The following is a 144,179-nucleotide window of genomic DNA, read 5'->3' on the forward strand; positions in this document are numbered from 1 at the left end:
GAGGTTGCGTGCATGGGTTGCGGGGTGGGTGCGGGGCCTAGGGCGGTGGGCCACCAGGAGGCGACCCATGTGGTTTAGTTGGGGCTGAAGATGATGACTTCGGTTTTGTTTGAGTTGAGCTTGAGATGGTTAGTGGTCATCCAGTTGGCGGTGTCTAGGACAGCGGCGTGCAGGTTGGTTTTGGCGGTGGAGGGGTTGCGGGTGAGGGAGAGGATGAGTTGGGTGTAATCCGCATATGAGAGGATGGTGATTCCGTGTGCTCGGAGAATGTTGGCTAGGGGGATCATGTAGATGTTGAAGAGTGTGGGGCTGAGAGAGGACCCTTGGGGGACTCCGCAGGTGATCTAGGTAGTGTTGGAGTGGAAGGGCGGGAGGCGGACTCTCTGGGTTCGGTCGGTGAGGAAGGAGGAGAGCCAGTCTAAGGCTTTGTGGCGGATTCCTATGTTGTGTAGGCGTGTGCGGAGTGTGTGGTGGCAGACGGTGTCAAAAGCTAAGGAGATGTCTAGGAGGATGAGTGCGATGGTCTCGCCTTTGTCGACTTTGGTCCTGATGTCGTCAGTGCATGCGATGAGGGCGGTTTCTGTGCTGTGGTTCTTGGGGAACCCAGATTGTGAGGGGTCAAGAGTGTTGGTTACTTCGAGGAAGTGGGATAGGCGAGTGTTGACTCATTTCTCTGCAACCTTGGCGAGGAATGGGAGGAGGGAGATGGGGCGGTAGTTGGAGAGGATCTCCGGGTCGGCTTGTTTTCTTTTTAGGAGAGCTGTAATTTCCGCGTGCTTCCAGGGGTCTGGGTAGGTGGCGGAGTCAAAAGAGGAGTGGATTATGTTGTAGAGTATGGGGGTGATGGTAGGGCTAGCTTTGTTGTAGATGCGGTGTGGACAGGGTTCGGAGGGGGAACCGGAGTGGATGGAGTTCATGGTTTTTTCGGTTTCTTCGTGTGTGGTAGGGATCCATGTGGATAGTGTGGTGGGGGCCTTGAGGGGGGGTTGAGTTGGGTGGGAAAGGGGTATGTGTGGTTGGTGTGTGTAATATGAAGCTGTTGTGGATGTCCAGGATTTTGTGGAGGAAGTGGTTGGAAAGGGCGTCACATAGGGGCTGTGTGTGTGTGGGGTCTATGTTGCTGGCTTTGGGTTTGGCAAGTTCGTTGATGATGGTGAAGAGTTCTTTGCTGTTTTGGGAGTTGTTGTCAAGGCGTGTCTTGTAGTGATCTCTTTTGGCGGTGCGTATGAGTTGGTGATGTGTGCGAATGTTGCTTTTGAGTGTGGAGAAGTTGGTTGAAGATGTGATGTCAGTCTATATGTTGGACGTTAATTAAAGCACTTAAGGTAATTTTTACCTACAGAGCTAACCTTCTCAATGGTCTACCTCTCTGGTATTGGATTGCATTAAAATAAAATGTTTTATATCTTAGTTTATACAGTGGGTCCGTTAACCAGGTCTCCTGGAAAAGCCAGAGATGAAACTGTTCTATATAACTGTGCCAATCAGGGTCCAAAAGCTTGTATTTTAGCCCTGCTACACTCCATGACACAATAGCTATGGATTCTTGATCTTGTGATCTAAGAGCACTTTCATCAGCCCCAGCGCTTCAGCTCATTATCATTTAATTCTTTACTTCTCTCATCACTAATTGCCTGATTCACCACCCTCTTTTGACTCACACCTTGCATTTCCCCATGCTTCTGCCCCCACCCCAATGACAATCCTATGTTTAAATTGCATTGTATTCTTTGACTCAGTTAGTCTGCGGCTTCCAAATCTTGTATATCTTGCTTTGGCAGTACTCTAACTGTTAAAGGGTCACTTCTTCTTGCTGGGCAATTATAATTCAGTGTTGGTTCACACAATTTAAACCTCATTTTTGAGTGGGATGTTGAGCTCACACTTTGATCCATTGCTAATAGGCTATCCACAATGATTTTATCTGGGATAATCAATAGAATGGTATCACATTCCCACTATCTTCCTGCAAGAGTTACACCTTTGCTATATCTGAGTGCCCAATGAACAAACATTGCTGTGTGTGCCTAAGCCAGTAAATAACTTTGTTTTAAAGGGACTCTTTATCCCCCCAACTTTGTTTGATTAACTTTGGAACATTGGTTAGGTATGCTTTATGTCCTCTAGTTGCAGTCTGCATTTTGTTGGTATAGCACATATGATTATAACTATGATCTCCCCCCTCTAGGGTTTATTGTACAACATACCTTTATCACCTGCATGATATCTACTAGAAGGTTGGGGCTGTGAAAGCAACACTGGCCTGGGGTTATGGTGTTGCTATGAGGACACCAGGGCCCTCTTCATTCCTAGACTTGTTCCTCCTAGATACTAGTTCATTTGCCCCAGGCTCACTTCTCTTGCAGAATGGGAGCAGTCCAGATGTTTTAATATTACTGACCTTGCCCTATTCAATAATACTCTGTCTTGCATGAATGAAGGGCTTGAATTATGCCGATGTACTACATTAGATGGCTCTTTGCTCACTTCAGTTAATCTATGGGAGGAAGCTCTCTTTTTACATTTCAATTGTTTCATCAAGAAATGTACTAGGCCCCTTGGGCCCTCAACTTCCTTGGTCAAGAAATCTATCTTTAGTAACAATAGTTCCATTCAGTCTCAATGTTGTGTGTGCATGTCTGTATTCCTGTTGGATGAGTGGGCTCCCTCCTCCCTCTGAGTATCTTGACTTATCTGCCCAAGATCACATGCGCTTGGGCTATGAGTCACAGTCTTTACTTCTTCAACTGCTAAAGGTACAAAGGTTATTGATACTTCCTCTCAATAACAAGGACGACAACATGCATTTCTACTAGTAGACTGTATTGAGAACTCACATACTCCTTTTTAATATTCACGATCGTGCAAGAGTCCAGCGACATTGCAAAAATAGTTAAAAACAATATGTATTTCTAATCTTCACAGTACTTATCCCTGAGACACCTCATGTCTAAATATAGGGGGACAGCATGCCCTTCTGTCACCCCCATATTGCCTTTTCACTTCATTTCAACATCACCTCCAATTTTTCACAGAAAACAGTAATGGATGCCATTTCTTTCCTAACTTTCCAAAAGCCAGCCAATCAGAGCACTTATGGGACTTGCAAGAGCCTCTCATTCCCTTTTGAATGTGAAGGCTCATAGGAAAAACAAGCCTCTTGAGCAATCACAGGGCCCTATTTTTGGTTTCACACTCTCGCTGGAGGCTCGCGAGACTCTTGAGAGACCAACTGCCAAAAGATACAATTATTTTCAAACCTTAATTTCTCAAAAACTACCAAACTGATTTACACCAAAATACAAAAAACACAATCTGTTGACGAAAATCTAGATTCCTGATGAATTTGGTGTACATCTGCACCATAGTTTTTGCTGTAGCCCTGCCTGAAGAAGTGTATGGAAAATGCATGGGGATATTACATTTTGAAATCTTGCTTTTTTCTCTGTCCCTACTTGACAGATCACCCCAAAACTTTCCAGGAAGGATCTGAGGTAGATTAACTTTTTTTTGGAAAGTTTTGTGAAGATTCGTCAAATGGGGCCAAAGTTATTAGCAAACCAAAAAAATGCTCTTATGTCTCAGGCTGCTCACCACCGAGGCATAGCAGTTTCTTTGCCGGCAGTGGTGGGGGCAGGAAAACCTGTGTGTGCTCTCAGTTGGCGGGAGGATTTTTAAATCTCCCACCAAGCTGGAACAAACACCAAGTCCACTCCCAGCTGGTGGGAGCTTAAAAAAAGCTCCTGCCCACTAGGAGTCAATTTCATGTCTGTTTCCCTGCCTGCAGTGATGTAGGTAGGGAAATATATCTAAATATTTCTCCACTCTGCAGAGAGCAGCATAATTAGCTGCTCCCTGATGGTGGGAGCAATGCCAGCTCTCGCTGGATGCAGAGAGTCAGCTGGGGCTGCAGGGTCTTTAGTGCTCTTCAGTGGTCCCCAGCAAGGATATGGTGGTTGCACTAGGTGAGCACCAGGGTGAAAATACTCAAAACTATTTAGTGTATGATTGAAGGTATTAAGATAAATATAGAGGAGAAGGTGTGAGTGAAACCAGAACCAACAGCCTGAAAGAAATGCGCAATCCCAGTAGTGGATGTGTTAAATATTCGTCCCACGAGTTCACCAAAGTGTCTCAAAAAGTTTGCATTTAAAAGGGACTGTGTTTCTGCAGATGACCTCTCAACTTGAAGTGCATAGGTCTCACTTGCAGATGTAAGCGCCACATGCTTTTGAAACGATAAAGCATTTAGTCTGCACATTTGAAGTAGCAATGTGAGGCCAAAGATCTGCTACTTTTGTCTGTTGTGTAGGAGGAAAAATAACATTCCCACAACGGGTAACAATTTGGGAGACTGAAACGACGTAAGCAATTCCGGCTCGCATTCCACAACAGCGCTCACTGTTAAGAAGCACAAAGCTTCCATTAGAGAGCACCTGGAATGCAGGTCTAATCAAGGGGTCTGGAACTCCCTTCAGATAGCAAGTTAAGTTTGTTGCTGAAGTGTTACATACCCCGTGCAAGGACAGCTTCTTACAAACCAACGAATGGCTCACTGAAGTCTTGCATTCACTGCCACTTAGAAAGACCTCTTTCAAGCCATTGAAACAGTTGTGCAAAAAGGGAAGCTCCCACACCTCATGAATGTAATTATCTCCTAGCCTTTCATATCTGTCTAATGGAATGTGTTCTAAACAGGATGTGAATTGAAGTGTTGAAATAGGCAGATTAGTGAACCCGTGTATTAACCATTCAGCAGATGGTATTTCAGCCATAGTAAAAGTCAACTTTTCTCATTTCTCAATGTTTAGCATGACATAAGTTGCTTCCTTCTTAGCCATTACTTGTTGCTGTTCCGTTATTTTAAATGTTGTTGAAAATATGTCCCTTGCGCTAACATGTTGCCAGGGAACGCAACCTGATTTCATTGTTTGTTGTGTCCAACCTAACTGCATAATGGACCTCAGCTGGCTCTATCCATTGCATTTTGTGATCCAAGAAATGTAAAAAGGAAGATGCAGAGACATGTTTGTGTTTTATTTTTTTATTTTTTAAAACAATATGAATCTGACCATATAATTTGATATTTTTCACCCACAAAATGTAATAATAAAAAAGTATGTAAAAAGAATGAGGCAAGACAAGGTTCTTTATAAAATCAAATACTAAACATGTTTATAATAAACAATAATAATAAACATTGTATTGTGTGAATTATTGAAATATACATTTGATCAAAAATACTGGTGGTTTTGTAGAAATTTGATAGATTTGCTTCATATATATTGATTTGAACACCAGTTCATAAAGCCAATAGGCTAACGTTTTATATTTTGTTGTTGCAGAAGGCAATGTATAGTGTAGCTCTTGGTGCAGGATTGGTTGCCCGAGGAGAGTTGGACATAAGGTCTTGTAGCAGACTAGGCCCTTGAGTACACCCTCCACTGCCTTGGGAGGGGAACTGGCTTCCCAGAGGGGCGATGACACATTGCCTGATCACAGGTCAGGCCCTGTACCAACACCCACCTCGCATGACCTTTGGGCCATGCATGATTGGGGGTTTGCTTTATGTCTGGTAATAAAATATTACTAACCATAATGTAATAAAGAATACTTGTAAACCGTACTAGTACTAGGCGACATCTTGGAGTTAATGCCAGCTAGAGTCATAAAGAAAGAGGATTTGAACCATGCCAAATGTACTAAAGCATAATCAGGTTGGTCTTGACACAATTTCTGGAGAGTGTTTAACTCTGGGAACTGAGCTCTACTGTAAGAGAATTCCATAACCTATCCGTGAGATATGATAAAGATTTTCCATCCTATCATTTGATTCTAGACACCACCGCATCACTCTTATTAGAGGAACTGAGTTGGTGTCCTGGGACATATAAGGCAAACTTTGCAGCCATAAAACCTGGACCTGTTTTTGGAGAGGTTTGTGGGCCATGCAGAGCAGTTTAAACATAGCCCATTTGTGGACCAGTAGCCATTGCAACTTTCTAATCACCTCTGAAACACAGTCATTTTAGGTATGCTAAGAATGAGGTGGGTTGCTGTATCCTTAGCCACCTATCACAGCGTCTAATTTATACCCAAGTACGGTGAGTTATAATAATCTATATGCAAGGCAATTAATATTTGGATAACTGTCTTGCGAGAGAAAAACGGACATACGGAAATTAAAAAGAAGTAGGTTGAGGTGTGAGTCCTGTGGAACACCACAATGTAAAGAAAATGATTTGGATCGGAAAGGATGACACACCACAGTTTCCTTTATGTGTGACAGAAACAGGTGAAGACGTTTAAGAGCCTTATCACTTACTCCAAGATGAGCCATGCGGGCTCCCAACATGGAATGGAACAGTGTCAAAGGCTGCTGACGGGTTTAACATAATTAAGTCAGCAGTGCCTCACTGATCTAGTATACCTCTGATATTATCGATGACTGACACCAGTGCAGACTCTCTGCCATGTCACCTTCTAAAACCAGATTGAGAAATATCCTATCTAGATGAGTATTTAGGGGACAATCAAGCTACAATTATTCAGTTTGTTTCTGAAAGCATTCTACTGATCACACGTGGCCTGTGATGGAGGAAAATAGAAGAACTTGTGGGAGTGGACAGTGTGGTGACCTCTGCAAACTATTCCCTAACCGCATTCTTGCCACTTTCTGTTTTGCAATTGAAATACAAGATTTTTCCACAACAATTGCCAGATTTATTCATGTATGGGTTTTCTGTATATCACTTTATCTTCTGGCAAGTATTCTTTTCGCCATCTCTGTTCTAGCCTTGCACATTACTGTTTAAGAGTTTTAAGGTTACCTGAATACCACTGAAGTAAGATATTCAACCTTTGCTACTTCACATCATGAATAAGTCCAAGCACATTCAGGGAAATTGCAGTTCAGCACTATGGTGCCAAGTATGCTTATTGGCTGCAACTGCTGCAGTAAAATGTTCTTTTTAAATTTACCCTGTGTAAGAGAACGGCACAGTGGAGGAGGCACAGTGGAGGAGAGAACTCCTGCTTACTAGTTGGTGTGGTCACTTTAATATTGAAGGCTCTAGCAAAGTGATCAGACCATATCAATAGAAGATAGGTGCCTACGTCTAATGTGTTATGACTGAAAAAATAGTGTCTAGCTTATGCCCTGCAATGTGCGTGGAAAAGGCAACAAACCGACTAAAACCTAATCCTGTCTTTGTGTCATTCATATCCCTTTCAATACAACAATTCAATTCTCCCACAATGATAAAGTTTGGCTTATGAATCAGAGGTTCAATTAGTGACCCTTAAGAGTGTTGAAAATTGGTTCTTGGCACAGGAGATCAATATATAAGCACTTTAAAAAATGTGTTCAACGCGTTTATCTCAAAAGTGAATAACATAATTTCACAGTTAGTGGCGTTCAGTTTAGAGAAAGATCATTTAACCATATCCCCCAGCCATAGCTAACCCACATCACTCAATCAATCAATCAGAGAATTTGTAAAGTGCACTACTCACCTGTGAGGGTCTCAAGGCACTGGGGGGTGGCTGCTACTGCCATGTCTTGAGATGTCTCCTGAAGGTAAGTAGGTCCTTAGTCTGACACAGGTGGATGGGAAGAGTGTTCCACATCTTGGCGGCGAGGTGGGAGAACAATCTGCCGCCAGCGGTTGCTCTGCAGATGCGTGGGATAGTGGTGAGGGCAAGGTAGGCTGAGTGAAGCTGTCGGGTCGGGTGTAGAAGGAGAGCCGTCTGTTGAGGTATTCTGGTCCGGTGTTGTGCAGTGCCTTGTGAGTGTGGGTGAGGAGTTTGAACATGATTCGCTTGTTCACAGGGAGCCAGTGTAGGTCTCTCAGGTGGGCTGTGATGTGGCAGTGGTGGGGCATGCCCAGGATGAAGCATGTGGAGGCATTCTGGATGCACTGCAGTCTTTTCTGGAGTTTGGCCTTGGTTCCTGCGTAGAGGGCATTGCCGTAGTCCAGCTTGCTGCTCACGAGGGCTTGGGTGACTGTTCTTCTGGTTTCCGTGGGGATCCATTTGTAGATCTTCCGAAGCATGCAGAGGGTGTTGTAGCAAGAGGAAGTGATGGCGTTGACTTGCTGGGTCATTGATAGTGAAGAGTCCAGGATGAATCCCAGGTTGCGTGCGTGGTCGGTGGGTGTCAGTGCGGTTCCCAGTGTGACAGGCCACCAGGAGTCATCCCACTCACTTCTTATTTGTTTAATGCTGTAGGCGTGTGGGATACCCCATAGGGACAGCAATGGCTAAATCAAGACTATAAGAGTCCCGTAGCCATGAATCCTTATAAACATGATTCCTGACTTGTTATGTCTGAGCGAACTGTGTATTTCACCATTGATCTCTTGTATTTCACCATCCATCTTGTGTTCAAGAGACAACAGGAGATCACTTCTCCATTTTTTCCCTGACTACAGGAATGTTCCCTCTCTACTATAATCTCCTTAGGAGGGCTCAAAAGATTATTGTCCACTGCTGGTTCCTCCGGTTCCCCAATTAAGAAGCAATTAAAATACAACCCACAGATTTAACATTCAATATTCTGATGGTGGGAGGGGGGCTTTCAAGTAAGTGCACTGGAACATTAATACAAATTAAATGAAAAGTGAGAAAAAGAAACTCATAAAATCAAAAAATCAAGAGAAAGATCCTTCAATATGGCACCCAATGTACTATGGAGCCAGGCCTCTCCTAAACAGCAACATATACTCTACAAGAAAAATAAAGATCTATCGAAGGATAGATGTCTTCCATGGCAGCCACAAGACCCAGACAAAAGCTGTAGATCTTATGGATATCATCTTGAAACCACAAGCCACCTTTTGTGAACCTGTTCAAAATTAACAAGGATAGAATGTCTCCTAAAATTCAACTCTCTAAAAATAAGAACTTGCCGCCATGCATTGGTCGGTAGTCTAAAAGACTCCAACGTGCTACTGAGCTGCCGATTCAGTAATTATTTAATGGAAGTAGAAAAGAAAGTAGCTAAAATGTAAACTATCCTGAAACGCTAGCTGCAGCTGTGAGGTAACCCCTCGACTACTTGCCTATAAAGCTTCAAATCTTCCAGCTAAGCAGGGAGCCACTCTCTATTTTATAGCTGCACAAAAGGAAGCCTGGGAAACCTACTGTTTAGCTACCTCTGCTGGGGCTTCTGGATCATGAGGCTTACTTGTTCATAGGACAGATACTCACCGATCCTACTAAAATTCCGAACAGTTAAAATATTTTTTAAAAGTAACTTGCACAAAGTCATACCTTACACTGTGTATAAAGCCTCTCTTGCAATATCATTTTAACTTAATTTTCAAGTTTGGATATCTGTCTTGATGACAATTTAACCTTTGTATACAATGATTGTGAAATTTCAATTTACTATAAAGATTTTAAATAATCCCACGATAAAAACATGCTCTACCATCGAGATTGGCACCAGTTATGTAAAACGGAATCAGTGAAAGTAAGAGATCCAATCCTCTAAAAAGGCTAGAGGCTCCGTGGACGTTCTACTCGCATGTTTACAAGCCTGCCATAGAAAGGGGGCATAACTACAGCTGTGTCACAGTCAAATGTAATTAAATGTGATTCCTAATACTTTAAATTATGCCAACAGCTTGTTACACCCTTATGTCTAGGGTGATCGAGGCAGAAGTGATGGAAGCCCCAAAATAGACATCAGGTGTCCGTGTTATATGTTTTCAATCTCTCTCGTCTAATTTGAGTTTTCCCCGTTTGTCTGTACATGCATATCTGTACAGATACCGTTGGGAGCATTCTTACAGACATATTTTAGGTTCGATTTAGCTGCGTTGTGATCTGCATTGTCTCCTCAAGATGCACCCCAAAACGGCACGAACCTGACAGAAACGTCTACAGGCTGAACACTGGCGGGCTCGTCCTTCCAGCTCCCACAGCAGGCCGTGGTTTACATGTTTAGACGAATAGTCTGGCTTTCTATCATTCAACCATATATCACAAAGCTTGATGTCATGCACGCTGGCATCAACATGCATTAAGCATGATGTACTATCTTCATTAATAAAGCAAGTACCACTGCACTGATAAATCAGCTGAGAGGGTTAAAAGCATTTCACATTACCTATTCTGTGCAAAAGGGTTTGCAATACTACATTATGTGCAAAGGGGTTTGGAGTTTTCTCGTGCTTCCAGGTCAGTGAGTAACTTTAGCTGAGGTCAGCGAGAGACTGCCAATGTTTGCTTATTCTGGGACATATTTCTTAATATATCACGTGCACAGCAGTAAGTCACCTTTCTGCCATGCTTGATAGGGAAAGGGAAGGGGAAGTGACATACTTAACCTTGTACGGCATATTCCTGTCATTTCCCAACGCTGGCACACAATGTGCTGCCTAGCGCCAAAGCAGGCACCCTTACACCATGGTCCAAGGGCGCCTGTGTTGTAAGCAGGATTGTGTTTGTGCAGGAAGAACACCTTACTGCCCAAAAACAATCCCCTGAGGCATATTCATCTGTCTTTGTGTGCTGCACAATGCAAGTAACAAGAAGTAACAAGAAGTAACAAGAAGAAATACATGCCTCACCTGGAGAGCCATAGGTTTTTGATGTATTTCCAGGTCTACCAGTGATGTTAAATCAGTGAATGCGCCAAAATCTGGGGGCAGATGCATGGGAACACAACGATCCACTCAAGGAACCCCTTCCCAGGGCAAAGTAACATAACATAGCAATTTGCACTGCTTTGGATTACTCTAGATTTATCAAGCCATGCAAGGCCACACAAAGTGGCCCTGCTTGGCCTGATACATTTGCCTTATGATTTGCATTGCTCTTGCAACACATTGCATGGGGCAAGGGTGAACAAAATCATTGATAAATAAAGCTCTCTGGGACTAAGGGGTAGATTTATAGAAAGTGACGCTGCACTGAGCGCAGCACCACTTTCCCTGTGTCCCTTAGCACCCCCCTACGGCTCTTGAGCAGACTTAAAAGTGCCGTACAAAATGGTGTTAGGAAATCTCATTGATTTCCTTACACCATTTTTCCGGCTCTCCTAACGGGGGAATGCCCCGTTTGCAGACATTATGCCTGGCACAGGCATAATGTAGCTCAAAGGGTTACAGAGTGGCACAATGCATGCATTGCGCCACCCTGTAAGTAAGGCGCAGGGATTTTGGCCACGTTGGGCCACATTAACACCAAAAACAATAACGTTAATGTGGTGCAAGGTGGCGCTAGGGCACTATAAATATTCCTCTAAGCACCTAAAATGTGTGCAAAATATCAGGAAACTCGAGAGCTCTGACCTCGATCACAACACTATTTCTATGAGTAGACACATCTTACTCCTAGCTCAGATGTGAATTTCAGCTAAGCAAACTGGCCCGTTTCACAAAGCATTTTCTTTCAGTAGCTGCCCCTTATAGCAGGCATAGGTATGACAAATTCGTGTTGTTCCAGTAGTAAGACATGCTCACTTATCCAAAGTTTGTAAGTTAGAAAAACATTGTTTTCAATTATGTTTTTTGGCTGTATATTGTTCGGAAAAAATAAAGATTGTTTCTCCTAAAAGAGGAATACTGCACTCAATATTGACTATGTTTTCAAATATTTAGTAGTCTTAACGCCTTAAAATAGAAGACGGCATTACTTATAGTTAATAAGTGCTTGCTTTTTCCTAGAGAATAGCGTGCAAGGGTTAGAAAATGTGACTGAAATAACGAGTGCTCCTTTAGAGTACTGGGGATATGTGCCTACCTGTTTTCATCTAAAAATAATGTATTTGATGTGGCTGCAGACACTGAGCAAAGTGCTGTTTTAAATGATTCAGGCAATACATATTCATTTCTTTGCTGTAGCACAAAGGTCAAGGCGCCCAGCTGTAGGAGTGAACATTTTATGTTTTCTATGTCACATTACATTATGCAAATTGTGTTTCTGTATTTGTTAAATTTTAAGGAGTCTTGAAAATCCCTGGATACATTAGTGTATGGATTATGCAAGTAGGACTGGAAACATTGCCTGTCTTTTTGTAGTGGTTAGCAGAAAATGTAAAAAGAGCCTATTTAATGGTCCCTTGAAAATGTCTGATTCTTTAATACAATTCATAAGAATGCTTTTATGTTAAATTCTATCAATATACATTAACTATGTTGGTGTCTTGGTGCTCAGTTTTACTGAAAATAGTTGTGTGTCCAAAAAAGATTATGTATAATATTTTCTGCGTGTGAGAAATGTAAATGAGCTTTGCACTGCTCTTGTTTCTTTCTTCGGTGTTTTGCAGTGCAATTGCTCACACATTTGGACTCCAGAGTATAAAACATTTTATTTGACCTGGTATTTGAGAGCTGCATTTTATTCCACTTTTTCATGAATCTCACATTCCACCTTCTTCTGCGTGTAGATGCTTCACTTTTCGGTAGACATGGACATCGACATCTCAGTAGATATTTTAAAATATATGTTCATGTACAACTGAAAATATAGTTTTATAGCTTCAAGTTTGGGACTTTTCCAATCATGGCAGTTTAGGAAATAGGTTTTTTTTGGCATAAAATAATTTTCCAAAGCAGTTACACTTGACGGTCGGTGTCCAAAGAAGACAATCGATTTTAAAAAAAAAATACGCTTCAATTCCGCCACCAGCAGCTATAATCATAAAGTCGATGATCAGTCAGAGAGGCAAACAGCAGATTACTTCTTGAGCAGTCCTCACTGAGGCCCTGATTTATACTTTTTGATGCAAACCTGTGTTAAAAAAGTATACCACCGGCTTGCACCATTCCTGGACGCCAGCTGGGAATCATATTTAAGCTATGACGCTAGCCGGCGGTAAGGCCAGTTATTGATGCTAACCTGGTGGGGGAGGTGTAGGGGAAACTGGAGGTTGTATGTGAAAGAATGGCGCTAGTCAGTGTTAGCAATGGGGTCATTGGTCTGCAGTCAGATTACACCCAGTCCAAGCAAAGACTCTCACTCTAGTCAGGGTAAGTCACACACAATCCAAATTATCCTGTGCCCACCCTCTGGTAGCTTTGCACTGAGCATTCAGGCTTAACTTAGAAGGAAATGTGTAAGGTATTTGTGCAATAAATCATACAATAACACAATATAGCACCACAAAAATACACCACACAGTGTTTAGAAAAATATATAATATTTATCTGGATATTTGCAGGTCAAAACGATCAAAGATGCAATAAGTAAATGTAGAGATATCACTGAAAAGTGATATGAAGTGTCTTAAGTCTTTTAAAAGCAAACAAAGTCTCTTTTTAGCACAAAGTACCTGGTTCGCGTGAAAAATCTCTGCAATGGGCCGCAGAGGAGGAGAAGCATGGAAACAAAGGGGGTGTGCGTCGATTTCTCTGGCCACACACGGTGATGCGTCCGGCCGTGGATCCTCTTCGGGTTGCGGGGTTTACAGATGCCCCGGGGTCTGTGCGTGGAATCCTGGGCTTTTGGAGCGGAGCACAAGGCTGCGTCATTCCGGTGGGCATTGCGTCGATCCGGTGGGCCGTGCGTCGAAGTTCCGGTCGCAATGCAGGTGCCGCAATGATCTTCTCCTTGCGAAGTCGGGCTGCATCGTTCCGGTTCGGCGTGCAGTGAATTTCTCACCGCGGGGCAGGCTGTGCGTTGTTTTTAGCAAGCTGTGCGTCGAATTTTCGCCGCACAAGGAGTCCAGTTGCAAGAGAGAAGTCTTTTTGGTCCTGAGACTTCAGGGAACAAGAGGCAAGCTCTATCCAAACTCTTGGAGAGCACTTCTTCACCACAGCCAGGGAGCAGCAAGGCAGCAGGGCAACAGCAAGGCAGCAGTCCTGAACAGAAAGCAGTCAAGTGAGTCCTTTGGGCAGCCAGGCAGTTCTTCTTGGCAGGGTGCAGGTTCTGGTTACAAGTTTCTTCTCCAGGAAGTGTCTGAGGTGGTAGGGCAGAGGCCCTGTTTTTATACCGAAATGTGCCTTTGAAGTGGGGGAGACTTCAAAGAGTGGCTTAGAAGTGCACCAGGTCCCCTTTCAGTTCAATCCTGTCTGTCAGGGTCCCAGTAGGGGGTGTGGCAGTCCTTTGTGTGAGAGCAGGCCCTCCACCCTCCCAACCCAGGAAGACCCATTCAAGATGCAGATGTATGCAAGTGAGGCTGAGTATCCTGTGTTTGGGGTGTGTCTGAGTGAATGCACAAGGAGCTGTCAACTAAACCCAGCCAGATGTGGATTGTAAGGCACTGAAAGATTTAAGTGCAGAGAAATTCTCACTTTCTAAAAGTGGCATTTCTAAAATAGTAATATTAAATCCAACTTCACCAGTCAGCAGGATTTTGTATTACCATTCTGGCCATACTAAATATGACCTTCCTACTCCTTTCATATCAGCAGCTACCACTCCAGCAATGTATGAGGGCAGCCCCAATGTTAGCCTATGAAGGGAGCAGGCCTCACAGTAGTGTAAAAACGAATTTAGGAGTCTTACACTACCAGGACATGTAAACTACACAGGTACATGTCCTGCCTTTTACCCACTCAACACCCTGCCCTAGGGGTTACCTAGGGCACACCTTAGGGGTGACATATGTAGAAAAAGGGGAGTTTTAGGCTTGGCAAGTACTTTTAAATGCCAAGTTGAATTGGCAGTGAAAATGAACACACGGTCCTTGCAATGGCAGGCCTGAGACAAGGTTAAGGGGCGACTTAAGTGGGTGGCACAATCAGTGCTGCAGGCCCACTAGTAGCATTTAATCTACAAGCCCTGGGCACATATAGTGGTTCTACTAGGGACCTATAAGTAAATTAAATAGTCCAATTGGGTATGATCCAATTTTACCATGTTTAAAGGGAGAGAGCATATGCACTTTAGCACTGGTTAGCAGTGGTAAAGTGTGCAGAGTCTAAAAACCAGCAAAAACAGTGTCCAAAAAGTGGAGGGAGGCAGGCACAAAGTTAGGGGTGACCACCCTAAGGCTGTCAGGTCTAACAGTAAGGTTGAAGTATATTGGTGCAGCGAGTTGAAGTATATCGGTGCAGGGTGATATATTAATATTTCTTTAGGACCTTGATGAGACATGCTGCATTTTGTCATGGGCCTTAGAGGAGTCCATTGTGAAATCTGTGAGACCATGGAGCACAGCATGGCGCTCATTTAGCTGTTTGAATATAAGGGCTTGAACAGCAGTTATAAAGTCACTTTCTGGGAGAAACAGTTTTGTTTTCTTTAGTAAAAACAGAGAAAGGGAGAGACACACAGACACCAAAAGAGAAGAAGAGGAAGAGAGCGAGAAAATAAATTCTGATGACAAAGAGTAAGTGGTTTGTAAATGTCACCAGAACCCGATAGATTTCAAATTAAAATCATATTACACATTGCTGTTCATGTTTTTCTGTTTATTTGGGGTTATTAGCATGAAAGGGCTGTTTTCTTCAAAGTGAAATTTGCAATTGGTACTGATTAGAATTAAAATGGTTAGGTTGTTTTTATCATTCCTGAATTAACTGTTGAAAAAAACATGGAAATTGGTAACAGCCAGTGGATTTGTGTTACTCTGTGGCACCACAATTGCTGCATAAGTATGATTTTTCTGCATATACCACATAGTTTTCATATTTTGCAGGATTTCACAAAATAATTCTAGTTAAAATTAATGCAAATAATACTGCCACAGAATGTCCCAGAAAAAAAGTGTGTTTTGCAATGTAGTTCAGATAGGCTTGTATCATAATTTAGGTAAGCTTTTTGCATAATTTGCTGCTCCATACTGCATAATTATTCTAAACACTACAATGGTAAAACTCTGCCGAGTGGTGTGCGAGTTGATATTATACTAATGAAATCCATGTTTCTGTTTTCTGTGAAATTTGGGTTTTGTACCAGTCCATTTTGAGTAACAAAAGCACCCAAGAAAAATGACACAAACTATCCAAATTGCAAAAACCCTTCGAAGCACATTGTGACACACCAGTCACTTGACAAACAGCCCTCTAACGATGAATGAGTAGAACCTCATGGTGTGTACCTCCTCTCAAGCTGACAACAGGGAGGCAGGGGCAGACCACCACAACCTGTCTACCTCGAGAAAACTTAGCAAGACTTCTAGGAAACAGTGAATCCTTACTGCCCCAACAGAATAGGTGAAGCTGCCTACAGGTGCTGATCTAGCTTGGGAGACTGGCACCGGCCCATTTGGATGCCTGACTCTAATAAACAAAACAAACGCTCTACACTCATGTTTCCAGGTATCGATGTGCCCATGAACAAACAAAACGAAAAAGAAGTGCCTCTTGGCTCCTTTTTTGTTATAAGTGGTGATATTGGCAGGAACACGTCACATAGAGTGAAAATAATGAAAACAAGAATCATTGGCAGAAGACTAGAGCTATCACTGACCGCAAGCCTTTTGACAAATAGTATTTTGTTCTCTGAGAGTTTTGCCAAAACTTTGTGAGGGAAGCTACCGGGCTCTCAACAAACTAAAATAAATATTTGGTAGAGGCAAAAATATTTTATGGCCTCTAAATTGCAGAAATGAACATAGACGTTGGTGACATTGAAGGGAGCTATTTTGTGTGTGGATGTGCTCCTTTGAAAGGGCAGCATGCCATAACGCACAGCGAAGTTAGGCAATGGCTAAAGTGGGCTGACTCAAAAACAATTAATGGAGGTATTCTGGCTGAAAATCACTATAACTAACAATATTATACACATACATTTAATAAAATCAAAACTTCTTGACTAACACCAGACCTTAAAAAGCCAATCTGTCTGAGGTTAGCTGACAGTCTCCTGCCTTTGCAAATGCTTTTTTCTAATGCTTTTGCAAGTCTTTATTACAGACAGACAGAGCCTCTTGCAAAACCACACAGATAGAGAGACTTGCATCGAAAGATAGATATAGAGGCTTGCAAAGACAGGCTGATATAGATTTGCAAAGACAGATATAGATAAACTTTGCAAAGAAATAGCGCTTAAAAGATAGAATAGAGGTAGATATGATTGCTTTGATATAGAGGGATGGGTTGCTAAGATAGATAGATAGATAGATAGATAGATAGATAGATAGATAGATAGATAGATAGATAGATAGATAGATAGATAGATAGATAGATAGATAGATAGATAGATAGACAGACAAGTAGACAGACTGACATGTAGCTAGGAAGGTTGGTAGAGAGAGGTTAGATTGATCCACTGCCAGATAGTTAGGTAGACAGACGAGTAAATAGCTAGACAGACAGGTAGGTAGGCAGATAGATAGATCTGACTGGTGTATAGATAGGTAGATAGACAGGCAGGGTTGTAAAGATAGATATGATTAGATAGGGTTGCTAAGATAGCTATAGATAGAACTGTATAGATAGATAGACCGTTAGGCATACCGATGAAGCTGTGAAGATACTTAGATAGTTAGATAGTTAGACAGATAGACAGACTTATAAATACATAGACAGATAGCTATGCAGGCCAACGGGTGACTAGATATGTAAGTAGACAGACAGGTAGATAGCCAGGTAAGTAGATGGACAGACAGATAGAGAGACAGATAGATAAATAGTCAGATAAGACTGATAGGTAGACAGGGAGATAAATAGCCAGATAAGACTCACAGACAGGGAGATAGATAGATAGATAGATAGATAGATAGATAGATAGATAGATAGATAGATAGATAGATAGATAGATAGATAGATAGATAGATAGATAGATAGATAGATAGATAGACCAAAGACTGTGTATACATAGACAGAGTTGCAAAGATAGATAGATAGATAGATAGATAGACCAAAGACTGTGTGTACATAGACAGTCAGAGTTGCAAAGATAGATAGATAGATAGATAGATAGATAGATAGATAGATAGATAGATAGATAGATAGATAGATAGATAGATAGATAGATAGATAGATAGATAGATAGATATTTGGAATACATGGCAGAGCTTAAATTAGTAATATAATAATTAACTATCTATATAAACACAACGTATAAGAGCACTGAAAGCAAACCAGAAAGCCACATAAGCATGACAAGCAGACTAAATTAATTTACATATATATGTGTAATCTTTAATCATTATGCGTAACTGCATGACACACAAGAGTGCAGTTATAAATGCATTTCAGCAAAAAGAGCATTGCTTTCAAATGGACATAATCTGGAATGCTGTAAATCAGCAGTAGTCAGATAAAGAAAGGCCACTGAAACATATTTTACAGCAGCAGGAGAGTGGGAATTGGTAAAAATGGAATGTGCCCTGTGCCCACAGCTGGTACCACCCTGCTATCACATCAGGCTGTATACACAAAGACAACACTGAACAACAAAATGAAAACAAAAACACTGGCACCACTGGAACTACCATTTGTGGGGATGCATTCATCGTGAAACAGTAAAATGCTGTTACCCAGAGTGCAGTTCGGGTGGCTGAAGTAGGCTGGCCCACTGACCCATGCTGCTTGTTTGTAGTGGGTAGAAGTAAAATGTGAATGATGCAAAAACAGACCAGTGGATAAAGAGAGGTGGCTGGAAAGACCCATGGCTAAAAAGACATGTGGGTGCTAAAGTCAAGGATTCGAAAGGTCACTATGTTGCGACATGCATTACTTTGTCATTAATAACATGTGGATGAGGGAGACCTGGTAGTAATTCAAGATACCTTTCACACATTTCACCAGCGTTAGTCAGTAATAACGTACTTACGTTCCTAGAATAATTAATAGACCATGTTCAAACCAACAATGTTTGGCAGCCCTAACACTCCTCAACCAGTTGAATGGTTCAGTACATCTCGTTGGCATTTCTATTGGGCGGACAGCGTTCTAATGAACACGTACGAAACTTGCATCACCAGATGTATAACGCTCCAGTGCACTGTGTCAGAGTATTTGATGGAGGGTAGATGGGAGTTGCAGGTGGGGGTGGGGGGGCGTCTCAATGTGCTCTCCATTACCTTCGACCGATTCCCAGCCTGGGATTGGCTCATTCGCTGTGCTCACTACTGTCGCACCGCCCACCTACAAATCTGTTGGGGGGACGTACCGTAAAACTATTCCCCGGTTTCACTGAAAAACATGTTTTCAAAAATAAGAAAAATCATACCATAAGGCACGGCTGTTTTCGATCCCTAATATGAATGTAAGACGGTCTTCGGTTTGAGGCCCTGCACCAGAGCCTCATTTTCCGACTCACCGCTTTCTCTGACGAGCAGGTGTGATTAACATTTTGGGTAAAATGTTCAAAATGCTTGCTTCTATTTCAGGTTTTATCGACAGAAATGGAAAAAAAGAAGCGTTCGTAGTTATACTGAATAGATTCGATGCTGGATCGCATATTTCCACATGGGGGCAGCATCGTATAAACACCACTTCCTACAGCAAAATTTCACCCAGGTGTTAGCTGCGGATTGAACAGTCTACACAACTCTACTTATATCATATGGTAGCTGGGGAGTGATATTTTAGATCACACCCAACCATCTGCAATTAATACGGTACTAGTCCCAGTACGCGTGTCACATCCTCACCAGTGTTGTTCTCCTTGCCTGTAAACACTTCCTTGTCGAGATCACGTCAGGATAGGATTTCGCGGGGACCCGGTCTCTTGAGGACTGTTCTAGGCTGCATAGCACTCGAGTCTTCTACATAAAGCGCAAAACAAGCCACCCCACCCCCAAGAAATTGCAGTGGGTGTCAGATATTAAATACTGTGGTGCCGCACCGCTTCTTATCATCAGTATTTGAATATTTGGTGAATGGAAAGCATAGGGCGGGCGCTGCGAGAGCGCCCAAGACAGGCAGCTGCCAAGCCTCTGAAAGCAGAGGCTCACCGACTCTCCCGCTGTCTGTCTGATCTCTCCTCCCCTGCTGCTAGACTGACTCTTTCTCATTTACTCTGGTTGATAAGCCAGCCTGCATTTATTTACCTCTCCAGTCTCCCAGGGCGGCCTGGCAGACGACAAAAACATCTTAATTAATAAAGGGGGTTGGCAGAATAGGGCGTATTGTGGCGGCTGCAATGAAAGCGAAGCAGGCAGTCAAGCTGATTGTTTAAAATGTATTATGCTTGAGCAGCTTCTCATTAAAATTGATTTCAGGGCTCTGACAGCAGAGACGGTTTGGGTTGATCCTCTGGGTATACTGTCGCACGTTTTAGACCGCGGAAAGCAGAACTTATTTGAATGTATTTTATTAAGCATCACTCAGTCGGTAGAGACAGTGAGTCAATGTTTTTGTTTCGACAGTCGGAACGTCTACTCTTCCCCCAGATGCGGTGGAAGAAATCGCCCAAAAATATTGCTTCCCATACAGATTTGACCGAATGCTTGACACAGTATACATCATCCTTAAGAAAGGTCGAAGGCAAGGGGATAAACTCCTAAACAACCTTTATTGGGGTGCTCATGTAATTGGTAAGCTAAGGTATTGTTTTTTCTGTACCTCATACAGGGTGCAAAAGTAAGGGCCAGTTAGAACAAGGGGTGGGCAGAACTCACAGAATTTAATTCTGCGGAATTGTACAGAGCTACAAAAAACTCAGGCCCATATTTATACTTTTTTAGCGCCGCTTTTTGACGCAAAAGCGGCACAAAATTACAAAATACAATTGTATTTTGTAAGTTTGCTCCGCTTTTGCGTCAAAAAATGACGCATATGCCGTGCTAAAAAATATAAATATGGGCCTCAGTGAGATTCTGTGGAGTTCAGCCAATGGGCAGAAGTAGCCATGCCATGAAGCTTGTGCTGTGATTTAGAGCCAGGAACGTGTTCTGTGCTGAAAAATTTGTGCTGAACTGCACCACGTGGGCTATCAATGGCGCAGAAAGTCATGGTGATTTTGCTGCAGCTTGTTTTTTTTCTCAAGCGGCAGTCTTCTGACCGCAAAAGGTCGCAACTGCCTGCGACCGCCTTGTTAGAAAAACTTTGCTGGACGGCCTCCTACTGACCAAAAATCACTTTAGGAGATGCCAAATCATGCTTGCCAACTTACTGTTTTGCAAGCACTGGAGAATAAATTCCACCACATGGTGATTGGTGGAATTTGACCGGAACACTGTGTTACAAGAGTAACTTGGTGAAGCCAAAATGCTGCCAATTCCACTGGAAGAACAGAATATTTCATTCACCCCTAGTTAGAGCTAAAGAAAATGTCTGGTTGGACCATTTTAGCTTAGCAGTAATGAAACATTACCAAGTTATTTTATTCCAAGAATAAACGTATTCAAAAACAGTACAGTACATGTAAATCCTGTTTGGATTTTATTGTGAAGCAAGTTGTTCAGCTAATTATTGTAAAGACGAAGCACATCAGATTCAAATTGGGTTATAGCTCTCTCAAAGGATTTTAGAAATACAGCGTGTCCCAGACAGATTAACACTATACACAATGATTTGGCCATGTTTACACCTGCACGCCTTCTGAAGTAACTCATTCTCTTGGTGCATTTCCATTAATGCAGTAGTTATTGTTTTCAATTATTTTATAATTCAAATCAGTTGGATATGCAAGATGAATTCATGCAAGCTCTAGCAACTATTGTTTCTTCAACAGACACGTGATTTGCGATTTGACAAATCTCTCTACTCTGATCTCCAGTATTAGAGACAAATCCAAATCCAATTCATTGTTCCTACTTTCCATTATAAACCCATTATTGGCAAATTGATATCTCTCCCAAATATGTTACTGTCACTAGTGGATATTTTTGAAGAAGAAAGTGGTACCTATGCGTCGGAAAAAAATAGTGAAGAATCTTCTGGGAGAACTCATTACCTTCATAAAGTGAGATTATGTGGTGGGAGAAGAGGAAGCATCAAAAAAGTCATGTAGTACGTACTCAACAGGATAACTGATTCTGGTTTGGTGATTAAACCCCAAGCTTTTACTAGTGAGGACAATGAAGTAGAGCAGCAACCCAGGAATAAACCATTGTATCACAAAAATAAGAAAATAATTAATAAATATAAATAAATAAATAAGGTTCAAAGGGCAGAAGCTTTGGTTAAAATAAGAAGGTGGAGGATTAAAATAGGTCCCTGTCCTGACCCTATTATAAAACAGTGTTTACATCTCTAATATGTTATGATTTGTTAAAAGTTAGACTGTATATCCCTAAATTAGACATAGTACATGTAAATATGATGCAATACGTATGTATATTTAGCGTGGACCTAGCACTTTCCAGGTATATCAGGCGCTGGGGGACGATCTTCAAGACAGTGTACATCAAGCAGGAATTACACAAATACATTTTATACACATGAGATTAAGGGGCATATTTATACTCCGTTTGCACCGAATGTGCGTCAAAAATTTTGACGCACTTTCAGCGCAAACGTTGCCCCATATTTAAACCCTGACGCCCGAGCCGGCGCACAAGGGAAATGGCGCTATGTGCGCCAGTTTTTGGAAGCGGCACCCCGCCCTGCGTTAATGACATGCAGGGTAGGCGTTCCCGTCCAAAAACCGACGCACACAGCAGTGCGTCGTATTTATGCTTCTGGGCAAAAATCACTCCCGCGAGGCAGGCGGCGCAAAAAAATCACGCAAAGCACGAATATCGTGAAATTTTAACGCCTGGGTCAGGGCAGGCGTTACAATGGTGCAAACACACCTGTACTTAATCAGAACACACAAAACAAACAACAGAGCAGCAGAGCAGCAGAGCAGCAACAGGGAGACATGGAGGTGCTTTTTCTTCAGCGTGCACGTAGACGCAGAGCCCTGCAGCAACAACAGCAGCTACAACAACAACAGCAGGGACCTCAAAGACAGCGCAGAAGGCAGGAGAGGATATTCCGCCCAAGAACAACCCTGCATGGCCTCAGGGAACGAGACATCATCCAGAGATACCGGTTGAACTGGCAGGCCATTCAGCAGCTGCTGACAAATATTGAACAGCAATTGGCCCCCACTTTAGTGACTCCACGCACTATCCCAACAGAAACAAAGCTGCTTGCCGTACTTCACATGCTGGCAAGTGGCTCCTTTCAGACAACTGGTGCCCTGGTTGGTGGAATATCACAACCATCTTTCTCCGCATTCCTGCCTAAAGTACTGGATGCCATCATTCGCCTGACACCCGCCACATCTGCTTCCCTAACACACTGCAGAAGCAGCAGGAAACCAAACAGGGGTTCTACGCCATCAGTGGCTTCCCGCACGTCCTTGGTGCAATCGACTGCACACACGTACACCTTGTGCCACCTGCTGCGACTGAACACCTCTACCGCAACAGGAAGCACACACATTCCATCAACGTGCAGGCCATAGTCGATCACCAAGGACTGATCAGCAACATTGTGGCTAAATATCCTGGGAGTGTACATGACGCATTCATCTTCCGTCACTGCACCATCAACCAACACTTCCAGGATGGACGATATGGCAATGGACTACTTGTTGGTAAGGACAAAAATCTACTTATATACTCACTGCACAGAAACCCTCTAGGATAAACAACCCATACACCACAATAGCAACACCTAGCCAGGAACACACTGAGGTACTCACATCACTAGCCATGTTTCACAAGTCACCATTGAACCTCTCACACATTGGAATTTACTCTACAGCTTAGTGTGAAGACATTAATGACTGTGGTTGCCTAAATGTCACCTTGCAAATTTGAAGGCTCACAATAACCTGTATAGTAATACAATGCATAAGTTTTAAGGGATGGGATGGCCTGGGTATGTTCATATGAACGTTTCTAATACACGTTCATGTTTCAACTCTGCATGGAACTATCTTCACACCCCCAGTGAGGACACACGGACACCTGTGTCACAAGTCACAATGCAAGGGAGGGCACACTGTACTTGAGAAACCAATACATCCTGCTGACAAACAGTTAGACAACAAACACTTGCTCAGCCAAGGAAAAAAAACAATGCCAAAGTTTTCACCAACAACCATAGGTTGTCACATTAGTACACAAAATAGTCACAGACAACACAACACAGCTACTGCCATCAAAGATCCGTACAACAATGCCTCCTACATCTAATTGATACCATTCTGTGTTTCTCTTTCAACTGATCAGGGGTATGGCATCCAGCCTTGGATAATGACACCATATGGGAACCCAAATACTGCTGCTGAGCGGGCATACAATGACGCCCACAAGAGGACACGCAGCATTGTGGAGCGGACCTTTGGGATCCTAAAGTCAAGGTTCCGCTGCCTTGACATCACTGGCGGTAGCCTACTATATTCCCCAGAGATGGTCTGTAAGATCATACTCACTTGTGCCATATTACACAATATTTGTGTGAAAAGGAACATTCCCCTCCTTGAACCGGACCCAGACATGCCTGAGGATGACGATGAGGAGGATGCTGGCCTGCAACAGGAGGGGGAACAACCTAACACGGCAGCAGGAGTGCGTAGGCACCAACAGCTTGTCAACAATTTTTTTACTTAATTTATTATAATCACTTGTATTCCACACTTGTAAATAAACACAGATAACAAACACCACATCATGCTTTGGCCTATTCATTTCTGACCACCTTTAGTTTGAAATTGCTGAAGATGAATGTCGTCTCATTGAGCAAGAATGCTATAACATTCATCACACCAAAAATAAACATCACAAATGTATGCACAGAGGGTAGGATGTGACATGATACATTACCATACACAGAGCCCAACAAGAGTACAAATGTGACAATTACAGATGCCGGATCCAAACAACTGAAACAGTCTCTTATCCAGCCCAAAATTGGAGATCATTTGAAAGTCACATCACACGTGTTCAGAGACAGGGTGGGACCATCCATGTGTACGTGACCATGTCATCAATGGCTTCTCTCAAGTGTGTGAGATGAGTAATACACAATTGGTACAACATCAGCTGCCACTAACTCAGGAGGAGACCTTGAAGTTACAGTGACAACATACACCCAGACAGGTGATAGTGGATCCACATTCCCACACACATGTACACATATGTCATACAATCAACCTAATATTTGAAAGTAGACCATCACAGTTGTGTCCCAGTTTGAACCTAGCAGGAAGATTGTAACATGACACTAAACCAGTTTATGCAGAAAGGGACACAGACAACCAAAAAATTATTCTCATTATCACATCGGGAACGCTGAGAGTCTTGCAAACATAGTCATAGGAAAATGGTATGCAAGTTAGCTCCAATTCATCATTACTGCAAACATCAAATGGGCTAATGAGATGAATGAATGGTCAACAGTCATTCATACCATATGGCCTTACATTAGCCTTCTGCTGCAGGTTTGCCATGATATAATAAATATACACCATGGATACAGTAGCTATTCTGGATGGTCAAATCCTAGGGTGCTGGGGGCCTAAGTCCACCTCTACCGCCCCCAAAACATACAAGAATCATGTACTTGTGAACTAAACACATGCATAAGGCACATGTGTGGCCTCCATGTCATAAGTCCAACACAAATCTGAAACACAAAATCATAATGGGACATGGTTAGCCCCATAAAAACTGTAAGTGACTCTTCCACTCCCTGTTAGGACTACAGATAAAAGCATCACCATCATAAATGTGGACACATTTTGGAGAAGGAATACATAATGCTATCCCATCCATCATTTCAAAATAGCCATCAGCAATTAAACCAAATATGTCGTCAAATATGGTCAATACATTAGTTAACGTATCCCAAACATTACAGTGTGAATGCCTTCTATACATAAAACAACGGACATGTGTCATATCCAAACACAAATGTGTATCACATCGCACCGTTTGACCATGACAAATCACCTTTCCAAAGGTAAAAACATGAAGACATAAGGATAAATTTGCTCCATATTCTACGCATACAGCATGGGCGTCATAATTTGTTCACGTACATGAGTGCACACAATGCAGAGTCAAATACAAATGTATCCAAAAGTGTCTTAATATTTCGCCTTCAAAGTATAATTTACATCCACAATATTTTTGACTCTGCATCATGTGCACTACTGTACGTGTAAAAAAATTGACGCCCATGATGTATGCGTGGTAAAATTGACGCTACATGGACAATATGTTGGTCATCTCATGTACAATAAAAATTATTAATATTCATATCATATTTTTTCACTCCGCATCATGTGCACTACTGTACGTGTAAAAAAAATGACGCCCATGATGTATGCGTGGTAAAATTGACGCTACATGGACAATATGTTGGTCATCTCATGTACAATAAAAATTATTAATATTCATATCATATTTTTTCACTCCGCATCATGTGCACTACTGTACGTGTAAAAAAATTGACGCCCATGATGTATGCGTGGTAAAATTGACGCTACATGGACAATATGTTGGTCATCTCATGTACAATAAAAAATTATTAATATTCATATCATATTTTTTCACTCCGCATCATGTGCACTACTGTACGTGTAAAAAAATTGATGCCCATGATGTATGCGTGGTAAAATTGACGCTACATGGACAATATGTTGGTCATCTCATGTACAATAAAAATTATTAATATTCATATCATATTTTTTCACTCCGCATCATGTGCACTGTAATGCGTCAAAAAAAATGACGCACAACTGTGTATGCGTGAAAATATGACGCATAACGGGAAAATAAAAACGGTGGCCATTTTATGCAGGAAGTGATGTAATAGGATATCCTGTTTACCAAATCTGTACTGGGAGTTAACTTTCACTTTCACTTTGCAGTCTCAGATTTATCTAGACTGTGTGGTTGTGTGAAAGGTGTTGTCCTGTGTTTTACTGCTTTAGTGTCCTGTGTGCCTTGTATTTTGTCTTAGTGTCAATCTATTATTGTTGTATAACATTGTCTCAGTCTGTTTAGTCTTGTTTTGTCTATACCTGTGATAGTTTGTATTGTCTGTGGGAGTCTGTTGTGGGTAGCATAGTTTGGGGGGTTAGTTGGGCTATTTTTCTCCTTCTTCTTTTTCTTTCACACCTCTACCTTTCCCCATTTCCCACTTTTACTTTCATATTTCATTTGTCCATTTTTAGACCTCTCAATATGTCAGGTAGGCCTCGCCTGTCCATGATGGGTGAAGACGAATTGGGGGGGGTTCATATGGCTAGTAAGCCATTTCCTCCCACTGATGCTGGAGGCTGGGGGCCATGTGATACAGGGGTATCACACGGAGGCGAGGAAAATCCGGTGGGAGAAGGTGCGCCATCACCTGGTCCGGGTCTACGGGAGTCAGCGAAATGTCCATCAACTCAAGCACCGCTGGGCAGATCTGATCACCAGGGAATAGGACCTGCTGGACCACCTGGGACTCCGGATTGGTGGCCATGTTGGTGAGTACAAATAAATTACATGGGAATAATAGAAATCTGTGTGTGAACATGTGATGATTGTTAGCCAATCTGCAAAATAAGTAGCTGACTGTGTGTAATGCTAGGGAAACCTAGGCCCATGGTTATACACATAAATCCCAATTTTTGCAACACATGTACACGCAATAACAGCAGTAAAATCCAACATCTATTTGTATTTTGCTAAGTAGCCCCCTCTCTGCGTCACAAAATGATGCAAATGCTGCGCTACAAAGGTATACATATGTGTCCTAATGTGTATTTGTTGCAGAATGTGTATGAAGACCAATGCTACCAGTCCGATGGCTCATTTTTGCAACACATACCAGATGCCTGTAGCTGCATGTAATGTAGTGTTGCATTTGTGTCAGAAAAGCAACACGTGAACTGCTCTATTTGTACTCTACTGGTCATAATGGCCAGTGAGTACGTCATGTAGAAACAACATACCTACATATGTAGACGCCATAGCTAGACAGAAATTTCGAAACACATGATGATGCTATACATGTGTGTTGCCTTCACGTCACATGAAGTTAGTCATGTTGTCCACACATATGTCACATGTGTGTCTGGTTGCTGTGTGTTGAACCTGTCCACATAGCCTGTTTGATTGTGAGTGGTCATGCAGTCCTCATGGAACCAGTTTTGGAATGTCTCTCTGGGATGCACATGTTGAGATGTATGGATAACATTATTGTTTGGGCATACTAATGGAGGATTAACTTGGACAACACATGACTGTCCTGGCCACTGCATGAGTGTAGTAGGGTGTGTCACTGGAGCAGGAGACTCATCCAATGATAATGTTGAATACAAAGTCATCCATGCAGGATGAGCATGTGTGAAAGTGTATCATTACCATGTCATATTCACACAGTGTCATTGTAACAGAAATTATTTGTCCGTTCACCCAGACTGAGTATATTCTTCCTTTCATGCTTTACAGGTGGACCAGCCCGGTACACCGTGGGAGAGGTGGCACATTTTGACGACCCCGATACCTACAGTGAGTGTCGCCTGAGTGCTATTTTCATTGTTTGGTAATGAAGCATGATGTATTACTGTGTGTTCAAGAGAATTCATGATTTGATGCGCTGGCCGTTCATTGGCTTTGTTGTTTTAGTGTGATATCAAATAGGAATAACGTTTCTGTAAAGCAATCTCTCAGATTGAGGGGCTGTAGGTCATTCAATTTGGGTGGCAATTGTGAATGGTATGACTCATTTGGAATACACTGGTCAATGTTAGACTTGGTCAGGGACTTGCCATTAACTGAGTCTGCATATCAGACTGACAGTCTCCCAGATAGCTTAGGCACATGGCTTTGATGACAAGTGCTTCTTCCTAGTTGAGGATGGACTGTGTACACTGTAGGTCGGATCTTCCGGGGGCATGTACTTCCACAAGGTGAACTCGAAGTGTGTGTGACTTGAGTGCAATGGCCTAGGTGTTCTGTTGAATCATGTGAACGGGTGTTCTACCTCCTCTGTGTGTGTTGTAAAACATGCCTCACTAATAGTATGTTATGTTGGGCTAAGTCATATCATTTTGACATGTGTGGACCTGGGATGTGACAAAGTTGGGCTGACTACAACGTGTTGCTAGCCCTTCATAGGTGTTGTGTGTGAAGGCACATACTTGTTGAACTTTCTGTACACTCCTGGGTGTGCATTGAACATGGGATTGTTGGTTGTTCTTCCCACACCACCCACAAAAACTGAGATGTTACTGTGAAACAGGGTACCTAGGACTGTAGCAACCAGTATGTTACACGTACTTAACACCTTTTGTGACTTGAGTTAGTACCTAGGGCCAGATGTAGCAAAATGTCTACACGTTGCAAATGGCATACATTTCTGTTTGTGAGTTGCAAACGTCTGTTTCCTATTCCAAAATGTATTTGGTGGTCATGTACATATTAGCAAAATGCTTTTCAAAATGCAAATAATAAAGGGGTTTACCAGACCTACTTGCAACTCACAGTGGTAGGCAATCCCATTTGCAACCGAGTACGTGGTTGCAAAGTGAGTAGCTGTTATCATCCACTTGAAGTGGATGGTAACCAACTTGCTGACTGGAAGGGGTCCTCATTGTAAACCTTCACCTTTGTGAGTGGACCAAAATAATCCTGCGCAAAACAGCCAGTCTTAGGGACCAATAATTACCGTGAAAATTTCCAAGTTGAATTGTTGTGATTTTTAACTAATTGCAGCTCATTTTCCTTTCAGGTAAACGGCCTACACTTGGGGAAAAATAACTTGCTTTATTTAAAAGCAGTCACGTCTATGGAGTTCTGCTGTTCCCAGCAGGCCTCCATCCCCGTGAGTGCCCATAGTTGCTAAGGTGGGGCAACTTGGAACCCACATCATTGATGTTCATGAGGTGGGTTTTAGGGACCCCATAGCGACTCGCAGACGGTGTCAGAGACACTGTTCTGCATTGCAAATTGCTAGTTGATTTTTCAAAATTCCTACATCTGGCCCCTAGTGTGGACATATGATTCTGGGCCAGGGGTTCAATCTTAGCACACAACTAATTCCAAATGCCATTGAGTGAGGAGTGTGATTGTTATCACATAGAATGACATATGTAGTGAAGTCAGTATGCGGAAGAGCTGGTGCCATAATGTCTAATGCCTTAGGTATGATTTGGATGAGTAGTTTAGGGTGATGTCATCCATCATGTAGAGACATGGATATGCTAGGTGTGATATGCCCTTATGTATGCATTATTCACATGTCCTTCCTCTGAGCCTTTCCGTGAACTATGTTGTAACAATTGCTGCAACCAATACATTTCTAGTAATGGACAAATGACCCATTGTGGTATTCAACCCACTGTAAATTCAATGCTCAATATTTCCCTTTTCTCTTCACAGCTGCAAACCTGAGTGCCGCAGATTGCAACCAGTTCGAGCGCCGTGCGATGAGGTACAGGCACATCCTGCAGGTGCAGTGTGGGTATCGGAGGATGGCCCGCAGATATCATTCGGATCGGGCCTCCGGAGCGTGGTATGCCACACCACAGGCTCCCCCAACGGTGCCACCAACAACCACCGCCACTACATCCACCAGGTCTGCCCAAGTGGACCCAGCAACGGACCAAGCATCTTCCTCCAGACCTGGACCCAGCCGTGTGGTGGGAGCAGGGCTGTCCCGTGGCCACACAACTCCAGCAACAACATCCACCTCCACCGGCACGCAAACCAGCACTGACCCTCCTATCGACCCTGCGGCCTTCCAGGCATTGTCCCAAAAATTGGACAGGTTGATTCGAAAGGTTGACAACCTGATGGAGGACATGAATGAGGTCAAGAAGAAGGTGCGCTCCATCCGGCGCACACTACGGAGGGCAAATCTGTAGTCATTTTGCCCTCCTGAACTTTTACCCCTCCCCTCTCACCTCTTTCCTATTTCATACTGTTAGTTGGGTTTGGGGGGTTAGTTATAGGATAAGTATAGGAAATTAGCTTAGTTAGTGTTAGGTAAGAGGGTGGGGGGTCCTTATTCTTTCTATCTTATATTTTTGTGTGGGTGGGTGGGTGGGGGGCAATGTTGGGATTCCTGTTTAAAAAAAAAAAAAAAAAGAAATTAAAAAGAAATTAAAAAAATGTTTTAAAAAAAATATATATGTTTGTTTAGGATAGTATAGTATGTGTGTAGGTTACTAAGTGTTGTCCTGCATGTGTCTTGTCTCATAATGGTGGGTGGGGGGTTGATGTTTAGATCGTTTCGTTACATGTGTAGAGTAAGTTTAGCTTAGGTTAGTTAGGAACAGTTGTGGGTTAGTAGTAGTCAGGTTAGATTAGTGTAGGTTTACCTTTCCCTTAGTTGCCTCTTTTATTACTACTTTGAAATAAAAAATTTGTTAACCCTTTACATGATGCGTTAGGTGCTACCTTTTCATGGCCTTGACATCAGTGTAGCAGAAAATGTTAGTATGACATTTGTGTCCTATGCTCGCTATCCCCAGGCTATTGAGGTTTAACATGCCAGCTACCCGTGTGCTAACTTGGTAAGTATCCACCATGTGGGAGAGCCACCATTGGTAGTGTGCATTGATCATCAAGGTTTGGGGTTGGTATGTATCCTAGTTCACAAAGAGTGCTTCCAGACTTGTTATTGTAGGTAAATAGATAGGTCGGACAACAATGTGAAGTTCAGGGAGATCTTTGTAGATGAGGATTTGTTCACACTCTTGTCTTGTTGCTGTCATTGCTGACCTACATCATGTGTGTACTGATTCAGCATGACTTTCCTTCATGGAAGTATACGGCGTAAGGGTGATTGATGCAGTGTAATTTGTTTATCATTCCTTTCATTTTACAGCATAATTTCACATTTTAGTATTGCATGGTGCCTACATTTCTCAGCCACCATTAGTTGTCTAGAATAGCTATAGATGGTGCATCATTCTGTCCAACACAGCATGATTGTGTGTGCTTAGTCCCTTCATCAGTTATTTTCCTCAGTATAGTAAAGCTATGATGCAATCCTGGCCACTGCACAGATGTTTCAGTATACATGAAATCAGGACAGTAGTATAGAGAATCGACATGGTTGCCACACAGCCACTTTGGAGTTATGTACTGCACAGTTGAAGTGTGAAATAACACAGAGACACAATAGGTGTGCAAGTGATATTTATTTTTAGGTGGTGTAGTGCAAAATGTCCATTCACAATGTTAGCTGAGTCCGTTCTGGTGCATTCTTACATGGTGATCCTACAGACGGGGTGTGGATGATGCTCCTGACATGCTGGGGTGATGTCACAGACAGTGCAGAGGAACAGGAATTGCCAAATAGTAGGAGAGAAACATTCACTGCCAATGGGGACAAGTCATACAGTGGATTGCCAAACAGTCATTGAGGGTGGTTGTAGTGAGACTGGCATGTGTCAAAACGTAGGACCTTGGTCAGAGTAGGCCATGGTGCAGGGACTAGGGCTTCCGGGTACTCTTGCGTGTGAATGTTATCTGTTCCATGTCTTCTTCTTCTGATGTGTGTGTTGCCTGGTGTATCCTTGTTGTTGTTGGTTGTGAAGGGGCAACACACACCTCAGTGTTAGAAGACATGGAGGCAGACATCCCGGGGGCTGATCCCTGTCGAGTAATGAAGGGCAGTACTGCTGCAAGGAGGGCCTGCTGGTTTTTCAGAATGGCAGCCACATCCCGATGGTAGGCAGCCAGGTCGGCCCTGAGGGGTTCTATGTTGCATTCGTGCACACGTTGACTGGCTTGCAGTTGGAGTTGTTGTGTCAACTGGATGACAGCTGTGCAGATTTCCTTCTGTGTTTTTAAAAGTTCCTCCAAAAGCGATGTTCTGGCTTGCATTGCAGCTGCCTGATCAGCAGTTGACAACATGCACGAACGCACCCCCTCAAGGCTGGCTGCCATAGTTTGCATCCCCACCCGCACCTCCTTGGCCAGCTCCCGCTGGACCCCAACGACTGTTCTTTCGAAGCTGGTGCCAGTGTCGTCAGAGTCCTCAGCTGTGTTGGAGCTGGCAGGTCTTACAATTGGGGTGGCAGGTGGTTCTACTGTAGTGGCTGCTTCTTCTGTGCTCCTCCTTGTGACTGAAGGTGGGGTTTGGAGGCTTTCAAGGACCATGTCAATGGTCCCTTGTGGGAGGTTGATGGTCTCGTCATCCATGTCATCAGGGAACTCATGGACAGGCATATCGGCAGGAGATCCGTGTTCCTCTGCAATGAAACAGGGTACAATTAGTGTGTCTGTGTTGTGACAATTTTGCACTAAGATACAAGCCTTTGGATGCCTTAACTTTGTACTCTGTGTTTGTCTTGGTATCTGCTGTCCGTCATAGGGCATTGTTGTAGGCCTATGGCCCACCTGTGTGTCACATGTATGATATGGAGCTATCAGACATTTCTGCCAGGTCGCCTCTAGGTGTTGCTTTGTAATTATTTAGGAATAGGCGTATTTTGGTCCTACTCCTCCCTCGGTATTTAACTATTGTTATGGAGGGACATTTTGTTGGGTGGGCTCTCATTATCCTACATGTGATTACTGGCTTTCTAGGCAGCAGGATAGCTAATGGTGTGGGGGACTAAGTTTGACCCACTTGTAAATAACTCTGTCACCCAGATATTAAATTTAGCTCAGACAGACTAGCAGTGCCTCTGGTCTCCCACATCAAAGGAATGTTTAGACATCCGAGCGCATTACATCTTTGGAACTTCTCAGGGAAGTGGTGGTCACTCAGATCCTACACAATTCTCTCTTTTCCGGTATGTTCCCATACACAAATGACAAAGACAGTATTTGTTTAATATGAAGTTTCATTGTACAACTGACTTGTAGAAATGTAGGTGTGAGCCCCAATAACCCAAACAATACACACTGTTAGAATTGAAATAGTCCGCAGGAGAGTAATACATTAGTACACAGCTATCATGGTGCCTAACAGTTTCTACTCTCCCTCTGCTTGTTCTATGTATAGCACAGCATGTTAAGTTTGGAGCTTGCCTGTCTGAATCACAGGGGAGACATCATCCCTCATATCAGAGGAATGGGCTGGGATCTGGTTGTGCATCAGCAGCAAGGCAGGCAGCATCTAGTTGTGATTTTCTGTTTGGAAACTCCCCCATGCGTGTCTTGGGACGAGGAAGTTAATTTAAAAGTCATATGTCATGGTGATGACAAAGTTTCCCTACGCAGGAATGCCAAACCTTAACCCCTACCACATCTATCAGCAACGTACCAGACGGTATCCCTGACTGGGGCACAGAGTGAATATGTTCTGGCAAACTCCAGTGCAGAAGTAGGCAAAACAGTGTGATTTGACTAATTGACAACACCTTAGGACTGACTATTTGATACATTAACTGATAGGAAGGGCAATGAGATTCATTTAGTGCAAAGTGCTCTGAGGCTCTTTGATGTGAGCAAATGAGTATAAGTACATTCAGGGTAAGATGCACAAAGGCCTCCAGCCAGAGGCTAATGCGCAAAGTATACGTTTCACTTGCCACAATACACTTTGACTGACTGTGGGTGTTGTGACTGTCCTGCCAGCACACTTGCCTCTCAGGCCCTGCCCCATACACTTTTTATTCACATTGCATGAACTGTACATGTTACGTGGCATTACCTATGCATGTCAATGTTAGGATGTGGTATGGATGTAAACATTGTTGATGTTTGAATATGATGGGGTATCATGTGTGTCTTACTGGATTGGCCTGTTTATCGTGTGAATGTCCTATTTGTTTGTCAGACTGTGCAGATGTGTTTCAGTGACCAGTTGCCTGTGTCCCCTCCTCAATGTTGTTGTCTGAGCAGTATGACATTAGTGATGTAGCCTTGTTAGCCAGGCACGTGAGGGACCCTGACGTATGCAGCATGTGTGTGTCGTTAGTGCTGTGTGGCTCCTATTGCTGTTTACGTAGGCTTATGTATGTGTCAGTTATGGACATTCGGCATTTGAGTGTACTGGTACCTTTGTCTTATTTCTAGGAGTAGTTGCAGATGTCATTCTCACCCCCTAATTTAGGTATGTATGTTCCAGGGTGGGGTTCCTGCCATTTGGTACTATAGCTGCACAGAGATGAGAGCTGTTATTGTCAACTGTTGTGGCAGTTACGTTGCAGTTGTTGTATTTGCTACTGCATTACAGGTAGGGACCTAGTTGATGTAGAATAGATTTTGCAATACAAGTGCCTGGATATGGATTTGAGGTAGTGTCCTTCCCACCTGTCACTGCTTTCCCTTGGCTCTCTTGTTGTAATTACAGGATGTCCCCGTGGGACTGTTGTTGTTGCTGTATTTTGTCGTGCCCCAGCTTCGGTCAGTACTGGGCATGCCCCCCTGCCGTGCCCCTTTCCCCATGCCACTTCATATATGTGCTAAGTTACATGCATTGTGTAGTAGGTATCCCCCCCCTGCTTACAGTCCCCATTATTGCATTTGAATTCCCCATGCGACTTACCCTGCATGTGCGTTGTGTCGTGGTAGTCTGCGCTGTCCAGTCCTTGAATCCCTGTGACGATCTCCTCCGGGATGACGGCTGCGACCATCTCCTCCATGTGGTCCAGGGCCTCCTGTTGTGCTGGACTCCCCCCTCCAGTCTGCATTGCTGCCTTCCTGGTCATTTTCTCTTTGGTCCTACGTTTGCAGTCATGCCAGCGTTTCTTACACTCAGTGACTGTCCGGCGTTCTTCAGCCACACTGTTAATCTTGTCCACAATTTGTTTCCAGATGGCCTCTCTCCTACCGAGTGGCAATTTTGAGGAGATGAAAAGTTGGTGCTGGTGTTAAGTCACCTCTTTCACCAGGATTTCCTGCTCCTCTTCACTGAAGCGACACTTTCTTTTTTTTTTTTAAATGTCCTGGTTTCTGTATGGATCCTCCTGGCTGGTTCCTGGTCTGCTCTCATCCTCCTGGGGTCTGTTGGGGCATCTAGTATCCATTTTGGGTCTCCTCTGCTGAAAGGGCAGTTTTCGCGCAAAAATGTAACGCAATAGCGTGAAAAAAAACGGCGTTTTCACGATTGCGCTGTCGTAAATCGACCCACAGTGATGTGCGTCGCATTTACGTTGGTTTCCTTTACGACAGACCGACGCTGTGTGCGTCACGAAATAATGACTCCCACCTGTTGGTTGCGCCGTCGTACGTCTAAGTATAAATTTGACGCCCGCATGGCGCTTCAAAATGGCGTTAGACGGCGCAAATTTTTTTGACGCAAAACTGCGCTAGCGCAGTTTTGCATCAAAAAGTATAAATATGGCCCTAAGTGATTTATCCTGAATCGGATGATGGAGAGTGTAGCACTGAGGTTGGAATTTGAACTTGCGTCCCTAGGTTCCAAAGGTAGAAGCTCAAGCTGCAAGGCCGCAGCTCCTTCTATGATGGTCATTGTGGACCAAACCACAGTTGGACTTAAGAGTTCAAGGTGCTTGCTGGGGTACATTGATGAAATCTATCTACTTATCACTCTCAGTGCATCTTTATTTATCCCTATATCTTTCTTTCTTTCTTTCTTTCTTTGCCTATATATAGATACCGCTGTTGCCTAGGCAAGTTGGTGGCTGCTGTGCCTTTCGAATGTTAACATTTTAGCTCGTTGATTGGCTACTCCCCAGTTTGATTCAAAGAAGGTTAGGCGAGAGCCTCAGCTCATGCACCAGTGCCTCATGCGACCGATTGGGCATGCTTGTATCTTTTGTGGCCTCTTTTCAAAATTTTGATCAGATTGGTAGCGGGAAATGGCTGAGGAAGCTAACTGATGGAAAGGCAGGCCATTGTCTGTCTGTCTGTCTGTCTGTGTCTGTCTGTCTATCTATCTATCTAGCTATCTATCTAGCTATCTATCCTGGCCCCTGTTTCTATCCCTCTTCTATTTTAGGTAAGTCTTCCACTGTCTCTGGCTACCTGTAGCGCATCTATCACTTTATATTTGTCTGTCGTCCTATAATTGCTCTATCTGTGTGTCATCGTCTGTCTCTCTGTCACTGTCCATCTCAGAGATTCTGTCTCAGCCCCTATAGCTCTGTTCCTCTGGCCTTCTCTGCATCGCATTCTTTCTTGCTGATCAACTTTTCCTGTGCCACGTTTTGCAACGCTGCACGGGCGCAGTGCATCATTTTACTATTTACACCAACACTTACATCCACTGACCAGTGGGGGAAAAAAGTCACACTTGCAAGGAGCGGCTAGCCCAAAAAACACATTTTCCCGCCATTGTGTCATCCTGGGTTAGAGAATATCGAAGGAAAATTGCGCTACACCGTTTGCATTGCTAGTTTCAATCCAAAAACACTCAATAACTCTTACAGCCAACACAGTCCCGAACATGTTCACATAATGATAAAAAGCGAGAGAAAAGATAGTGTTATGCTCCGTTATCTCTACAGTGCTTGTCTCCCTCTGTATGGCATTTTAGTGCTTTTTGAGACATTCTGATCTTGTCCTTTGGATATGAGAATTGTTGTTGACGTGCTCAGGTGTCATTGTGTTTGATCGACCAAGGTCGACCTGCCTGTCTAGTCTAATGTTTCCTTCTAATTCACATAGGATAAGGGAAGAATATGATGTGCCCCATCCTGTTAGGGATCTTTGTAGTGACTAGTCCACTTATTTTGTTCCTCAAGGTGAATTATTGGCTGTTGCCAAGTGTGAGCTGACTGTTCTGTTTAGAGATATCTTTTGCCAATTATTTGGTGCAACGCTATGTTGTGTGCATGTGTATGTGGTGTGGCTATTGTAACATGTTATGAATGACGTATTTAGTGCGATGGGAGGGATTTGCTGTTTAAGGAGCTGTAACGTTGAAAAGCCTCACAGCTACACTAGCTCGGACATTTTTCACGAACCCCTACGAAATACGAATGTCATCAACACAAGTTACAGTCCTCAAACCACTCTGCAGAGATGTACCACTAATTGGATTGCTGTATTGAAGCAGTATGGCGCACTAAAAGGTGTTCTTAACTATACAGAAATATGCAAATTATATGACACATTATTTGGCAGCATTTTTGATCCATATTATTGATAAGCAACGTTTTTGTAAATTGGCACATTTTGCTAATTATCTGGTACAGTCAGTGAATCCTTAGGTTTGTGGTAAACATTTCAGCCACAGAAATACATATATCGTCGGGTCCCCACAATAGTGCATTGTTTTAGCCACAATTTTTTCATGAAAGGTAAACCTATTTTTTCTAATTGCAATCAGTGCCCAATATTACTTTCAATTTCAAGAAAACAGAATTTTCAGGATAATTACTCCAAATTAAACAAGTATTATAAACAATACATACTACGTAACATGTACTATGGTCCTATATAGCCGTCTCAGGGTTCTGTTAATATGATCTTACTGTAATCCTTTAGTGACTACAAGGACCACATTACACAGTTACCTGTTATGTATCATCTAGATATTTTGTCTGTATTCTTGTTGCTGTTTTTGATTGAGGTGCTAGCAGACACTGTTAGCATTCAAAATACTCTATATATTTTCAAAAGTGACGAAAACATGAACCTGCAAGGTTACACACTAGGTGTGGGTGGAATTTGTGTAGTTTGATTCCACATAATTACTTGGAATTACATTAAATTTCTGCCAGATTCTATGGAATTTCACGACGGGGTGGAGTGGACATTTGGCACTACGCTATTAGTGTAAAATGCACCCTCGCATCCAAAAATGGATGCTAGGATGCATCTTGCACTAAGGAAATGGCGCAGCCCAAACCACTCAAAACCCTCGCATACTCTGCAGTGATCAGATATTTTAATCACTGCAGAGTATGTAAGGGTGCTGAGTAGTTTGCAGTGGCTTCTAACTTTAGAAACCACGGCATAATTTTTAATTCCACCAGCAGAATTGTAATTATCAGTAATTCAGCTTTACAAGAGTAACATCAGATTACCAGAATTCCTCCAATTCGGCTGGCAGAACAGATATGAAAACTGACTTACATAGAGATGTCTGCTCCAATATGTCTTAGATCAATGCTTTACAGGAGCTAAAGTATAGAAGCACACAATACTCCTTACTCATCAGTCCCTGGGTCATCGAATGGAATTGCTACACGTGAGTGTATTCTTTTCCTTCAGTATTGGCATCAACAAAAGGTTTATTGCTCTAGACTCACCCTCTACCTTGCTGTCAGAAACCGTGCCTTATTCACAAACTGCATTTTGTAGTATTTTTTATAGTACTTTAATAGTACTACTAACATAATGAATAATTCCATTCATTAACCTACATGTGAGGTCAATGCCTTTGCCTTGCCTGTCTTTTATATGTGAAGATGTTTACCCTGACTGAGGAGATATCCACATCCGCCCTGACTGTGGAGATCTCTGCACATGTAGGTATGCATTGTAGTAAATGTAGGCAGGAAAGTGGGAGTTTCCTGTAAAAGAGGAATGCTTATTACTAAAGGGGAGAGGCTTCAGAAGGATTAAGAAGGGGTGAAGAGAGTGGTAGGGAGGGGTTTCAGGATACAAATAGACCCACCAACAAAAAGAGTAAGCCCATTCCTATTCACAAACTTCACTTCTAAGTTGCTACAGCAAGAAAGAACCTAAAACATCGGTAAATGTGCTCAATGAGCTAAATTAGGTCCAGTGCACTCATGGCCAACCACCTGTACTGCAACACCTTTCCACGGAAAATAATGGAGACAGGGACTGAAAATAAAACCCTGTAGGAAAAAATGCTACATTAAATTAAAATATTCAACTAGTTAAAATATACGTATATGTAATTTAATATAAATAAATCTAAAAATACATTGTATTTTCTGTTGTATTTTAACTTATTTTAATAATCCTTTAATGTAAGAATGAATGTAACATATATTTTTAGTAAAATATAATACCCTACTTTTAACTATTTGCATGCAACATTTTTATTATTAATTCATACATTATATATACATATATATATATGTAAATGAATTTAGTTACAAATGTAACTTTTTATTCTGTTTTAGTTTTAAAAACATATAACATAATTTACATTACTATTTTCTATAAAATATATTTACCAGTTTTTCAAGTTTAATATTTTTTTACTTTCTCCTATACTTTATCATAGGGAGATCTTTTGCCTCCAGAGTTTTATATTGCAATTAGTCTAAATATAATGAATTAAAATAACATAAAATTATTTTTATGAACAACCATACCTAAATACATTTTTTATTATATATTAACAATTATTATTACAACTGTTGTACAGAATTAATTAAAACGAAATTAGTGATCTTTTAATAAAAATAATGTAATATTAATTATTAAATCAAATAAAGGTTAATGCAATGTTAAAATAAAATTAGAAATATGCTTTATTTGTATATACATTTTCAAACATTAAATAAATGCATTTATATTTTGTACTATTTTAAATTATTTAACTTAATTTAACATTATTTGGTATGGGGGTTCTATTTTAAGTCACTCTCTTTTATTTTCTGTGTAACAGTGTTGCTGTATTAGTGGTTGTCTATATGTTATGTTTTTTATCACTGCTGTAATAATCTAACACACTAGCATTTGGCTCTATGTCCAGTTTCAGTGGGTGCAGACATGTAAGTCTACACCCTTGAGTAGCTTTACGCTTATAATTGTGGAATATCCCAAAGTAGTACAGTTTTCCCAAAAATGTAAGAATACACTAACACAGGTAGATTTGCTCATCATGTAAGTTTACCATTGTGAAATTATTCATATGTTATCACATTGTTGTATATTCTGTGTACTAGATACATAGGTTTACTCTGTAAAAAAGCTGCATATACCTCACTTTAGTCAAAGTGATGCTCAGGCGCTCTGGGGAAAAGAGCTACCAGTTTTCATGTGTAAGAAATTTTATTGGTTGAGGAGGGTGGAAGCCTTACTTAGGCAACAACCACAATACATGTCAGGGTGAACCACAAAAGCCACTAAATTAACCTGTGCTGAACAATCTGGTAGCACTGCACAAAGGTAGCCAAGCTTAAGTTAGAGGCAATGTGTAAAATATTTTGCAGCACACATACAGTAGTAATACGAAAACACAAGAAAAATCAAAATTTGAAAACTAAAGACAATTTTAATAAGTAAATGATACCACCACAACAAAAATCCAGTAAGTAGAACTAGAGATGTTAAATTTTAAAGTTTTATGTGGAAATAGTGCCTAGAAGCACAAAGCACCAGTCACTCTTATCTGGTTGCACTGGACTTGGAGAAGTCACAAGTACATGCCGACCATGATGGCGTGCAGGACAGCTATGGAGACCAGGTTAGTCCCACTGAGAATTGTACCTTATGTCCTTGGTGTGAGGTGTTGCGTCACACAGCCTTGGTTCCAATGAGGAGCTGCAAGGTCTGCAATGTGAGGTCCTGCAATGTAAGGCTGTCTATCCGGAGCTGCGATGCAAAGTCCTGCATCAAGTTGCATCATGGTGTGTCGTTTTTGATGAGGCTGGCGATCAGGTGCTGCAAAGGACTGTGTTGTGAGGCCCAGTGTCTCGTTGCATTGCACTGCTTTTGGAGCCAAAGAAAGGCAAGGGTCCAGTTAAGGGTCCAGAACATGGGGGGCATCTCTTCAGGAGCAGGACTCATTTCAGGCAGAAGCCAGCAGCAGGGGTCAAGCAGGTCCAGTTGAAGGTCCAGGCTGGTTCACTTGCAGCATGTCAGCCGTACAGTTGCAAGTAGGTCTCGGGAGTTTGAATATCAAACAGGATTTTGACCCAGCTGATTCTAGCAGTCACTCAAGCTAGCCTGAGATGCATGTAACAGATCCAGTCTTCCTTATCAGACAGCAGGGCCATTCTCTGGTAGCAGAAGATCATTCCTCTGGTGGCAGGACATACCTTTGTCTGTAATGTCTACAGGTCCAGGAGCCTACTGATGAGTGAATCTAGAGGTCCAATATTTACATCTTGTGCCAGCGTTTGAAGTGTGGGATTCCCTATACTACCCTCACATCTAGGTCTGGAAAGTTTTTTCTTCCCCTGTCAAGCTTGGGGGTGACAAAAGACAGAGCCCAAGATCAGGGTCAAGACTTATTTGCACATTTCTGAATCTAATCTGAGGTGGCATGGTGGACTAAAGAACAATGAGATGATGGCCTTTAAGATCTCTAACAGTGATGGCATCATGTTGGAGGGACTTTTGCTCTACTGTCCACTGGGCCATCTTACAAATTTTGTCCAAACTTGGGTCAACTTGGTGGAACCAATAGTCCTGTCCACCAAGGCTATCATTTTGGGAGACTTTAATGTCCACTTTGATGAGACCCGCAATCCTGTAGTTAGGGAGTTTTTAGATCTTATGGAGGTTTGGACTGGACTCTGAGAGTCTCGGTAGCCACACATAGCGCAGGGCATTTATTAGATGGAGTTTTTGCTCGCACATCTACACAGCTGGCTGTAACTAATACTCAGCTTAGCTGGACTGACCATCATATGTTATGCTTCAAAACTAACTCCGCACATCTCCCATATACACCAAGATTAGAGAACAAGGTAGTGAGACCATGGAAGCAGATTAAAAGGGAAGAACTGGTCACTGCCTTAGAAGAAGGTTGGGACAGAGCTGAGAAACTGGCCCGACCTTTACTCGACATCTTCAACCTAGGCGTAGAAACTGCTATGGCGCAGTTGGCCCCTCCCAGAGTCCTGGGGTCCGGTAGCCGGAAAAAGCTTAGTCAACCATGGTTCTCTAGTGAACTAAAGAGGCTGCAGAGAAGCTATCGGCAACAAGAGCGCCAGTGGAAACTGAACCCAGTCCCGGAGGAAAAGGAAGTGTAAAAATCTGTCCTCCATGCCTACAAAGCAGCATGTTTCTCAGCCAAATCAAAATTCTATACCACTAAAGTGAAGGAGGCACTAAACGCCCGAGAACTTTTTAACGTGATAAAAACATTATCCACCCCTCTCAGGCCTCGGGAATTGGAGAATTCCCAGGAATTTTGTGACAAGGTCGCAGGGCACTTTGAGAATAAAATTCGCCGAATACAAGCTGCCTTCGATCCCCATGTGATTTCCAGGAAACCCATTGTGGATTCGGTTACAGATGTCAAAGTAAAGGGCACATTTTTAACGGATTTTCATGCCCCGACCCAGGACCAGGTAAAAAAGATGATCTGTGAAATAAAGTCAGTTTCCCCATTGGATCCGTGCCCTCTTTCATTTTCAGACTAGCCCCTGACCTGATGGCTCGGGCCTTAGTCCCGATTTTTCAAGAGGTGTTAGATTCTGGTACGTACCCCTCCTCTTGGAAGGAAACTATTGTTATGCCATTAAAAAAGAAGCCAGATGGGGATAGTCAAGATTTAAATAACCTACGGCCAATAGCGCTCCTTCCCTTTCTGGCCAAAATCTTAGAGAAAATTTTGAATAAGGAACTAGGGGCCAGAAGTAGGAAGGTCCGAATTTGCGATTCGGAAATTGCGAGTCGGTGCGACTCACAATTTCCGAATCGCAAATTCGGATGCAGAACAGTGTCTCAGACACTGTCTGCGACTCGCTATGGGGTCGCAAAGACCCACCTCATCAATATTAATGAGGTGGGTCGCATTTTGCGACCCCATAGCGAGTCCCTGCACTCACAGGGATGGTGGCCTGCTGAAGTCAGCAGACCTCCATGTCTGTGACTGCTTTTTCAATAAAGCCGTCTTTTTTTTTCATTTTGCAGCCCGTTTTCCTTAAAGGAAAACGAGTTGCAAAATGAAAAAAATTACGAAACCATTTGGTTTCATTTTTTCAGTGTAGGCAGTGGTCCATTGGACCACTGCCTGCTCTGAAGAAACCTTTATGCCCACATTCACAAAGGGGTAGGGGTCCCATGTGGACCCCTTCCCTTTTGCGAATGAGTTACCACCAGTGTGACACTGGTGGTAACTGCGAGTTGCTTTGCGACCGCATTCGCGGTCACAAAGCAATTCTGCATTGCGATGCGAGTTGCAAATAAGAAGGGAACACCCCTTCCTATTTGCGAGTCGCATTCACAAATTGCGAGTCGGTACCGACTCGCAATTTGTGAATGAGCATCGCGTTAGGCTGTTTGCATGGCGCAAACTGCGATTTCTGTAGTTTGCACCATGCAAACGGCTTCCTACATCTGGCCCTAGGAGAATTTCTAGTGGCTGGGGGAGGTCTTGATTCGTCACAACACAGCTTCAAAAAGGCGCACAGCACGGAGACTGCTTTGATCTCTTCCTCTGATGCGATCCGGAAATTGGTCGATGAAGGCCAACGGGCCATCCTAGTATTGTTGGATTTATCGGCGGCGTTTGACACAATCTCTCCTTATTTACTGACGTCCCGCCTTAGGCAAGCAGGGATCAGAGGACGAGCCCTTAAGCTTTTAGAATCCTTCTTGTCTAACAGATGGACAACAGTAAGTGGTGGCAATTTTCGGTCTTCACCTTATTTATTGCCTTGTGGGATTCCTCAGGGCTCATCCTTAAGCCCGACCTTGTTCAGTCTTTGTGTTGCACCTTTGGCTGACATCATTCGATCGTTTGGGTTTATCCCGACCTCCCATGCTGATGACACTCAGCTTATTATCCCCATTGCAAAACCCTGGGAGGAGGTCGCGGATCGGTTTAGCAATTGAATGCAAGGTGTCAGTAATTGGATGAAGACAAATTGGTTGATAATGAATGCCACTAAAACGGAAATTCTTTGCTTTGGGCCGGCAAAAGAGTTATGGAACTCACGCTGGTGGCCAGCAGGCTGTGGCATTCCTCCTGCTCTGACCATGGTCAGTAGGAACCTGGGCATTCTTTTTGACGACCATCTGTCTTTCAGAAATCATGCAAATTACGCTCTGAAGACATGCCTTTGGCTGATTAAAATGTTTCGTAAAATCTTTCCCTACCTTAAGCAGGAATGGAGAGTCTCTGCTGTCTTAGCCCTAGTAATGTGGAAAGTTGATTACTGTAATGCCTTACTCCTTAATGTGGATAAGACATTGATTAACAAGCTGCAAATGGTCCAAAATGCAGCAGCTGGAGCAATTTTAAATCTTCCACGGTGGAATTCAGTCAGCAGGAGTCTTAAGAAACTACATTGGCTTCCAGTGTCCCAGCGTATTACTTTTAAAGCACTTTGCCTAACCTATAAAGCAATTCATGGAATTGGTCCTAGTTATCTTTCCACCAGGCTCTGTTGGTATGTTCCAAAGAGAAACCTGAGGTCCGCCAAAGCATATTGAATTCAGGTCCCCCACACATACAGAGCAAGATGGGGGGATATAGCTTTTACGGTGGCTGCTGCTAAAGGCTGGAATTCACTACCGCTGAATATTAGGCAAGAACCAGCCTATTTAAGGGTCAGGAAACTGGCCAAAACTTGGCTCTTTCCTCAATAGCCTACTTTCTCCTCTGCCTACTTTTTCCTTAGCAGTATTTCGGTATAACTGATCGGGGCAGGAAGGGGGCTGGGTTTGTTTTCTGATTTCTCGCTCACCTTCTACTTTTTAGCGCTTCGATGCTCCCTGTGAGTCGGAATGCGTTTTATAAATACCACATACATACTTTCACATTTCTGAATCTAATCTGAGGTGGCATGGTGGACTAAAGAAAAATGGGTTGGAAAGCTACCCTGAGCTATTGCCAGTGGCTGGAATTATTACAAGCATCTTTTCATCACCTGTTGTATATGTGATGTACGACCCTAAGTGGCCAAGGGAATGCCCAGGAATGGGTCCCTTGCTCACTAGTACCAAGTCACACCCGCCTGAAGTGCCCAGGCTAGGGGGAAAATGGTCTTGGGGTGCTTTGTTTTCAAGTTCAGAGAGGATGAAGCTTGGAATTTCAGGCTGAACTATTCCCTTTGGAACAGGGTCAAGACTGATTTCCCTACAGCTGGGTCTAACATGCGGTAGTATGGTGGGCAAAAGGACAGTGGGTTGGGATGTTACCCCAAGCGACTGCCAGTAGTTAGACTTATTGCAAGCATTCCTCCCATCACCTTTTGTGTGCACGGGGGTCTGACTTCTAATCATTTCTTTAGACAGAAGAAGCCATGTTTTAATTGTCATATAAGGTGTGATAGCTAGAAATGACATTTAGGTGCAGAGGTAAAGTTTCATAATCAAAACTCTGGCTTCAAAAATGCACCAGAACATATTTATGTGTTTGTGATCAGTATTCACATAGTAGGCACAGTTCCTGCAGTATGACTCAACGAGGCACATGTTGCCACGGAGAGGTTGCCTTGTGTCTAGCCCTACTGTCCTTGCAAGGAAAGTATGCTTTGCAGATCTGACATTTGCCCTTCTCTTAGATATTTTCCACAGACCTGTTTGACTGCGTAACTTGGAATCAAGTTGTGTGTTGTTGCTGGTTTATGTTACCAATGCAGATTGTCAGAGAACCTGTCCTTTTAACAGCTCTTTGAAAGTAAACCACAAAAATATTTATCTTTGTGCAACACATGTCTGCTAGAAATGGAGTTTCTAGTTGGCCAGGGTATGCACCTTAGGCACGCAGAACCCAACACTCTAGTCTGGGTGGAATTTGGTGTCTCTGGACTCACAATTTTAAAATCACAATTTATGGTTAAATCAGATTTTAAATTGTAAGTCTGGAAATACCACTTTTAGAAAGTTGGCATTTTCCTATTTTAACCATTCTGTGTCCCTCAATGCACATCTGGGGTAGGTGAGAGCTGGGCTTTGTGCATTCCCTCTAGACAGTGACACACAAAGGGAGCTTGGGTGTGACCTTTGTATTCTGATGGCCCATCACCAGGCTGATGGGTCTTCCTGGACTAAATGGGGAGGGAGGAGATGACACTTAAACCTGAATATGGATGTGCCTCTCCTCAGATAAAGGGATAAGATAACCTGTGCTCACCCTCTGGTAGCTAGTCGCAGAGCAGGCAGACTTATCAAAACAGGAAATGTGTAAAGTATTTGTGCAGTGCAAGGGTTACAGAAACACAATGAAAACACCACAAAACGACTCCACGCCAGATTAGAACAATAGATAATCTTTATATTATTTATATATGACCAAAACAAAAAAAAATCAAATAAGTATCTCTGAATCAATCACTATAAATTGATCAGTGCTCAGTCATCCTTTAAGGATATATGCGTGTGGTTAATTCAACTATATCCAAGGCATGTCCCACATGTAAAACAGAAAGATTTCTTTGCTGTGTAACATGTTGTCAACAATGAAATGGTGTGGCTAATGCTAGCAGCACTAAAGTGTATTCGACAAATGTAATGGTAGGGCGTTGAGCACTTCCTTACAGATGGACCGTGTTTTTTCTTCAACAAGAGGGATCCAACTGCTAGTAGAGGTAACGCGCATCATGTTGTGGCAACACTAGGCTGGAAATCGCTGTGCCACACACAGAGGACCGGGAGGTCTATGGAATGGTCCCAGTTGGTGATTTAAGCCCGCAGCCCCCTGTACCTGTTTCTCTGGGTGAGGTTGCCGTGATCTGTGTGTGTGCCCAACAACACAGAGGCCTCACAAGCAAGAGGAGGTGGACCGGGGGCATCTGCACCTGGTGGACAGCTGTAGTGGCACCCCGGGGACTCTAGGTGTGGCAGTTCTTCCCTTTGGTTTGCTTGGACATGGGGTAGGCTTCAGGAATGCTGATGTTGGCACCCAAGGGCAGAACTGCATTCAGAGGAGTGAAGATACATCACATAAGGCACTGAATCACATCAACAATGCAGCAGTCACACCCTCAGGCTTCTCTTGGTGCGGTGGCATCTTTAAGTGCAGAAAAATGTCGATTTTGATCAGCGCTTCAGTGTGGTCCTTCTGGAGTGAATGTTTGCAGGTCACACAAGCTAGGGGAGCAGCATAGCACACAGCATTTTGTTTGACCCCTGTAGGCCCCTTTTGTAGCCAGAAGAGGACGGGAGTCTTTTCTAGTTCTGAGACTCCATAGTAGGGGGCAAGCCAACAAGCCTTTGGAGTTCTTGGGTGAAGTAGAGGTTGTAGAGGGCAGGTTCAGTCCTTATTCACTGTAGAGGTAGTAGGCAGCAAGAAACACAGCAGAGCACAGTGCAAAGTCACAGGCCCACCTGGCAGCACAGCAATCAGCATGCAGTAGGCAAATGGAGCAAAGCATGTGGCAAAGGGCCAGTCCCACCTGGCAGCGCAGCTCCTCTTAGTTGCAGGGTCTCCTTAGGAACCCAAAGTGAACGGATTTGGTGAGGTTTGGGGTCCAGTTCTTATACCTAAATGTGTCTTTGAAGTAAAGAGTCTTCAAATATGCCAATCGTGATTACAATGTCCCTGCCCTTCCTTCCCTGACTCTAGACACTCTACAGGGGGTTATGCAGCCCTTTGTCTGAGGGGAGGCACATCCATATTCAGGTGTAAGTGTCAGCTCCTTCAGCCCCATTTAGTCCAGGAAGACCCATCAGCCTGGTGATGGGCCATCAGAATACAAAGGTCACACCCAAGCTCTCTTTGTGTGTCACTGTCTAGAGGGAATGCATAAAGCCCAGCTCTCACCTAGTGCCTAGTGGTTGGGACCTATACTGGACAATACACAATTTTACCAGTCTCTTTGACCTATTGGATAGCTCTTACACCTTATAAAAATCTTGGTGAATGTGTTATGTCTAATCTTATGCAGATGGAGAGGCCTACATATGGCCTCCCAACTCATTCCGTCTTTCCATCTGAAGCAGTACAGAGCAGAAGACTTCACCCCTGGGTCTCTGTGCTACTTTATCATGGAGAAAGAGAACATGGTGGCATGCCGCCCTTTTGATTGCCATTTAGTACAACTCTGAACATTTGTATGACCCTCCTTAGGAAAATCGATCAGAGGACATGGTTTCACATTCTTTTACTACTTGGAAGACATGCAGTTCAGAATCAAAATTTGACGGCCACATCACATATTACTACCTCTAGACACATGGTTTTATAATACAGTTGTAAAAGTTGTTTACACTAATCCTCAAAGACATGTAATGCCTCAAGTCAAAATGTTTTGTGGCCTGACCCCATTTATTGAAGTGTTCATTTTTTTGTTTGTTTATTTGTCACTCAGTTTAGGCCATCTTTTGATACCCTCTCAATTAACTTTTATCTTGTGCATATCTTCCTTTACCTCCGAGTGGCTGGACTTGAGGTAGATCTTTCTGCTTCACAGTGGAGAGCATTATATGAATATTGATCACAAATGCAAAAATATTTGTGAAGCCAAATTCTTGACTATGGAACACAATGTTGGTTTCATGGTGAGCCCAAAGCCACCAACAACCCAAACTAGATTGTCTTTGATATGTATTTGAAGTTTTTTATATGAAGTGCTTTCTGAAGACTGCGGCGCCCGTTCCGACTCACATGTATTCGGAAAATCTGTCGTGAGGTACCACCAGAGGTAACTTTTATGGATTGGTGGTTTAATACATTTTCTCAGCAGATACATAGCCAAATTGTTTCATATTTATACATTTGTATACATTTGCAGCTAGTAGGTGTTAAGTGCGTCATCTTTTTTTCATATTGCAAAGTATTATAAAAGAAGCATTAAAATAATATAATTTAAGTCAGGGTAAAGGACATTATGATCAGCGGCGGCTCCTCCGCCATGAAGGAGTGTCGTCCCCCGCGAGCAGCAGCAGCTGCAAAACTTTAACAACGAAAAGATAATAAACTATGTTTATTATCCTTTTATTGTTAGAGGGCTGTGGCCAATGGGATGACGGGGACAAGGGGAGTGCACTGTGAACTCGTCTCAGTGCGCATGTGTGTTTGGCCGGTCGTCTAGGCCGGCAAAACACACATGGCACTATGCTCTTTCCAGCCTGGCACTGTGTTGCTGGGCTGGAGTGTAGGCACAGGCTCCAAGTTTGCCTGGGAGTGCCCTGGCTGGGCGCTCCAGGCAATCCTAACGCTGCTCTGAACATCGTCACGTTTGGCCGCAGGGCAGGCTGGGAGCCTGTGCCTGCCTGCAGTGACCCGAAAAGAGGAGCGGTGCAGCATAGCAGGTAAGTTTTTATTTTTTTATTTTATTTTTAATTTAATTATTTTGTCCCACTTCCCCCCATGTGCCACCCCACCCCTTTAACATGCAGCGAGCCACAGCACATTATGATTACTATTCTACCTTTGAAAATTTGCTTTTGTGCTACCCTGAAATGAATTAAATTAAGCAAAGTTACTAAGGATATAGGGCATAAAGGTACCAAAAGCCTTTTCCTCATTTTTGCAATATGTTTAAAAACACTTTCTAGGTCAATGCCCCATGCAACCACCCATAGAGAACAGCAACTTTCTCCAGCCCTGATTCTCATAGTTAGCACACTTTCATTTTTGTAGAAGTAACTTTGCTTTTATGGTTACTGAAGTTAAGAATGGCCAGAGGAGTGGAAAAGAAATTAGGAAGTGTGTAGCCAGTAGGGGGATCTGGAGGAATGGGTTATTTTTGATTAAATAGACAAGATCTTTCTAAAAATGGCACAGCAGTTAGGCAATAATCGTCTTCACTGAACATTCATAAAGCCATTAGTATCATATAGCTCACAATTGCCCTGATTGTCCTCTTGGACGGGGGGCATGGATAAGATGCTGTGATGAAAGGTTTAATATAAAATAAACCTTCCAGATCACTATGCTTGATAGTTAAATTGCTCTTAATTACAATCACCCACTATCGTCCTGGGTTGGGCCCCCCTTGTTTGGAAAGAGAATGTTGCCCCTACTAGACATTGGGTCAGTGTGATCACAAGAAGCACATAGTTCTGCTTCAGCATTGCTGGAGGCTCCTGCAGTCACAGCGGAGCCTCTCCTTCTCACCACCTTCAGAAGCAATCAGCTGCTTTTCTGTGCCATGAACAGTGCATCAGAACAAAGAGTGGATGTGGTAGATTGGGGCTGGCTTAAATAGAGGTCTTACTAATATAGCTGCATCTCATGACCCTCGTAGCCTAAGGGAATGGGGAGGTGCAGGGCTTTGCTCAATTCTAGGCCCTGCGGACCTCCTCTGCTGCAAATAGTGCACAGCTGAAGCCTTTCCAAAATAGGAGTCAGAAGTTTCTGAAAAGTGGTGTACAGAGCCAAAGAAAGGCCATGCTGCAGGTTAGGAACAGTGTCTGACTAGACAACCCTTGGCACAGGTAGAGTACAGGACCTTTTCAGAGAACATGTTTTGCAGCCAGCTCCTGCGTCACATGCCTAAAAGCCATGTGCTGCATGAGTAAGTTGCCTATAACAGGTTGTGTACAGAGCCTGCAGCCATTCCTTACTACGCACAGCCAAACTCTTTTGTCTGGAATTGGTAGTCATTACAGAAGTTGATGTTAAAAAAACAGGTCCATGTGGCATATGACCAATAGACCCAGACATTCATGGAAAAACAAAGATCAAAGTGAAGTTAAGGTTAGATTTGCTTATAACACCATTTCATATGTTTCCTTTGAAGCTCACTAAAAAACTACAGTCACAGTGCAGTTATAGTTACAAGACAAAAACCTAAAAACTACTGATATTCACTAGTTATGTTTCAGTAAACTAATCATAACTTCGACCCCATTATGTACTGCCAATGAACTTACATATTAGATCATTCATGTTAAAAGGCATCATTGATTGCATCACTGATGACATTGTAAATATTGCAACCACTCAAGCCACATAAGCCACTAGCCCTCACATTTGTCAATTGGTTTATCAATAATCTATTCATGAAAGGTAATTAACCTAAATTTTCTAATTCCAGTAACTGCCTATTGTTAGATTGTAAAGGATGTTTTCTTCAAATTGGAACTAGGTACAAAAAATAGAAATGTAATATAAAAGTATGTTACATGTTATAAGGGCTTATGTTGTCATCTAGGGGCTCTGGTAACATTTGGGCCTTGAGGTGTATGATGTCACCACAACTTCTTGATGACAATACTGGACCATTCAATGCAATAAGTGCCCTTAGTACGGCTAATAATTCACACTGATTGCAATTAGAATAATACTGTTTACCTTTCATAAATACATTGTTGATAAAGCAATAGGCAGTGGTGAGGGCCAGAAGATGTTTGCTATCCTATGGCTGCACAGTTATGAATTTATAGGATCTACTATGTGATTTCCAATGTAACTTGCAGAACCTGTACAGTTCATCCAAATTGTTGTTTCTGCCTAAAATACATGAACATAATATTGCCAGAGAATGTGCTATATACTTTGCACTTTTCTACCACATATTAAGAAACCGTGCTCCATAAATTGGTCCTTATTTCTATGTGATCTTGGGCACCCACATGATGGTAAAGCTCGGTAAAGTGGTTAGGGACTGTAATGTTGATGAAATCCATGTTTCACAGGGAACTGCCAAATGTTTCCTATATTTCATGCCTTACTTTAAAACATGGGTTTCATAACAGTGCATTTTGTGTAATAAAACAACCCAAACACAATATATAGAGATTAGAGCAGGACAAAGCTGGAATTATTTGGTCGCTCTGCTGCTGAGGTAGATTTACTGCTTTGCCAGAGTCCAAGGTTTTACCTTCAAACTCAGACAATGTATCTTGTCCACCAGAGGCAGAAAAGAGGCCCTCTTTTCTCCAACAGCTGTCAAGCTTCTTTTCTGGCCCCTGGTACCGCTAGACACAAGGTCTTTTTTCAACCAGGCCTCCTGCAGGGTCAAGACCTCTGTGCTCATCTGGGACCTATTGGAACCAGGAGTTCTTCTGTTCTTTGTATCCCTGAAGCAACCAAACAGGAGATCAGCCATCTGCTTCTTGGCAGCAGTTCCAGTCTCCTGTCAACAGGGGTCAGGAGTCCTTTGTTTTTTTTCTTCCCACAGGGCCTTCAGTTTCTGATGTAGTCTCCTTGGGTCCAGCAATATTCAGAGGTGGTGTTGAGCTGCCAGTCTTGTCTTGTGCACTCACCAATGATTGCTTCCTATCCTATGTTTATTTCCTGTCCAATGTTTCCAACCCAATCCTGTCTAGTTTTTCACCTTCCAGCAACATTCCCAAAGTGCTAACCTATTTTACACCAGAAGTGTCACTAACTCTGCCTACGTCACCACCCTATTTAGAATCAGGTTCCTCCTACTGTCTAGGGACATGAACAGTGTTTTTGAACGCTCTGGGAATAAATGGGATTGATCCTGTAAGCCCTATTTTGGATTTAGAAAACGTGTCCCTTGTTCTGCCAACTGTTCTTGTATTCCTCCCAGTTGACTATTCCCTGTAAAGTGGCCAGTTGTTGGTAACATGCTTACCGACCTGGGACCAAAGGTCACACTATTGTCCTCTGTACCACACAGCAGCACTCTCTAGCCTGGAATGCCTGAAATTAATATTGGCCTCTGGAGGCAGATAAGTCACAAAGCTGGTTCATAGCCAGTTTTGACACAAGGTACAATTTTCTAGAGTTACTGTTCCACTAAACTCTATTTTACCATTAAATTAGACTTTTAATAGACACTGGAAAGCAACTTAAAATCAATCTGCTTGTATTACACAATTACCAGCAGGATTTAGGGGTTTCAATTTTACTCGTCCTTTCATGAAGAATCTAGCTGAAACTAAAAGTGAAAACAGTGGATGGACATGTCACTGTGAAGGCACACTATTTTTAGTATGTTATTTACTGTTCTTTCTTTTATATTAATCACCCATCCCAGTGAGCTTAACTTATTCGAAAATAGGTTCTCCATCATGTCAAGGACACTTTTTGTTTCTGTTTTTCAACCTAGTGCTTCTAAATTGCAGTCCAGCCAGAGCACAGTGGTGGCAGCAATTTAATTTTGTCTTCTATGTGGGTGGTGCAAATACTAGCTGCAGCCCACATATGAAATTTAACTTCCATTCCATTGGTGCTTTCTTTTGCATTGTATGATCTTAACAGAAAGTTAAATAAGCCAATTAGGTAGATCCAGTGCACAGTACATATTTTAGGGTGAAACCACTGGCCCTACAGTATTGTACACTTTCACAGAGTTTTTCAGTCAGCAAAAGGAGACAGGAAAAAATGGTGGATGTTCTAAAACCATTCGTTCTAAAAATTCCTAAGTAGTGCTACTCAAAAAAACCTATAATAAATTAAAGTTAGTATGATGGGGGAGATATCCTAACAATTTATAGTTAGTTGGAAAATGTTTTAGAGATAGTATCAAAAATGCACCTGAGAACATGTTTCTCTATGCAATGTATTGCATAGAGAACTTCATATCAAAACCTCATATTACTTAAAATGTAAAGAATACATATTGCAATTTATGTACCACAGAGTTTCTAAAAGATTGACACAAAGGCAGAGAAATATGGAGCATTTAAGACTTCTGGCCTCCTCTGTTCCTGATCAGAAAAAAACTCATTCTCTGTTCTGCGTTGGATGACTTACTGAATTCTGTTTCTGAAAACACCCTCCAGTGTCTGAATGGCAACACCGCCCCCCAATCCCTAGCCTGTTGCAGACACTGAAAGGAAGAGACTGGCAATGGGAAAATTCAACAAAGATATAAGAACTTGCAAAGAAAAACAAGCAAAACAATTAAGGAGCTTTATAGTGTCCCTGTTGGGCATTGCACTCCCACAGCTTAGTGACTGGAAACTGGTGGTGGGCACTGAGAAAGTGTCAGTCATCTCAAACCAACAATCCCTGGTGACCTACTACCCCTTCCATGCAACATAACTACTCCTGGTTAGACTGCTTCTGCTATTGCTGACTCTAAACACATCCTCCCCCTCATCCTAGACATACCCAATCCCCCGATATAGGACCACTTGGTTAATTCTGAACGTATCGCTCCTCAGGGGAATACAAGGATAGCATTCTGGAACATAGCAGGTCTACTATCTAAGGTTGTTATAGCAGACTGGTGTGATTTTGTTAATAGCTTCACTATTGTCTGTGTACAAGAAACATAGGCAGTAAACTCAATCCACCTAAATGGTTTCGGAACCTATCATACCCTGGGGGAACCATACAACTCTGGGAGAGCAAAGGGGGGGATTGGTACTTATGTTTCAAACACCCTGAGAGCAGCTAGTATAATTATGCTGGCTCCTCAACCCTACCATCACATCGTTGTTGTTGAAATATCAGCAAAACGGGCGCTGGCCTTAACTAACTTCTATAACAACATCCCGAAAGCTGAGTTAAAAACCGTCTTGACTCTACTAACAAGCATTTGCAATGCAACGGGTCTCGCATTTCTCCGAGTTAGAGCTATTAGAAGTTGTAAACTCCCACCTGGACTTTTCTTGCCTCATTAAATGGAAACGAAATGAGCGCAATCGCGCTGCTAAACAAGCGTGACCGCTCTGCGAAAAAAGAGAAAAAGTAGTCCACAAATCGGACGGAAAACAGCGAGCCTCGTGTGTTTTCAATACTTGGTCACTGCGCTCGAGGAGGGCTAACCACTGGAAAAGGCATGACATATGCATGCGTTCCGCTAATGAAAGCAAGCAGATTTTAAAAGGCAAGCCCACGAACCACTGAAAGACACTGACATGACATGGACGGGGTTCCGAGCCCTTTTCTAACTACTACAGCATCTTGCAAGTGATACGCGTGCGCAAGCGCATGCTAAGCAGGCTCGACCCTAAAAGCAGGTCCACCAACAGGAGCAGTGGATGGACACGTACTTGGTCCACACTCCAAAGAGGGGCAAACACAAAAAGAACTGACACCAACATGCTGTGACAAACTGGAGAAAAGCAAATGAGAGCCACGCTGAAGCTTACAAATTGGAAGCTATGGGAGGGCTCTAAGCCCACACTATATAAAAAAAAGTCTCAGAGATACAGTGCACCATTATCTAGGTGAAACCTAAGGACAGCTCTTTAGAACAAAAAGATTTTAAACTACAGCTGTAATGATGCTCTGTGACCTGCCTTTCACCCTGGCTGCTGGCACAATTGCAGGTATTATGATGTCACAACTGTAATAACATATTACATTTGAGGAATTACACTTTTTCCTATTACAGAGGACTAGCAATGTCACGGCCCGACTGTAACAGGAATGTTAAAAACATGTTTTTATAATGGCATTGCAAGGTTCCGTGTATCATATATTAATAATATTATATGCATGCCGTCTTATTGTGCTGTCTCACCTACAAGCCTGCAAAAAGGTCACCAGCTCTACATATACACACTAGAATCTGACCTCATCAGTGCTATCAGTACCAAAACCACAACACCATCATCGATACCGGACCACCAGCAACATCATCATCAGCATCTCAACCACTAACTGACAATGGCAAAGCCAATAGGTACGGCTTTACTTCGCTCTTCCATGGAAACATCGTTATTGAATGGCGGTATTTGTATGCGTTGTCAGATTTAACACAGACTTATTGCTTTTGCTAATGCTTGTTAACGTCTTCATTTATTATTGGCGAGAGATACTGGTTGTCAGGTAATGCTATGACTGACTTCTCCCCACGAAACCAGACTTCCAGAGCAGGGTTACCAGATGACTCCACGTTCCAACGAATCAATGCTTCAAAGTCACCAGGCTTTTTGCTCATTGTTTTCAGTTGGGTTCTGTGAACGAGCCAATTGACCTAAACAAAGAAACAAAGACTACAAATCCCAGACTGCACCGCTTTGTAATAATAAAAAAAAAACACACAGAGCTGGAAAGAAAGTGTCCCAATGACATGCAATCTATCACCGGGTAGCCTGCGTTCAGAGGCACATTCTAGTTATCTGTAATACTCCCCTGCCAGTGTTAACACAAAGCCTAAACCCACATGGTGGAAGTGTGACGGGGACTGAGTGCAATGCATTGCACAATCTTGGGGCCGGGATGGAGTAACTCACCTGTAACTTGTACTCTAGCCGGGGTGCCAACTGGTTGTGTAAAACATTCCAAAAGCAGAGCTGCGCTCCCGGGCTCAGAGTGAGTTTGGACAGCTTAGTAATAACACTCCTGCGAGACAGGCTAATGTGACACCTTTGAACAGTCGCGCCTCTTTAGCCCAAAGAACATATGGATTCTGCGAGGCGCCGTTTTGGTTTATTCATCCATGGTATGCCCCCCTAAATCTCATCACCCTATAAATACTGACTGGGCAGAGCCAGGTGAGAGCTTTGCAGCTATGCACTCTCCGACTGGTTACGAGCGAGCATCCCAAGTGCTATAGCAGCACACGCTTGACCAATGCCATAAAAGTACATGAAGCCATACTCCGGTGAGGTCACTGGGAGCTTTTTTTCGGGATCTCCGCCAGGTCTGTAGTTTGCAGAAGAGTTTCTTCCCCTGTGTGTCACTGAAGTGGCCTCATCTACAGTCAGCTTCCGCCTGCTGCTCACAGTCCGTTGAGGTCATGGTCTGCGAGGAAGGGGACCTGGGAAAGGGTCCATGCGACTGTGCCAAGCACATGGGAGAGGAGAAAAACATGGCGGCACGTATGGAGCACCGCCGAACCGTGGCACAGCGTGGGCACATCTGCCAACTTCTCAAGGCTAACATCAGGTGTGTTTGTGTAGCCTGGCAAGCCCCCTGTCCATCCCTAGCCCTCACCGAGGGTCCCGTCGCAGCCCTTCTTGCAGTGCCAAGGGCTGTCTCCTGGCACTGGCTAGGAGAACTCCATCCCCCCCACACACACACAATTTAGCCAGGGCTGCCACAGGGCTCCACAGTCAGGTGAACTGGTTCTCACTAAAACATGATTTATATGTTTATGGGCTACCTCTGTCTGGAGGTCTGCAAAGTGGTAATCAATTACACTGCTTGAAAGAACAAGCATTTGGAATGCAATAGTCTTGTGTTTGCTTGAGTTAGAGCTCACAGCGTTGTAAATTACTGACTGGACTTTTATTGCCACACAGACTGAAAATAACAAGAGGAAGAGAGCGAGAGTGAGCTGGCCCTGGAAAAGCCCCCCTCTGATGTTGGTTTATGTTTACAGAGGGAGCTGGTGGGGAGGAGGGACTAAACACACACCCACAGTGCAAGGCAAATAGGCCAATACTGAAAGAAAAAGTCCCCTTCAGAAGAGATAAACAGGACATAGAATAATTACACAGTACTTTGTGCTGCTTCCAAAGTGAAAAAGGCAGGACAAAGAGGCAGAACTGACCACTAGCAAGCAAGGAGTTTTTAAGGACACTGCATCTAAGAAATCAAAACGCTGGAACTCAGTCTCTTGTATACTTTAGTATACAGCGGGCCAAATGCTAACGCTCGACCTAAAAAGGGATATTGAAGCTCTCAGGGATAAAAAATTCCAGGATTTGGTATTTCTATGGGTGGAAGATCTCAATACGGAAGTTTGCACTAGGGCTTCAGAAAAGGTCTGCCGTTTAAGTTAACGGGGGAACGCTGGGTACTCACACTTCACACACTCTACCTGTGGGTAACAACTGAATGATCTTATATTCAATATTGACCTTGCATTGTGTTATGGGATTTGCTGCCAACCAATTCCATTCACACCTACGTTCAATGGGCATGGGAAAAACCCAGTGATAGATTACATATTGGTCACAAACAGACACGCAGCAAGGGTTTGAAATTTCAGTACCCACACAACTGCATGCAGTGACCATTTCTCCCTGAGCATAGACCTGGATATGGCATCAAGAGATTTTTTATCCCAAGCTCCACTTCCTAACTATTATGTGGTGGGAGCTATGGACATTAACAGGCTCAATGGGTACACCTTGCACTGGTCAAAGACTGATCCCCAAGAGTTTCTAAAAAAGTTGATCTGTGGTTGTACCCAGGCTTTTAAAAGTTGTCTAGACCTGGGATCTGACCCCGAAGATATCATTGAGAGTTTCCAAAAGATTGCTGGGTATGTTAGGGAGGGACTAGTAATTACAGGTAGGGACAGCAGCAACAACAGGACGAGAGGGTAGTTTGATAAACATTGTACCAAGGCCCATAGAACGCTGAAACTAGCACTACAAAAATGACCACGCTTTGCAAACAAAGTCAGGGCAGCAAGGAAACACTACAAGCGTGTTTTAACACAGAGGAAAACAGCTTTAAAAGATGATCTATGGGAGAAACTGCATGAAGCAAGCACGAGTAAAGACCCTGCAGCTTTTTGGCAGGCAATTAATTCACCCTACCTCCAGCCTGATACCGGTCCACGCCTTGAAATAGCCATTAGTGAGGGAGACTGGATTGGCCACTTTTCTAATATTTATTCCAATCCTACTTACAGATCAGGGTTGGCAGTCGACGCTGTGTCAGATAGTGATCTTCCCCCGTTACCTTCTCTATCAAGCTGGCATTCACCTTGGATGAGATCATGGCTGCCTTGAATGCTAGCAAAGCCGGCAAGGCGCCGGGCCCAGACTTCCTCCCTATAAATCTGTTTAAAGCCAACATGACCTTCTGGGGGCCACTTCTTACTCAAGTCCTGAATGTGTGTTGCCAAGTTGGTTTTATTGAAATCCTGAAGGGAATCAATTATAGTCCCAATCTTCAAAAAGGGAGATAGACGTAGTCCAACTTGCTACCATCCTATCTCTCTCCTAGATTTGATGCTAAAAGTGGCACCACGTTATCTTGAACAGACCACAGGAATGGGCCCAGGACAAGAATATTTTATCGGACTAACAGTACGGGTTCCAGGAGGGAGTAAGCACTGTGGAACAGAGTCTAAACCTAAGCATGCTGATCGAGAAATACACCACTATGAAACAAGGAAGATTGTACCTAGTTTTTGTTGATTTAACTGCTGCCTTTGACTGCGTAATTCATAGCAAATTGTGGGCTATCTTCGGGAACATGGGTGTGGAACTACCGATCATACAATTTCTCAGGGAAACATATCATGGATGCAGCGCCAGACTCAAGGGTGAATGTACCCAGCCATTTGGAATAGAGAAGGGTGTAGGGCAGGGTTGTGTCCTGACACCCTTTCTCTTCTCCCTATACATTAATAGTCTGGGTAACGTATTTTCTGCCAATCGTAACAACCTGCCCCAAATAGGTTCCCGTCCCCGCCCTTTTATATGCCGATGATGCAGTCCTAATGGCCCCAATCCCCCTTGCACTGCAACAATTACTAAAATGTTTTGTGTCCTATATGGAGGAACTGGGGCTATTAGTTAACAAAAGCAAGACATTTGCTATGAGGTGCGGGAAAGCGTTACCAAAAGCTCCCAGTCTCATAATAAAAGACACTAGAATAGATTATGTTTCGTCCTTTTCCTACTTAGGAATCATGTTTGAAGCAAAAGGGACATGGCAAATGGCAATTAGAACCAGAGGGCTACACTTCCAGAAAACGATTGCAGCCTTCCGCAATTTTTTTTGCAAGGTTGGTAAGAAACTCGCTAGGTAGATACGAACAGTGTGTAAGGCAAAATGTATGTCAACAGCCATGTACAGGGCAGACCTGTGGGGGCATGAAAACAATGTTTCCCTACAGTTGATAGAGACTGCCTTCCTGAAGTATCTTCTTCCTCTCCCACAGAGTAGTCCATCACATGTATGCCACTCGGAATTAGGGGTCCCGCAAATTTTAAACCTAGTTAAAACCCAACCGATCTTGCTATGGCAGATATGGACTTCTGAGTATACAAAGCTGAACCAAGAGATTATACGGGTTTGTCTTAGGTCCTCATATGTGTGGAAAGTAAAATGGTTGGGCTATGTAAATTTTTTTAGGAGTGATCTAGGACACCCAGACTACTACTATAAACCAGAAACACTAGGAGCTGTCACAAAAAAACCTAAAGAAAGACAGCTTGTCACATTTAGAGGAACTAACTCTAACTGCTGAACTGCTTAAGCCAAGTGATCTTAAAAACCAGCTGATCTTAACCTCACCTGGGATGCAACTATATCTAAAGGAGGTGAGCAACGAACAGCACAGATTCGTTTTGACCAGGTTTAGGATAGATCTTTTCCATCACTTGATGAGTTTTCCAACCATAAACAACTGTTCGAGGCCTATACCAAATGCCTGTGTGGCACGGCCACTGAGCAAAGTTCTTTTCATACGATTTTATTCTGTTCATTGTATAACTCGTCAAGAAAGATACTATTGCTGCCATTACTGAGATCCATAAACTTAAGACAATGTTGACCAGCTTATGGCTTCCCACAGTCTTTGCCAACCATATAAATCTGTAATATCATGTCTAAATTCCTATGGGCTATCCTCAGACGCAGAAAAATAATACATTTTGCTAGCGACTGAGAAGTAAATTCCATAACTACTGTCATATGCAAACTTATGGGTGATCTTAATCATGTTTACTGTTTTATTCCTTGCTTTTTATGATATTATTCTGAACAGTTAATATATATATATATATATATATATATATATATATATATATATATATATATATATATATATATATATATATTTATATATATAAATTTTATTTTCCTTTTTGCACAGTTTTTAATTACAAAACCCTATATTTTAAGGTTTTATTTTGTCTCAACAACATCCACTCTACCTGAGTCTTAATGCTTTACTTATATGTTTGGTTTGTGGTTAATGTATTGATTTTGTTTTCTGTATGTATGCTTTTATAGCAAACGTCTGTTGAATAAAGCTTATTTGACTTATTTGACTTGACTGAAACCAACAAAGGGATTAGCTGCTGCAATCTACACCAGTTAATGAGGAAGGCATCTGGAGAACGACTATCAGGCACTTTAAGATTGAGATGCTTGTCATTCACAACATGTAGGATTTGTCAGAGATTGTGGAGGCACCCCAAAAGCAGCCATCCTGCAAAGATAATTGATTTTTGTGATGCAAGGGCATTAATTTTCACACTTTACTTGCATGGACCTGAAGCTTTTATACTTCCTGTTGCAGCTGTCACAAACAATGTATTCAGAGCATCTGCTGTCTCAACTAGAGGGCCCATAGACATCACAATGTAGATATTTATGAGTTCCATGTTGTCGCAAGGACCAGATCTGCGTAGTCCCTCAAAGATCATCCCTCAGCTCCACCCTACTTAACATTTTCATAATAATATTTTCAGGTGTCATCAGATCTCACGGCATCTCCATCATCTCCTACGCAGATGACACCCAGCTCATTTTCTCAATGTCAGACAAGCCCCGAATGACCATATCCAATTTCACCAAATGCATGATCCACATAACAGAATAGATGAGAACCAGCCGACTGAATCTCATCACGGACAAGACAGACGTGCTGATCTTCAGGAACAAGAACTCTGCCTGGGATACCACCTGGTGGCCAACAAAGCTAGGTACAACATTATAATTGTCTAACTACACATGGGAATTGTCTTAGATGACAAGCTCACCATGGTTTCTCAGATGAATGCAGTCAGCTCCTCCTACTTTGGCATTCTATGCATCCTCAAAAAAATCTTCAGATGATTTCCCAAGAGCACCAGATGTACTGTCACTCAAGTCCTAGTAACCAACAGACATGACTATGACAACACACTCTATGCTGTAATGCTCAACCACATCCTCCACTGTCTTCAGTCCATCCATAATTCTGCTGGAAGAACGTTTTGTGTGCAAAATTAGATGTCTAGAAATACCATGTAGGTCTTAAAACGAGGATGAAATGCATTCATTTTCCCTTCTGTTCTATCTTAGCAGCTGAAAAGCACAAGACAACAGTAATGTGCCGTCTTTCATTGAAGAATGCACCATTGAGCACATATTTTGCTTGTTTTGTCATTAGTGACCTACGTTAAAGTGTATTATGAATAATTGTTAAAGCTTGTTTAGAAACTTGAACAATTAACCAAGCTATGAAATGTAATATTTTTTTAACATTCACACATTTATAAGTTCATCTAATGAATGAAATGTTAGTAATATCACAAAATTTGTTTCTTTTTTAATACACTGTATATAGAAGAGCCTATGAGAATAGAAATGTGAATTGGAAATATGCATTACACTAACCATGAACTTTTTCTCTATTATTTCTTGAAGTGGTGAGAACCGGCATCCAGTAGATAGTTTAGTTGCAAAGTTAGAACAAAATAACAATTTCTGTTAATAACTTTTAATGTGTGGTTAATTATAAACCATTACAATTTTTACCGATGCAAAAACAAGTTAAAAATAGCAAATCAGTGAAAACAAATCCAAATGTTAAACAACATAACAATAAAAGCAGTGCCAGCAGAATTGTTACAAACACCTAAAAACAGAACCATTAATATAAATTACCATCACTGTTACTGGCAGGCAATTCAAAACTGACTTCAAATTAAAAATGTTAGAGGCGGATTCAGGACAAAGTTCAGGTGCAAAAACGAAGTGTTCTCACTAAAGTCTACAGGCAGTGGACGGGTAAAGGTTGTCCCAGAGGTTCCCACCCTGGTTAAGAGATCAGATCGCAATAAGGGGAGGAAAAAGCATAAGTGCATTTGTAAAAAAGAGACTGGACAAGAGGGAGCAAAGCAACACAAGTAGTACAATTATGACAAGACGCATTTAAATACATAGGCCAAATGCAAAATTAAAATAGTACAAATGAAATTCAAGGCACTGGGAGAATTAATTTGATATATTGGAGTTCCTTGAGTGGGCATGGAAATAGACAGATGAGAGGTAGATCCTCACAGCATCCAAAGTCCAAGGTTTCATGAATACACACAATGGTAATTAAGTTGTGCTCCACTCAATGGCATGGACAAAATAAATAAAATGTTTCTTAGCTGCTGTGTTAGAGCGATTGGTCGACGGAAGTGGTCCTGTTCTCATGAAGAAATCAAAACTGATTGGTCGAACAAGTGGTGGAGACGAAGAAAGAAGATACAAGTTTATAAATTATGTGATTATAAAATGTGTGGTCGTAGATTAGTGTGAGAATGCTTTCAGAGAATGCCATTCAGGGATTGCTTTAAAAAAATGCCATTTAGAGAGGCTTTAGCAGACACGATTTAGGGCCTGATTTACAAAACTGTGTGTTTCCCTTTTTATTTGCAAATGGGCTACCGCCTCCTCTACAGTATCAGTAAAATATTGATGTTTTGCAACTGCATTTCAGTCTAAAAATATTCATACATACCAGTGCTATTTGGTATGGACAACTGAAGTACACCCCTTCTTAATACTGAATCGCAAAAGCAAAATGCAATTCTGCAACAAATTACCAAGTCGCATTTTGCCTTTTGTATATGGCACATTGCATTTTACCAGTTGCACACTGACAGGTAACATACTTCATACATCTGGCCCTTATAGACTTGGGATCATTCAGCGGCAATTCTCTCCTTCACTGTCATACTATGTGATTTCACATAGACATTTTCTGAGGTACTACTTAGACTCACTTTGAGCTGCTTTATTTTTGACACTTAGGGACAGATCTATCATCATTCTTGGCAACGCAGTACAAAAGCCCAAAAACTGTGCTGCATTGTGTGAGAAGGAGGGAGCATGAGAGTGCCATATCTGTTGAGATATGGCTCCCTTCTCCCCTTTCCCTAGCGTCGGCACTGATTTCAGCTGCCATTCCCCATGCACACAACTTTGCGCCATAGTGCAAGGGTGCGCGTCTGAGTCTAGTATAGATTTTGTACTGGAAGGTGTGAGTGCTCCCAGGCTTATCTGTTTAGTATTAGTAACTAATAAGCCGACACGTCCTTAAGGCCAATGAACCTTTTGAACGTTTAAGATGATCATACCCTAGGTAGCACATAAAATACACATCAATTAAATAATACAAATCATTAAAGAGTCAGTAAAGAAAGCACCATGACCTGTTTGGTCATGAGTAACCACACCTTTGATATCAATTAAAATGTTTATTTCTCTATATTAACAATGCTGAGATCACGAACATTGGTCTCAAAACCAAATTGTACAACTAGAGAAACAACAAAGGCTAACCAAATTGCCTAAATAATCTCAATTTAAACAAAGCAACTAAAACAATACTCTCAATAGCGAAAACACAAATTATTAGCAACAATATTTGGGCGAGAGTAATAACGTACATTTGTTCAACAATAGAATGACATTAGATCATAGGTAATGAGAAAAACACCTTACTAACTCCAGGTTAGCATCAGCATGTTGGGCTTCATGCAAAACTTTAGTGACACAAATTTAGAAAATATCTAGCTATGGCTCTATAAAAAAACCAGCAGTTGGTACCTGGAAAACAAAAGACAAAACAACAATGCACAGTTTATTCATATTACCTATCCTTGAGTGTCATCAAAACAGCTTAAGCTTCTTCAGGGAGACATCAGCATTGGCAACAGGACAAGGGGCAGGGAAAGGGGGACGGTTCAGTACTTGGACTATAAGTTCAATAAACCATCAAATCATTACTTCAACAGTGAACAGGCAAAGTAAACTCAGAAAAAAAAAATAAAGTACCAGAATGTCAGTAGACTAACTGGCAATGCATAAAGTGTCAAAGTGACAAATCGACAAGAGAGAACATCTCAGGACAATGGTCATAAGAAGAATGACTACCCCACTCTCTGTACCTCAACGATAAATCAAAACGATCACCCATTTGCTATTGGTCAGAAACATGTTGCGATGAAAATTGTCTAATTACAGACTTACATCATATCAGAAAAGTATGCTAGACAGACAACCGTACATCAATGACTGGTTCTTCTCCATTTGCGTACATCCAGTAGATACAATAAGAATCAACTTGTAGATCCTTCAGTTCATTATCAGAGAGTTCATTGTTCTTCTCCATTCCCAAATATGCTTTGAATCAACAGTTACAGTGATGTCAAAACATGCTCAGGTTATACAACACTTCCTTGAAATAAATACACTTTGTTAATACAAGCTCTGAACAAGTTTGAGATTCAGGCAAAGAACTTGTTATGCAGCAGACATGAGATCATTCTACTAACGTAACAACTTACAATGCTTTTGGCAGATTCCCAATTTGACCATGGCCTTGTTAAAACTTGAGGCCTTTCAATTAGCTTAAGCAAAGTTCAGAATATTTAGCTGCAAGTATGACAGAGTAATGCATTTTCAAGCATATATAAACTCTTAATTCATATTAATACATTATTAGTTAACAATCCCATACACAATGGTGGCCAATCAAGTAGGCACACTGAGTCACACATTATTTTTCTATGCTAATAACATCTTATATGTTAAGGCCAATATAGGAATACATGTAAAAATTATTATCATTAATTTCAGAACTCACAAAGGTTACCCTTCCAGTACAAAATACTAGGACTAGGCAACTTCTAACACTTTTTCTACTTTGTATGTGTTCTGCACAGTGCAGCAGGCATGCAAAGTAGGAAATCAAATTTCTCCTTTTAACGCCTTGTTTTAAAAGGTGTTAATTTTGGTACGCAAAAACCTCTCTCGCATTTTTGGTAGATAGGGTTTTGCATCAAAAAGGGTGGGTGGTGGCATGGGAATGCCACGTAACGCCCTCTTGATGCAAAGTAATGCAAAGCAGCACCTCACGCCACATTTCATTACTTTTAGACATTTTCTAGCGTAAAACAAGTTTTGTGCTGGAAAGTAAATAATAGAAAAAACATTTTGTAATTGTTTGCATCACTTTCATGACAGAAACCCAGTGCAAAATGATGGTAGATCTGCCCCTTAAATTCAAATCTGAGACTTTTGCCTGAAACGTATTTTGCTCTAACACTCTAATGAGTTTCTGCATGCTTTCACATCTTTGATGAGCTCTATATGAGTTCCTCTAGCTAATTGATTGCTCTCTTTTATAAAACCATCCTCTAGAATAGATTAGGGAATTTATATTGTATGGAACATGCTTTATGCATTGTTCTGTTTAACTTTGATTTATTGTCATTTGACATTTAACCTCAGAGATCGTCACTGGTTGTCAATCCACAAACGCTGCCAATTCAAACTCCTCATACATGCATACAAGGCACTGCAGAAAAGTGGAAAAGCCTTGCCTACCTCAACTGCTGCCTCTACTTCCACCAGCCAACCAGACACCTATGCTTTGCCTCATTTTGTATTGAACACACCCCTCACATCCACAAAAGCAGAAAGGAGGCATAGCCTTCTCCCCCCTCATGCCCAAAACTTGGGACAACCTCTGTCTACACATAAGGACCTACTCCTCGCTTCTGGAACTATGCAAGAAGCTGGACGCCTGGCTCCTAAACTAGCTTTTAAACTAACAACCAGAAGACAAACTTCACACATTCTCCAGCACCTGGATTCTCCTCAGGTGATAAGTTGCACTTTATAAATCCTGATATAACATAACATATAACATAACATAACATAACAACATAACATAACCTGACATATTAATTTTTATTAAATAAAATAGAACCTAATTTTGTGCCATAGTGAATTTTTCTTATAGTATTTGCTAGTATTACTACTTTTTATGGATCCATTTTATTTAAAGAACATTCCTACTTAAAAACCGGAATGAAATAATGGCAAGGCGGAGCTATTTAACATATCATCTTTTAAAAGACAAAATCACGTTTGTTTAAAGTGCAGGGGCGTAGCTATCAGCAGTGGACCAGGCACAGTCACATTTGGCCCCAAGAGGTCAAAGGGGCTAATAGCACCCTAATTATCGCTATATTTGTCTCCTTACCATGAGGGAAGAGTGGCCTGAACTCCCTGCATGCATTAGAGTATCCGGCACCCTTACTACGCCACTGCTAACTTAGCAGGTGGCTAATGAAAGTGCAAATTAGAAGATTGTGCTGTAACTATGAGTCCAATCATACAACTTTGTAAGCACTTGCTGGTGGGACTCACAACACTTGTGTCTTTGTACACTTGTGAAAACACAAGTTTATACAATGCACATCGGTGCATCGATACATGTACAGATTTAGAAACACAAGCTAATAAGACTCAGGACATGGGATGGCTGGGTTACTGGTACAGTTGGGCAACACAGTTGATACGAGATACTTTTTGAGAGAGAGTGAATCAAGAAGTCACCTCATAATTTTTCCTATGGATTCATGTCAGACAGAACTTAGGAGGAGATTTTGGTTTCCTCAATCTGGTTTCTGACTAGGCTATACCATCTGACTTTTCACAAACAAGGAGGATTTTACAGCACATTCAATCGGTGAGTGCACTGAAAGCTTCAGAAATCTACTCAGGAGATGAAATGCTTGGATTAAATGGATCTGGTTAAATTGAAGGCTATGGACTATTTCCTGACAAGGCCAATGGTTTTATTAGGCAGTCTTAAGAAATGTGCATTATACAGTGGCACGCGTATTGGGGCTGTGAAGGGGCCACTTTGAAAGGGCATGGTTCTGCATTTAAAGGTATGATTGATGATGAATCAGATAATATTTGTCCCAAAATTACATTTTGATGGAATACAGATTTCACACAAAGAGCGGCCCCACACTTCATGTGATACAGATTCATACAAAGAGAGGCCTAAGCAGGACATGATATGGTGTTTCAAAGGAGTGGCAAGGATTGCCCAAAAAGTTGGCATCCTTAGCAGGGTGACATACACAAGCCATACAAGAGAGGTTCAACCATAGGAAGAAGGAGCTGTGCAATCTTGTTGTGTGATCAAAACTACACACTCCCACTCTTCCATGCGGTGCAGGGGGGCCACCAAGCTTACCCATACTGAACAGGGCCCCCCTCAGCCCTTTTTGTGTGGGTGTCTCCTTCAGCATATCTTTCAGCCCCCCCAAACCTCAAGTTTTGGTATGCAACTGATTCAGTGCACTTAGAAATAATAAACAGGTGTCTATAGAATGGTGACACCTTTAAAAATGTTGTGTACACAGTTATGGCCCACTGTTATAGCTGAGGGTTATACTTGTTATTAAAGGTACTGAACTTGAGTTAAAAGCTTGAGCCAGTGGTAGGGCTATGATTCAATTTAAACATTCCACCCATTGAGGGTAGAATATTAAAAATCAGAAAAGGAAAAATAGAATGACACACACTGGAATATTAGAGCAGAAAGCCTATACCATCCATTATTGGCCCTAACCTACTTCATTGTCTTTGATGGAGCCCCAAACATTTACATTTTGTAATAATCATTAAACCACACCCAGATTAATTATTGGGATTACTTGACAAGTCTCCCAATTTTCAATTAGGAATATGTTGAGTCGTGTTTTTTTACATTTACAGCAAGTTATTTTATACTTTATACTCTTCATTTCAAGTTTGATTCTTTTGCAGTTTTTTGATCAGATGTGGAACGTTCATAATTTTACGTGGATAAAAGGACCGACAAGTCTGAAAATGTGTGATAAAAGTGACTAATATCTAAAATCGTAACTTTCAATCGATCGCATATTTACAGGATAGTGAACGCTGCCCGCAGCCCTCCATCTCAATTCTCTGTAGAATTAATTGTAAGGAGCATTCCCTCCCGATTGCTCACGGTTGCCCTCCCACGGGTTAACACCATGCTGTTAGGCATTCAGTTATGGGTTAGCTCTGTCACTTTATGTATGTTTAACAAATATAAGAATGTCATACTATGTATAAATGCAACTCAGCACCCTTCCTTTACTGCATTGCAATTACAGCCACTCATATGTAAAAATGTAATATTTGCTGAGCTCGTGGAGAGTACATTAAATGAAAATTACAGTATATTGGTTTATTGCAGGGATAAGACAGACTGAAATGAACTGAGACAGCTGTTAAATCTGCAGGATTCTAGATGAATCCACATATAACTTGGCGGGGGTTTGTTATGCAAAGGTCGTCTGAAGTTTGCTTCTTTTTATTATTATTGCAGCTACTGAACATCAACAATTGCAGAAATGTTTGTCTCACAGCGACTGCTGTAATGGTGTACTTACGTTCCTGAAACTGGCCTCGCATATAGTGCTGTAGTTGCAAAACATACGAGTAGTTGAAATGTTCCCTTTCTTGTACTGGTAGAAAATGATAAAAAGTAAAGAACATCGTACTGTATTCCTGGGACTTAATGTCCTCTGGAAGATGCTTTGAAAATATCTATTTGGGGATGATCAGTAAATTCCAGTTGACACCTGTGAGCTATGAAAAATGTACAAATGAAGTAAACTACAAATTGAACACCATCTATCACTTAAGCGAATTGCGTACAAGACTTGGAATATTGTTTGCAGCGGGGTCCCCTTAGAAAGCAGTACAGCAGAAATAATATAGCAACTACCCTGCACATTTCTTCCTAAAATAGCGCTTGCATCATTTTACGTTTTAATTAAAGCAATGCAAACATTTGTAGATGGGAGGACAACATTTACAATTAGAGTGAGCGGATGGGTGTTTTATTTTAATATTTAAAAACACGCTACCCTATGTGGTCCTGCTCTATCCAGCAGGGCTTAATCCCTTCACTGCCAGGCTTTTTACTCCTCAGGTGCCAAGCCTTTTTTTGGGCTATTTGGGGCAGTTTGCGCTTAGGCCTCATAACTTTTTGTCCACATAAGCTACACATGCCAAATTTGTGCCTTTTTCCCCAACATCCTGGGGATTCTGGCGGTACCCTGAGTTTATGGGTTCCCCTGGAGGACACCAAGAAATTAGCCAAAATACAGAATTATTTTTAATTGGATAAAAGGGCTGCAGAAGAAGGCTTGTGTTTTTCCCCTTGAGAATGGCATCAACAAAGGGTTTGCGGTGCTAAATTCACCATCTTCCCAGCTTTCAGGAACAGGCAGATTTGAATCAGAAAACCACATTTTTAAACACAATTTTGGCATTTCACTGGGTCATACCCCATTTTTTGATTTTTTTTAATTTTTTGTCTTTTTAGCCTCCTTGCAGTTAGTGACAAAAATGGGTATGAAAACTATGCTGGATCCCAGACAGCTAAACATTTCTGAAAAGTAGACTAAATTCTGAATTCAGCAAAGGTTCATTTGTGTAGATCCTACAAGGTGTTCCTACAGAAAATAGTGGCTGAAATAAAATAATAATGAAATGGAGGTGAAAAAAACCAGCTTTACTGCAGTTTTACAGATTTTCAAAAGCAATGTACCGTTACATCTGCTGGACTCTTCTGGTTGCAGGGATATATCGGGCTTGTAGGTTCATCAAGACCCCTTGATTCCCAGAGCCAATAAAGGAGCTGCACCTTGCAATGGAATTTCATTTTATACCAGGTTTACAGCAAATAATTTGGTGAAATATAAAGAGTAAAGAATAAGAATCAAGGAAACCTTTGTATATCCAAAATGGGCACAAGATAAGGTGTTGAGAAGCAGTGGTTATTTGCACATCTTTGAATTCCGGGGTCCATGTACTAGCATGTGAATTACAGGGCATTTCTCAAATAGTCATCTTTTTTACACACTGTCTTACATTTGGAAGGAAAACATGTAGAGAAAGACAAGGGGCAAAAACACTTGTTCTTCTATTCTGTGTTTCCCCAAATCTCCTGATAAAAACAGTACCTCACCTGCATGGGTAGGTGTTAGCCTTAGCATCTTTGGCGTGGTCTCCCCTAACTTTTTGTCTCTGTTTCCCAGGTTGTTGATGTGTGCTGGAATCTGTTTTCACTGTTTTTGTTAATCTGGGCACTTTACCACTGCTATCTAGTGCTAAAGTGCAAGCCCTCCTATGTAAAATGTATGTGTAATTGACTTTCCATGATTGGCATATTTGATGTACTAATATGTCCCTAGTACAGTGCACTACAGGTGCACAGGGCCTATAAATGAAATGCTACAAGTGGGCCCGCAGCACTGGCTGTGCCCCCCACAAAAGTAGCCCTGTAAACATGGCTCAGACCTGCAACTGCAGTGTCTGTGTGTGCAGTTTTAAAATTCGACCTGGCAAGAGTACCCTCTTGCCAGGCCTAAACCTTCTCTTTTTATACATGTAAGGCACCCCTAAGGTAGACCCTAAGTAGCCGCATGGGCAGAGTGCAGTGTATGTTAAAGGTGAGACATGTACTTATGTGTTTTACATGTCCTGACAGTGAAATACTGCCAAATTCGGTTTTCACTGTTGCAAGGCCCATCTCTCTCCTATCTTAACATGGGGGCTGCCTTTAAATATTATTAAAGCGCAGATTCTCTTTGGGAGCAGATAGACGTGGCGTTTGGGGGTCTCTGAACTCACAATTTAAAAATACGTCTTTTAGTGAAGTTGGTTTTTAGATTGTGTGTTTGAAAATGCCACTTTTAGAAAGTAGGCATTTTCTTGCTTAAACCATTCTGTGACTCTGCTTGTTTGTGGATTCCCTGTCTGGGTCGGTTTGACAGTTGGGCTGTTTGCACCTCTCTCTAGACAGTGACACAAAGGGAGCTGGAGTGTACCCTGCATATCCTGATGAGCCATCTGTGCTGAGAGGGAGGGGAGGAGTGGTCACTTACGTCTGAAAGGGCTGTGCCTGGCCTCACACAATGCTGTCTCCGACACCCTGGTGAGTGTCTGGGGCCTGGCCTGGGCAAGGCAGGATCTTGAAAACAATAGAGACTTCTCTTTGAAGTAGGCCTACTTCAAAGGCACAAATGGGTATGAGAAGAGCGCCCAAAACCCCTGAAGATTATATTACTTCTGGAATCAAGAGGAACCTCTGCCAAGAAGAAGAGCTGAAGAGCTGAGGAGGAGTGCTGCCCCTGCCGCTGATTGTGTTTTGTTGGGCTATCCTGCAGTTGCTGCTTCTGCCTGTGAGAGGGGACAAAGACTGGACTTTGTTGTGCATTCCTTCTTGAGAATAATCTCTATGGGCTTGAACTGAGCTTGCCTCCTGTTGCTGAAGTCTCAGGGCCGTCAAAGACTTCTTCTGCCCATACCTGGACTCTCTGCTGAGACTCCTGCTCTGCCAAGTGGTGCCCTATCCAGTTCTTGGGCCCTTGCAAGATGATGTTGGCAGACAAGAACTAAAAATCCATGCACAGACTGCCATGCGGGGAAAGTTTCAATGCACCCTTTGTGACGCAGCTGATAAGTGAAGCGCTGCAGCTTCACAGCTCAAATCAATGCTCCTGCATTGTAGCTGGAAGATCAATGCAATGTGGCTGGAGAAACGACGTGCAACACCCGCTAACGGAGGCTGATAGCAACGCAAACCCCACACACTGTGGTTTTGTGATACCGTGCAAGAGGATTTTCAACGTAACATTGCTGAGCGTGGAAAATCAATGCAAAGCCTTTCTGGACCTGAGGTGCCCATCCAGATCGACGTATCGCTGACCTTTTTCGATACACACTCGCCTGTGCATCTTTATTTTGAGGCTACCCAGGTACTTTTGTGAAATAACAGCATTCTCACTGTTTTCTAAGGATTAAGACGCTTATTTTTTAGAAAATTAATAACTTGACTTGTGTATGTTGGATTTGTGTTGTTTTTACCTATTTTTCTAAACCTGTGTTGTGTCATTTTGTAGTGTCTTCACTGAGTTACTGTGTGTATTGGTAAAAATACGTTACACATTTATTCTGAAGTTAAGCCTACCTGCTTGTGCCAAGCTACCAAGGGGATGAGTGGGAGTTATCCAAGGGTGATTCTCCTTTACCCTGACTAGAGTGAGGGTCCTTGCTTGGACAGAGGGTAACCTGACTGCCAACCAAAGACCCCATTTCTGACAGTAGGCCTAATGCCCGTGACAGGAAACACAACATAGACACATCACATTTTTACATTGAAATCTGATGTTTTTGGAAAGTGCCTAGCTGTGGATTTTGGCCTCTAGCTCAGCCGGCATCTAGGGAAACCTAGCAAACCTATACATTTTTCAAAACTAGACACCTACGAGAATTCAGAATAGGGTGACTTGTGGGGCTCTCACCAGGTTCTGTTACCCAGAATCCTTTGCAAACCACACATTTTAGCAATAAAACACATTTTCCTCACATTTCAGTGACAGAAAGGTCTGGAATCTAAGAGAAGACACAAATTTAATTCCACCCAGCATTCCCCCAAGTCTCCTGATAAACCTCACTTGTGTGGGTAGGCTTAGTGCCCGCGACAGGAAATGCCCCAAAACACAACATGGACACATCACATTTTCCCTAAGAAAACTGACCTGTTTTTTGCAAAGTGCCTAGCTCTGTATTTTGGCCTCCAGCTCAGCCGGCACCTAGGAAAACCTAGCAAACCCCTGACATTTCTAAAAACTAGACACCTAGGGAAATTCAGAATGGGGTGACTTGTGGGGCTCTCGCCAGGTTCTGTTACCCAGAATCCTTTGCAAACCTCAAAATTCAGCAAAAAACACTATTTCCTCATATTTCATGGCAAGGCTAAAGTTCTGGAATCTAAGAGGAGCCACCAATTTCCTTCCACCCAGTATTCCCCCAAGTCTCCCAATAACAATGGTACCTCGCTTGTGTTGGTAGGCCTAGTGCCCACGACAGAAAATGCCCCAAAACACAACATGGACACATCACAGTTTCCCAAAGAAAACTGACATGTTTTTTGAAAAGTGCCTAGCTGTGGATTTTGGCCTCTAGCTCAGCCAGCACCTTGGAAAACCTACCAAACCTTGACATTTCTAAAAACTAGACACCGAGGGGAATTCAGAATGGGGTGACTTGGGGGGCTCACGCGAACCGCCAGCCAAGTGCCACTCCATGCACACCGGCAGACAAGCCCCACTCCACCCACACTGCCGCCAAAGCTCCACTTCACACAGACCATCAGCCAAGTGCCACTCCACGCACCTCACCATCACATTTTTTTTTAAACAACAAAGAAGCCTCTAACCAATTATAAATTAGAACAAAACTACAAAAACAAAAGCTCTAACTGAATACATGACAGTAATGCCAACTGTGAAACTGAAAATATGAAAATATAAAACATGCAGTTTACGCTCACAGTAGTTCTTCTGTGTGTGGTAACTCCTGAAACAACCAGCCACACACAGCCCAGGCTTTGAAGGACAGCCTGGTCAGTACATCCGGCTCTCCTTCCTGATTCCTCTTTGTGCACAGACTCTACATTTCTTAGTGGGCAAATCTTTTTTGGGAGTGGTAGGAATGTGATCAGGAAAATGGCGATCTTTCAATCTAGAAACATCCTCCACCACTGCTACTCTAAGAACTCTTGCCTGTTCCACCACAATAAGGCTCTCTATCACTGACTTCTGAAATTTAACAAATTTCATCCTTGACTCAGGGGAACACTCCTTGAACACAATAAAAGCATTAAAAGTTGCTAAATGAAACAAAGGGATGGCCAACTTTTTATACCACACGTAATAGTTACGAAGAGCATTGTAAGGTTCCAACCTCTGATCTACTCTATCAACACCACCTGTGTGCTTATTGTAGTCTAAAATGCACACAGATGTGCGCACTTCTGCAACCTGACCCCAAACAGTCACAGGGGAGGTACTCTCATCATGGGTGGTAGTTAGCATGTACACATCCCTCCTGTCTGCACATTTCAGAGCTAGCAGCTCATTATTACACAAGGCACTGCACTGTCTCCTCTCATGTATTTTACAGACAAGCTCCCTTGGATAGCCTTAGCAGTTAGAACGGATTGTGCCCCAGGCAACAGTGCCCACTCTGAACAATTCCTTAAATAACTGCACTCCAGTGTAGAAGTTATCTACATACAGATGGTGACCTTTGTTAAACAGTTGTCTACCAAGTTCACACACAAGTTTTCTCACTAACTCCAAAACTGTGCGGACAACCAGGAGGGTCAATACTGGGATCCCTCCTAGTGTAGACCCAGAAATTATACACATATTCTGTACTACTTTCAGACAGCATATACATCTTAATCCATACCATGCCCTCTTTTTAGGAATGTACTGCTTAAAAACCAAACAACCCTTGAACAAGACCAAAGACTCATCTACAGATATTTCTTTCCCTGGAATATACACCTCTGAAAATAGATCTACAAAATGATCAAGGACAGGCCTAATCCTAAAAAGGTGGTCACAATCAGGGTGATCTTGTGGCAAGGCCAAAGCATTGTCAACAAAGTGCAACATCCGAATAAGAAGCAAATACCGATTACGAATCATGGCTCGAGGAAATATAGCTTAATATGGCATAATCATGGTCAGAAGACAACTGAAAAAGCATGCCAACAACCTGCTGAGCGGTCACTCTGTGGCTAGCCATGATCCTTTCTAAGAAATGTAACTTGACAAATGTGCCAACAGTAACCAGCACTGTCTAAGATAAATAATAAACAAAGTATGGCTTTATCACAAAGAGTTATGTACTTAAAAAACTATACCACTCACTTGCCTGAAAAAGGTAGACTCACCAGCAACTACTCTGCACAGACACAGCAATCACCAATGATATCCCTCTAAAAAGAAAAAAGAAAAGCAATTTAGACATAAGACAACACAAATATCATTGTGCACAAGTCAAAGGACAATTTCACACACAATCCTGTATTTAGTACTCCACCTACAAACATGTCATTCATACATGGCAACAAAACTCTTTTGGAGTAAATTGTTTCTACTTACCTAAAACATGCAACTACGCAAACTGCAGGTCAACCACTGCCAATACCACAAGAAGCCACAGCAAAGGAAGCAAAAGCTTTGAACTAGAAAAAAGGAGAAATAAACTGTTATAATCACAAATACAAATACTTCACTAGTTGACAAACACCCCGCCACCAAGCATTTAGAAGACATTTTCCCTAGTGCCTATGTGGATTCTGCCCCCCATGGGGGAAGATGGGCCTACAAAAAAATGGGCAGATCTGTCCCCAAGGGGGGGGGGGAAGAAATGGCCAACAGTTCTATGCCCTCGTTAGGGGCAACCCTTGCCAAAGGGGCCGCCCCCCACACAAAACACACACACACACAAACACACAAGACCCCTGGTGCCTAAGTGGATTCTGCCCCCCCCCCAGGGACAAATGGGCCTAAAAATAGGCTGATCCTCCCCCAAGGGGGCAGAAATGTCCAACAGTTTTGTGTCCCCTTTGGGGGTGTTCCTTTGCAAAGGGGAGGCACCTTCAAACACAAAAACAAAATCCCTGGTGTCTTGGTGGCAGATGGGCCTACAAAAATAGACTGATCTTCCCTAAAGAGGAGCAGGAATGGCCATCAGTAATGTACCCCCTTTGGGGGTGACCCTTGGCAAAGGGGCCACCCCCCACACAAAACACAAACACCAACAGTTCTGTGCCCCCTTCAAGGTGTGACCATTGCCAGAGGGGGTTGCGCCCTCCAACACAAAGAAAAACAATGAAAAAAATCACTGGCATCTTGGTGGCTTCTGCCCCCATCGATGGGCCTAAAAAAATAGGTCTATCTGCCCCTTTTGGGAGGGGGACCTTTGCCCAAGGGGTGCTCCCAAGTCACAAAAAACACACACACAACACAGTCCCTGGAGCCTAATGGGTTTTTACACCCACAGGGGTCAGATCGGCTGAAAACATGGCTGATCGAGCCCCGGGGGGCCGACACATTAAAAAAAATCTTGCCAAAGGGGTTGCTGTCCTAAAAATTATTCTAAGTACAAACCCGGGTTCCTAGTGGGTTTTGACCCCCCCCGGGGGGGGGAGATCAGCAGAAAAAGCAGCTGATCTATCCCCAAAGGGGGGCCGAAACACGGATTCTATAATGCCCCCTGGAGAGTGACCCTTGCCTAAGGGGTCGCTCCCAAATGTAAAAAGAAAAAACATCCCTGGAGCCTGGTGGTGGATTCCTGCTCCACGTTCCCAGGCCTCAATCGGGGAGCAGGAATGCATTGAAAACAGGCACAGGGTAAAAAGAAAAATGCTTTCTTTTACCCCTGTGTCTGTTTTCTCCTCTTAAGTTCCCCCAGGGAGAAGGACTTACCTAAAGAAAATGGAGCCGGCGGTGTTGCGGCTGTGAGACAGGTGCAGTTGCACCCGTCGCACTTTTCACTGTCTCCATAGCAGACAGTGAAAAGCTGCACGGGGCCCTGTCAGGGGGCCCCTGCACTGCCCATGCCAGCAGCATAATTCCCGCGGTCATAATTCCCTGGATTGCACCGCCAGCCTGTTGGAGGTGCAATCGCCACAACAGCCCTGGCGGTCTTTGACCGCCAGGGTTGGAATGACCCCCATAGTTTATTAACATAGTTTATTATCCCTTCATTGTGAAAGGATTGCAGCTTCTGCTGATGGGGGGCAACGCTTCTCCACCATAGCGGAGGAGCCGCCACTGGTCAGGACATTTGCACTCTCACTGAGAAATCTTGGAATTTCAGATGCTGCACAGACTTGGTTTTGTACGTTTAAACCTTACTTGGGACCTGGGCCACCATATCTGGATCCTGTAGGCAATGGTGGGAGTATAGTTTCCGCCCAATCTCCACTAAGTCTTGTCTGACCTCACTCATTGGCTGCTATACTTTAAGCGTTTTTGGGGTAACATCATCACAGTTTGAACACAGGGTACAAGGAACTGGAAGTCCAGCTAGTATCATTTGGCTTCTCCTGGGGCCACGACATAGGGAGTATCTGCCAGTCAGTTTTCAATGGGGCCTCATAATGAGGCCATGAGGATCAGGTGCTCTTGCAAAGAACCGTATTGCAGCATGTAGGTTGCCCTATACCCCCTCAATGATAAAAGGGGGCTGGTTGCTGTTTAAAGGATCAGAAGCCTGGGGACTTAATTGGCAGATTATAGCCATCTTGTTTCCTTCCCTCCCCTTTCTTAGACATAAATCGGTCATCTTTCTAGTCTGTTTCTGTTGGAAAATGGGTTATTGGTAAGGGCAGGTAGGTACCTACACTTAGCAATAGGCCACTAACCTCCACTAAGGTCCAGTTAGGTCTCAGTAAATTAAACCCAGCTCAACCCTTGGTAGCTTGGCAACGAGCGTCAAGGCTTAACTTAGGAGACAGAGTGTAAAGCATTCAAATATCACAAAACAGTAATTAAATAAAACACAGGAAACAGTTTAAAAATCCAAAACCAATTTATAAAAATAGATTATATTCTTATCTGTAAAATGACACCAAAACAAATTATAATCAGATAAGGGGAACCAGAGATATGAATTTTTAAAGGATTATTATTTTTTAGCGCCTAGAAACAAAAAGCGCAAATCGGGTCATCTGGTTGCACCTCGACCGGGACGAAGTCAAAGTTTAAGGCCAACTGCGATGGAGCCCTGCTCGGCTACAGGACACAGGAGTTCTCGGTTAAAAGTTTACCTTCACACTTAGGGGGTCATTCCAAGTTTGGCGGGCGGCGGGTCCCTCCTTAAACCAGTTGAAGCCAGGCAAAGTCCTTCTTGTGGTGAGGCCCAAGTGTGCAGCTGGTGCAGTCCTTCTGAGTGCAGGTTCCAGGTGCAGGCCAGGGGTCCAGCAGGGCAGTCCTTCTTCTTCGGTTGTTCTTCCTTGTTGGATGTGGTAGGGAACTGAGGTGTGGGTGCAGGTCTGCCAGTTTTATCCTTGCTCCTGGGTGAAAAGCAGGGTGGTCTTGGTTCTCCAATCAGGTGCAGGGTCCTTCCCCCTTTGAAGACCACTTCCTGGGAAGTGTGGCAAAAATCAATCCCAGGAGGCAACATTCTCTAAAAATCCATCATGGCTGAATCTGATTTTTGGAGGTTACATCTGGCTGAGCCCACCCACTGGTGTGGCTACAAATCATAAACACACCCCTCTCCTGCCCTCTCCTAATCTAATCAAGGGGCGCACCTAGTTGTCTGGGGTTGCAGGATGTGGGGGTGTTGCTGGTTGCTCCAAATGTCGTACTCTGCCTTTGAAGACCAGTATGGCAGCCCTCCCCCTTCCTGCCTCACCATCTGCTGAGTGGAGATTCCCTCCCACAGGCACATTCCTTTGTGTGAAGCCAGGCCACTTCACACCTCATCAAGGCAGCTTGGCCAATCTGCTAAAGGCTGGCCAATCAGAGCACAGCTGCAAAAACAATGCAGGGCTGAAATTGGCAACTTTTTAGGTAAAGTTTAAAACTCTTTACCTGAACAAGTTATACTAAATCCAACAACTGGAAGTTGTGGGATTTATTACAACAATTAATTTGATACCAAATTCTTGGTATGCATCATTCAAGGAGACTTTAAAAATCAAAATTAAGTCTCCCCATTCTAGCCTATGAAGGCCATTTACTACAATGAGGGAAAAACTAATTTGGCTGTTTTGACCTCACCAGGGCTTATAAAACTATTTGTATAAAGTCACTGCTTATAGTTACATGGCACCCAGCCCTAGGGGCACATAGGGCACACCTTAGGGGTGACTTATATGTAAAAAATAAGGTAGTTTAAGACTTTGGAACTACTTTTAATTCCAAAGTCGAATTTGCATATAACTTTAATTTAAAAGCAGCCAGCAAGGCAGGCCTGCCTTTAAAATGACACTGGGCACCTCAGCAGTGCACCTATGGGTGCACTACCTATGCTGTGGTCCCTAAACCTACATGCCCTACCATATACTAGGGACTTATAGGTAGGTTAACTGAGCCAATTATAATTAGCCTTATTTGCATATCCATTTTACACAGAGCACAGGCCCTGGGACTGGCTAGCAGTACCCAGGGCACCATCAGAGTCAGGAAAACACTAGCAAAAAGTGAAAAATAGGGGCAAAAAGTTAGGGGGCCTCTGCAATCAGCCCTGTTTTCTCACACAAGCTCCCCCCAGCCCACACGCCCAGGAGACTCAGCCCAACCCTGGGAGAGTCTTCCTGGCTTGTTAGGCGAGGAAGACAGTGAAGAAAACTGTCTGTCCCTTTGCAGGGCCTACTCTGCCTTACATCCTCCTGTCATGGTCACTCCCTCTGGGTAGTGAACCCACCCCAACAGTGAAAGGACCCATCTCCAACTGAAACTTCCCTCTAGGGGGGGTCTTCCTCCTCTCTCTCTGCCAACTTGGGTAGTGAGGTGCCCACCTCCCCTACTCCTAACTTTGCTAGGGCAACACCTAGCATACCCAAAGCGGTCACCCAACACTTGAGCAACCCCACCATGACCAACAGGGTCAGGGGGCCTACTTTGCTATTGGCCCTGGGGTCTGCCTCCCAGGCCAAGTACAGTGCTGCCAGGACGGCTAGCACCCAGCAGAGGCTACTGACAGCTGTCAGTACCCAGAACCACACCCTAAGCTCTCCACTGACAGGTGGCTGAGCTGCTTTTGGGGCAACTGTGGGGTCCTGGCACCTCTCTTGCTGTCTAGAGTGGGGGGCTACCACCTCCTGTGGCAGACACCCTCCTTCCACTCTCCCTTCTGACAGTGCAGGGGCAACACCCTGCATCTGGACAGCTGCCTGACTACTCAGGACTTCCTTGGGGTCAGGTGAGGCCTCACCAGTGCCAACTCTGGTCTCCCCCCCTACTGGGGCAGAAGGCCTTTGGCTCCCTGTAACTCTCTTTAAGAGTGGCCCACCCTTCCTTTTCTTCTTTCCTTTTCTTGGGGACCCCTGTCTCCTAACTGTAGGGAATGACTCCCCAGGACTTTGGTTTGGGGGGGCGACCTGGGCAACTGCCCCATCTGGGACCAGACTCACCTCTGGGAGGTCATTGCCCAGGATACAATCTAGGGGGAGGTCAGCACTGACTACCACCCTAAACCAGTCAAGGATACCCTCCCTCTCTAGGGGCACTATGGCTACAGGTTTGGAGGTGACCTCCCCTGTGGCTATCCTGACTTTCCTAGTCCCTCCTGGGACATACATGTCTGGGGTCACTAACCGGTCACTCACTATAGTGTGACTGGCACAGGTGTCTCTCAGGCCAGTGGTAGGGATCCCATTCACCTCAATTGGGTGGAAGTGCCTTCTCCCACCCTCATGGATCACCAGCTTACCATCTGGTCCTGTCTCCCAGCTCAATGCTAGGAGGACTTCATCATCTGAGGAGTCCTCCTCCATGGCTACACTGGACAGCCCAGTGCTAACCACCTTCTTTGGACAGGCTGCATCTCCTCTGAAGTGACCTGTCTGCTGACAGTCAAAGCAAGCCTTACTGTCCAAGAGCTTTTGTAACCCTGGGTCTCCCTGTCTCTGCTTGTCAGAGTGGGAGTGGGATTTGCTCTCCTCCTTCTTAGAGTTCTGGGGTACAGAGGGAGTCTCTGTGGTGGGCTTACCACCTCGCTCCTTAGGTTTTTGGGGACCTGACCCCCCCTTCTTGGAGTTTCCCCCCTGGGACTTGACAACCACCCTGGTTCTCAACCACTCATCAGCTGCCTCCCCTAGCTCTCTAGGGTTGGCCAGCTTAGAGACCACTAGATGCTGGCGTAACCTTTCTTGGGTACAATTTGTCAAGATGTGCTCTCTCATGATCAGATTGTTTGACCCCTCATAAGTATTTACTTTGTTACCAATAATCCAGCCCTCTAGTGCCTTAAGTGAGGTGTCTACAAAGTCAACCCAAGACTGGGTACTGACTTTCTGGGTGTCCCTGAACTTCATTCTATACTGCTCTGGGGTCAGACCAAACTTCTTGGTTAAGCACCTCTTCATACTAGGGTATGAATCTGCCTCCTCCCCCCTTAAGGTCAGAAGTCTATCCATCCCTGAGTTGGGGACCAACTCCCACAAAAGGGAACCCCAGTATTGAGGCCTAACCCTTCTCATTTGGAGTGCCCTCTCCAAGGCCTCCAACCCTTTGTCTATATCATCCCCCTCTACATAAGCAGGAACCACCCCCTTGGGTAATCTGGGGCAAACCCACCCACCCATGGACGCCTCAACTTCTCTGTCGCTGCCACCATCTCTTTTCTATTTCTTTGCCCACTTCTTCTTTTCTAGGGCCAGCTTCTGTGCTTCCAAAGCTATAAAAGCTACCTGGGCCTCCAGCTCTCTTTCTCTGAGGGACAGGTTCTCTCCTCCTGAAGGGACCCCCTTCCCCCAACTAGCTTTGGGTCTGCCCCTAGTGACTGTATGTAATGAGGACCGGTCTTCCTCATCCTCACTTAGGCTCAGATGCCCTCCCTCCCCTGAGTGGTTAGAGCTAGCATCCTCCCCTACTTCTCCCTCCTCTGGAGCTTCCTCTGGCTCTACCTCTTGGGCCTCAGCCCATGCTGTCAGGGATTTGATCAGGACATGCTTCCTGAGGTCAGTGTTTGCAGGCAACCCTCTTTCAGTACACAACCCCCTAAGCTGGACCACTGTCAGTGTGGGTAGGCTAGCCAGATCAAGCTCCATGGTTCCCTAGTTTTGTGTCAACAAAAATGTTTTGCAAAAATTGGAAAGAATTTAGAAAAATCACAAAAATTCAATAATTGAAATTAATCCAAATGAAAAATTAAATTTTTTTTTTGCACTATGACAATTTAAAGGATTTTTAATTTGTTTTACTTAAACTGTAACGTGATATTGAACACAAGTACAGGATCCCACCACTGTTCACCAAATATGTTGGAAAATGGGTTATTGGTAAGGGCAGGTAGATACCTACACTAAGCAATAGGCCACTAACCTCCACTAAGGTCCAGTTAGGTCTCAGTAAATTAAATCCAGCTCAACCCTTGGTAGCTTGGCAACTTAGGAGACAGAGTGTAAAGCATTTAAATATCACAAAACAGTAATGAAATAAAACACAGGAAACAGTTTAAAAATCCAAATCCAATTTCTAAAAGTAGATTATATTTGTATCTTTAACATGACACAAAAACGAATACAATCGGATAAGGGGAACCAGAGATATGAATTTTTAAAGGATTATAGTTTTTTTAGCGCCTAGAAACAAAAAGCGCCAATCGGGTCATTTGGTTGCACCTTGACCGGGGCAAAGTCAAAGTTTCAGGCCGACCGCGACAGAGCCCTGCTCGGCTACAGGCCGCAGGAGGCCTCGGTTAAAAGTTTACCTTTACACTTAGTCTCCTTTTCGAAGATTTTCTTCAGTGGGACGAACCTGCCAGTCCAATCCGATCGTGGGAATCCTCGGTGGAGATTTTTACCTTCGGACTTAGTCGTCTTTTCGAGGTGAAAATCCTTCAACCGGGTTAACCTGGATCTTGATCCTATGTCCCTGGAGCCCTCCTCAGATACGCTGGCTGGGAGTTAGTCTCTTTTTCTGAGATTTTCTTTACTGGGACGAACCAGGAAATCAGGCCGGGTCGCGGTTGAGGCAAGCCGGCTACAGTTGCCGCGGCGGGTCGGTCCCTCTATGGAGCTTTTTTTCAAAAGTTGTCCAAACTTCTCCAAACTTCTGGGGCTTCTCCCAGATGTCCTTTTAAGGTTCTTTTGAGGTCCACAGCTCACCCCAGGGGTCCAGAAGTTCTGAGATGGTCCTTGGGGGGTGCGGACTACAACTCCCAGAATGCACCTGGCGCAAACTCCTTTTTGGCCACTGGACAGTGGTCAGCTGGTCGCTTTCTTCAGGAGTTGGTGCAGGGGACTCTGGTTAGCAATTTTTCACCTGTAGCAAACAGGGAGTCCCTCCTTGAACCAGTGGAAGCCAGGCAAAGTGCTTCTTGTGGTGAAGCCCAAGTGTGCAGCTGGTGCAGTCCTTCTGAGTGCAGGTTCCAGGTGCAGGCCAGGGGTCCAGCAGGGCAGTCCTTCTTCTTCGGTTGTTCTTCCTTGTTGGATGTGGTAGGGAACTGAGGTGTGGGTGCAGGTCTGCCAGTTTTATTCTTGCTCCTGGGTGAAAAGCAGGGTGGTCTTGGTTCTCCAATCAGGTGCAGGGTCCTTTCCCCTTTGATGACCACTTCCTGGGAAGTGTGGCAAAAATCAATCCCAGGAGGCAACATTCTCTCAAAATCCATCATGGCTGAATCTGATTTTTGGAGGTTACATCTGGCTGAGCCCACCCACTGGTGTGGCTACAAATCATAAACACACCCCTCTCCTGCCCTCTCCTAATCTAATCAAGGGGGCACCTAGTTGTCTGGGGTTGTAGAATGTGGGGGTGTTGCTGGTTGCTCCAAATGTCCTTCTCTGCCTTTGAAGACCAGTTTGGCAGCCCTCCCCCTTCCTGCCTCACCATCTGCTGAGGGGAGATTCCCTCCCACAGGCACATTCCTTTGTGTGAAGCCAGGCCACTTCACACCTCATCAAGGCAGCTTGGCCAAGCTGCTAAAGGCTGGCCAATCAGAGCACAGCTGCAAAAACAATGCAGGGCTGAAATTGGCAACTTTTTAGGTAAAGTTTAAAACTCTTTACCTGAACAAGTTATAATAAATCCAACAACTGGAAGTTGTGGGATTTATTACAACAATTAATTTGATACCAAATTCTTGGTATGCATCATTTAAGGAGACTTTAAAAATCAAAATAAAGTCTCCCCATTCTAGCCTATGAAGGCCATTTACTACAATGAGGGAAAAACAAATTTGGCTGTTTTTACCTCACCAGGGCATATAAAACTATTTGTATAAAGTCCCTGCTTATAGTTACATGGCACCCAGCCCTAGGGGCACATAGGGCACACCTTAGGGGTGACTTATATGTAAAAATAAGGTAGTTTAAGACTTTGGAACTACTTTTAATTCCAAAGTCGAATTTGCATATAACTTTAATTTAAAAGCAGCCAGCAAGGCAGGCCTGCCTTTAAAATGACACTGGGCACCTCAGCAGTGCACCTATGGCTGCACTACCTATGCTGTGGTCCCTAAACCTACATGCCCTACCATATACTAGGGACTTATAGGTAGGTTAACTTAGCCAATTATAATTAGCCTAATTTGCATATCCATTTTACACAGAGCACAGGCCCTGGGACTGGTTAGCAGTACCCAGGGCAGCATCAGAGTCAGGAAAACACCAGCAAAAAGTGGAAAATGGGGGCAAAAAGTTAGGGGGCCTCTGCAATCAGCCCTGTTTTCTCACAGTTTCTCCTCCATTCTTGACTGTTTTAGCAGACATTTTACACGAGGACCCACTCATGGACTACACCATACATAAAGTGAACAGTATCCCACTTTCTACCCTTTATCCTTATTGTAGGTTGCATCTGGAGACCTTGGATATGTTTTCCAAATCTGTATCTTTAATCTGTAAGTAACTGATTTGCAAATCTAAATACTTTGTGGCTAACCTGGATAATTTTGTGTCAAATCTGTAGTTTGTCTTCATAAGTAATGAAATGAAAGTTTTGATGACTTTTAGGCTGAACTGCTGTAATCACCTATAATAACTTCAAGGCTGGAATTCTCATTTAACTAACTTGCCGGAGCCCACATTCATACCATAGACCTTTTACGACTGTACTGCAACATAATTGTCTCCACTTTTCATATTGTGTTATACATCGGTTGGGCATCTAATTCTGAAAGACTCTTCAGCACACAGGCTCCAATTGAACTCATCCATCAGAATATACTATACAATTTGCTACACAGCTTTTCATACCAATACTTTACATTACCAGAATGTGAGAACAACCCTGACCCTCCCACACCCAGTGGGAAGCACAAGTTGATCACTGGGCTATCTCATTCACTGTCCTGATAAAATTGTCAGCATCAATACAATAAACTGAGCTTTATTCATCACCTAAGTGACATCTCCGGACAGGGCTACATCACTGTCGACAGTAATCGGCAGATAAATTGAAATTGTTACTGCAACCTCTCACCTGGCATCATGGTCCTCTTCATCTCTCATTATACATGGCTCACAGCCCATCCATCTCTACACACTCATTCATTTTTCTCTAAAAAGGGAAAAAGGAAATTCAGATCCAGCATTGTCACTGAGTACCCAAAGCTGCTGTTACTTGAATTTCTGGTGAGGAGACTATACAGAGTGGAAGTAGCAGCAGCAAAATCAGCCATTAACAGACCATGTAGGTCTTCAGCATCTAGCACACTAAAATAACTGGTTTGGCTTTCTCTGAAACAGAGAATTATTTTCAAATCCATGTGCATAGTGTTTAAGACACTACATAGAAAAGGCCTTGTGACTCTGCAGCATAGATTGAAGAGATAAATGCCGGTGTGACATCTTCATTCAGGCTCTGCAAATTTGTTCTGGATGAATGAATTCAGAAAGTCCACACAAGGAGGACAGGCTTTCACAGTGAAATAGGGAAGAGTGTCCTTCTTTGTTAAAAGCATCACTGGCGATGTTGCGATTCAAGAAAGCTTTGAAGACCTGTCTCTTCCCGAAGTAACTACTTGACTCGGGAGCTGCATTTGTAAATATTTTTTCAGCAGGACAGTACCTTGATGTGTGCTTAGCACCAGTATACCAGCTTGGTTACAGTCATGCTTTATAAATGCCATAAATATATAAACAATAAAATGTTATTTGCTGATCATTATGCATACCCGGTAAAAGTGAAAATGGCAAAAGATCTACTGTTCCACAGGACAAACACCACTGCTTCAGAAAGGACATTCAGCCACAATCACTCCTTGTCACATCAATTTGATGTGGAAGATGGAGGCTCATTGTCTCCTCCACAACCTATACTTTTCCTACAACTACAAATATATGTATAAATATAAATGGCAGTTGTGGAGAGCTCAGGAACTTCAATAACATGAAATGGACCATGGTGGAGACTGCTGATCCATAGGTAGGTGTAAGTTGAGACCCAGGGATGAGGGGTCCTTGACCCCAGCTGTTCTTTGATCCCAACTATAGCAAGCCTTCCTCTGGCCCAGTGGGTGGGGGTGAATGACACAGAACTAGTTTGCTGTGGCTGACGAGATAATGACAACTGCTCATTTCCCTCTTTTGGCCTGGCTTGGCCACCAGCCACCTCCAGAGCAGAAAAGTTCTGGTGTGTAAGATTTCACTTAGAGTATTGCACTGTAGGATAGTTTGCAGAACAGCAAACATGATATGCTGCAAAAGGGCTAGGGCTAAGCTTTGCCATTAGGAACATGTTCTCATTGTTAGGGAGTGGCCAGGAGTCACTCTCACCCATTGTTTAGTGAATTATTCAAAAGTCGTTTCTCACTCCCAGCTTTTCAGAGGTGTCTGGGCTTGCAGATGATCTCAATACTTTGTGGCTAATCTGAATACTTTTGTGTCAAATCTATAGTATGATTTCATAAGTACTGATTTGCAAGTTTTGATAACTTTGTGGCGGTCAGGAATCACAAAAGTGCCTCCTGCGTTTTCTGTGAGCATCCCCAGGGATTAGGGTTCAATCATATCTCTGTTCTTGGTTAAACCTTCATGTTTCTAAGTAAACATAATGGCCCACATTACAACCCCCGGTGGTAAATGCCGCCTACTGCTGTGCTGATGGCCGCCAATACACCATGACCGCGGCGGTAATCCGCTACGGGTATTATGACCCACACTAAGAAATCTGCCACTAAACAGACACCCACACAAGTCCGTCAGACCAAAGGTCAGTGATAAACTGGTGGTACCCAAACTCACACCGTTAAGCCAACAGGAATACGCCCACAGTATCAGGACCCACGAATCACTGCGGCGGACTTTCAACTGCCGTAAACCATTGGCGGTACAGACCGCTGCGCTCAAAATACCCACACACTTACAAAACTACACCACATTGGACAATTCAAACCACAAACACCTGACACACATCCACACACCACACCCACACGCCAAATCCAATATAAACCACACACCAACATTACCCACAACCCCTTACAGAGGAATAAAAATAGCAAGCAGAGAGAGACAAGCCAGGGACACCCACTCAATCAGAGGTACAAAATATCAATACCCATGCACAATCCACGCACCTCACATCACCCCACACATCCTCACACATATTACTCACACCACATCCATGGCACACCAAAGACACCCCAGGTTCTCAGAGGAGGAGCTAAGGGTCATGGTGGAGGAAATCATCTGGGTAGAGCCACAGCTATTCGGATCACAGGTGCAGCAGACGTCCATTGCTAGAAAGATGGAGCTATGGCAGAGAATCGTGGACAGGGTCAATGCCGTGGGACAGCACCCAAGAACAAGGGATGACATCAGGAAGAGGTGGAATGACCTACGGGGAAAGGTACATTCCGTGGTTGCAAGACACCAGGTAGCTGTACAGAGGACTGGCAGTGGACCCCCAGCTCCTCCCCCAAAACTAACAACATGGGAGGAGCATGTCTTGGCGATCATGTATCCTGAGGGCCTCGCAGGAGTAGCAGGAGGACTGGAATCTGGTAAATCAATCCTTTACTACTTTATCCCTCCCCCACCTGCATGCCATCACAAACTCCTGCCCCTACCCTCACCCCCATCACTCCACCACCTCACAGATACCCCACTATCACAACCTACCCATCCCAATACCAAGCCCTGCATGCAACAACAATGCATGGACACCCATCACAGACCTGTATGGACACCCATCTCCACAGCATGCCCAGTAGAGAGACTCACCCAGTCCACAAAATCACCAGGTACACAAGGCAAAGCTGACAGGGAAATCACTATCATACAGGGAAACACACCCATGCACAAGATGGCACACACAGATACAACAACACTGCATTTGCATCCCCACAGGACCCCTACTCAACATCACCGGAGAGGAGGTGCCACCAATATCCAGTCCCCCCCAGAAGAGGCCCACAGTGATGACAGCAGCTCTGCATGCCTGGATCAGGATGACCAACCTGGCCCATCAGGGACCTCCAGTCAGTTGATTACCCTTCCATAGTCCCATACCACCACAGAGTATCCCCCCTCAGGAAACACCAGCACAGCACCCACCCAGCGGGCCCATGCCACTGTCCCCAGGACACGTTAATCAGCATTGTGTCCACGACTACATAGACCCCAGGCAACCCCACAAACACAGGTCGATCAGGGACCTGGGGTCAGTGGCAGTGGGCACACGGTTCAGTGGACAGAGACACAGGACAACAGGGAAGCTGGGAGGACTGCTGTGCGACAGGGGGAGAACAGACCCAGAAAAACCCACTCTCCAGGAGGCACTCACAAACATCCTGGGAGCATACCACCATTTCCCAGGAGACGATGGGCCAGATACTGGCCAAGTTGCAGGAGACCCAGCAGCTGCAGGAGGGACAGTATCTGGGGATCAGGGAGGACCTCAAACTTATCTACACCATCCTGGTCACCATTGCAGGGGTGCTGGGTGACATGGCCAACACCATGAGGGAGGCAGTGGCACCACAACGGGCCCATCACACTAGCCACGCCGAAGAACAGCCCTCGACCTCCGCTGGCACTAGTGGACAGGAGGCCCTGCCACAGGACCAACAGAACACCAGCACTGCACCCCCTGCAGAAGGAGAACCACCCTGCAAACGGTCCCTGCGATCCAGACAGAAGCCAGAGAACATTGCCAAGGCTCCCGCCAGGAAATAAGACTCTCCTGATTGTCACCCTTCTGTCCCACTCTGTCACCCTGTCCACCTTGAACTACTATTGCTCCACTTCCTCTGCCCCCTTGGACAATGCACCTGTGATACCAAGAGACTGGACTCTATCCTGGACATTCCTCCACCATCACCCCCAGCCCATTGCACATCCCCCTCTACTTATAAGCACTTAAATAAACACCCTTGGAACAAAAACAAATCTGGAGTCTGTCAAATGATTCAAATATGTATTAGTACAACATCCTCAAAGCATAGCAAGTCATATGTACAGTACAATTTACATTGGAATGACCTTTAGTGGGCAGCAGTAAACACACCAGGAGCCAGAGTGGGCCACAGAGATCTGAAAATAGAGATGCCACGGGGTACAGTAAGTGGTCATAGACATAGGGAAATCAGGCTGCCATGTACAATGTCCAACAGAAAAATGAAAAGTTAAGTAAAGTTACAGCGTCTTACCTGTGTGTCACTGGCAGTACTGCTGAATTATATTACTTCTGTTGTCCACGTCATCTTCCTCTGCCTCCTCTTCCTCACTGTCCAGAGGCTCTACTGCTGTCGCAAGACCATCTCCAGGCTCATTCCCCTGCAGAAAAAGCAAGACAAGGGGGTGAGTACAGACTCAGAATCCTGACTTTTGTGGTTTAAGGGTTACCTGATGTGGGCTGTGGGTGCCCCTAGGCCAGGGTGAAGATGGCAGGGTAGGTCCCTTGTTGGGCAGGCTCTGAAGCACTCCTACCCCAATAGTGTTAGTGGGCATCTACTACTGGGCAGGGTCCTGTGGGTTTCAGGTGTGCAGCTAATGGCGGTAGGCATTGTACCCCATGGGCTGGTGACTATCTTAGTAACAGGTAGTGCATGGCCTAGTGCATAGGGCTGCTCCCTGTGTGATGTGTACGCCAACAGTGGTGGTGTTGCTGGCATTGACAAAGTGTATCCTCTGTCTCCCCCCCTTTTTGTTTTGTCACCCTGTCCTTGTGTGCATTAGCATCATCTGGTGGAGGAGCAGAGGCACCGGCGACAGAGGGAGCTGCATCCCACCAGGGCCTGGAGGGCGAATCCACCGACAGTGAGGGCACCAGTGGGATGGAGGGCGAGGGGAGCACCACGACGGGGACAGGATGGAAGACCACAGACAGCGACTCCTTCTCCGATGGAAGCTCCATGGCGGTGGCATACACCTCTATGCCCACTCCAACTACAGGTACAGCCTCCACCCCCCCTACCAGCACCTCCCTCCCAGCAGCTCCTCAGCGTATTTACCATGTGCGCTCACCCAGGAGGGTGGGCATCTCCTTCACCCCTGGTACCTCAGGCCCTGCCCAGTCAGCTCTGCTGCCCTCAGTGAGGAGGCTATTGACCTCCTGAGATCCCTCACTGTTGGTCAGTCAACCATTCTGAATGCCATCCAGGGTGTCAAGAGGCATTTGCAACAGATAAATGCATACTTGGAGGGCATTCACTCTAGCGTGGTGGCCCAACAGAGAGCATTTCAGGCTCTGGCCTCAGCACTGATGGCAGCCCTTGTCCCTGTCTCTAGCCTCCCCCCTCCAACTTCCTCTACCCAATTCCAACCCCTCCAACCCCAGACTATCCCAAGCACACCTTCAGACCAGCATTCACCCAAATCACCACACAAAAGTGGCTCAGGCAAGCACAAGCACCACACTTCATCTCACAGGCACTCACACAAGCACCATCCACATGCAGACACACCAACATCCACTGCCTCCACTGTGTCCCCCTCCTCCTCGTCATTCACCTCCCTCCCAGTGGCGTCTCCACTCACACCTGCATGCACTACATTCTCATCCACTACCTCCATCACCAGCACGCCCATCACTACGCACCCCTCACTGACAGTCACCACCGCCACATCCATGCACACGTCCCCTGTGTCCTTGCCCAGTGTGTCTGTGACCACTCCTCCCAAGGCACACGAACGCAAGCACCCACCCACCCAACAGCCATCCACCTCCAGCCCATGCACCTGCACCCAAACACAGCAGTCAAACACCTCCTACAACCACTCCCTCTTCCTCCACTCCCAAACCCTCTCCCTCTTCCCACCCCAGTGTCTCTAAGAAGATTTTCCTGGCAGACATTAACCTCTTCCCTACCCCTCCCCTCCATACTTCCCCTCAGGCCAGAGTGTCCAGACCCCAGGCCAGCACCTCAGCCACCAAGTCGACGTCCGCTGTGGTTCCTGCAGCTAACAGAGGCTCAAAGGGGGCACCTGTCAGCCCAGCCAGTGTGCCACTAACACCTGCCAAGGACAAGAGGGGGATAGCATGCAGCAAGGGGAAGGAGCACCAACCACCCAGCAAGGCCACCTCAAAGACTCCAGCTGCCAGACCCAAGGTGACACACCATCTGCCAAGGTGAGGAAGGGGCAGAAAACACCAGGAAAGGCACTTCAGCCGTCAGAGGCTGCAGGTGAAGGCCTGATGGCTACCAGCACAACCGCCAGCACCTCCACCTGCATTGCGGCCAGCACCGCCAGCAGCCCCGCCACTAGCACTGCCACAAGCACCGCTACCTGCACTGCCGCAAGCACCACTACTGTCAGCAGCAGCAGCCCCAGTGGGCAGCCGTCCGAGGCTACAGGAGAAGGGCTGGGGCCTCAACCCACCACTGACAGCACCGGCACCACAGCCAGCACCGCCACTTGCACCGCCGCTAGCACTGCCACAGGCACCGCCACAAGCACTGCCACCTGCACCGCTGACAGTAGCACCACTACCAGCAGCAGCAGCCCCAGTGGCCAGCCATCCAAGGCTGCAGGAGGAGGGATGGAGCCTCCCACCACCACTGGCAGCACCCCCACCAGCATCAGCACTACCACCATTTTGCAGCCTTAGCCGCCATCGGATGGAGACTAGCACTGCCTCCATGGACTATCATGCAACCTGGTCCCTGCAAATCTCATGCCTCAGACACCCAGGTGAGGGCCTGTGAACTGCCACACCCCAAGTGTTGCATCACTGGGCACAAGGCCCCCTCCAGAAACAGTGGAGAAAGGCATCCACTCACCCTATCTTTGGCAGGATGAAGCAGACTGGGCACAAAGCCCCCTCCAGAACCAGTGGAGAAAGGCATCCACTCACCCTATCCTTGGCAGAATGAAGCACACTGGGCACAAAGACCCCTCCAGAAACAGTGGAAAACTGGCACCCACTTGTTAGACTGTGGCTTTGCACTCCCCAGGACCAAGCAGTGGGCAAACCACCCACTTGAGTGACTTGAGAGACTGTGGCTTTTCACTCCCCAGGAGCAAGCAGTGGGCAAACCACCCACTTGGGAGACCGTGGCTTTGCACTCCCTAGGACCAAGCAGTGGGCAAACCACCCACTTAACAGACTGTGGCTTTGCACTCCTCAGGACCAAGCAGTGGGCATGGGGCACCCTTGAGGAGCAGTGGCGTTATTCCATCTTCCAGCTGAGGTGCCCCCCTTCCCCATCCCTCTGAGGTGCCTGTGTTTTTTCGACCTGATGTCCCTGCAGTGTTTTCTCCGTATTGAGGCTGGAGTCAAGTGTGGGCTTGGCCCATGATTTTTGGCCCAGTGGTCCACTGACATTTTGAATGGACAATGTCCCGCCTTATGTTCATATTGTATATTTTTGTAAATACTGTTTTTCTATTTATTACGTGTATCTGCCTATTTCTGAACTATCACTGATTTAACTCTATTTCTTTTGTCCTTGAGTTCTTCCAGGGAGTTAGGGGGTGTCAATGTAATGTTGATGCATGTGTTTGTGTGTACTGTGTTGTGGGTGAGGGTGGGGATGGGGGTGTTGCATGTGTGTGTCACTATCTTTTTCCTCCCCCTGTGTACTAGGTGCAGTACTCACAGTGGTCATCACCGCTGCCTCTCGTATTCCTGGTGAATGATGAGGTAGACCAGCATGGGCAGGACCTGCAACTCGGGCTCCATGGCATCCTGGTTCTTCGTTTGTTTCGAGCGGTGAGTGGTTTCCCTTCCAAGTCCTGTTTCCGCTGTGCTTTTGATGGCATTGGTCCCGCTCCAGAAAAGCTGGTGGATAGGCGGGTTGTGATGGGGTGGGCGGTACATTGTCTTCCGCATGTCTTTTGGCAGTTACCACCACAGTGTTTGTTGCTACTACTGTGGCGGTCGGAGTGTTAAAGTGGCTGGCTGTATTGTCAGTTTCCGCTGTGGTTGTGATCCCATTTTTTGTACTGCCTCCCTGTTGGCAGTATTACCTCCCCTTTAACACTGACCGGCAGGGTTGTAATGAGGGCCAATGTGCTGTGTTATACAATTGGTTTTATCAATGCTTGTTTTACCAAAGCTTGTTTGCTAATTTGAGTAGGTGTAGACATGTGCTTCTAATTGGGCGTGGTGATGTTATTTTCATCCACAGGTGGAAACTCAACTGTTTTCCTGATAGGCTATAAATAGCGGAGTGAAGCATGCCTCCCTGCTTGGCTTAGTTTTGCTTCCTGATCTCAGCATCTGACTTGGAAGTCCAACCCCTGCTGTCATGCTTTTACTCAGGACTGTTGAGGCAATTCTTTTCTTTGTTCCTGTACCAGCTGACACCAGGCATTCCTCCAGCACACCGGAAAAGACTGCAGCTAGGTGACTAGTATTCTCCACAGAGTTTGTTCTTTGAGCGCTGCGCTTTCCTCGAACAGTTGGTGTATTTCAGACCTTGTTTTTTGGGAGAGTGCGTATCTTGAAGAGACAAATGCCTTTCTGAACATTCTACATTATTATTGTAGTTACTTGCCTAAATGTGCTTCAGGAAATCTGCTTGAGCTCAAGCACTACAAAAATTGACAGTGCAATTTTAATAGAACATTTATATGACTTTTCCTTCTCTAATAGCATAACTCTTCGATTTAAATTGTGTCATTTATGCCTGTGTTTCAGGTTTGGGGAATTTGCTTTTTGAAGGGTTTTTCACACACACACAGTGAAACCAAACCAAACGGTGCGACCCTAACCCAGAGGGGACATTTGTATTTCTTGGATTGTTTTTGTTACTTTTAGTTTAACCCAATGCATGCAGGAAAGTTAAATGTGATATAATAAATACCCTTGTTTGTCTTTCTTTTGCATGATAAGTGCAACCACAGTTCTAATTGTAGTGTGGAACAGTGAATCTCTGTGATGCCAGCTCTAGAGTTGCAGTACTTATTGTTATGGTACTCAGTTTGGGTTTTTGGTAAGGCAGTGTTAGTAATTGTGCCAACAGTTATTATTATCCAAGAAAAGTGCTGGAGCATCCCAGTGTTCTTCTACCGCTCCTGTGCCCATATCAGAAAGAGAGATTCAGTTTCAAGGAAGTTGAGAGCACTAACTCTACTATCACTCTGTCAACAACGACCTGCCCCCCGAAGATTCAGCGTGCCTGGCTGGACCGGTAAGACGTGGCAGTGTTTTGTCTCTTTCTCTTCCACTTCCCCTTTCCTTTTGGGACACCTGCCGGGGCTTCTGTTGCCACCAGGAACTGCTGAGAGGTGTTCCAGGAGGTCGGGAGCATACCATCGCCCCTGCAGACATCCTGATTTTCAGGTGAGTGGCCCGTCTCAACAGTGGCTGAACTTCTGTTCTCACTCATAATAACTTCATGACTGTAATTCTTATTTAACTGATTTGCCAAAGCCCACATTCATGTTGTAGATAAACAGAAGAAGACTGGACTTCTGCATCTGTTGCCTGTTATTCGTGTAGAAACCTGCAGGGCTGAATCTGCTCCTACTTGTACCCAGGACAAAGACATGGATAGAAAGGATTTTGTATTCCATGTTTAGTAAGGATAGTGGTCTATAAGATGAGATATCAGTTGCGTCATTACCCGGCTTCAGAAGGGACGTCACTAGTGCCTGTCCAGTAGTATCTGGCAGTCGCCCCATCTCTAAGGACACTTGATATAATCACTCTAAGTGTGGTGTAAGCTGTGTATTGAATAGTGAATAAAATTCCGCCAGTAGGCCATCTGTTCCTGACGTTTTATTGTGTGCCATGTTTTTGATAGTTTCCCTGATTTCCCCCTGCGTAATTTGAGCTCCTAATAACTGCCCGGCCTCTGCATCAAGTGTTGGTAGTTTCATCCTAGTCAGGAAGGAGTCGATTCTCCCCTGCGCCATTGTGGGTGGAGCGGAGTATAAAGCCATGTAGTAATCTTTAAAATCAGTGTTAATGTCCAATTGGGTAGTTATATCACCATGTTGTGTTGTCCTAATATGCAATATGGGAGTGGGGGCCAGTTCTTCACGTTTTAGACGTGCCAGGAGTGGGCCTGCCCTATCACCTTCCCTGTGTATCCATTCCTTATATCTAGTATGATCGGATTTCTGGAGTTTTTTGACCAGTCGGGTGTGTTCAGATCTAAGATCTTGTAGTGCTGCAGTTCTATTAGGGTTTATGACCGTCTCTTTTTCCAGGGCCCCCAACTGTTCCTCCGCCTGTGTCAGTTCCCTCACCAGTGTTTTTCGCACTTCTGATATTGCCCCTATTATGACACCCCATATCACCACCTTGAATGCCTCCCATTCTATTAGTGGGGAGAAAGCCGTGTCTGTATTGTCACAGAAGAAGGTCTTAATTGTTTGTGCTAGTTCCTCTCGTTGGGCAATGTCTTCCAATACTATGGGCTTGCAAACGCCATGTTGGGATAGGTGTGGATGTTCGTCCCCAGTTCAGTGTCAATTCTAAAGGATTATGATCTGATAGTGTGTTACCCAGGTAAGTGGTTTTGGTCATTTGCGTCTGTAATGACTCAGTGCAAACTATCCGATCTAGTCTCATGTGCACTTTGTGGGGATGTGAATTGAAGGAGTATTCCTTCATGTCAGTGTTTTTGACTCGGCATGTATCTGCTAGGGACCATCCCTGTAACCATCTCTTCAGTTCGTCTGCTTGTCTCTGTGCATTTCTTCCTAACATTGGAGGGGTGTTTCGGTCCATAGTAACATCTAACACTGCATTGAAGTCCCCACCAATCATCCAGGGAATATGTGCCCATAGTGTTAACACTCTTGATAGGCGTTCTAGGAAGGCGTCTTGTCCAGTATTTGGTGCGTATATGCTGCCTAATACAACTGGTTTCCCATCTAAGTTACCCCTGATCAAAACAAACCTGCCCTCATCATCAATCCTAGTATTAACCACTTCTAAGGGTACACCAGCTCTTACCCACACAGTTGCTTCTCGTGCGAATGCCGAGTATGAGGTATGAAAGATCTGGCCTCGCCATTTTTTACAAAGTTTAACCGCTTCATGTGAGGTAAGATGAGTTTTCTGTAAATAAACAACATGTGCTTTGCGGTGATTTAATTGTGCCAGGATTCTGTGCCGTTTTTGGATAGCTCCCATCCCTCTCACATTCCAAGTGATAATATTATATTCACGTTGTGTATCCATAGTTGGGTCTGATTATGGGCATCCAAATTCGTTTGTGGCCCCATTCTAGTTTATAGTTTCTGCGGAATAGTGTACCTGACGTAAATGTAGATGTCTGTCTTAGTAGAAAATAACCATACTTATACTCTAATAGAAATACCAGGCAAAGCCTAAACCTGCTTTGCCAAACAATTATGTAATACATAAATTTGGTGCTACAACAAAGCAGAAAATTCGTACTGGGAGGGCCCTACACAATCGGGCGTGGTCAAAAGGTACGTACCGCTACCAGCGGGTCTGCTAGTGATAGTGTGAAAGAGAATCAACGTATGTCAAGGAGCTCTACCAACCAAGCCCACCACAACTTTAGGGGAGCGGAGGTTCCATACAGAGAAAGTAACAGGTATTTTGGCAATTCTATTACGGGGTAACATCTGTTAAAAGTCTCTAGCTATTTGCGGAGTGATGTTGGGAAACAGAGCCAGGCTCCCCTCTGAGTCCGATGCCGCCATGCTATCCACCGAAGAAGCGGTTACGCAGGGAGAAGAGTTCATTTCCCGTAGGGAGCCTGCGGTTTGTAATGCTTTGTTTTGTCCCTCCAGGGCCTGACACAGTGTTGGGCCTGTTCTTTTCCGTAACATTTGGGCTTTATTTCGCTTGTCTCTGCGAGGTTGAGGAAGTTGCTTTGCATGGGGGCCGCTGTTCTGTTCCTCCGCCCGTGAGTGTGGGAAGTTTTCGTCGAGCCAGGTACATACCAGGTCGGGTGAGTCAAAGAAGTGCGTTTTCTGATCATGTGTGATGCGGAGTTTTTCTGGGGATAACAGTGCATATTTTATCTCCAGTTTGCGTAGTCTTTGTTTTATTACCTGGAAGGATGCTCTGCGCTTCTGGACTGCCAGAGAATAGTCTGGGTATAGTGAGATCCTGGCATTGTCTATCATAATAGGGTCCATCTCCCTCACCACCTGTAAGGCGACATCTCTATCTCTGTAGTTCAGTATCCGTGCTATTACAGGTCTTGCTGGAGCTCCTGGTACGAGTTTTCTGCTAGGGATACGGTGTGCTCTTTCCACCACAAAGTGTACCGACAGTCTGTCCTTGGCTATGGATTGTAGCCATGTCTCGATGTATCGCATTAGGTCGCTTCCTTCTTTCCCTTCGGGAGCCCAATTATGCGTATATTATTGCATCGTGAGCGCCCCTCTGCGTCTTCGACCCTTTCTTGTAGGATTTCCATTTGCTGTTGAAGCCTTTCAATTGCATTCTTGTTATCATTATGTTTCGGGAGGATTTCTGCCACTGTTGACTCTGTTTGTATTAGCCTGTCTGAGATTTTTGTTTGATCATCTTTCATTATATTCATTTCCATTGTGATCATACCTAATCCGTTCTCTATGGCTAGCCGGGAGTCTCTGATTTCTTTTAGCATAGTGTCTAGCTTGTCCATGTTTTCTTTCACCTGGGGCATCGGGATCTGGTCCTGGGGAGTCGGTGTTACACCATTTTCCATTGGTTTACCCTTTGTGCGACCCATTACCGGATTTCTCTGCAGAGTTCTTTTTTTCTCGCACCTCAAATCAGATTATCGTACATTCAGTGTAGGCGGGAGGAGTATTTGTGCTGTGCGCGGGCCCTTGGATCTTATTGTCCTTTATTACACTATATCAGGTTGCCAGAATCTTATTTCTGCTTAGCGGTATACAGCGGGGTGTTTGTCTCGGGAAGGGGTTAGAAAGTTGTTTCTCTCGTGTATAGTGTAACACTTTGCTACCGCATGGTCCAATCTATCACCCTCTCCCCCGTGTCATCTCTGGTGATGTTGTTCCGATCCGGCGGCCCCGGCGGTAGTCTGCACCCTCCGATACGGCTCCCCCACCCTGGCTCGACCCTCCACTCAGTGGAACGCCATCACCATGCCTTCCAGTGGAACTGCAGCGAGGCCCAGGCCGCAGCTCAGTCCAGTGCGCCTCCCTCAGTTCAGGTATTGCGTTTTCCTTGTTCTCTGCAGCTGTTAGCGCCGCAGGTCTTCCCACGCAGCGTGCCCGGTCGTTGGCGCGTTCAAGGGCGGGGGGAGGGCCACGGGCAGCCGCACCGGCACACAGGCTGTAGTCGGGCTGGTTTTGACCTCAGCCGCACTTTTATTCACCACCACTCATCGCCTCTCGGCCACAGCTGGTCTCGTCACTGTCTGTCTCCGCTCCTCTTCCTCAGGCCCATTCTGTTCTCTGCAGCTGCTATCAACGCGGGGCCTCCCGCGCGGCACGCCCGGACCACGGGCCCGGCTGGCACATCGCTCGGCCGTCCGCACGCCCAATGTCGGGGGAGGGCCTGGGCAGCTCGAATGGCGCACAAGCCACAATCGGGACAGTCCCCGCCCCTGGCCGCACCTTTAGTCACCTCCACTCATCACCCCTCGGCAACAGCTGGTCTCGTCACTGTCTGCTTCCGTGCTTCTTCCTCAGGCCCATTCAGCCGTCTTCCCGTCAGGGCCACATCAAGACCTCGCTGGGGGCCTTGGATTGCACCATCCAGCTCCTGTCGTTTCGCCCGGACTAGTAGTTGGTTGCCGGCTGCGTCTCCGCTCCCGGTGTGTGTTGGATTTCATTTTTTTGGCGGGCTCGGTTGGGAGCCCCTCGTTTATGCGACCGCCATCTTAGGCAGTTAGCCACCCCCCCGAGAGTTCAATCTTTATAATGTTGTCTGGGAAGAATTTTCTGAAGTATTTGCAGTGCTTCACTGTGGCAGTTGTGTTTTAGATGATGGTGAGGAATGTTTGTTGTTTGGTGATGTTGTACAGATTTTTTTGACGGTTTCTAGCATTGCATAGAGAATGTAAGATGTACATTTGAGGGTTTTTGTCTTCATCTTCCCTTGAACAGTCTGAGCTTTCTCCACCCTACATTCAGCTCATTGTTGAACCAGAAGCATGACAGGTTGTTCCTGAGTCTTTTGCGGTTTAGTGAGTTGACTTGGTTGAGCATGTCAGACATTGTTTGGTTGTAGCATGAGGCTACATCATCAGTGGGATGTAGATTGTTGGGGGTTGAATGTGAGCACTTATCTTGGCCGCAAGATATTGTCAACCTGTTTGATGTTTCTTACCTAGCATTTAGACCTTTAGCTTTTTGTTGTTCCAAGGTTTTGTGGAAGATGATGTGGTGGTCTGACCAGTCTACTGTAGGATGGTGTTACATTTCATTGAGTCATTGTTGCCCCCTTTGTATGCATTTGTGTGAGAAAACAGGGCTGATTGCAGAGGCCACCTAACTTTTTGCCCCCATTTTTCAATTTTTACTGGTGTTTTCCGGACTCTGATGGTGCCCTGGGTACTGCTAACCAGTCCCAGGGCCTGTGCTCTGTGTAAAATCAATATGCAAATTAGGCTAATTAAAAGTGGCTAAGTTAACCTACCTATAAGTCCCTAGTATATGGTAGGGCATGTAGGTTTAGGGACCACAGCATAGGTAGTGCACCCATAGGTACACTGCTGAGGTGCCCAGTGTCATTTTAAAGGCAGGCCTGCCTTGCTGGCTGCTTTTAAATTAAAGTTATATGCACATTTGACTTTGGAATTAAAAGTAGTTCCAAAGTCTTAAACTACCTTATTTTTACATATATGTCACCCCTAAGGTGTGCCCTATGTGCCCCTAGGGCTGGGTGCCATGTAACTATAAGCAGGGACCTTATAAAAATAGTTTTATAAGCCCTGGTGAGGGCCAAATTCGTTTTTCCCTCATTGTAGTAAATGGCCTTCATAGGCTAGAATGGGGAGACTTTATTTTAATTTTTAATGTCTCCTTAAATGATGGATACCAAGAGTTTGGTATCAAATTAATTGTTGTAATAAATCCCACAACTTCCAGTTGTTGGATTTAATATACCTTGTTCAGGTAAAGAGTTTTAAACTTTACCTGAAAAGTTGCCAATTTCAGCCCTGCATTGTTTTTGCTGCTGTGCTCTGATTGGCCAGCCTCTAGCAGCCTGGCCAGGCTGCCTTGATGAGGTGTGAAGTGGCCTGGCTTCACACAAAGGAATGTGCCTGTGGGAGGGAATCTCCCCTAAGCAGATGGTGAGGCAGGAAGGGGGAGGGCTGCCAAACTGATCTTCAAAGGCAGAGAAGGACATTTGGAGCAACTAGCAACACCCCCACATCCTGCAACCCCAGACAACTAGGTGCCCCCTTGATTAGATTAGGAGAGGGCAGGAGAGGGGTGTGTTTATGATTTTTAGCCACCCCAGTGGGTGGGCTCATCCAGATGTAACCTCCAAAAATCTGATTCAGCCATGACGGATTTTTGGAGAATGTTGCCTCCTGGGATTGATTTTTGCCACACTTCCCAGGAAGTGGTCATCACAGGGGAAAGGACCCTGCACCTGATTGGAGAACCAGGACCCCCCTGCTTTTCACCCAGGAGCACGGATAAAAATGGCAGACCTGCACCCACACCTCAGTTCCCTACCACATCCAACAAGGAAGAACAACAGAAGAAGAAGGACTGCCCTGCTGGACCCCTGGCCTGCACCTGGAACATGCACTCAGAAGGACTGCACCAGCTGCACACCTGGGCCTCACCACAAGAAGGACTTTGCCTGGCTTCAACTGGTTCAAGGAGGGACCCACTGTTTGCTACAGGTGAAAAATTGCTAACCAGAGTCCCCTGCACCAACTCCTGAAGAAAGCGACCAGCTGACCACTGTCCAGTGGCCAAAAAGGAGTTTGCACCAGGTGCATTCTGGGAGTTGTAGTCCGCACCCCCAAGGACCATCTCAGAACTTCTGGACCCTTGGGGTGAGCTATGGACCTCAAAAGAACCTTAAAAGGACATCTGGGAGAAGCCCCAGAAGTTTGTAGAAGTTTGGAGAACTTTTGTAAAAAAGCTCCATAGAGGGATCGACCCACCGCGGCAACTCTAGCCGGCTTTCCTCAACCGCGACCGGCCTGATTTGCTGGTTCGTCCCGGTAAAGAAAATCTCCAAAAAAGAGACTAAGTCCGAAGGTAAAAAGTTGACCGGGACCTTCCAGCCAGCGTATCCGAGAACGGCTCCAGGGACATCGGATCAAGATCCAGGTTTACCCCGGTTGAAGGATTTTCACCTCGAAAAAACAACTAAGTCCAAAGGTAAAAATCTCCACCGAGGATTCCCGCATTGCGTACCCGGCGAAGGGCTCCAGGAGGTCGGACTGGAGTGGCAGGTTCATCTCGCTGAAGAAAATCTTCAAAAGAGAGACTAAGGGGGTCATTCTGACCTTGGCGGTCTTTTCGCAAGACCGCCGAGTTACCGCCGCGGCAAAGACCGCCGACCGCGGCGGTATGCCGCTGCGCGTATTCCGACCGCTGGGAGCGTTCCGCTGGAATACCGCCAGCAGCCACACTGGCGGTCGGCGGGAAAGTGGAGACTGGTCAACCTCCACCGCCACGGCAGCAGAACACCGCCCCCAGAATTACGACCCACATTTCTGTGTGGCGGTCTTCTGTTGGCGGTCTTCTGTTGGCGGTCACGTCCCTATGGCTCCCGTCGCCTCCCGGAGGACCAACGCACAAGGTAAGTTGATCGTCCGTGAGGGGAGGGGGTGGGGGGGTGTTGTGTGATGTGTGCGTGCATGGGGGTGTGTAGAGGGGGTGTGTGAGTGCGTGCATGCGGGCGGGGGGTGCTGCTGTGCCTTTGGGCAATGTGTGTAGTTCGGCGGGTGCGCATGTCGGCATGTATGTGTGCGGGTATGTGCCCCCGTTGTGTATGTGTGTGTGTAGGGGGTGTGCATATGTGCATGTTGGGGGTGCGTGCATGTCGGGGTGCGTGTATGTGCATGTAGGGGTAGGGGGGGCAGGGGGTTCGTACCACCTCTGGGGGGTGGCAGGGGGGTGGAGGGTGTGGGGGGAGGACTCGTGGGGGGCAGTGGGGGGTGGGGGAGACCCCTATCAGTGCCAGGGAAGGAATTCCCTGGCCCCGATAGTGCCTACCGCCATGGTTCGCATGGCGGTTCCCGACCGCCAAAAACGGCGGCGGTAAGCAGGGTCATGATACGGTTGCCGGTCTTGGGTCGACCGCCGGGCCGGAGTGTGCGAACTCCAGCCCGTCGGTCATGACCGCCGTGGCGGTCGGAGTGGGGAAGTGGCGTTCGATCGCGGCGGTGACCGCCGCGGTCAGAATGCCATTTTTTGGACCGCCGGTCTGTTCGCGGTCCAACCGCCGCCTCTCCGCCGACCGCCAAGGTTAGAATCAGGCCCTAAGTGTGAAGGTAAACTTTTTACCGAGGCCTCTCGCGGCCTGTAGCCGAGCAGGGCTCCATCGTGGTCGGCCTGAAACTTTGACTTTGCCCGGTCGAGGTGCAACCAGATGACCCTATTGGCGCTTTTTGTTTCTAGGTGCTAAAAAACAATAATTCTTTAAAAATTCATATCTCCGGTTCCCCTTATCCGATTTTATTTGTTTTTGTGTCATTTTAAAGATAAAAATATAATCTATTTTTATAAATTTGTTTTGGATTTTAAAACTGTTTCCTGTGTTTTATTTAATTACTGTTTTGTGATCTCCTAAGTTAAGCCTTGATGCTCGTTGCCAAGCTACCAAGGGTTGAGCTGGGTTTAATTTACTGAGACCTAACTGGACCTTAGTGGAGGTTAGTGGCCTATTGCTAAGTGTAGGTACCTACATTCCCTTACCAATAACCCATTTTCCAACAATTTGTTTGTTGCCAAGTTGTTTTAGGTCGTTGATTTCCAGGAAGTCTTTTAGATTTGCGATCAGGGTGCTGCTGATGCCATTCCAATGTATGTTGAAGCCCCAAAGAATATGTTGGTGGTGGTGAGGATGGATGAATGTATGAAGAGGTCTATTAGTTGTTCTGAGAAGAGATGCTAGTTCCTTGGAAGGAAACAGATGATATGGAGTTGGTTGGTTTTGAACCTATTGAAGTGTGGTAAAACCCCCGATATTGAAATCATCAGTAGTACTCTGTCTTGAGGATGTTGATTTTTACGGTGTTCCTATGATTAGCCACTACCCCATCTCCATTACAATCCCTTCCAATTGAGACACTTTATTGTGAAGTCAGAAAGGACTAGTAGGTTGAATCAGCAGATTGGTTTAGCAATATTTACATTGGAAATGTAATGTCACTTTTGTGTGATAGGATTGCTTCAGCTATTTCTGTGCTATGTTTGTTACAATTGTGGAACATCCATTTGAGGTTCGATTTGTTGACCTTGTAAACGCGGGTGGAGAGTATAGGCATGTTAATGATGTGATTTGGTGGTCTTTTGGCTTGTTGTTTCTGTCTGCACCTGTAGGCCCCCATGTTCACTAATATCTTTATTGTATCATATTGTGGGCATCTCACATTCGTTGCATTATAGGATTCAAGCAAGGGGTCTGTTGTTTTTTTGGGCCACTCTGTTGTCTGTTCACTTTGTCTGTAGGTTCCTCGATCCTGGCGTTTGGGCTCCCAATTTGTCCTGAGTCTGCTGTTTTCCTGCATGTTGGATGCGAGGTTGTGGGATACATTAAAAGTAGGCTAGCATGATAGGTTTCCATAGCCTCATTGCAGAGGGTGATTATGTCAGGGCCACTGGAATTATGCGGCAGGAGAAGGCCAAATTAGGCAGCTGGTAAAAGGTAAAGTATGCAGTATAATGCGGCACATTTTGTAATAGAACTATTTCATTACTTCATCATTTTTAAACTTGGTAACACTCTCTTGGCAATGGGTGCACATCATTAGTACCAGTTTAACATCCAAATACAGCAGTAAGTAAACAGAAAGGTGTGCAACCAACTTTGCAAAGGGCGTTCGACTATTTAGCGACATGTGGCATCACATCACATTTTTAGTAACTTTTGAACCATTTGAGCTTGAAACTAATTTTTTTTGTTAAAATTTGCAGATTATGTGGTAGCTGATGGATTATGTGGCAAATCTATAGTTATATGAAAATTGATGCGGCCTCACAATCACATAATTCCAATGAGTGGCTCTGATCGTGGTTGCTGAGGAAGCAGCACACAAGTTTGTGATGAGGTCTGTGCACTACACAGAATAGCAAATGGTAGGCAGATGGGACAGAGCCGTGAATTCTCCTCCTATTTGCTCTTGATGGCTTCTTCAGTTACCCTTTGTGACAGAGCGGCTTAGGTGAGCAATTGAACCCAGGAATGTTGACTGAGCAGGACGTGTTTACCCTCTCACTGTGTAGGAGCGAAAATACTCAATGAAAAGACACACACCTGCAAAGCAGGGGACAAATCCTATACAACAATTAGGAAAATTCAGATAAATAAGCTCTCCCGGGCACTAATAATTGGCAGGCTTTAGCAAGGTGCAGTGCAAGAAACTGGGCAGTGGTCGAAGTCCTTTTGCAGTCAAGCAGTGATATTTTCAAGCACAAATTAATGCAGCAACCTTAGTTGGGCTGAAAATCTGAGTTTACATAGTAGGAAAGGTATTTTAAGGGTGGTACTTCATAATAAAAGTGCTCAAAGAATATATTATCTATGTTTGTCGGATAAATAAAGGGTGGTGTAATTTTTTGCTTTTTTGTTAAATAGATGCAGTCATTCTTTGAGTAAGTTATGGGCACTGAAAGATGAAATTCCACTGACAAGCACGAACAATTGCTATCGTTTTTAAAAAAATGTGAACGCGTGTTTTGGCTCTCCCCTTTTTACTAACCACTTCAACCTCCTTTTTCTTTTATAATTCCAAACAGAGCGAATTAAGAGAAAATATAAATTGTGGGGGATTCAGCTGTCTTGTCTGTATGAAGTCTCAGCACAGGCAAGTGTGCGACAGGATCCTTCACCTTCTAAGCTGTTTGGAAACATATCATTGTGGCAAATGTCATCTGCATTACCTCTACACCATGACTCATAAAAACAGACCAGCAATTGTCATGTCACGCTAAGATGAACAAATATGAAACCTGACTGACTTTGATATAGCCTCACTTAGAAATTCGTCTGTTCCGTGTCATCAAGTACTTCCTAGGAGTACAGCAATAACTCCGAAGAGCCCTGTTAATATCAACGGGTCAGTTATAATCCTATCATACATCTATATGACTGGAGTTATAATTTGAAATCGAGCCCAACTTCATCCCAGAATTGTTCCCCTTTTGACCTTGCACCTATGGATGAAATTGGGTTAAACCATCCAAGCAGCAACTGCAATTCTCCTCATGGTGAAGTCACAAGCAAATCCCAAATTAACCTCTGCTCGGCCCTTAGGTAGCTTGGCACAAATCAAACAGGATTGACTCAGAGGCAATGTGTAAAGCATTTGTGCAGCACAGTAAAACAGGGACAATACACCACAAATGATCCCACAACAAGGATAGAAAAATGTAGTACTTATTAATGAATCACACAAGACCAACATGACAAAAATCCAATCAGTAGAACCGGAGTTATGCATTTTAAAAGATTTTAGTGAAAATAGCCACAAAAGCAGCAAACTTTAACTATGAATATCTGGTTGCGCTGGACTGGGTCAAAGTCACGAGTTCAGATAGACTGTGATGGAGTGCAGTTTGGCAACAGTTTCCATATTAGTCCAGCTGAAAGCTTTAATTTGTCACATCAGCGCAATGAGTCCCTTTAGGAGTGTAGGGTGCCGTGAGGAGCAGGGAGAGTGCTGTGGGAGGCTGCAGGAGTAGCATGAAGAGCAGGCCAGGAGTTGCTGGAGCTTTGTGGTAGTCGATCCTGTGAGTGGCCGATGCTGTAGCTTGAGGAGGCAGCTGCTGGAGCTTCGTGCTGAATCATGGTGTGGGTGGTGAGGTCAGGATGCTAACAGGCCTATTTGTGGTTGTGAAGAGCCCAACAACTTAACTACAGTTCTCTGAGGGCACACCACGGGTCCTGGACCTGAGAGACACCACTTCGAGGTCGGGAACTTGCCTCTGCTGGATCCAGGTGTTGGTTGAGAATGGTAGGGAGCCTTTTATGTCCCTGAGAATCAGATCAGGAGACCAGCAGGCTAGCTATTGGAGTCACTCTGGTAACGTTGGACTCAAGAGGAAGTAGCAGGTCCAGTTCTTCCCTCCCAGGCAAGAGGACAGCAGGGCAGCAATCCAGCAAGTCAGTGGTCGAGCAAGGCAGGGGTACAGCCGGGCAGCAGTCCATCAGCCATTTCAGCAGCAGAGCAACCCTTCCTGGCAGAGTCCACAGGTCCAGAAGTGTACTGAAGAGTTGGTGTTTAAAGTACAGTATTTACACCCTGTTGTGTCTTCGAAGTGGGGGAGGAGCTTCTAGAGGTTTTCCTTTGAAGTCCCCTTGAATTCCATGCCCTGGCTCTAGACTAAACACAAGGAGTATGAATTCCTTAGTGTGGAGGCTGGACACAGTCTATTCAAATGTAAGTTAGGGCCTGGTGGAGGCAGGACACAGCCTATTCAAATGTAAGTTGGGCCCTGGCAGGTAAATCTTAAGGATTTTGGGGGACCTGTGTCAAGTATGTTTTGGGGGACCCTGTTCAGTACAACTTTGAATTTATGATCCAATTTCAGCTCTTTCATGTCCTCGCTAATGCGTGATGTGTTTTTAATATTATAAAGCAACAGCAGCTCACTAATATTATTGCAAATAATAATTGTGGCCACTCCCATTGTTCATATTTTAGATCTTGTTTCTATCTTAAATATGTTTTGTGTATGGATGTTGCATGGTGTTCAAAATCACAGACATTTCTCTGCGAAATGTCTGTAATAGACTCCCATAAATCATCCACATTAAACATAAATTAAAGTAAAACAGTATGTAAAGCAATCTGTTTAAGAATGATTCAAAGTCATTAGGGCAAGACACTCTGCAGCACAGGGATGGCTCTATCTGGACTCCCCTGAAAGGCTGGAGCCCTGGGCCAGGACATACTTTGACCATTGCTTAAAACATCTCCTGGGCTGGGTCCAGCTCCTCCTTTCCATCCTGCCAGTGGTGGCCCGTCCAGGCTCACCTAAGCTCTCTATTGTGTGTGGCTGTCTAAGGGGACTATAAAAAGCCTCACTATCATCTACACCCAGTCATGTGACCAGCAACAGACACTAAATGGCTAAGGCAGGAAAAAGAAAGCTTTTTAAAAGTGGTATTTTCCAAATTGTAATTTAAAATCAAATTTTACCTTAAGTAAGGGTTTTTCATTACAGTTCCAAAGACACCAAACATGAACATGGTATCTGCTCCCATTTGGAAATTACAGCTTATCTGATGTCATCCTATGGGAGAGGTAGTCCTTCCAGTAGTGAAAATGAATCTCAGACATTGTAATCAGGACATGTAAAATGTGCAAGTACATGTACTACTTTTTAAACACACTGCATCCAGCCCTGTGAGCTATTTAGGGCCTTCCATTGGAGTGAGTTATACATATATTAAAAAGGAAGGTTTGGGCCTGGCAAAAGGTTTATTTTTCCAGGTCAAAAAAGTAGTTTAAACACTGCACTTACAAGCTGCAATGGCAGGCCTGAGGCATAATTAAAGGGCTACTTAAGTAGGTGGCACAATAATTCCTGCAAGCCCCCTAGTAGCATTTAATGTACAGGCCCTGGGTACATGTACTACCACTTTACTAAGCACTTACAAGTAAATTAAATATGTCAGCTGAGGATAAGCCAATGTAAGCATGTTTTGAGAAGTGAGCACATGCACTTTAGAGCTGGTCAACAGTGTTCTAAGGGCAGCAAAAATTAATTCAACAAAACATGACAAGTAAGGGCAAAACATTTGGGAGTGAATCCTGCAGAAAGGGCCAGGTCTAACAACCAGCAAATTGTCTCCCTTTCTTTTAATCTTTTTGTACTCAGTCATTCTTATTTAAAATCTAAATCTTTGATTTTGTTCCATTGTATCAGTAAAACAGTACTCTAACCTTTAGTAGGTTAATGGACATGTATTCCAATTTCACATACTCTTGAAGAGCTTTGTGAACCACATCAGTGATCACACATATCATGTGGTCCATCTAAAAAATCCACTACAGATTCTTCTAATCCTACCTGCATTGTTTCTGTGTCTCTTATACACTGCCATAACTCCAGAGAAAAGGACAGCAGGAGGTAAAATGGGACCACATGCAACCCTACCCGCAAGCTGACTGTGTAACAACCCATAACCATCATCCCTGTGAACAGACAGTGATGAGTTTGAAGGTATCCTGGGATGAATTCAGACTAAAACTATTTTGGTGCTTGAAGTAATGAGCAACATATTTTTTAATCCCCACAATAGTTTTATTTATTTTAAAATAGTGACAGTGCACTAAATACATTTCTGGAACATTGGACTTTCTAATGTCCTTAAGCACCATAGATCCCACCTTGGTGGTTATGACTCTATTATCACACTCTTTTTAAGATTTGACCATTTTTCTTTTTTTCTCTTGTTGTATATTAATTATAAAGCAATTTTTTGCCCCTGTGGTTAGGTCTGTGCTAGACATAAATACATGAATTAAATAAAAAACAAGAAAACACCTGCCTTCAATAAATACATAAATGAAGAGCAAATCTGCCAGTATTGTTGACCCATTCCTCTTTATTTTTTTTCAATAAATGAATATGAAGTAAACAAAACACCAGCAATCATTAGATGACTAGCCAACTATATTTTATGTAACTATCCAACTACCCATTCCACCCACATCACTGGCACAGCTAATTTGCACAGGGGAATAATGGTGCACCCGCAACCCCTGCTGTGCGAGGGTGCTGAGCTCCTTGTTTTGGAGGGGAACCTCTCTCCCTCTATGTGATGCCATTGCATGCCTTGAAAAATGTGTGCAATGACGTGGATTTACAAATAATTGATTGCTTGGGAAAGCCACTTTGCTTTCCTGACCAGGCCCCTGCAGTAGAGGTGGGACAACCGATCAGGGGGCCCCATTGAGCCAAAGGACATTGATTGTCTGTGCAATATGGGAGACACCGGGATCCCTCATCACATTCTGCAGGGAGCCCCCATCATTTTATGTTACACCACTGAATCTGCAATCAATCTTACAGAAACAGAGAAATTCAGTATTATGGAGGCAGCAGAGTTCTATTTTACCTCATACATCATACAGTTAAACTTCCTCCCACCTTTCCAGCTATATCCTTGAGCCAACAGGAGCCCTATTGTTAAACACTTAAGTAAATCAGAAGCGCAAGATATCTTTATTAAAGAAATAGGGGAAAATAAGAGGAATTTCCCAGCAGGGGACTGGTCCTCTTAGTTACATATACATCATAAACAAAAAGAAAAAAACTAGACTCCTACTCAGTAGTGTGTGCTAAATCTCCTATGGGGAGAAAAAGAGCAAGGCTTTTTTGTATAACCCCCACCCACCAGGGATACTTCTTCATGGCATGCTTCATAGTAGGGTTCGTCCCGGTCCCATTCGTGGGAAATGTTTTTTCTGGTGTGCCTATAACATGAGTGACACTTGATGAGTCTTCATGAAACTTTTCGAAAAAACAAAGTCCCATTTACCTCAGCTCCTTCCTGGGAAGTTTCAGGGTGATCCGTCAAGTTGGGGTTGAGACAAAGGGGGTCCCAAAATACATTTTCTTGATGCAATCTTCCATAGGAAAATTAGAAACAGCTAAAGCCAAAATGGTTGAATGGAATTACACCAAATTTAGCAGAAAGCTAGATCGTAGTCCAGATAGCTTGCTTTTTTGGATTTGGTGTAATCTGTTAAACAGTTTATGGAAACTTAGATTCAAAATTTCTGTACATATCGCACCTCAGAAAATCTGACAGATCTAAAGATAAGGTCTTATTGGCTGCCACTACATCAACAAAGATGTTGCAGTAGCTATGTGAGGACTCAGGGACTCAGGCCCCTGTCCATAAATAAATAAATAAAATATAGGGAGCAGATTAGGGACACCTTGTTTAAAGAAAAAGTGAAGCCTCCTGTGGTTTTTAAAAATAAGCCCCCAGGAAGGGACAGTGCCTGGGTGTCAGAGCTGGATATACTTTGGTGAAGGGGATGTATGATGCCTCTCCTTGATCCTCATAGAGGCCTTGGGAACCCCAACCCCTCCAGGTGGACATTTCATTTTAGGGGAGAGGACTTGCAACATCACCCAGGGCTTGAACAGAGCAATATCCGAGTACTCAATCCCCTGGGACACTACTGTTCCCTGCTCAGAAAGTGTGGACATTCCCTGACTACACTTACCTGAGCAGGAAACATAACTTTGCTCCCACCCAATAGGAAGAAGAGATAAAAGGTGCTCCCACGAGAAGGGAGCAAAATAACATAACTGGTTCCTGCCACACAGTAGGTGCTAGCTAGGGATCCGACAGATGCCATAAGAGCCTTAGAGCCGCCTGCATCTCCCAACTTACAGAAAAAAGGTGTGGGTACCCCAGGGGGGAAAGGAGCACACACAAAAATACCACTGGCACCACTATAGATGCTGTCTGAAGAGCTGGCATTGCCTGTGGGAGCCATGTGACCCCACCCATAGCCCCCACATGTCACTTGCCCCGAGTGGGCATCATACACCAATAAAAAAAACTAAAGCAAAAAAAAGAATAATAGATAAGAGACAGGAGCCACTCATTTATTATTCACTGCTCCAGTGAAGGAGCATTCCATGATGTCCTGTGATGGCTTTTAAATTATATTTTTTTCACCTGGTAGTGTGGAGGGCTGCAGAGAGTGCAGCAGCCCTCAAGCAGCATTAAAGCAACATTAAAAAAACACAGTAAGTCTCCTGGGTCATTGTATTCATGACCCCAGGAGAGCTTACCAAATGTTTTCAAACACTTAGGTGGAACTGTATGTTCTTCACCTTGAGTTCAGGGTCTCTTGTGGTTGGTTCTATGGTTGCACTTTGTGGCCTGAAAAATGTTGCAAAATACTGAAATACATCTTAATATATATATATTTTTTAAAGGACGTAATCAAAATATTTTGTGGCAGTACTTATTATTAAGCATTACAATGTGTGAATTTAAATAATACACGTTTGTTTATAGTTATTGGTAAATTTTTAACAAAACCAATAAGTCTGTTGATGTGCTAAATGCTTAATAAACCCAATCAGCTGCTGCTTTTTATCTTTTTTGTTGTTTTGACCCTTTGACAAGGCCTGTAGATCTCACTTACTTAAAATGACACCCTTCATGTTGTTAAATATCAAAGTCACCTGTGTGTGGCTGTGGCAGGTTGGGTGCAGGGCCTAACACAGATCCATGCACCCAACCCCACACTGCACACAACCGAAAGCCTTGTGCAGGGGGGTTGGGAACCCCTGGTGCTTGGCCCTGCATCCAATCCCACACCATGCAGGCCCGCAGGCCATGTGGGATAGGTGGTTGGCCACCTACAGAGGTTGCGTTCCCAAATCCACGCCACACACAGCAATAGACATCTTACTTTGCATTTAAAAAAATGAAATTCACTGAAAAAAACAAATATTAAAGTGATGTTATAGTTAGGAATTGTAATAACATCTCACTTTACATTAAAATTCATAAAATACATTCGGAAATTCACTAAAACAATGGTTAAAGGGACATTATAGTCAGGTGAAAATGTCAGTTATACCATACCATTTTAAATTAACAGAACCACTGCAATTCAACAGTTACAGTTATCTCAAGTACGTTTAACTCATGCCCTGAAGTAACTATAACTCACACTCCTGCCATGTACTGTTAATTAGCTCACATCACTCATAATGTCTTCTATGGCATCATTGATACCATCACTGCAACATCTGAAATTGCATCACTGATGACAACATTGTGCATGAGGAGGGTGTGAGTTATAGTTACTGTAGGGCATGGATTATGATTATTTGAAAATATATATCACAGTGATTTTAATAATTTATCAGGAGAAGTAGACATGTGTGATGTAAAATGCTTAGGGTTTTCCAAATATTCATTTTGTGATACATAATGGCTGTTGAGACTTACATAAAATTATCATAATTCCAATACATAAGATTTGTGGGCTGCAAAAGAATAATAATCTACTATTGTAAAATATCAACCACTGTGTTTATCTACTTTTTCCGGAGTCGGAATGAGAGTTACGCACATATAAATCCCCCTGCAAGTAATAATTTCTCAGGCACAGTTGTCAGACTCATAACACGCCGAATCTAGTTGAAACCCAGGTGCCATTGCGAAGAGTGAGAGACACCTGTCAGACCTTTTTTTCTACAAAGGAAATGCAACACGCATTGTCCTTTGGGACTTAGGAAATTTAACTAGATGTGGATTCCCTAGACCGTACACTGGGAGAATCACAACGGTTCAAAATGCAGTCTTCAGCTGTTTTGTTCCTGGCAAATGAATGATCACTGACAGCAAGCCCTTCCACTTTCATTGTAATTGGGACTGGGTTAAAATTTAGGCAAAGAACAACAATGTGAAGGCAGCATCAGTCTGTGCTCCCAGAACCATAGACAAAAAAGACTGTGACATTCATGCAGAGCATAGGGGCGCTACAAAAATGAGGGTTATATATTCCACAGGTGGTGATATGAAATTGCAAGGCTGGCAACAAGACTGACTTCATTGCTTGAGAGGAGGAAGTTTGAAGAACTCATTAGCTGTGAGTGCTCTCACTATTTGTATTTGCTGTCAAATATTATAGGTGTATTGATGAGGCAATGACACTGTTGGTGGTTTGATTCCTTCATGGGTTGACACCTTCTAAAACGTATTAGTGAGGAAGCTCAGAACCCCCCACATTGCAATGTGTAATCACTAACTATTGTATTTGTATAGGGGCAATCACTGAATATTGTATTTGGTCATGGTAGATTACCAATATAACATATCCCTACAGAAACTGAGGCATATTGGTTCATTAATGAAAAGGGTAGGAGTGTCAGGGCTAAGGTTCTCATGAAAGCTTAATACTGCTGCCTCGCAGGAGTAAAAGGAAGGAGAAAGGTGAAATATTTCTGGTTAGGTTTCTTGATAAGAAATCAAGCATTTACAATGCAATAGGTCTCACATTTTCTTGAGTTAGAGCTATTGGCATTGATTGTAAATTCATAACTGGACTTTACTTGACACATAAATGAGTCATCCCTGCCTCATATAATTCCATCTTTTCATGCCATATAATTCCAGTGGCCTAGCATTTAACTAAAACACTTCCATTTACATTCTTCCTCTATCTTAAAACATATACAATTATCATATGACCCTTTATCAGAAATAAACGTTTGGCATTAGAGTGAATTGCGTTAAACAATATCATTTGGGACGGATTGGAGGGTGAAAGGAAAGAGAGAGTCAGGAGTAAAGATGGATAGGACAAGTGGTGTAGTATTGGTGTCTTGAGCCCTTGTTAGACTTGGCATCCTTGGCATGGTCTCCCCTAACTTTTTGTCTCTGCTTCCCAGGTTGTTGATGTGTGCTGGAAATTGTTTTCTGCTGTTTTTGATACTCCAGGCACTTTACCACTGCTAACTAGTGCTAAAGTGCAAGTGTGCCTATATAAAATGTATATGTTATTAGCCTATCAATTAGAGGTGAATTAAGTGCCACCCTCAGTAGTAGCCTTTTAAACGTGGCTCAGACCTGCCACTGCAGTGCCTGTGTGTGCAGTTTTAACCTGCAAATTCGACTTGGCAAGTCTACCCACTTGTCAGGCCTAAATCTTCCCTTTTTATACATGCAAGGCACACCTAAGGTAGCCCCATGGGCAGGGTGCGGTGTATGTTAAAGGTGGGACATGTACTGATGTGTGATATATATCCTAACAGTGAAATACTGCAAAATTCAGTCTTCACTGTTGCAAGGCCTATCTCTCTCATAGTTTAACATGAGGGGCTGCCTCTAAATATTATTAAAGTGCAGATTCACTTTGAGAGCGGATAGAGATGTAGAGTTTTGGGTCTCTGAACTCACAATTTAAATATACATCTTTTAGTGAAGTTGTTTTTTAGATTGTTCATTTGGAAATGGCACTTTTAGAAAGTAGGCATTTTCTTACTTAAACCATTCTGTGACTCTGCCTGTTTGTGGATTTCCTGTCTGAGTCAGTTTGATAGTTGGGCTGCTTGTGAATCCTCTCTAGACAGCGAGACAAAGGGAGCTGGGGTGTAGTCTGTATATTCTGATGAGCCATCTGTGCTAGAGTGGAGGAAAGAGTGGTCACTTACACCTGAAAGGGCTGTGCCTGCCCTCTCACAATGCAGTCTCCAACTCCCTGGTGTGTGTCTGGGGTCTGGGCAGGATCTTGTGAATAACAGAGACTTTCCTATAAAGTAGGCCTACTTCAAAGGCAGAAATGGGTATAAGTATTGGACCCAAACCCCCTGAAAATTAGATCACTTCTGGAACCAAGAGGACCCTCTGCCAAGGAGAAGAGCTGGAGAGCTGGAGAGCTGAAGAACTGAGGAGGAGTGCTGCCCCTGCCTGTGACTGTGCTTTGTTGGGCTAACCTGCACTTGCTGCTTCTGCCTGTGAAAAGGGACAAAGACTGGACTTTGTGGTATTAGGAAGAATCTCTAGGGGCTTGAACTGAGCTTGCCACCTGTTTTGAAGTCTCAGGACCATCAAAAACTTCCTTTGCTAACATTGGGACTCTATGCTGAGACTCCTGCCCTGCTAAGAGGTGTCCTACCCAGTCCCTGGGCCCTTGAAAGATGAAGTTGGTAGACAAGAGCTGAAAATCCATGCACAGAATGCTGTGCGGGGAAACTTTCAACGCACCATCTGCAACTCAGCTGATAAACGATGCCCGGCCAGCCTCACGGTTAAAATGAATGCTCCTCCAACATTGCAGCTGGGAGATTGACAAATTGCGGCTGGAGAAATGACATGCAATACCCGCTTGCAGCTTCTGATAATGACACAAACTCAGCACAGTGCGGTTTTCTAACACCGTGCCACTGGATTTTCCATGCATCATCCCTGGGCATCAAAGTCAACCCGACTTTGCACGGATCCGAGGTGGCCCTTCCAGAAATCAACGCATTGCTCTCTTGTGAAGGAGAAAAACAATGCATCGGTGACCCGACCGGAAAAGAAACCACAAATGGCCTCCCTTGCGAGGAAGGAATTAATGCATTGCTCCCTTTTCCTTGGCACACTCACCTGTGTGGCTTTATTTTTGTTGCTAATCAGGTACATTGTGCAAAATCATTGTTTCTATTGTTTTCTAAGGAGTAAGACTCTTATTATTTTGAAAATTCATATTTTAACTTGTGCATGTTGGATTTCCATCATTGTGGTCTTGTTTTTTTTAGATAAATATTACCTATTTATCTAAACTGGTGTGGTGTCCATTCTGTAGTGTTTCACTGTATTACTGTGTGTGCTGGTACAAATACTTAACACATTTCTTCTGAAGTTAAGCCTGCCTGCTTGTGCCAAGCTACCAAAGGGGTGAGCGGGGGTTAACTAAGTGTGAGTTCTTCTTCACCCTAACTAGCGTGTGGGTTATTGCTTGGACAGGGGGTAACCTGACTGCCAACCAAAAACCCCATTTCTAACAGCCCTGGAGTAAGAAAGGAAAATGGTTGACTGCAATTTTGGTAGATAAATATAGCAGTAATTAGAGTGGAGTGAGTTCCATAGGTCTCTGGGCCCCAGTGCCACTGCATCTGGTGCTCCATTGATAACTAGACCTCAGTGGATGGGGCAGAAAAAAGGGAAGAGAAAGGAATACAACAGACAAGAGGAAGAAAGAGAAGGGGTCGCAAAAATAAAAGAAAGAAGGAAAGAAAGAACATGAAAATAAAATCACAACAAACTAAAGAAGAAGAGCAAATGCGTGAGACAAAAGAAAAAGGAAGGAAGCTAACCAACAAAAAATAAATACAAAAAGTAATGAAAGAAGTGGGAAAAGAAAGAGAAAAATGAACATTAGAGAAAAAAAAGAGATGGTGAGAGAAACAAGCAGCGAAAGAACCAGGGCATATATGTACTGACACATTTCCCACAGACACAGAATGGGAAAACCACTTTGACACTTCGGGTCCCGGCAAGTAACTTGTGGCTTCCACATACAGATAGGAAAAAGAGGGATTTATAGCAAAATGTGAAGTGACAGGTAAAGTTAAGAAAAGCACAAGAGAAAGGAAGGAAGAAAGATCTAAAAAAAAAAGTGAAAAGATGCATACAGAGTCAAAGGAAAGAGCAAATAAAAGAGACAAAGAAAGAATGAAGGGAGGAGAAAAAATAGTGCCGGAATGCATGCCTGATGAAGACAAAGGAGAGGAAAGAAACAAGGAAAGAAATAACAAGTTTTTCCGAGTTTGAAAGAGGAGGTAGCAAGAAGAAGAGGGAAATACAAAAAATGGAGTGAAGTAGAAATAAAGAGTTAAAAGAAAGAGTGAAACTGTTAGCATGGTGATTTTAACATCTGGAAGGAGAAAAGTGGGGGAGAAAGAAAACATTGAGAGCAAACAGAGTAAATGAAAGAACGGAGTGAGATAGGTGAAACAGACCCTCCCAAATAAAGATGAAAGCTAGTAATGGATTTAATTGGTTCTCCCATGTCCTCAAACAGAAGTCAGAGTGTGGAACAGCAGGGTACACTGCACAACAGCAGGAGGTACCTTAGCAGAGTTGTATGTGAACCCCAATACGACAATATTGGGGTGCTTCAGATCAGGATTGGGGTTATAGACAGAGCTGTATCCTAGCCCAGTGCTGGAATAACAGAAAGGCAGATAGTGAGGAATGTGAAAAGGAATTCTGTGTAATTCCTGGTATTAGAAAAATGGGGTGCTGTAGGTTACAGTTGAGGTGCACTGACAGAGTTGTATGTGGACTGCAGTACTGGAATACTCAAGTTCATAAGTGAGGTATGTTAATGGAGCTATGTGTGGAACTTAGTATTGGCATACCAGCATTGCAGAGTGTTAGCTCAGAAGTGCCGTAGTGAAGCTCCAAGTGGGGCCCAGTATGGGAGTGGCATTGCCTCTGAAGCACAGAAGCAAGGAGTCCTGAAGGGTGTGTGTGTGAGCCTTAGTACTGAGTAGGACTGTGCACTGAATGTTAGAATTGATGGATTCCGGCTGAGCTATGATGTTTCTCACATCAACAGTGGCGTTGGATGTTAGACTTGAGGTGCACTTGCTAATCTGTGTTTTGCTTTTTTGGGTCCAGTTTTGGCTTGGCAGTGGGACTGCATATTAGAATTGAGCTGTTTTAATGGAACTGTATGTGAGTGGGTCCCAGTATAGGAAAGGAATTGACCTCACAGGGGTGAAACTGAGGGGCACTGATGGAGCTGCATCTGAGGTTCCAGTACTGGAACAGCAGTGTGTGCTGACTGTAAGAACTGAGGTGCTCTGAAAGACAGTGTGCTTGGCGTTCCTGGCACTGGCAAGGCTGAGGGCTTGGAGTGTGTGAACTGCGGTTTACTGAAGGAGCTGCACATGAGGTTCAAGTACTGGAGCAGCAGAATGTACTGAGTGCAAGAACTGAGGTTCTCTGGCAGACAACATTTGTGGGGTTCCTGGCACAGCTGAGGGCTTGGAGTGTGTGAACTGTGGTGCAGTGATAGAGCTGCATCCGAGGTCCCAGTAATGGAGCAGCAGAGTGTCCTGACTGCAAGAACTGAGGTGCTCTGACAGACAGTATGTGTGGGGTTCCTGGCACTGGCCCGGCTGAGGGCTTGGAGTGTGTGAACTGCAGTGCACTGATGAGGTGCACCCGAGGTCCCAGTTCTGGAGCATCAGAGTGTACTGACTGCAAGAACTAAGGTGATCTGGCAGTCAGTGTGTGTGGGGTTCCTGGCACTGGCATGGCTGAGGGCTTGGAGTGTGTGAACTGTACTGGAACAGCAGAGTGTACTGACTGAAAGAATTGTGCTCTGGCAGACGGGAGTTTGGGCACAGCTGAGGGACTTGGAGGGGTGTGAACTGAGGTGCACTGATGGAGCTGCACACGATCTCCCAGTATTGGAACAGCAGTGTGTACTGGCTACAAGGAGTTATGGAGCATCAGAGTGTACTGACTGCAAGAACTGAGGTGCTCTGGCAGGCAGTGTGTGTGGGGTTCCTGGCACTGGCACAGCTGAGGGCTTGGAGTGTGTGAACTGTACAGGAACAGCAGAGTGTACTGACTGTAAGAATTGAGGTGTTCTGGCAGACAGGAGTTTGGGCACAGCTGAGGGACTTTGAGTGTGTGAACTGAGGTGCGCTGATGGGGCTGCACCCGAGATCCCAGTACTACAACAGCAGTTTGTACTGACTTTAAGAACTGATATGCTCTGGCAGATAGCGTGTGTGGGGTTCCTGGCACTGGCACGGCTGAGGGCTTGGAGTGTGTGAACTTAGGTGCACTGATGGAGCTGTGAGTGGGATCCCAGTATGGAGCAAAAGTGGCAATTGTCTCTAAGGATTGCAGAGCACTGGTAGAGCTGGGTGTCTAGGCTATAAGCAATTACAAAGGAACCTCCACCCATTGCTCTCAGCATACAGGCAGGCACCCCTGGTAAAGGAAATCCAAGCTAAGGAAGGGTGGGAGCAAGGCACCCGAGAGATGGTGCAGAGAGCCCACAAAGACCAAATGTGACCAGTATAATAGCCTGCTTTATGGCATTGTTTACAGCTAAGCTCAGAGGAAGAATGCTCTGCAAATGAAAAGGTAAGCTTATTTGGACAGGAGGATGAAACAAAGTGAAAGAAAGTCCGCTACAGACCAGATAAACAGGTCAAAGTGTAATTATACAGTAGTTGGTCCCTGCTTCAACACAGAAGAAGGAGGGACAAAGAGGCATGGCTGACCACCAGCAAGCAAGGATTTTTAAATGACAGTGAAACTAACAAAAGAAATAGCTGAAAGCCCACAGATGAAGTATACTTATATATATATATTCAGAAAAAACAGGTCTCCTTTCGGTCACTCCCCCAGACCAGTTACAAGGCGGCGCAACAGCAGACAACTCCTGGTCCAGTTCTTATTGCTATTTCTCCTTTGGCATCATAATGTTGAATTAAATAAACTGAGAAGTGCATTAAACAAAGTAAAACGGCCTATGAGTTTTGGCTACGCCTTTAACTGGGCCTTATATATATATTCATTTTTTTCAGTGTATATATATATATATATATATATATATATAAAAGATATACACTAATATATTCACTGAAAAAAAACAAAGGTTATAGGGATGTTATAGTTAGGTAGACATTTCACATGCACAAAACCATAGCAATTCAGCAACCTGAGCTACACTTACACTCACTAAATGATGCCATCAGTGATGTCATTTGAGATGTCATCAGTGATGACATCTCAAATGACATCACTGATGGCATCATCCAGTGAGTGTAAGTGTTTTTTTAAAGTTTCTGATACTACTATATATGAAAGAATAGTATTCTTTCTGTGCTTCTAATGTGTGATACTATTTACAGCATATGTTATCTGATCAATGATCCTGTTTTTAAAGTGGCTGCGCTATTTATCTGTGAACTACCCGGTATACTGACACATGTTCACTACTAGTGTATCTGTATGGTAGTGATTTGTGACAGTCTAAGAAGGCGCTTGAGACTTCCCTCCATGGTGGTGTCTCAGAAAAGACCATGGCTTAAAAGACCATACAGGTCCTAGTGATAGTACCTTCTCATGGGATTTGCTGATGAGTCAGCCTCATGAAGTGGGGTCCGCGCCATAGAGACTCCCAGTCGACGAAGGGAAGTGGGGGCAACCCATACAGCACCCTGAACTTCTCAATGGTGCAATCTTCTCCTCCGGACAGGTGAACTTGGGGATGCAGTGCACCACGTTGATCCTGCTCATGTGAGTTGGGGGGTCACGCCGCACAGTGATGATCCTTGGCTGCTACGGCGACCTGCTGTAGTTATGGAAAGGCCTTTCTTCAGCACGGTGACATCTGGGAAAAGTCGCACAAGGTGAGCTTGGTCGGAACAGCGCTCTGATTGCAGCGCAGGTCCAAGGTGAAATGCAAGAGAGTTGAAGGACATTGCTGGTCCGGCAGCAGAGTGCAGAACTGTTGAGAACCCTTGATGCAAGTCAAACAGGAGGGCAAGCCAATACGCCTTTGGGGACACACTGGATATGGACCTTGGTTTCAGAAGGCAAAGATCAGCAAGGCAGCGCAGCAAAGTGGGGAAAACATTCCCTGGGAACAGTAAGTAACAGCAGAGTGACAATCCTTCAGCACAGCAGCCTTTACTGCAGCAGAGTTTCTTCTTGGTCCAGTAGTGTACTGATCTCAGGGTTTTATAACCCCAGTTCTTATACTAAAAAGTACCTTTGATGTGGGGGAGTGACTTCAAAGGATCTCTATGAAGTACACAGGTCTCCCTTTCAACCCCGCCCTGGCTCCAGATTATCAGCAGGAGGGTAATCAGCCCTTTGTGTGGGGATAGGCACTTCAGGCCCCTCAGTATGCAGATAAATGCATATGCAGTTGAGTTTCCTGTGTTGTGGCTATCTGGAGGGAAAGCGCAAACGTACCTGTAACTCAGCTCAGACCAGATGTGTATTGGAGGCAGGCTGTCAGGCACACAGAGCAGTGAGAGCAGAGCAATGTCCACTTTCTAAAAGTGGCATTTCTAAAAGAGAAATCATATATAGCACTTCACCAGTAAAGAGGATTTATAATTGCCATTCCAATAATATGAAACAAGCTGCAGCAAGTTCTTTCTGATCAGCAATTACAGCTTAAAAGTGTATTTAGGAATTCCCATTACTGGCCTATGAGAGGAGTAGGCATCACGGTAAGGAAAAATGAATTTGGGAGTTTTTCACTACCAGGACATGTAAAACTCAAAAGTACATGGCCTGCCTTTTACTTACATGGCCCTATGGGTTACCTAGGTATTACCTTAGGGGAGACTAACATGTAAGGAAAGAAGAGTTTAAGGCTTGGCAAGAGGTTTTAAATGCCAAGTTGAAGTGGTAGTGAAACTGCACACAGGCTCTGCAATGGCAGGCCTGAGACATATTTGCAGGTCTACTTAAGTGGGTGGTACAGTCAGTGCTGTAGACCCACTAGTAGCATTTAATTTACAGGCCTTGGGTATAGTTGATACTGCTTTACAAGGGACTTACAAATAAATTAAATATGCCAGTTGTGGAAACATCACTGTTACCATGTTTATGGGAGAAGCACATGCACTTTAGCACTGGTTAGCAGTGGTAAAGTGCTCAGAGTCCTAAGGCCAACAAAAAGATAAAGGCCCGTATTTATACTTTTTGACGCTAAACTGCGCTAACGCAGTTTAGCGTCAAAAAGTTTAGCGCCGGCTAACGCCATTCTGAAGCGCCATGCGGGCGGCGTATTTATTGAATGGCGTTAGCCGGCGCTAGCAGACCGGCGCTGCCTGGTGTGCGTGGAAAAAAACCACGTACACCAGGCAGCGCCGGCGATGGGGAAAATGGCGTTAGGGCGTCTTAAAAATGGTGCAAGTCAGGTTGACGCTAAAAAATCGCCTCCACCCGATTTGCGCCATTTTTAACGACGCCCAGACGCCATTTACATGACTCCTGTCTTAGTAAAGACAGGAGTCATGCCCCCTTGCCCAATGGCCATGCCCAGGGGACTTATGTCCCCTGGGCATCGTCATTGGGCATTGTGGCATGTAGGGGGGCACAAATCAGGCCCCCCTATGCCAAAAAATATATATAAAAAAAAAACACATTTATACTTACCTGAACTTACCTGAATGTCCCTGGGGTGGGTCCCTCCATCCTTGGGTGTCCTCCTGGGGTGGGCAAGGGTGGCAGGGGGGGTCCCTGGGGGCATGGGAGGGCAGCTGTGGGCTCATTTTGAGCCCACAGGTCCCTTAACGCCTGCCCTGACCCAGGCGTTAAAAAGAGGTGCAAATGCGGGGTTTTTTGACCCGACCACTCACGGGCGTGATTTTTGCCCGGGAGTATAAATACGACTCATTTGCGTTGCAGTCATTTTTTTGGACGGGAACGTCTACCTTGCATCTCATTAACGCAAGGAAGGCGTTCACGCAAAAAAATGACGCTCTTTACTCATACTTTGGCGCTAGACGCGTCTAACGCCAAAGTATAAATATGGTGTTAGTTTTGCGCCGAATTTGCGCCGAAAAAAACGACGCAAATTTGGCGCAAACGGAGTATAAATATGCCCCAAAGTAACAAAACTGGAAGTGAAAAGCAAAATGTCTGGGCAAGACCACCCTAAGGATGCCAAGTCTAACGGGAACAGTGTTTATAACAAGTTTATAAATACATTTTATTAAAACATTTAATTACTCTGCATTTTAAAGATACAAAATCACAATTCGAAATAATTTAATTTATGTAGCGGTTCTGTAGATGCAATAAAACACGTTTTTTAAAGCATTTTATGGATTCATGGATCCTCAGCTAATTTAAAAAAAGACGCTCATATGGGCACTCTAGGGTTACTAGTTCCTATGATGAAATGGCAATAGATGCAGAGATCTGGACCTACTGATTTGCCACAATATTTGAAAACATTTATAAATTTTATATATAGGCCCCTCTGATTTAGAGATTAAAAACAGAGAAAACATGTCCATATCTTAATATTTGGTAGTCTATTTGTGTTTTTAAACATAATTTTTTTCCAAGTTCAGTGGATCATTGAATCCACGAGGTGGATTAACGGATCTATCATGATTCCGAAACCTCATTTTGTGATTGGCTACAGTAAGTCCCCACCCATTTATTGAAAACCAATGCTGCTCTGTCTTTAGCTTTTGCAGAAAACTATTTGTTTTGTTCCTTCAGGTATGTGTTCGGAAGAAAAAAGACACCCTGAATCTCTTCCAAATGAGGAGGAAGACATGCCACTGCTGAAAAAAGAGCCAGATGTGTGGAAGCCCTTGACAATTCCTTCTGGTGAGAAAAAAGTAATGAAGAAGGAAGATTGTGAGTGTAACAACTGTGGCAAAAACGTTATCGAGAGGGATGGAGAAAAAGTATTCCTATGGGACATCTTCCGTGTGGAAAAATTTAAAGATGATTCACCAAAGGACCTATCATCAGATCATGAGGGGGAAAGCAGGTGCAGGAGAAATATCATCCGGAGTAGCATCTGCAAAATCATCAACATCACAACAAATGATAACTATTCCAGCTTCTTTTTTACTTTTTACAGAAGCTGAGTGAGATGGTGATTCACTATGGCAAATGCCACATGCCTATAGGTCTAAACATGTCGTAGGTTGCTGCAGACATGGAAGCAGTCAGCAATTACAAGAGCTATTTTTTGTCCTCCCTATACAAGCTTGCATGTTTTTGAGAGACTAAAGCCAGTTGTTTCTTCCAAGCTGCCTTCCCTTTCACCTTATATAAAAATAAATCTAAAACTCTGTTACAAAAACCTATTAAAAATTGCTCTTGTTGGAATCACCTCATCTGGTCAAAGAAAAAATATGTGTTATGTTTTTGCACAGGTGTGTGTTTAAGAGTTTGTGGGTTTTGTATGTGTATATGTATCACCAATGCTATAGCAGTGAAATTAAAATAGTACATGTGACTACTTTAATATTCACCAAGGGGAACGTGTTAAAGAAGACACTAACAAATGTTTTCCAATGTCATCTAAAATACTAAAATGGAAACAAATGTGCAAGTCACTTTATGGGTGTGTAAGTGAGCGTCAATGGCTATATGGGTGTATCAGTGCCTGTGTAAGTGGCTCTCTGGGAATGTAAGAAGCTGTATGAGTCTATTTGTATGTGCAAGTGGATGTACAAATTAGTTTGTAAGTGTCTTTTGGAATCTATGTGAGTATGTGCCTGCGAGAGTAAATGAGTGTGTGAGTGAATGTATGGGAGTGTGATTTGCCATCCAAGTGCCTGTGTTGCTATCTCAGTATCTCTGTGAGTGACAATATGGGTGTGTTTGTGGGGATGTGAATTTCTGTGTAGATATGTAGGTACAGTGAGTCACTGTGTGCTTGTCTGAGTGTGTGGCTGTGCGGGACTGTCAGTGTCTGTGAGAGTGGCTGTTTGGGGGCAATGAGTCAGTGGTTGTGTGAACATGTCAGTATTTGTATGAGTCTCTGTGTCGTTTTGTGGCTAGATTTGAAAGTATCCGTATGGGTGTATGATTGGGTATGTGAATGCCTGTGTAGATGTGAGAGTTTGTGTTTGAGGAGCTATAAGGATGTATAAATGTATGTGATGAAGCATCTCCATCTATAAACAGCTGTGACTGAGTATATGGGATTGTGAGTACTTGAGAGGGTGTGGTGGTGTGTCAATATCTGTGTCAGTAATGTATGGGTATGTCTGTGGGTGTGTAATTGGGTGCACAGATGGGTTTATGAGTGACAGTATGGGAGTGTAAGTCACTCTGACTGTGTAAGTGGGTGTACATTTTTCTTTTATTTTACTCTGGAACATCCTCACAATATAAATTAATACAACACTGAAAGAACTAATCTGTAAACAACATTAATCCAATAGATGGTGCATTGTATCTGTATAAAAAACAAAAAAAAACAAATGTGAATTAGTATTAAAATTAATAAAACCTCAAAATAACAGTACAATTTGTAACAATGTATAACTTGTTAATACCAATAAATCACAACACATTTGCTATGTTGTAATATAATGTTACAATATGAATAGTCATTTTGTTGACCCTTTTTTACTGTTCTCAGCTCTTATACCTGTACAAGAAAAATGATGTACTGTATATAGAATCATATTCGAACAGTGGGCAAAAAGCAATCATATAGACTGTATAGCCCCCCCCCAGAAAAGTGCACAGTATGCCACTGCAAATAAGCAACACTATGCATTGCACTCACTTAAAATTTTAAAACAATCATTTTACCTACACTTGCTCTGCAAATCTCCATGCTGCAAATGACAAAATCCTCTGTAGGACTTTGGTTCCAAAATCAAAAGATAGGAATCTGGTAACTTACAAGGCAGTCTTTGCTTGAGTTTAAGGCTGGTATCATAAAATTCTGTCCATCCACTTTAAATGTTTAGATAGACAGTATAATGACTGGATCTACTTATAAGTCCTTCATGAAAAATGATAACAAGAATAGTATACGTTTTACCAGAGCTAGATTTTTGTCCTGCTTTCAAGTTAGTAATCACAGTATGTAATGTAGTACCATCTACTCTGCATTGTTGTAGCATTACAAAAATACTTCTCACTTCTTGATACATGTAAAGTTGACACAACATTTCAGTAATGTGTCAAAACTTACACTTTTGCAATCTGGCAATGCTAAATAAATAAAACGCTCCTATTCTATTTGTGCAGCCAAAATATAAATCCCCTAGGCTATAATGTGATTTATATTTCAGTAGATGTGATATCCATCACCATTGTGACAGAGTAGCCCCTCTGCCAATCTCTAAATCAGGCCCTAAGTCTAAGCAAGTTATTTACAGGTATTTCTTCTTCTTATAAAACACCAAATTTCAGCATTTAAAAACTCCTGCGTGTCCTCTTGAGTATTTTGAGTAAATTGGATGAATCTACTACATGGATCTACAGTGTCTCAAATTACTGATGCTGAATATATTTTTGTTCTTTCAGTATGCCGATGGTTCAACAAAGTACACAGTGTAGAATACAACTCCTTTTCTTGTCTCTCGTCAATAGATTCTACCACACCAGGTAATGCAAACAAAAAAATTACCCCAACTTTAGCATAGCAGTTTAGACCAGAGGGGTCTGACAATTCATACCCTACAATATCTACATTGTTTTCAATTTCTTTTTTCTTAACAACTTCCTTCTTCTGTTTAATTTTTTTCTTGGCAACACTATCACAACACTTCTTTGAAATGTTCTGCTTTGGACAGATGCAGTGTTTCTCAGAAACTGTATACTGTCCTAAATGTGGAGCATGCACTCTTCTTAATCACTTATATTCTGTAGCACAGCTGGAATCTGTGTTTACTCTAGCCTCATCAAATTCTCTGGTCTCATCAAATTCAACTAGATACAAACCAGTCAATGTCCTAACTCAAGCCAAAACAACATATAACATACTTTCCTTAAATACAGTACTACCAATATCATAAATGCTGCACCTAAACACCTTGTAGTTTATGAATGATAACAGTATAACCTAGAAAAAAATGGAAACTGTTTCAGTTAAACATATAAATCTTTCACAAGCAAAAAAACGCAATATTATGAGTGTGTACTAGGCCTAGACTCACCCAAACAATTCCTCTCAAATTAAAATATAAACTAGCTGAACTCAACCGATCACAGCATTCAAAGGATCCAGTTTTCCTGTGTGAAAGAATCTTCAAACTGAAGCAGCACAATGTTTTTGTTAGTGACTTTTCAGCAGAAATCGCGTCTCACACATCTTTCATCTCCGCCTTCGCAGATTTTGTAATATAGGAAGTTAAGTAATGAGCAACAGCTATAGAGTTGCCTGCCACAAACTGAATAACCATATTGGCATTCCATATTTTCAAAATTATAGGATTGTAGACTTTAATATATTTGGAAGCCACTGTTCTCCTCAAGTTGTAGGTGTTTTGAGTGATTTATTAGTAAGTGTATGTCTCACTGTGTGTCACTGTATATATTGCTGCAGACAAAAACTGTTCTCTCTTGCTTTTGAAAAAACAGGTGTTTCTTTTAAAATAACAGGACTTGAAAATCTAAAACGACACTTTGTGCAAAACTTTTCTTTTGCTCTATATTTCCTCTGACAGTACTTACCATATCTATGTGATTGGAAATGCAGGACTTGCTGCTTTAGGCCTTTTTCCTCTGTGTCCTTTGGGGCACTACATAAAACATACTGTACTATAAAAGACAGTACACATTCAGGTGTGTCTGTTCCGAATTTTGGTGAATCTTTTATCCACAATGGCATATGAACAGGAGGAACACCTTTTGTTTGGTGCTATTTACGCCAAAAGAAATCAGTAACTTCTCAAGAAGTCTATTTTATTTGTTGCAGATGAAGGACAACAGAGCTTGAAATCTGGGATTAAAGTAACTGCAAACATTTGCAGGAGCCAAAGAGCAAAGTTCCCCTGCTGTCTATAATTCGATGACTTTAATGTAAGAGTTTGCTTCTCTCACAAACAAAAATGTAAATCATCCCACGCATAATCTGCACAACCTAGTGTTACATACCTACATTTTGCAACATGCACTTCAGGTCACCATGAGGACCATACTAGTATTCGTTGGTCCCACGTTGGCATGTCATGAAATTCATCAACTTGTATTCAAGCTTCTCATCTTTGCCCTGAATGTGTTCCACAAACTCTTATGCGGATATATTTTGCACATTACTCTCTGTCTTAAGAATATGGTTAACATCATCTAACAGTCCAGACAAACCACTTTCAAAAAGAGTTGGAATATGTATGGAATACTTTGTCAAAATCTATGGTCCTCGGAATATAATCTTGTTGATGTGTACTCAGCTGCAGGTATTTGCACAGGGCAGTCTATCGTCCGCCTGCTCCAGTTGAAAATTTGTTGTGGAAAACTTTGAGCCTCTAAACGTTTCTGGCACACCCTTGTAGATCCTTTAGCTTGTTTCATCTGATATGGTTCAATGGCATCCCCAATAACCTCTTTTGAATGCAGTGGATGGAAACTGTAATGCTCATATGTTTCTTCACATCTACTTCTATCCACTTTCTCAAACTGCCAACTTGACTGCACGATTTCTTCCTCCAGGCACTTTCCATGAGCAATATCATCTATATCTTTGTAATAAACATTATTCTGTTTGAGATAGAATGTAGCTTTCTTCACTTCATTCACATCCACTAGTTCCTGACAGATTATTTTCTTTTTGTGGGCACACCTTTGACTACAATAACAAGCGGTTCATCCAGATCTCTCTCAACACCCACAGTTGCAATTTTGTCTTTAAAATTCTAAAGGTATATGTACAACTCTACCTTTAGAGCCTTTCTGAAGCTCAGTGGGTGGCAGTTTCCCAGTCTTTGGCTCCATACAAATGAAAAGGATGTGTAGATTTATGAGTATTTCTTCATAGGCATTCAGATGTTGAAATTCCCCTTGAATTTCAACCACCTCTAACTTATTGTACATTGCTTTGGCAGGCATTTTGTTGGCTTCTAATTTGTCATAGCAATACTTACATATGATCTGGCATGTCGACTAATCAAAATGCACCATGGTGGAGGGTGCATGCGTTGGCGTATGGTAGCAATTTGTGCCCAAGGGCAGGGGGTGAGGACAGAAATGCACTGTATCTGGTAGACACAGGGCATTTCTGCCCTTTCCTGGTGGCACAGGGAAGTGCAGTAAGACACTTGCTGCACCACACTGCATCACAGGCTTTGTAAATGAGGCCCATAGTTTGGTTTCTCTGTAGAAACTGCACTAAACTTAGCTATTTCTCATGCAAAGTTACCAGTATTAATATCTGTGTTCTGTTCCTCTACACCCAAACATACCATCTCCTCAGTTTACCCAGGCTCTACTCCATTAGCAATGAAACATAACTGAGGCTCTCATTATGACATTGGCAGTAAAAACTGCCTACTGCTGCGGCAACAGCCTCCAAAAGACCGTTGCTGCGGCTACCAGCCTTCCGCTATATTATGACCAGAGCCTTTTTGCCAGAAGGATGGTTGAAATCCGGCTGTGGACATGCCGGCGGATGGCAGTAAGGTGACGCTGCTGCCACAAACAGTGCCATGCCAGTAGGCCGCTGCCAGCCATCTGATGACCTATAATACGGCCTGACGGTGTTCTGCTGGCAGACCATGCTGGTGGCAAAAGCGCCCCATCCTGTCTCCTGCCGGAGGACCCCCTAAACACAGGTAAGTGGGTGCTCTGACAGGGGAGTGGGGTGGGGGTGTTGTGTGCGTGTGTGGGTGTGTGGGTGTGAATGTTTGTGCATGCATGTATGTATGTGGGTGTGTGTTCCATGTTGAATGTGTGTGCATGTATGGAGGTGTGAGTGCGTGTATGTCGTGTTCTGTCAATACGTGTCTGCGTGTATGTATGAAAGTGTGTGAGGATCTGAGTGTGAATGGATGTATGCAAGCGTGGATAAATGAGGGAATGGGTGTGTGTATGCATGTGTGCCTGTGTGAAGGGAGGGGTGTCAATGAAGGGGGGGGTTTGGAGAGGAAGGGGGATTGGCGGGGAATCTGGGGAGGGGGATGGAGATGGGGAAGACCTCTATCGGTGACAGGGAAGGGATTCCCTGTCACTGTTTGTGTCTACTGCCATGGTTTTTATGGCGGTAAGGAAGCCACGGAAACCATGGTGGTAGGGGGCATCATTATCCTGCATGCAGTACAGTGACACCCGTCGGGCTGGAGATTGATATCCCCAGCCCGGTGGCCATTACCGCCATGGCGGCCGGTGTACATTGGCGGTTTGGCTCCAGCCAAACCGCCAATGTCATAATATGGTGGAAAGTACCGCCAGCCTGTTGGCAGTACTTTCCACCATATTACCTCCGACCACCAGAGTCATAACGAGGGCCTGAATATCTTCACAAGCTTTTTCATCCTCTGATATTGTGCCTTAAAAAAATGATTTTGTTCATCTCTCCTTAACACAATGCAGGAATTTTTACAAAGTAAAGTTTCACATTTTCAAACGATGAACAGCCAACATTCTAAAATGATGAAAAGTACTTGTACACGCTTTCCTGGATAGACATGCCAGTGAGTGTCCGTTATAATTAGTATATTTAAACACTTTGCATGGCTCTAATCCTTCCAACATTACAATTTTTGTCTTCAACCTTCTATTTGGAAATTTGCACAGAAGATTTCTCAATACATCAATTAATTCCTAGTGAACTACACATATTACTGCAGTTCCATTTATACATGGGGGCTTGTCTATGCCTTCCATGTACCTCTTCAATTATCGCCGCTAAAGGGAACTGGAGAAATACATTTTTAAAGATTAAGGGCCTGATTTATGGAAAGTTAACGCAGCCTTTGCATAATTTTTTCACGCAAAAGCAGTGTAAACTTACAAAATATAATTATAAAATGATGCAATGGTGGCAGTAACTTTCCATAAATCAGGCCCTAAATGTTTTCTAATTCTTAGAAAACAAAAGTGCCAATCTGGTTGCACTCGACCGGGCAAAGTCCAAATTTGAGGCAGACCGCGATGAAGCCCTGCTTCAGTGAGCTGGAGGCCTTCGGCTAAGTTTTACCTTCTGACTTTATCTTTTTCTGGAAGATTTTCTGGACTGGGATGAAGTTACAATGTGAACCCCACCTCCTTGGAGCCCTCTTCAGATAAGCGTCACAGGAGAACTCGTCAATGATTCTATGTTCAGACTTAGACAAGTTTTCGTGATAGAAATCTTCATCCAGGACCAACTTGAAATTAAAGCTGACCTCCCTGGAGCCCTACTCAGATACACTGCGTGGGAAACCTCGGTCAACTTTTTCAGTTTGGACTTCGAAACTGTTTTGGACCTTTTTTTCTCTGACATCGGACGACCCTCCACAGTTGTTGAATTTCCTTCCACAAGTCCCCAGTGAAATTCTGGAGGTCTGGGGCTCAAGAGCTTTTCAGTGGGATGAACCTGCAAGTCAGGCCAGCTTGCGGTCGCTGCAAGCTGGTTTGATTCAAGATGTCAGGTCAGTCCACTTATGGAGCTTTTTTCCAAAGTTGCTCCAAACTTCTGGATCTTCTTCATGAAGGTCTTTGAAGGTACTTCAGGAGTCCACAACTCACCCCATGGTTCCGGAAGCTCTAAGGTGCTCCTTGATGGCTAAGACTCCAACTCCCAGCATGTACCTGGTGCAAGTCCAAAAATGACCAATGGCCACTATTAAGTTTCTTCAGGGCCTAATGCAGGGGACTCTGTTCAGCTATTTTCTACCAGTAGCAAACAGGGAGTCCCTTCTTGAAGCAGTCGAAGACAGGCAAAGTTATTTTAGAGGTGAAGCCCAAGTGTGCAGTGTTGGAACGTGGATTATTGATAAGAGCAGGTAAGTACCTACACTTCAAAACAGGCTACTAACCCCTAGTAGGTTTAGTTAGGTCTCAATAAATTAACCCCAGCGCAACAAGGATTAACAGAGGAAACAAAATGCCTCATTTGACCCTGGCGGTGGGTGATAAAATGGCAGTAATACCGACAACAGGCTGGCAGTAATTACCACCAAGTTATGACCATGGCAGTGATATCTCCGATAGACAGCCAATGTACCACACCGACCGCCAGGGAGGAATCAACAGTCATCACAGCATGAGCCACCTACAGCCAGGTGGAAGACAAAGTACTGCCCACCATATTTTGACATCCAAATCCGCAACCTTTTCTGGGGTGGTACCAACACCATCAAAAGACCGGTGATATCTCCGATAGACAGCCAATGTACCACATCGACCGCCAGGGCGGAAACAACAATCACCACAGCGATAGCCGCCCTCAGCCAGGCGGAAGACAAAGTACCGTCCACCATATTTTGACACACAAATCCACCACCTTTTCTAGGGCGGTACCAACACCATCAAAAGTCCGGCAAAAGCAGAGCACAAAAGTCAAAGGACTCACCATTGAAGACGCAGGGAAGAACCACACCACCATGTAACCCGAACTGCAAGGCTTCTCAATGATCTTGCTCCACCTGGAACACCAACGTCGGCGAAGACGATGATGGTGAGTACAGCAGCCTAGCAAACAATGGAGGGTGGGAGGAAAACGAGAGTGACACACACATGCAAAACACACTCGACACACACTCATGCCATTCACACAACCATATACATTATGTCAGAGTCACCAGATCCTCGGGTCTGTGTACTCTCCCAACACTTCCACCACAAGACATCTCCAATACTCTGATTAGAATTGTCACAGAGTCTAAGAGAGTCCAAGTGGGGAAAAGGGGATTAGGAAGGGAACAGCTGGGAAGGAGACCTGTAGGAAACAAAACGGTTAAAACACACAATATCAAAATTACATCATATGAATATCAATACTAGGCTATGACTCTAAGCATTGTCATTCTGAAAACATGACAACATAAGCATAAACTTAAAAATGATTAGGCTTCAAGATGACTGGATACCTGTGAGGGAATCAAGAAAAGTTAATTGCAATTTTCAAATTCAAGAATTATCATTTACATGAGGATCAGGAAAGAATCTGAATGATTTCTAAACCATCGAATGATTTGTGTTTGAGAAACAGATTAGGAACACACAACATTACATCTAGAAACCTGGTTCTTTGTTCTCTCAAATTGCTGGAACATGACTTGCGCACATTGCAGATCTTTACATAGGTAGTAGAAATACCATAGGATGATTGTGCACCATGAATAACACAAATTAGACTCGAGAAATAAATCACGCGACTTGCCAACTCAAAAACCACCAAGTAAATGCCTTAAAATGGTAGCGCGTAATGAACACCGTGATTTTAAGCACAAGAAACGAATCGCGCGACTTTGCCGATTCGAATGCCACCACGTAACTGTCAAGGAATGGTAGCGCACAATGAATATCAAGGGTTAAAGTACAAGAGGACGAATTGCGCGTCTTGCCGGTTCAAATGCCACCATGTAACTGCCTAGGAATGGTAGCGCACAATAAATATCAAGAATTAAGCACGAGAAAAGAATCGCGTGTCTTGCCGATTCGAATGCTACCTTTGTTAATGCCATAAAATGGTGGCGCACAATGAATATCGAGAGTTAACACACAAGAAAACGATTTGCGCGTCTTGCCGATTCGAATGCCACCATGTAACTGCCTAGGAATGGTAGCGCACAATGAATATCAAGAATTAAGCACGAGAAAAGAATTGCGCATCTTGCCGATTCGAATGCTACCTTTGTAAGTGCCATAAAATAGTAGCGCACAATGAATATAAAGAATTAACACACAAGAAAACGAACCGCGCGTCTTGCCGATTCAAATATCAGCATGCAAATGCCACAAAACTTCCAAGCGCACATTCACACGCACAAGAGTACTTTAGATTATCATGCAAATATTAGGCCCAAGAACTCAAGAGTTTTCGATAACGGGGTCGGGGGCCCAACCCGACCTCCGTCTTACTGCCCTAATCTAGGATCACCAATGAAAGTGAAAAAAGGGCAAGGCCTGGAGGATCAAAGTAGGCCGCCGGAACAGGAGCTCAGGAAGTTGCTGCTGCTCTGCACCGGGACCTGGAGCTGGGCTGGCTCCCTTTTATAGAGTCTTAGCCCAGCCCACCAACCACACCCAGGAATGCTGCAGGGAAAGCTTCTAGAAGGCCCAGGAAAGGGACCACACCCTGACACAGTCTGAAAGCCTGCAGCAGTACATTACATGAGAACAGTATTTATGTGCATGCTGAACATACGTCCTCAGGATTAAACTGTGCAATGCAAAAGGTTAAACAACAACATATCAGGACAATGCATAAATTATGTTAGCTTGAAATTATTTGTTTTTTGCATTCTAGTTGCCCTCTAGCGCGTACTGCCCTGATGTTGACAGTACTCCTCTCTCCCAGACGCGTTCTAGGGCCTGGTTTGTCTGGATTGAGACGATGAAAGCACCTCACAAGTACTGGAGCATGGACATCAGATGCAGAAACGCATGAGTTACTTTCAGGGCCATAACCTTTCCATGAGATTAAGTACCATAAGTTACACCCTCTCAGTTTAGAATCCAACACTTTCTTGACTTCATATTCTACTTCCCCCTGTACTAAAACTGGAGCTGGATGAGAGCGGACCTTCTGGACTGCTTTTTTCAAGAGGCAAGTTTGGAACAATGGATGAATCCGTAATGATCTTGGCAATTGCAGTTTATAGGTCACAGGATTGATTTGTTGAAGGGATTCAAAAGGGAACATCAGTAAACACAAAGGTGGTCATTCTGACCCTGGCGGTTGGTGATAAAGCGGCGGCCAACCCGCCAACAGGCAGGCGGTAAAAAAAATATAATTCTGACCCTGGCGGGAACCGCCAACACAGCCCGCCACTTTAACACTCCGACCGCCACGGCGGGACAGACAAACAGCGCGGTGGTCACCGCCAACAGGCAGGCGGCAGACAATGTACCGCCCACACTATCACAACTCACCAATCCGCCACCTTTTCTGGGGCGGGAGCCCCGCCGATAAAAACACGGCGGAAACAGACTACGAACGGGAAAACGCTCACCTCTACACACTCCACGAGGACGGAGGACAGCATGGAACCCGAATTAAACATCCTACCAGCTATTGTCTACCTGCTCATCTACCACGAGTACGAACTCCGGCGCAGAAGACAACGGTGAGTACTGCACCTACGACACAGGGGAGGAAGGGAGGCCGAAAGCTTACGGGCACACACATACGCCCCCCCCCCCAACTATCAACATACCAATGCAGAGCAACAACTGAGTGACACCCCCCAATCCCCCCTGAAAAATGCAAAGACATAATAAAAATGTTAATTTAAATTTATGTATAAATTAGGTTCATTGAAGTCATGGAGAATTATCGATATGAAATATCAAAGCAAAAATAATGAACAGTGCGAAAGCTATGTACATAGTCAATAAGTCCTGCCCAGTTTGTCAAATATCCACAGTCCGTGGGCCAATGTCTACCAAACACATGGGCAAAGCCCACACAGGAGACCTGAGTCCGTTGGAGAGAACACTGCTGGGGCATCAGATGACAAAACTACAGGCACCTCAGGGGGAAGGGAAGGGGGGGCACCTCAGCCACATGAGTCCACGACGCCAGAACCACGAAGGGGCCACCATAAGTCTCTACAGTGGGTGGGTTGCCCACTGTGCCATCCTGGGGAGTGCAAAGCCACAGTCTCTCAAGTCTCTACAGTGGGTGGGTTGCCCACTGTGCCATCCTGGGGAGTGCAAAGCCACAGTCCATCAGGTGGATTACAGACTCCACTGGTCATGGAGGAGGCAGGGTGCCCAGAGTGCAGCGTGAACACTAGCTCGACACAGAACCGGCACTGTCAATGGGCCAGCGGAGCATGACAGGAAGGGCCCAGTGGAGCGGTGCTTGACAGGAAGGGCCCAGCGGAGCAGAGCTTGACAGGAAGTGCCCAGCGGAGCGGTGCTTGAGACGGCGGGGCCCAGCGGAGCGGTGCTTGACAGGAAGGGCCCAGCGGAGCGGTGCTTGACAGGAAGTGCCCAGCGGAGCGGTGCTTGACAGGAAGGGCCCAGCGGAGCGGTGCTTGAAAGGAAGGGCCCAGCGCAGCGGTGCTTTAGACGGCGGGCCCCAGCGCAGCGGTGCTTGACAGGAAGGGCCCAGCGGAGCAGTGCTTGACAGGAAGGGCCCAGCGGAGCGGTGCTTGAGATGGCGGGGCCCAGTTCAGCGGTGCCTGTCTTCACGGCGGGCCCTGTTCAGCAGTGCCTGTCTTCACGGCGGGGCCCTGTTCAGCGGTGCCTTTCTTCACGGCGGGGCCCTGTTCACCGGTGCCTGTCTTCACGGCGGGGCCCTGTTCAGCGGTGCCTGTCTTCACGGCGGGGCCCTCTTCAGCGGTGCCTTTCTTCATGGCGGGGCCCTGTTCAGCGGTGCCTTTCTTCACGGCGGGGCCCTGTTCAGCGGTGCCTGTCTTGTCTATCAAGGGAGCCAGACCTGGCCAGGACTCCCTGCTTAGTCACCCTCCGACCGTGCAGTTGCTGGACCCTCCTGTGACGAAGTCCTGGGCCCGTGGGTGTCCTCCGTCACACCCGGGATGGGGCTTGTGGGGCCCTCCTGGTCCGCGCCCCTGCTGGCTGACTTCTCCGCCCTGCTGCCCTTGCCCTCCTTCGATGAGGCTCTCTGGCCCTTGCCTCCCCTTGATGTTGTGGCAGGTGACGGGCCACGACTTTGCTCCTTGGGGGCAGCCGTGTCAGCCTTCTCGCGGCGGCCCTTGGTTTTACGGGTTCTCTTTCCAGGGGGGGGGGCTGGCTGTCCCCTTGCTGCTGGCCGATGTATCTGTGCTGGGAAAGGGTGGACTCCAAAACCCGTGCACAATGGTCCGAATTGATGCAGGGCTGGTGGTGGCTGAGGTGCTCTTCGGACTCTTACCAGATGGAGGGGGTAGGTCAGATGGTGCAAAGAGGTTAACTTTGGAGAGGAAAAGTTTCTTAGGAGCCATGGGAAGGGTAGGTACAGTGGGTATGGGAGTGGAGGAAGAGGATGTGGTTGTAGGAGAGTCAGGTGTGCTGTCTTTGGGTGCAGGTGCTTGTGACGTAGGCTGTCGTGAGGTGGGTGGCTGCCTGCGTTTGTGTGTTTTGGAAGAGGGGGTGACAGACACAGTGGGAGATGACACAGGGGACGTGTAAATGGCAGTGGGGGTGGTGACTGCACGTGTGCGGACTGTACTGGAGGGTGTGGTGGTGATGGAAGTACTGGCTGATGGTGGTGTGCATGCAGGTGTGAGTGGAGACGTCACAGGGAGGGAGGAGGGAGACGAGGAGGAGGGGGACACAGAGGTGGTAGTGACTTTTGCCATGTCTGCATCTGGATGTTGCTTGGGTGAATGCTTGTGGGATTTGTGGTGCTTATGTCTGGATGAGCTGCCCTTGGGTGTTGAGGTGTGTGCAGGCTGGTCTGATGGTGTGGATGGGATAGGCTGAGGAACAGGAGACTGGGAGAGGGTGGAGGCAGTTAGAAGAGGGAGGCTGGAAACAGGGACAATGGCTGCCGTCAGTGCTGAGGCCAGAGCATTGAACGATCGTTGATGGGCAGCCTGACCCGAATGAATGCCCTCCAGGTGTGCATTGCTCCGATGCACCTCCCTCTCTACCCCCTGGATGGCATTCAAAAGGGTAGACTGCCCAACAATGATGGTCTGTAGGAGGTCAATGACCTCCTCACTGAGGGCAGCAGGGGAAACTGGGGCAGGGCCTGAGGTGCCTGGGGCGAAGGAGATGCCCGCCTTCTTGGGCGAGCGGGCACGGAGCGAAGGCTGAGGGGCTGCTGGGAGGGCGGAGCTGGTGCGCTGGGTGGCGGCTGTACCTGTTGAGGCGGGGGGCACGGATGTTGCTGCCACCGCTAGGGAGCTCCCTTCCGAGGACGTGTCGGTATCGCTGGTGTCACCACGGGTCCCCGTTGTGGAGCTCTCCTCGCCCTCCATATCACTGGTGACCTCGGTGTCTGTAGCATGGCCCACCGGGCCCTTGTGAGTTGCAGCTCCCTCGTGCTCCGATGCCAATTCTCCTCCGCCTGATGATGCTAATGCACACATGCACAAGGAGATAAAGAAAAAGGGTGGGGGGAGAAATAAAGACAGGTTGAGTGCATGCATTGTCAACACCGTTGTCGAAGAGGACAGACACAGGAGCCTCCAGCACTATGCCGCGCAATCGGGGTACACTACTCAGTACTTGTGACTAGGCCTACAGGTCTATGGACAACAAATGCACACATGGGTGATGCTGGACCATGGATTGCTGTACTTGGCACCCTACAGAGGTGGGGGGCAGGGGCACAGGGCCATGCCTAAAGGAGGGGACTACACTACAAAAAGCGCCCTGGCCTAATGACACCCACAGCCCTCCTCCCCCACATAGACACCTCCACTGCGCGTAAAGATAGCGGAATGTGCTGGTACTCACCCCCTTGTGTCTGCTGTGATGTCCTCACGCGCCCATCCAAATCGCGGTAGGCCACCGCCAGGATCCGGGACATCAGGGGGGTCAAGGTACGACTGGCACCCCTCCTACGTTGGGAGGCCATCCCCAGCAGTGACTCGGCGGTCTTCCTGGTCCCGCGGCGGATGTCCTCCCACCTCTTTCGGCAGTGGGTGCCCCGTCTGTTGTGGACCCCCAGGGCCCGGACTTCCTTGGCAATGGCACGCCAAATGTCGACTTTCTGATGGGCGCTGACCTATTTGACATGTACAGGGTGGGAAAGGAAATTTCATCATTTTTCTGCATTTTAGATGTGATTGCCCCCCCTCCCCAACCTTGCCATGTGGCACATGCTCTCATCTGTCGTGCCTTGCACTCCTCATTCGCTCCCCACCCCACCATCTTACATCCACCATACACAACCCAGGCATAGCCCATTCAACGTGCACCCAGTGTACTTACCTGTTGGTCTGGAGGACCGTAGAGTAGCGCATACTGGGGCAGGACCCCATCCACAAGTTTCTCCAACTCTTCTGAAGTGAAGATAGGGGCCCTTTCCCCAGTCGCAGCAGCCATTGTCTCTTCCAGACCGAGGTCACAGCAGCACTTGCAGTATAGGTCCTCTCCTGTGGATGATCAGGTCTCGAGTGATTAAGCAGATAGAAAATGGCGATCACGCCTGCGGCGGTGCGTGCCGCGGCGGTGCGTACCGCGACCGCCGGCGCACATCGTCATTGGCTACTGAAACCCATAGGGTTCAATGTTAACCAATGCGCCTTTGCACTGCGGTCTTCGACCGCCTACCTCCACGGTGTGCCACGCCAGCGCGTTGACCTCACATCCCACTGTCACACTTCTCAGGTCAGGCAGCCGCCATTACAAGGGCCCACATGGCTTAATCCCTACTGCGTCACACAGGCCTAGGCCTTGCATTGCCACTCATACAAGCCTTTCAATGCATAGCGATTCGTGTACTGTGCAAGCTGTGTGAACGTACCTGTGGGTTGCTTGACTCTGTACTCCATGTTCTCCTTCCTAGGCATCGTCCGCTGTGACTTGCGAGGAGAAGGATGAATCCTCCCGTGTACCGACCGCTGGTGGACCTGTCGACAATGGAAGAACGACACATTATACTTCGATACCGACTTGACCGAGCCACTATACATGAACTGTGTGCCCAGCTGGAGCCAGACCTGATGTCCCCCATCCGCCAACCCACAGGAATTCCCCCTCTGGTGCAGGTTCTGTCAGTACTCCATTTTTTGGCAAGTGGGTCTTTTCAGACAACAGTGGCCATGTCATCAGGGATGTCTCAGCCTATGTTTTCTAAGGTTTTGTCCAGAGTATTGTCTGCCCTGATGAAATACATGCAGAGATACATTGTTTCCCTGAGGAGGGTGATTTGGCCACTGTGAAGGATGATTTCTATGCCCTTGGACATATCCCCAACATCATTGGTGCCATTGATGGGACCCATGTGGCTTTAGTCCCCCCAAAAGACAATGAGCAGGTGTACAGAAATAGAAAAAGTTATCATTCGATGAATGTCCAGGTGGTCTGTTTGGCTGACCAGTACATCTCCCATGTAAATGCCAAGTTCCCTGGGTCAGTGCATGACGCGTATGTCATGCGAAATAGCAGCATCCCTTATGTGATGGAACAGCTACAGAGACACCGTGTGTGGCTAATAGGTGACTCTGGTTACCCCAACCTGCCTTGGCTATTGACCCCAGTGAGGAATCCCCGGACCAGGGCAGAGGAACGGTACAATGAGGCCCATGGGCGAACTAGGAGGATTATAGAACGGACCTTCGGGGTCCTGAAGGCCAGGTTTAGGTGCCTGCATATGACAGGTGGATCCCTAATTTACTCACCAAAGAAGGTGTGTCATATCATCGTGGCCTGCTGTATGCTTCACAATCTTGCATTGCGACGCCAGGTGCCTTTCCTGCAGGAGGATGGTCCAGATGGTGGTGTTGTAGCAGCTGTGAAGCCTGTGGAGAGTGAAGAGGAGGAAGACGACGGGGACGACACGGACAACAGGGACACAGTTATACAACAGTATTTTCAGTAGCACACAGGTAAGAATCCCCCACGCCATTTTACATTTACTTCTGGCATCCTGCATCTCTAGTTTCTGTGTTTCCCCCCAGTTCTTTTTAACTGATTTTGGACTTTCCCTTCCCTTTTCAGAACTGTATGACCCACTGCGTGACTTCTGCTTTGTTTGCCCATGGACTCATGCTTATTGACATTGGTATGTTGTCATCACAATGTAACTGAACATTATTGCAGCGTTATGTGTAATACATTTGATAAGAATACAAGCAGACTCCTGATTTTTGAAGTGCAATTAGTGATTTATTTTAAGTGCTACATATAGGTCCATGATAGTAAAACGGTGATGAGTGGGGGTGGAGTAATGTCCATGGCAGAGTCCAGTTCTCAGTCTCACAGGTGCATTGTCCATATGCTTGTGGAAGGATGGAGCAGGAGATGTTTAAGGTTTGACAGGGTGACGATGTGGGACAGTGGGATGACATCAGGGGGTATCTTATGCTGGCAGGGGTCTTGGCATCCTACTCTGTCTTCTTGTGTGATCTCAGGTTCCGCTTGCGGGGTGGTTGATCTTCAGCAGGAGGTGGGGTTCTGGTGGCCTGTCGTTGTGTGGGGGCCTCCTGTCCACTAGCGCCGGCGGAGGTGGTAGGCTGTTCGTGGTCCTGGCTAGTGACAGGGGCCCTTTGTGGTGCCACATGGTCCCGCAATGTGGTGACTATCTGGTTGCGAACCAATGTTCCTGAGTTCGTCTCTGAACCCCATGTACCGTTCCTCCTGCTGTGCCTGGATCTCCTGGAACCTGGCCAGTACCGTCGCCATCATCTCCTGGGAGTGGTGGTATGCTCCCATGATGGTGGTGAGGGCCTCTTGGAGAGTCGGTTCCCTGGGCCTGTCCCCCCCCTGTCGCACAGCAGCCCTCCCAGTTCCCCTGTTTCCCTGGGCCTCTGTCCTCTGGACGGTGTGCCCACTACCACTGCCCCCAGGTCCCTGTTGTTGTTGGGGTGGTGGGTTACCCTGGGTGGCCTGTAGTGGTAGACACACCGCTGCTTGACCTGTCCTGGAGACAGAGGCATGGGCCCGCTGGGTGGGAGCTGTGCTGGTATTCCCAGAGGGGGTTGGGTCTGCTGTGGCCTGTGTCTGTGTGTGGGGAACTGACTGTCCAGAGGTCCCCGATGGTCCGGGCTGGTCATCAGGTTCTAGGTCGACAGAGCTGCTGTCATCACTGGGGGCCTGTTCTGGGGGTGGGATGGACAAATCTGGACCCTCCTGGCCGGTGTGTTGGCGTTCGGGCCCTGCAGGGGTAAAAGAGTATGGTTATTGCTTCTGTGTGTGCCATGGCGTGCGATTTGTGGGTGCCCTTGTCCCCCAGTGCTGGCATTCCCTTGTGGGAGGAGTTGTGAGGGTGGTTTGTGGGGGGGGGATGGGTATGTGCAGTGGTCATGCTTAGGTGATGGGTGTCCATGGTTTGTGTTGGCATTCAGGGATTGGTGTTGGGTTGGGTGGGTTGTGCTGGTGAGACATTGGCAGGGAGGATGTGTGTTGGGGGTGAGGGTGGGGGTGTGGGTTGGCATGCTGGTGGTTGGGGGGGGTGAAGTAGTTGAGATGAGACTTACCAGAGTCCATTCCTCCAGCTACTCCAGCGAGGCCCTCAGGATGCAGGATGTTCAAGACCTCTTGCTCTCATGCTGTGAATTCGGGTGGAGTGGGTGGGGGTCCGCCGCCAGTCTTCTGCACAGCTATGTTGTGTCTTGACACCATCGACCGCACCTTCCCCCGTAGGTCGTTCCAGCGCTTTCGGATGTCTTCCCGATTTCTGGGATGCTGTCCCACAGCGTTGACCCTGTCGACGATCCTTTGCCATAGCTCCGCCTTCCTGGCTATTGTGGTGTGCTGCACCTGTGTGCCGAAGAGCTGGGGCTCTACCCTTATTATTTCCTCCACCATGACCCTGAGTTCTTGGTCCGAGAACCTGGGGTGTCTTTGAGGTGCCATGGGGTGGTGTGGATGAGGTGTGGGGTGCTGTTTGTGGTGATGTGAGTGGTGGTGTGTGGTGATGTGTGCGTAGATGTGGTGTGGGTGATGATGTTGGGTTCCTGTGTGTGTTGTGGTTTGCGTTTCCTGTGCTCTCTCTCTGTGTATTGCGCCTTGTCTCTGAATTTCGATTTGTGGGGGTTTGTGGGTGATGTGGTTGTGTGTTTTATATGGTGATGGGTGTGTTGGAGTGTTGTGTGTATGTGTATCAGGTGCGTGTATTTGGAATTGTCCAATGTGGCTTTGTATTGTATGGGTGTGTGTATTTTGAGCGCGGCGGTGTGTACCGCCAATGGAATACCGCGGTTGAAAGACCGCCGCGTGGATTCGTGGGTCGTAATGGCATGGGCGTGTTTGTGTTGGCGTGATGGTGGAGGTTTGATCATCTCCAGTTTATCGCTGACCGCTGATGAGGCGGCCTTCTGTGGATGTCGGGTTTTTGGCGGGTTGGCAGTTGTGGGTCAGAATGACCGTGGCGGTTTACCGCGGCTGCAGCGGTATAATGGCGGTCTTCTGACCGGCGGTAGGAGCCTTTTACCGCCAGGGTCAGAATGACCCCCAAAATATTGTGGGGGAGGGTGTCCGATCTTAAGGATAAGCTACCATGTTTCCATGTAGTACATACATTGGGCCACCAACATGTAGGAGTACACGTTACTGGCAACACATTGGCTGATGAAGCGGCCAAAGCAGCAGTGGCTATGGCTTCTGTGGCTGCAGTGACTTGTTCACAAACGAGATTGGATAATGAAATACTGACTGCCGTGAAAGCTTTGGCTGCAGGCAAGCCCCTTCCAAAGGGATACCCTACAAACTATTCTTACCATATCAGTGCACAGAATGTTGCCTAGGTAACAATTCCTGGGGTTGGAGATCAAGTCATCCCCAACGAAGACCAGAGATTAGATCTAGTAAAAGCAGCGCATGAGGGTGTCGCGTCTGCAAATGCTGGTATATCGACCACGATAACACTCTTACAGAAACGCTTCTGGCGGCCTGATCTATGCAGACGGACAAAGAAATCTGTCTTTTGCTGTGACATTTGCCAGCAGATAAAGGGCTCTAATATCAAACGCCCACCGCAGACATCCCTCTTAGTGTCCAACAGGCCACTACAGTGTGTGTACCTGGACCATTGTGGTCCCTTAAAGCCTGATGGTGCATACAAATATATTCTAGTCGCTGTGGATTCTTGTTCTAGATTCCTGTGGGTAAGGCCACAGCGGTCGGCTGACGCTCGGACTGTTATAAAAGACTTGCTGATCTTTATTGGTACATATGCGGTTGCAGCATTCCACTTGGACCAGGGCCCTGCGTTTGCCTCTAAGGCATTCAGGGACACCATGGGGACGATGGGTGTTGAACTCCATTACTCCTCACCATACCATCCTGAGGGAAATTCGGTCGTGGAGAGGCGGAATCGTTATCTAAAGCAGTCCTTAACAGCTCAAGTATTAGGTACAGGGAGCAGTTGTTTACATTACCTATATGGGGACCAGAGAGCACTGAATAATCTGCCAAGTCGGTCCTTGGGGGAATGCAC

This window comes from Pleurodeles waltl, chromosome 1_2 (assembly GCF_031143425.1).
Source record: "Pleurodeles waltl isolate 20211129_DDA chromosome 1_2, aPleWal1.hap1.20221129, whole genome shotgun sequence".
NCBI classification, from domain to species: domain Eukaryota; kingdom Metazoa; phylum Chordata; class Amphibia; order Caudata; family Salamandridae; genus Pleurodeles; species Pleurodeles waltl.